Source organism: Drosophila erecta, unplaced genomic scaffold (assembly GCF_003286155.1).
Source record: "Drosophila erecta strain 14021-0224.00,06,07 unplaced genomic scaffold, DereRS2 tig00000126-arrow-pilon, whole genome shotgun sequence".
Lineage (NCBI taxonomy): Eukaryota > Metazoa > Arthropoda > Insecta > Diptera > Drosophilidae > Drosophila > Drosophila erecta.
The window spans coordinates 1-102,779 of record NW_020825209.1 but is presented as its reverse complement, the minus strand read 5'-3'; the positions used below and the strand labels follow the sequence as shown (position 1 = coordinate 102,779).

The window sequence follows — 102,779 nt, the reverse complement described above, 5'->3', positions numbered from 1 at the left end:
GCATGCAACTTAATAAAATAGGCAAATTCTACTCAAATATCACGGATATCGGGCTTGTTTAGTGTTGCAAATTGGAATACCCTCGAAAAGGGTACAAAGCATAAGCCAAGCAGCAGCAGCAGTCGAGACGGCCAAATGATGATGATGATGGTGATTGTGATTGGGATGACGTTGGTTGCGACGTCGAAGAGGAAAGCACAGAGTACCAAAGCGAAAGCAAAAGCCCCAAAACAAAGGAGATAGCTGCGTGGGCTGGTGGGGGCCAGTGGCAGTCGTAGTCGTAGTCGCAGTCGTAGTCTTGGCCATAGTCAGTGCAACTGGAGGCCACCAGAAACAGCAGAAGCGGCTGAAGCGGCAGAAACAGCAGATTCAGGCAGAGCAGCAGCACAAAATAAAAACTTTCCGAAATGGGAAAACTTTTTTCTCCAACGAGGACACACAGGCAGGACACCAAGGACGTAGGGGGCGGCAACGACCAGTAACGAGCCAAGTTGAAATATCTTTATTGTGTATCAAACCATTTGTATTAATTAGAAGCGGTAGCGCCGGCAAAATAATTACAACAATGCAAAGGGAAGCAAAAAGGACAAAACCGATTGCTCCGTCCGGAGAATCGCAGAGAATATTTAGTTGGGCCGTGGACTTCCACTGGCCATGTAAATGCGTGGCCACTCGACGGCAACTCGTCCTCTGTGCCAGTTCCCCATGCCCAGCGGAACCGGGACCCAGCAATTCGAACTGCATCAGCTGGGGAATAAAATGGATTTGGCACTGCAACAAGACTGCAAGTACCAGGGCCCATAGCCGTACCAGGAGCAGTACCAGTACCAATAGCAAGGAGGAAAAGGACCAGTGAAGGGTGGCCCCATATAACATCTAAAGCAGCCAGCGGAAATTCGAGCCAAGCCGGGTGATAATAAACTTATTTACTGCATAGTTTACGTACTGCAGATATCACTCATACGACATGGTGCCGTGCCGAGCCGAACATTCAACATGCACCCTGCTGTAAAGTGCGATACGGCTACAAGTTGCGAAACGAACTGCGCCGGAGAAGCCCGGGACAAGTTAATGCGAGCACTCCCCCAATCGCACAAACATATCTCTATCTCTGCGCCCCAACCCCAACCCCATCCGCATCCTCAGATGCCCGGAATACCCTCGACTGGGCACGGATATGGATATGGATATGGAAGTGAATATGAATATGGGAGGGGTGGCTATGGGATGTGTATCGAATAGACGCACGATACAGCTAGTGAAATATAAGTACGTACAAGCATAATGCGATCGTAAAAAGGCTTTTCATTGCGAGCATAAAGTATTAAGCTACTTTGCAGCATCTTTGCATGCATTACCAAGGATAATACACAGACAAACGTCGCCGGCCTGCTCAAGTGCCACTTCCACTCCCCATACCCATTCCCATTCCCATTTCCAGTCCCACTGCTGCCACATGCTCGGCAAGTACGGAATCACGTCTCCGCCAGCCAGATTAGCAGGAGTATATGCAGCTAGGCCAGTTGCCTCCTCAGAGCGTCTGCAGCTCGTGGAAAGACGCTTCTCGGCCAGAAATCTTACCCCAGCCGATCCAGCGGGAATGCCTCGCGAAATTGAATCCGCCGAGGGAAGTGAATTTGGCATTGGCCACCAGTGGGTGGGACTCAAGACGTAGTTATGAAATCCTAACTGAGTTGGAGTACTCCTGGACTCGATACCCACACGGACGAACGGACTTACAAGCGGTCGCAAGTGGCCGAAGATATTTTATTGCCACGTCCTTGTGGCCACACGGAGACTCTCTAAGTAAGACGGCACTTGCATATGGACACAAGGATTCCCAGTCCGAGTTCGAGTACAAGTCTGTGTAAATACATTTTTGCGACGCGCTTGCTTGTTTATTTGGCTGCGACTTTAGCCCGGTTTCAGTTTCAGATTCATTTTCATTTTCAGTTAACTTCACTCCTTCCGCACTTCACTCAGGCACTCCCACACCCACCCACACCCACACCAGCACACACACACACACACTTCCTGGCAGGACACCCACGCAAACTCGTGCACACACTGCTCAGTTGGACGGCCGGCGACATTTTCGTTTTGGCATTTCGCATGCAATTTGCGGTTCATTGATTCGGAAGTTTTCCCATTTAACTTAAGCCTCTTTAACAATCCTATTGACGCAAATTTCTACTTACCGTTGCCCGGGCACTTGCCGCCGCAGTGGAACCGATACCACCGATGCCACCGATGCAGATGGGGCACGGCCACCCACCCACACGGAAACGGAACAGATGCCTTTGCAAGTGCTCCGGTCGGTCGGTTGGTCGGCTGGTCGGCTGGTCGGCTGGTCGGTCGATCCCCCTATGCCCTCCATTCCTTTGATTGCCGTTCACCTCAGTGTCCACTTAGTCGGACACACATGCCACATCCCATCCGAACTCCGCCCAACTCATCGAAATCCCATTCCCGCGCAGCAGCATGGCGATGGGGGAACCATTCAGCCTGCTCGATAATTATAATAATGTGTGACGGACCTGCCCTCCAGATGGCATCGCTGCTGACACGCATGAAGTCCTTCGGTGCAAACGGGGGCAAAAAGCCCCTTGATCTGGTGGACAAAGCAGTCTCCAAAGTTAATGAATTAGGCAAGACTGATTTTGACAGTACCACAAAACGCTCCACCTTTGCGGAACTGTAGCAGTGCACGCGAACAGCTTAAGCTGGAGGAGTGCCACCTAGACGGGATAAGAGTAGTCCCGTAGAAGTGCTCCACTTCCAGCCGCTGCTGGGGGATCATCAAAGTAACAGTCTCTCCAGGCGGCAGGCACATTAGCAACAGCATCACTATCACTATCATCGATGAGCTGGCCGTCGGGGAGCCCAGAAGCAGCGGGGCCTGGAGCTAGGAACCACAAGGACATGCGCCGACTAGCCGGATTGGATGCCAAAGGAGCAGTAAACCAAAGCGCCGCTCCAAGGGCAGGTGCATTGTGCAATCTTTTGGTATTTTGTTGGCTTTGCACATTTGGCGTAATGCCAAAACACAATAAAAAATGAGCTAGAGCGAGGATGGGGATGGGGGTGAGGGTGAGGCTGAGCATCCAGGAGCAAGTGGAGCCAGTGGAGAGGAGTGAAGCAAAACAACTGCGGCAGACGATGGCGAAAACAAAAAGACAATGCCAACTTGACTCGACTCAACTCAACACCTGAGGAAGGCAAACACTTGAAGACGCGAAGCGGGAACCCCATTTTCCGCCATCAGGACGATGAGCACCGGGATGAGCAGCGAGGACGTGCATTCATTCAAATCGACTCGGTGCCCCTCGCTCCTTCGACTCTTCGCAAGGAATTCATTTTAATGCACAGGCGAGCCAGGCTGGTCGTCCCAGCCAGGAAACGATGGCAGGCAGCGTCTGTGGGACAGACAAGGATGAAGAGTGGGGTCGGATGTTGGATGTCGGATGTAGGATGTCGGATTCAAAGCCAGGAGGGGAGTCGCTTAAGGGTGTGCGTGTGGTGCGCCAAGATGTGGGTGCTCCTGTGCCGCACTCCGCGGCCTTAAGCGGCCAAAGTGCAATCCAGAAACACAACACAAACAGTCAAAGGAGCTGCAGCTGGCGCAGCAAGGACTACGGAGGTCCTGTGCTGTGCTGTGCTGTGCTGTGCTGTGCTGTGCTGCCAGCCAAACGCAAAGCACCGGCTACAGTCGAGCCAAGTCAAGACCGAGTCTATAATTTTTGTTGTGGTTCCTGTCTATTGTCTATTGTCTCTCGCCGCCCTTCTCCCTTTATCTCCCAGCAAACTGGTCTCCTTCGCCAAGGGCAGCCCCTTCTCCGTCTCCGTCTCCATCTCCAGCTCCAACTCCAGCGCCTTTGCTCCTTGGCTCCTGGCTGCTCCGCGAGCTGGGGAAATGAGCCATTCGCGTGAATTACTGAAATCGGATCTTGCCCGCCCCGCTCCCCAGCGGACCGTACTTGACTCATGGCTGTTGCACACTCTTAAAGCTTAAAGTCCGATGTGAATGAGTGCCCAACAATGTCCAATCCGATCCGCCGATTTGTTCATATAGGAAAGCGCTCTGGGAAAGCGCTGAGGGATTAAAAGAGTCAACATAACTTTGATCTTTCGCTACATGAGATACATGAATAATTTGAAATATGGGGGCCCAAGACTGTAGATAAAGTATAGTAGTATGAATAATATTTTTCCAATGTTTTTAGGGCTAACGACTTTAACACAACCTTTTGATTCCAAGGTATTAGTGAGCTTTCTTGTTGTCCGTCTGAACGTTGACTACTTTTATCTGTCAGATTGCTAACTTTTCGTATGTTTCTCGAGAAATGGAGATAAGTGGCTATATAAAAAATAAAAATCCATATAAAAATCCCGTCGCTCTTTCCAGAACTAATGGTCCACTTCCGATCCCAGGACTCCGATTGTTACGCCATTGTTCAACCCCATATTAATTTGAACAGAAACTTGGTGTTTCCCGATTTTTGTGGTTCATTTCCGGTCATCCTAAGCCTGCGAAAGTTAATCGAAGGCATTAAGAGCCTAAGGGCGACTGCTGCATCTACATCCGCATCCGGAGGCAACGATCTGCCAACTGACTCCGGCTGGAGTCGGTGTCTTCCCTATTGTTCCGGTCCTCGTGCGAATGCGGAGTGAAAGCTACCAAAGATGTGAGTGAAAGCTTCTGAAAACAGAGCGCCTGCGCCGATTGAGTGCTTCTCAAAATTGTGGGTGGTGCCAAAAGTAGCTTGAGTGCCTTACTCGAGATATGTATGGTTTACTTAATAGGGATTTTACCGGGTCTACCTGGTGTCCAAGTCGCTGGATTAGCTGGTGATCCAAAACATTTGTATCCTTCTGTCGAGCTCTATTATTTTCTCTAGCTGATTCAAATCGCGCGCCCAAATGACAAATGCATTATCGATAACTACCGACGGATATTGTGTGACCAGTCGACGTGCACGGTTGCACGCCACGCGGACTATCGAGAGGTGCGTTATCGATGTGTGGCCGATTATCGATGCAGTTTTATAAACAGAATTCTAAAGTACAACAAAAGCACAAATTAAGCAGCTGGCGAACGAAAAAGCACCCATCTCGGCCCCGCTTGCACCTCGGCATCTCCTGCGGCGGGAGGCGCAGCGCCTAGTCCCGCGCCTCCGCTCCTTTCAAGGAAATCGCCCTGCGCCCGCCACGCAATTATGCAAGTTGCAGCAGCGGATCTAACTGTACTCGCCGCCAGTGGAACAGCAAGAGGAGGAGGAGCCCCACGGGCCCGAGTCCATGACCCTTGACAACCTGGGGCAGGCACCGCCACCGCTAGAAGACGAGTCCACACAATCGGTGAGTAGGTGGCCACCAGTGGCCGGCCAGGAGGCACAGACTTACCCTTCTACTGCCGCCTGCAGACATGAACCAGAGACATTCCGAACCATTCTACATATCGCCCCGGCTGTTCGACAACCGGCGTCTTAAGCGGCGTCGCGGTCGGTGGATGGAACGCCTGCTCGAGCACCAGCGGATCTGCATGGCACGGATGCGTGTCCAAGCGACTCTCGCCTCCAAGACTGACCGGCAGCTGTCCCATCTGCAGCGACGCCATGCGGCTGCCACTCTGCAGGCGGACGTGACCATCGACCTGCTGTCGGACGACGATGACACCCCATCGGCCGGACAGTCCACTGCAGCTGGCCACAATCGCCTCCTGATTCCTGCCCCTAGGCACAGCTTGCACCGAGCACCCAGAGTGGGCAGAAGGCAGGCGCCGCGCAGAACTGCCCCACACTCACTCGCCGTGACCGAGAGCATCCTGATAACCAGCGACGACGAGCACAACGAGCAGGAACCCTGCAGCACGGCAAGAGTGCGCTCCCAGCTCTCCATGCGCTCGCCGCCACCACTCGCACCGCTTACACCGTCGGAGACCGTCGAAGAGGTAACTGTTTCGTTGGTGCCGCGCACCTCCACCACTGCCAACTGCCACAAGCTAGTGTCAGGCCACGCCAAGCCCTGTCAAGCGTCCATAGCGGCCAGCAATGGGATCGTCACCGCCGATGGAGGAGAGGGCGGCAATGAAACGGGCTGTTTTCTGGAGGTGGACGTTGGCGGCGGCATCACAGCCACGCTGCCGGACGAGACGACCGTACACACGGTCATAGCCAACCGTATTTACGAACTCTCGCTGAGCAAACTACGCGAAGGCCTGGCCTTTAGTGGAGTGCCGGAATACACGCACGACCTGATGCCGGAACAGCTGCAGAAGCTGTCGCCGGCATTGCGAGCCAAAGTGGCGCCCTTGGTGGCTCCCTCGCCGCCCACGCCCATCTCGCTAAAACTGTCCAGCGACCTCAGCATATCACTGATCTCAGACGAAGACGACTGCGAAAGCACCGGTCCACATGCCAACGGAGGAGTCGGCACCGAGCCAGTGCACCCTGTTGTGGTGGCTGCGGCGGAGGCGCACGCTGCCGCCAAGCTGCTTAAGCAACAGCAGCCACAGCTGTCGGTGGTGCAGCATCTGCAGTACGTGGGCGGCGGACTCGCAGCTCCAGTGGCTCTGGCCCTTCCGGTGATGGCAGCGAATCCGACCTCGTCCGCTTCCGTCGTTGCCTTGCCGCTGCAGCTGCCGCGACGCCGAAAGCTGGGATGAGCTGGATGACTGATGACCCGCCGGAACCGAGTCCCCATCGCCATAATAGCATTCCCCGAGCCGGACGCACGGCATAGACTTTAACTAGCAGTGGCTAGAAGTGCAAATATGAACGTAGGTTTAGCGACAACACATCACAGTTTCCCAGTTATCCTTGAATCCGCGACTAGTCATTGTCCGGTTGATTTTTGATTCCTTCCTCCTTCCCAATCACCTTCTCTCCATCTCACTCAGTTGCCCATTAATCTCCCTGTCTCTGTCATTCTCATATTTTAAGCTTTAAATGAAACGAGACGACAACGTACAAATGAAAGTAGAAAAGCATCAACCCATATACCCATATACATTGTTGAGAAAAAACACAAATTTCAAAAGATTATAAGAGGGAATAGAGAATTTGAAGCGAGTGAGAAAGGTGAGCCCATATTTATTAAGTACAAGTAGTTAGCATAAGGCATACTATGTATTTGTACATTTGATTTAGTGTATCATACATGGCTGAATCACGTCGTGTAATCCGTCGCAGTCCGCCGTCTGTATTACATTAGCTGATCACCAAATCGGAATAAATTTTCATTGTATATACATACATGAACACCCGCTGTGAGAGAAGGAAACAACACGTTTGCTACAATCAAGGTTCGTTTCGACAAATGACGGAAATGCGTCGCCTTTTTTCCACCAAACGCTTCTTGAACCACGATTGATCTCTGGCCAGGATTTCGTGGGTGAACTCGTACCGCGCTAGGGCACTCATGATGTAGAGCGAGCGTCGCGGCAGCAGCAGATCCGCAGAGTGGCTCGCAGAATCCGGATCCTTGGTCACCCGCTTTAGTCGCATGACGCAGTCGCTGAGGAGGCTGATTCCTGCGATGGTGTTACCACAAAACTGTCAAGTGCAATCGTAAATGAGAATGGAAATTTGTTGCATCTGCCATGGTCCAACTCACTCGCGTGCTGTCCACGTGCGGCTTGATCACGCCAGAGTCCGCCAAGTCCAGGATGTGAACAAAGGGCATTACCTGACCACCGAAGGCAGCTTGCGAGACACGGTCCAGCATGGCCCGGTTTTCGGGAGACCACTTTCTGCGTTCAAGTTCGCGGTATCCATGAATTGCCTGCAAGTGGTAAGATATTTAGCCAGGAATATACATATATATACTGAATACCCACGTCATCCCAGTGGCTCGACTCGTACGGCAAGCGGCTGATGTGAGGTTCGATTTCGCGCATAAGTAGTTGTTCCTCTTTCGCAGTGACAAAGTCCCTGATGACTCGCATGTCCGATTCAAACTGGCGTTGCTCAGAGTGAGGCCACTGGCCGGCAAACTCCACCAGGCCGAAGCTGCGGGTCCAGACATCCGGGATCCTGGCTGCTGCCGGACAAACAACTCGGCGCAGTACGAGCATGTGTTGTGTCACCTGTTTTTGAAGGTCTTCCGCCCAGTTATCGAGTGGAGCCATTCGATAGGCACATTTGCTCAAACGTCGAGCAAGTTTAACACACACAACGGAGCAGCGTCGGAATGCAGGGATGCCAGGGCGCCGGGATGCCAAGGGACTTCGCTGGTCCGGGAACACTCGATTGGTAACGCATGCGCCGTGCATTCAACCACGCACTCCTCGCTCGGCTAGGGCGGAAACGCTTTCCGGTGTAGATATACCAGAAATATTTCTGCTCTTCTGGCGTTATGCTGCGTCGGTGGACGAGTGCCGTGTCCTGACTCCTGACTCCTGAAAGCTGTGTAGTGACGAGTGCGAAGCGAATTGAATCGAATCGAAATCCTAAGGACACGGCTAAATCGGTGAGCTCCTCGAGCTATGAGCGCCTAGACCCGTTAATTGTGAAACCTTCCTGCATCGGCCAGGCAAGTGCGGTTCCAGAAAATGCCAGAAACATCGCCGGTGAACCGCCCACACACCCCCAAAGGTGCATAGGTATACAAGGTACAGCCAAGGCGAGATCCCCCATGAAAACTGCACGGAATCCAGCCACCTAACCGCTGATGTGTGTGGAAAAGAAAAGTCAACAGCCACCATGTTTGATGTGCACTCGCGCCCTGGAAACTGGACGCATCTGACACATTTAAAGGCGGCTCGGAAAAAACGGGCCTGGGGCACCGCACCTAAAACTAATCAAAAATTCCTTTAGTGGCCCGCAATAGTGCCGATGGGCAGTGAAAGTGGGTGGCTGTGTACATGTACATATTCCCAGGCACTGACACTGGCACTGGCACAGGAACAGGCACACAAAAACCCGTGAAGTGCTGCACTGAAAAGTATACCATGTTTCGTGTGTACACATCTCCGTGTCCGTTTCCTTTTGCTGCCCCTTCCTCGGATTTCTGGCTCGAGAACAACAGGCAAAATGTGTACATGCAGCCAAAACATCTTAACATGCCTGTTTAGAGCGCCTTCCAACTCCAAAAATTCGAAAGTAAGGCGTGCTGTCTTAGGTGATGGCCTCTATATGGCATGCGGCTCCTTCCCAAATTTGAGGACCAGTATTTGGTCAAGATATTGGCTTACAGAACCGCGTCTCTGCGGTCCCGATCCAGATCCACATGCAGTTCCAGATCCAGCTCCAGTCACGCCTACCGCTCTGTCCTGCTTTCTTGCTCCATTCCGTGCCGCAGAGTTTGCGCACTCCGTTGCATACTTTTTGCATTGAGCACTGGCACTGCGAGGCTCCATTCCACCACACCCTGTTAAGGAATGTGCGAGGATACATGGTTTATCTACACCAAAGTTGCATGTTGTGTGTGTGCGGTTTAGCGTGTTGTTGCCGGTACCAAACGTAAACAAAGTCCAAGAGTAGCATGACATTTTCACGTTAACCATATCCGTTGTATCTCATTTTCTGTAGCTGCAACATAGCCACTGAGCTCCGCACATCTCGAAAGGCTGCAGGATGTTGATCCGTTGGAAGAGCAAAGACAAGAGCGCCTCCTCCAACCAGAGTGTCGGCGGCAGCAGCAGCTCCTCGTCGAAGAAGAAGCGCAAGGGTCGAGAGGGCGGTAAGTATTCGGAATCCGTAGAGCGGAAGGGAGCGAGATGCATCCAGAACAGTGCCTAACTCCGGCTCCCTCTCTTTCAGAAGAAGACTGGCAGAATGAGGCAAAATCGGGACGCCTTCCGTCAAATGAACAGGGTATGTTAAGGACCTACTGACTTCCATGGACCTGTAGCCCCATCATAAACGTCTATGTGTTTCCCCAGGTGGCGACGAACGACGACGAGCCATGCGACGCGACGATCCGCGACGACACACGCTCGGCGGCGATATGCTGGTCTACGGCTCGCAGCATCCACACGCCCATCAGATGGCGCCCCAGCAACAGCGCGCTATGGATCTGGAGGTGAGCACACCCCGTCTCAACCGGATTCTGCCTTCAGTTTCTAATTCCGGTCCCTTCCTAGATGAGTACGCGCGCGCAGAAGAACAAAAAGAACCAGCCGATGCGGGGATATGCGCCTGTTAACCAGGGACCGCTGTTCGACGACGATCCGGGCATCATGTCGGAGGTGGAAACGGCCAGCACCGGATTCCGGAGGGGCGGCAAGCAGCGCTCCTCGCTCCCCGTGGTACGCACGCCCTCGAAAACTCTGGAACGACCGCTGGGCCTGGTCTTTCTGCAGTACCGCTCGGAGACGAAGCGCGCCCTGCTGCCCAACGAGATCACATCGATTGATACGGTGCGCGCCCTGTTCGTACGCTCGTTTCCGCGACAGTTGACCATGTCATATCTGGAGGGGCCCAATGTGAAGATTTACATTCATGATGCCAGCAAGGATATGTTCTACGAGCTGGAGGACGTGCGCTCGCATCTGCGCGAGATCAGAGATCGCTCCGTGCTGCGTCTTTTTGAGTCCACTGAGGTGGCAGCCCCGCCCCAGATCCTGCCCGGCGGCCCTGGAATACCACAACCTCTGCCACAGGCGCAGGCCAACTGGGACCAGGATCAGAGCTACTTCAGCGAGCCGGAGTTCGATTCGGACTACAAGCACCAGCATATCCACAAGTCAAAGGTAAGTGCTGCTAGAAGGTATCAGTTAAATAGTCCTTTATTCAATATCACCGCGAAATTGCTAGGGTGAGGATTAAGGGTTTAGAGAAGGAGGATGGATTGGTGTCCATGAGCGAGTCAAGGATTGTTGATTGGCCAACTGGGTGGCCACAGTAAAGCGTTGACTCCCACATGGACAAGTGGGACACAAGATGCCCAAAGCAATCGAATACTTATTCGTATATGGAAAAAAAAATATATATGAAAATAATGGGGTGGGGCTGGGAAAGCTTAAGCTGGGTTCTTGGACACTAGAATGTTATCCGTACTTTGGGCACAACTAGAAGTTACCACATGGACCCACGCTGAGTCCCTTGAGGGCGTTGTTCATGTGCTCGCGCACATCCTTCCACGAAAACACGATGGCACCCTGGAAGGGCTCCGTGTGGCAGCTGCTACAGATGGACATCACGGCCCTTACCTCCTCCTCGGCGGGCTCTCGGTCGTGCGTGCTGATCTCCTCCTCCAAGCTCATCTTGAGCGTCAGATCCTGCTTAAACTGCTGTCCGCCAAAGTCGGCGAGACCGTTGTAAATCAAGCTGGCATCCGTTCCGGACCCAACGCCGTCGTCCACCACAGATCCATCGTCCAGCAGCACCAGACCGCGCTTCTGCAGCTTCTTGGTGGCGTCGACTTCCCGCTTGAACTGGATGTGGGTCTCCGTTTCGTCGATGAACTGCACGTTGGCGGAGTTACTTAGCATTTGAAAGCGCTTGCCACCACCGCCAGGTTGCAATCCGCTCGGCGGCGAGAGACCCAGGAGTTGCTGGGCCACGAGCCGCGATCCCGCGTTTATCTGTCCGTTCACAAAATTCGTATTGATGGTGATGGCCTGCTGGGCGGGATCGGTCGGAACACCAGCCGCCCCAGGAGCCGGAGCTCCACTTGCAGTCGGCGGGGGATTGGCCAAGTTGATGCGCACCCGAGTGGGGATCTGGCCACTGGCGAGCAGGGTGTGCATAGGTTGAGGACGGTTAATCTGGATGGAGAGCAGAAGTGTTATCTCTCTTACTGTCTCCGTGGGCACTAGCTAAGCACTTACCGAGGGTGGGGCACGAGTGGTGCTGGAGACCTCCTGGCCCTCGTGGTCAAAATGATGGACATGGTGGTGCTTGTGGTCGCGATGCGCCTTGCCGGCACTGAGCGCCACCCGATAGACCTGGACGAGCGTCATCTCGAAGTGGAGGCCGTGGCTCACCTCACCGGTGACCGAACTGCCGCCGGAACGCAGCTTGCCGTTCGCTGGGATTTTATGTCCCACCAACTGTAGCAGTAAAGTGGAGATGGAGACGGAGATGGAGATTTGAGATTATGGCATCTGACATTCGCACGCCGAAAGTGAAACAGCGAGCCAGGCATTTCGCAATATGCGTAATTGGAGTCAAATCGCACTCACCGAGTTGTGGAAACCACGCCCAATGCGTTCTGCCTTCAGCCAGGCCTGCCACTCGCCCGTCTTGCCATTCCACGAGCTGCACATGTGATGCCACTGGCGCATTTTCAGCGGGTAGTTCAATCTGAGCAGAAACGATAAAGATTGGATGGATTGACGCTGGATTGATCGATGGATGGATGGTTGCGTCTCGACTCACCTGTACATTTGCTGACCTTTTATGGCCATCGAAAGGAAACTGGAATTCTGCGCATTTGCGACCCAGATTTGCACCTCGCGTGGTTCCTTTTTAGCTGTAAGTGCGAATGTGCATGTGGATGCATAAGTGGATCAGATTGGCTTTGAGACTCGCTTTCATGCCAATAATGGTAACAGCCGATGGCTAGTCGGCCAGCTCAGATTGCGAAACTGAGTGGAGCAGCATTCCCAAATACCAACACCACTATTCGGTGGCCAGAACGTTTCGCTGCCCTAGCCGCTAGTCACTGATCACTGGTCACTAGTCACCTCAAACCACGAGGAATCCCCCACAGATGCGATCAGGAAACCCACTCAAGCGGGGAGCTAGGCGGTTGGTTATACAACCGGCATGCGGCAAATCCTGTTACGCTGCCAACATGTGATATGCATACATTTAAATATGAATCACCAAATCACCACCGGCTGTGAGTGAAGCACTTCCTATCCGGAAGCTTGGCTGCTGATCGCTGATCGCCATCGCCATCGCCATCGCCATGGCCCGCTACTTGAGCTGGCGCTCTGGAATTATGTCAAATGCTAAGGCCCGCCGCTTCAGCTTCAGCTTCAGTTCAGTTTAAGCGATAGCTTCAGCATTGGCTTAAGCTGCTACGGCTGAGAGTGCGACACCAACAATGCCGACGACATCCAACTGGAAACAGGTAAATTATCGCTTATGTAATGCGACCGCAACGACAACAACGCAGACAACAACATCAACATCAACAACGCCAGCAACTCCAAGAGCAGCGGTGGCATCGACGACCTGGAGTAGTTGAAAATATCCAAATATTCAAAGCGTTGGAAAACAAAGCGAATCTTGAAGGCAGCATTGTGCAGCAGCACTTCTCATCCCACCATCAGCACCTTCGTCATAATCTTCGCCAGCATCATGGCTGACCATCAAACTGGGTGCCGACTTGCATCAGGAAGTGGGCTTCCTTTCACTTTCGCAGCCACTCAATCGCAGCCAGGTGCGATTGCCGGAGCGTGGCCCACAAATTCACAATTCACAAATAAAATTTCATTGCCCATAGCGAAGGTCTCTCGCTGGAGCGGTGGCCCATGCCCATCAAAAGATCGACGTCCGTCTTCAATCTCCCGTTGTCCGCTTATGCAACAGCGTTCGCCCAGTGATCATTGTGCAGCCGTTGTCTCGCTTCCCGCTGAAGCAAGTCACGGTGAGAGGCTGATCCCCACCCCAGCCCAGTCACTTACCCTCGTAGGTCAAGAGGACGTGGTCGCCGCTGTGGTTGGTGAATCGCATCCAAAAGCAGATAGTGAACTGGTCCAGTTCCGGCATCGGATTGCCGTACTCCACCTCGCCGTCCTGGTTGAAGGCGAACTTCTTGACGCTGCAGCGATCGGAGCCGTACAGCGGAGTGCGCGGGAACGCCAGCGGCTCCTTGGGGGCCTCGTCCTCGATGCTGTACGACTCGTACTGGTCCTCCAAGTGGTCTGCAAAGCTGATTGGATGGGACACCGCTGCACTGGAATCGACGCCGTTCACAATGGCAGCGCGGCCCAGCAGAAGCTCGTCCTCGACCTCGGTGGTCTCCTTGTCGCCGCCGAACTGCGAGAAGCTAGTGGATATTTCATGGCTGCTGCTCGCCGCCCCCGGATGCGATTGCTTGATGCTGTAGGCGGCTGTGCCGCCACTAATCCCGCTGCCGCCGCTAACGGCGATGGGCTTCCAGGCGAAGGAGGTGGCCGCGTTGAGGAGCATCACACCGAGCAGCGTTAGAGGAACTCGCTGCGCCATTTCGTTTACTGGGCTACTGTCACTCCGATTGATGCTGGCTGCGATCCTAGTCTCGGTGTGGGTCTGGGCTTGGGTCTGGGACCGGGTCCTGAAGATTCGATCTTCCACGCGTCTGTAACGTCCGATTGCCGCGATGTCTCGCACTTCACTAATCATCCACGCATGCGCCAGAGCCAGGTTGAGTTGCGCCAAAAACCCAGCCGCTGCCGTAACAAAAACAGCAGCTCTGCCGCCGAGCTCTGCTCAGCTGGCCGTCAGTCGCAGTCGCAGTCGGAGTCGCAGTCCCGCTCGGTTGTAACAAATTGTAAAATTGTTGTATTGAAATCGAAACTGAATCTGAAACTGGTTGAGGTTTGTGGGCTGAGGTGGCCCGCATTGCGCCGTGGCAGGCGTTGAATGAGCCAACCACTTGCACTTGCTGCACTCCGGGGCTCGATAATCCGATGCACCTTGCTTGCGCCCAGCTCTGCCTGGGCAGCAGATCCACCTCCTTGACCCAATGATCGCCAATAATGCCACTCAGCGCAAGACGAAAATAGGAAAACGCGTCGAGTTCCGCGAACTCAGCGAATTCAGCGAATTCAGCGAATTTATGTAGTTGGTGCGGGTAGAGGAGTGGTGGGTGGATGCAAAGAAACTAGAATAATAAGATGAGATAAGAATAATAGATAATAAGACGCAATACGCTTTTTTTGCACACGATTTTTCGTGCTGGCTCTCCAGGCTCTCTCGAATTTTTGTTCAAGAGCCAGAGAGAGAGAGCGCTCTAGAGCCAGCAGCTCTCTTGTACGCATCAGCGATGCCAATATTTTTCTGATAAAGAAGGACAGATTGAGAAAAAAAACGGAAAAAATAGGCTGCAAATTTCAAAAAAGGATGAAAAAACAGAAAAGATTTTTATTCATACGTTTGATTTATACGTTGCCATTGTGCCAATGCGTTTCAAATACGTTTCGGGCATTTTCTAGGCTTTATTTAAGACAATTTTTACTACTCACTTAAAGAACGCATACACTGCACTCGCTGATTACTTGATTACTTGAACTATTTTGCGACTCTAAATTAGAAGATATGCCTTACAGTCTTCACTAGAACTAGTTGGGCTACAAGAAGATATGTTTCCTAAACAAATATTAAAAGCGGCAATAACTGTGTGTTCCGACAGTAAGTTAAACATTCTTCAGGCTTTAATTAAGACAATTTTTACTACTTTGTGCAAATAACACATGTACTGCATACATACATACATACATACATACCTACATACATACATACATACATACCTACATACATACATGCATACATACATACATACATACATACATACATACATACATATATACATACATACATACATACATACATACATACATACATACATACATACATACATACATACATACATACATACATACATACATACACCGGTACTTACATACATACATACACCGGTACATACACTACACTCACTGCTCGACCGGTAGGACAGCTTCCCTGAACTATTTTCCGACTCGAAATTAGAAGACATGCCTTACAGTCCTGACTAGAACTAGTTGGGAATTATAGGGCTACAAGAAAATATTTTTCCTAAACAAATAGTAAAAGCGGCAATAACATGTGTTCCGACAGTAAGTTAAACATTCTTCAGGCTTTAATTAAGACAATTTTACTTCTTTGTGCAAGTAACACATACATACATACATGCATACATACATACATACATACATACATACATACATACATACATACATACATACTAACATACATACATACATACATAAAGTAGTCACGGCATCAATTTTTAAATAATATTTAGCTCATATTACAACGAAATTGACCAAAACATTAATTAAATTCGTTTCTTAGATCAAAATTGATTTCGGACCGAAAACCGTCTTCTAGCACGTCTCCGCCAACAAAAAAGTGGCTGCATAGTGCAAAACCAATGTATGCCCGTTACGCATCTTATTATTCTAGTGGCTTTGGTGGATGTATGTACATATGTATGCCAATTAACTGGTATTCATCTGGCCACGGCCGTGAGCCCGCGATTGAGTCCCAATCAAAGCCATAGCATAGTGTGAAGCATTGATGTTGGCCACAAAACAAATGTGTCCAAGATCTAATCGTGGCTTTCGAAGTAGAGACTTGAAAGGATGTCTTCGATAGTTTTAATTACTTTTCGAATTTTGATTTGACTCTCAATATACTGTCATATACATCATAGCATATTGATCATGTGCTGCGGCAAACTAGACTCGCATTTCTCTCAGTGTGCCAGCGAGTACGTGTCCGTACGCAATGATTTGGGATGGGCTGCAAACCATTATAGCAAATAGAGAGGAGAAACCATATTGGCCATTTCATTTCACTTCTTGAACGAAGGCCAATTGGCAATGTTAATCAAAATACTCGTGCCCCTGCCACTGGCCTCCGGCGATACACGATACAATGAACTAATCCAACGCCGTTTATCCATCCATCCGTCTTTCAGATTGGGAAACAACCGGCGCCCTACTACGTGGGCTCATCGCAGACACTGCCGCGAGGCATGTACTCTTCAGAACGCAACAAGGTGTCGATGGGTGCGTAGAGTAGTCGAGGCTGCCGACTAATTGATTTTGTATTCCTTTGATTCGCTCCAAGTAGTGCACTCTTGTTTTGAGTTGACCGATCCTCCTCATCCTCCTCCTTAGGTGACCTGACCTGACCTGACCCGACCCACTCCTGCCCACCGCTTCCCATCTTCCCGGGAACATACTTTATTATGCGTATTTTGCGGGTCTCGTTTCGGTTCAGTTCAGTTCTGTTAAGTTCAGTTCAGTTCTCTGTCATGCGCATTCTGCAGTGAAAGCCCAGTCTAAATATGATTCATGTTCCATCCATAACCATTAACACACCCAAACTCGAACACCAATCAAACCGAACCGAACCAAACCAAACCAAACCTATCTGAACCAACGAACCGAAAAAGGAGCGCCTGTGAAACCACTCAGATCACTTAATCCAAGGGGTAGCATGGAACCCCTGTTCCCCTACACCCCGGATCAGTTATACAGCATTCCAGGTACACGAGAATTTGCCTTTCTATCCACTTGTAGCTAGCATTGTACGATCGCTTCCATGTACCCAATGTATGTGTGCAATGTAAGCAGTGACATTTCACATTTCGCATTACACATTTCACATCCCAACAATTGCATTTGATTACCCATTGGCTTGCGCTTGAAATTCAAATTGAAAACCAAACTGAAACTCAATCTTAAAAGCACACTGACTGTGCACTATCCACACATCCAATCGGAAGCATTTATGTAATTATGCGGCCCCAATCATGCATTTCATTCGCTTCATTTCGAATTGTTCGGTTGCGTTCCTTTATTGCGTTTCGTTATACCTAAATTCAATCAGAAATTATAGGCCACCAAGCACGCACATAGCTACGATCCTCCCACCATGAGGAGTCCCAGTTCTAACCGACCAGGCTGTATTTGCAGATGGATACACCAGTTCCCCGGAGCGCAGCAGCCGCGGAAACTACGAGGAGCCGTACTACAGCCAGTACGGAACAAGGGGCGCCGTAGTGGCGCCCATCATCGACGAGGAGCAGAGGTGCGAGGGGGAGTAGGAATATAAGTAGTTGTTGCGGAGTAGCATCTTAACTAATTTGTGCCATTTACAGCGATGGAACCATGACAGAGGATCAGTACGCACTGTACGGCATCAAGGTGGGGCCGGGACCCAACCGACTCACGCACCGCGGCAACCAGATCTACGATCCCACTAGGTAAGCATGCTCCAGCCGCGATCCCGCACAGACTTCATGTAGGAGACGTAGTCCTGCTGCAGCAGAATCGGCAGATCGGTGTCGTGGCGAGCGGAGCTGCGCTTGCTGCGGCGGTATATCTTGATGCGCTTCACATTGCCGTTGGATGAGCTGGTGGTGGCCGTGGCCACCGGGTGGAAGTAGGTGGTGCCCTTGCTTTTGATGGCCTGCACGATAAGGCAGAGCAGATAGCCGCCGAAGGAGAGAAAGGCCAGGGCCGTAATGCTGATCTGGAAGAGGGTCTGCAACTTGGAGGGCTTCTGCTCCGTCCAGGAAATCGGCGCGTGTGGATGGGAGTGCCAAGGACCACTGGAGCCGGTGGTGTCGTGCTCACCCCTGCAATAATCTAGTACATAAAGCTGTGTTCTCAGCCAATCGCCAGCAGGCTTACCGATCTGCGGCCATCAAGGCCATTCGCTCTGGCAGCGGCGATCCATGCGGCTCCATCTGTGGGCATTCGGTAGTCGGAGCGATGATATCGTTATTATCCAGCCCCTCCATACTCAGCACGGACTTCTTCAGCAGCAGCAGCTCGTCCATCTGGAAATTAGCCAGGCAGCGGGCGAACCGCGCTGGTGTGCTGGTCACTGTTCGGATTGGTCATGAGTCCAGGGCCACTGGGTTTCCCAATCATATGGAATTGCATCGTACATACCACTGCATGTAGTCATGTCTTGGCGGGCAGCTCTTGGTCGTTCTTGCGCAGCTCCAACTCGTCGACTACGAAAGCGGATTGCCACCGATATTGCGTGCTAGCACGGACTTACTTTTGCTGCTTCCAACGGCCGCACGAAACGGAGGGTATATTGGACCAGCTGAGAGGGCTGACAGCGCAGCGCAGCGCGGGTTAGGGTATAAAGCAGTCGAGTATCGGCTCATGCAGGCAGCTGCATTCTCGCTGTTTTGGTTCACGCTCCCATGCGCTAAGTGCTGCGACCCACGTTCGACTTCGACTTGGATTCCAAATCCAATTCCGGTGTCTATGCTCTGATGTCGGATGCCTAGGCTTGGCTGCGCAATTGGAGCATTGTGGTGCCAGCGGATGTGTGGCCCAATAATCGCTGCCTGGCGGCACGCAACACCTGGCGACAAGTTTTTATGTTTTGTACTGATTTGGTGGCTTTTTGCTTACGCACTTGCAGGCCAGAAGACTTGCACCGGATTCGCGTGGAGCACATGGAAAGGCAGCTGGCCAACCTGACGGGACTAGTGCAGAAGGCCCTGGTTAACCAGAACCCACAGATTGCCCCGCTGGCCGTGCCCACCTTGGACTCCAATTATTTGGTTGTGCCGTCGCAGATGCAAGGTATGAATATGAGTACCTGCCATCCCTAGATGTTGTCCCCGGCACCCGCTTTGCTTGAAGCACCGCTTTGTAGATCCAAAGACCTGGCCCAAATCCCGGACTCCTTCCACCCGGTCTTTCCTCTAATTACATATTTAATTTGTTCTCTCTTCCGCACGCTGCGCAGCCAATGGCTCCGGGGATGAGCTGTACATTCGGGAGAAAGCTCCCAAGCTGGGCAAAAACTCGTGCCGTAAGTGTCACCGAAGCCAGAACCCCAATCCTCTGCAGCCGTCACATTTCTTGTCCTTGTCTTGCAGAAAAATCCGTGTCCTTTGAGAAGTCAGTGTCATTTAGCGATGACATACAGGGAATACCAAAGTCTCACAATCCCCTACATGCCGGTAATTTATTTAAACAGCCTTGCACTCAGAATAAAAATCGACCAACAACTCAGATAATCCCTCTTATATGAGAGAAATTAGGTTGCACAGATATTTGCTGGTCAAATTAGAGTTCGATTGGCGATTTTTTGAAGTTAGTGCGAATTTTATTCTGAGTGTGGTTGAATGGAGTGGGTGGAACGCTTCCTAGACACAATGCAAGCCATCCGTTTCCCTTTCTCACCACTGCCGCTCACCGCCTCCGACATGGGCGTGGTCTGTACAGCTGAAACGAAGCCAACCAAGCCGGCAATCAAGTCGTCCACCCTTCCACGCACCTCGTCCCAAGGTAAGAACACGGCACGCCTGCATCAGCCACTTTTGTCCATTAACAATTTGCCCATTTCGCCGAAACGTGCTTTGCTGACCATCTACCCTCCCTCCTCAGAGCGTGACCGCCTAAAGCCTCCTCCGCCACCCAAGCCGATCGTGCTAGCTCAGACCGCTCATCCCAACTACCGGGCGGACATTGCCCTGGCTCCCGAGGTATACAACCACTTGCGCGGCCTGCAGAAGAAGGCCAAGGACCTGCGCATGGAGGTCCGCACCCTGAGGCGCCTCTCGCAGGCTCAGGCTGTCGCCGTGCGCGAAGACATCAAGGGAACCTTCATGCGGATTCGCGCCACTCTGCTGGCGAGCAGTGGCAGCTTCTGGGATCACCAGGGCGACCAGGACGCCACTCGCATTTCGCGCGAGGAAGAGCTCTACAAGCAGGAAGTCATACGTCTGGAGAAGGACCTCAGCGACCTGGAGGGGTCAGTTGAGAACCTGCGCGGAGAGGTCATTAACCGGCGCACTCGCGTCAACATGACGGCCGTGGAAGACATGGCTCTGGTGCTGAGCCGGGCAAGGTGGGTGGTGCAATAGACCCAGGATCGGGCAATAAACCAGTTATTTTTTTTAGCAAAACCGTCGCCGAGCTGAAGCTAAAGTTCCCATCCCTTTCGAATGGCTTGCGCTGCATCCTGTCCAACGAGATGGAGAAAGTGGTGCGAGAAGAAAAGTTCCTCAAAGAAGAGCCCGACCGCTTGGAGTCGGCGCTACGGCGCTGCAAGAAGCTGACCGGCACATTGGTGACGCTCAAACGGTTTGTAGCACAGTCCAGTGGTCCCTCATCCATCATCCCATCATCCCGAGTCCGCAACGAGGAGCTCATTGTCTCTTTTCTGCATTGACAGCTTGGCCAGCGTGCAGGAGCAACGGCTGCCGCCGAACGAGCCAACTATAAGTGAGGAGCCACCGCGGTCCGCGGACATCTCGGCGCCCGACAAGGTGAGTGCGAAGCATCCGAGGTGCCTGGAGGGATAGAGAACGTGGTGTTGCGACAGTTACACAGAGCTAGTTCAGCCAAATCGATGAAAGCGTTATGAGGCCTGACCACGCCTCGATTTTCATATACTTATATACATATTATACTACTGCTCCATAACGTGTCATGACTATATATACATATGTATAAAAGTATTGTTTCCACTATTTCTATCGCAGAGATTAGTTGCTTTCGTCCTACCATATATCGAGTTTGCTATGCTTTTATTTCGAATCCACCTCACCAGATAAGATCTGATCTTCTCTCGAAACTCGTAGCTTTCACCCGAGTCTGCGATCCTGCGATCCTGCGATACTCGTACTTCTTAACGAACATTATCATATGCATATGTAGGTGCTTCGAAACCTCGTTTTCCCCAAAAGGTCCGTCCTAGGTCCGTCTGTCCTAGTCGAATGTAGCGGGAAAAGCACATTTATGGATACGCGATACATGTATGTACATATGTAGAAGCAGAGTCGATTGAAGCGTATCCAACATCAGACTCTTCACTTCGAGTTGAGGCGGTGATTTTTCATTTGAATTGGGTACTGTGCAAAATTTGAATAACGAAATAATTTTGATTACCTTACATTTATGCGTTTGTAGTCTTCGGTTTATCTTTTGTGCGTTTATCTTATGAATAAGTTGCAATTGGCTGTTGTTACATAAATAGTGTTTTGGTTCATCGTTCATTTCACACAAATTATTCAAAACCATTTAACAAATTCCTTCGGCGAGTGTAGCAGTATCGAAATTCGATGCAGTCCAGTCAATTCGAATTGAACGGCATCGCGATGACCTTCGACCCGCGTCCCGTGTTCCGCGCCCCCTTGACCTCTTGACCCCAATAGACCTAGACCCCTGCCCCTTGCCCCTGCCCCTTGCCCCTGCCACTTGCCCCTGCTACTGTCCCTTGCCACTTAACCCTAAAGCTAATTGTTCTGAGCTTGCCCTGTTGGGCCTTAGATATTTGAGCACACAACTAACTAGCAACCGAATACAAGAACTACAACTACAGATACATACCATTTTGTTTAACCAACAAGTATCCAGTTGCGACCATCATCCATGCTGAGAACGAATAAATCCAAATAATCAAACAGAACACAACAAGTTAATTTATAAAGCAAAGCTAACGTCTTATAAAATGAGGTTTACCTTCGTTTTCTCTTTTTGCCTTTTCTCAAACATTTTTTGAATAACGTTTACAACAACAACTACAACCCACATAGTTTAACTGGCGATGGAGTTCAAACTTCAAAGAGGCAATTACTGAGTAATGACTGAAAATTCAAATATAAAAGAACATTTACGAAAAAAAAAAACCAAACAAACAAACAAACCTAAAAAAATTCAACCAAAATCCAAATATAATTAAAACCAAAAAGAAAAATACCTTTTTGAAAAAGATGAAATCATAAGAATAATTCAATTTTCTTTTTGCTAAACATAATTTGCTCTGCATTAAACATACTAGTTTATATTTTGTATACTATTTACTACTGCTATAAACTTCTAACTAAACTAATACTCGTACTAAACTCGAAACCCATATCAAATCAATCATCAAAGCTGTCCATAAGCCACCAGAAGAACACTCCTTAAACCAACCAACCAACCAACCAACCAACCAACCAACAAACCAACCAACCAACCAACCAACCAACCAACCAACCAACCAACCAACCGAACAACCAAACCAAACAACCCAACATAGCTACATGCCCATGTTCCTGTGCATCCTGTGTACATATGTATGTATAATGAAAAGTCCATTTGAATGGCTGTTTGTGTGTGATTACCATTGGAAGCCCCAGTCTCCCACCCGCTTTCCATTTTCCGATCCGGTCCAGGAGTTACTCTATTAACAAGTCATTAACTCTCTTTCTTAAGATCCAGATTTCAAATGCGCAAAGTTGAATGAACAAAGCCAAACTTCTTACTTGCTTTCCGATTGTAAAACGAAATTCTTTCCGTGTCTTCAAAAGGGGCTAACTATAAACCACTTTCCTTTGACTCAATGCAACATTGACTCTTCTCCACACGTGTTCCGACCCTAAAAACGCCTTGAAATAAGCACACCCACATCCAGACCCATGCCCAGAATCACCATAATCCGTTCCCATGTCCATATTTCCATATACTCGTATGTACGTACGAGCAGTTTTGTTTTCAGTGTTCGCTGCTTTGCAATTCTTCTGTTGGTGTTCGTTCCTTGTTGTACATGTTGTTTGTCTTTGTCTCCTTCCCCAAATGTGTACACCCCCACCCCCTCGGTAAGCTCGCTTAAAACTTGATTGTCTGGATCTCCAGTTCCGGTTGAAGCTTCCTCCTCAGTCGTGCGATTAGTCATGTTGTCCGAGACCCATCGATGAACACCCGTGCTAACGAGGGTCAGTATGATTCGAGGCAATCACACGCAGCCGGAAGTGGAGTGTTTTAAGTGGCACTTATCTTGTAAGTGCGGAGGTACCGAGTTAGAGCCTAAATAGGGCTCTTTAGTGCCCATTGCTCCCGTGATCTGTGCATCTGTTCAAGTGTTTCCATTCATTTCAATCGTACGAACACTCCCCGCTGACGAAGAGACATTCACCTAACTCAGATAATCGCGACACGCATACTCGTACCCAAATCTGTTTAACTCTTAATTGATATTTTGTAGTTGCGATCATGTGTGTGTATATACCAATATACCAATATGCCAATATGCCAATATTCCAATACTCCAATATACAAATTAGAGAATATGTATGTATAAGTGTGTGTACCCGTTTATGTACGTACAGAACAGCCACTTCCCCGAACTTCCAGTCCCTCATACCGAACATTCCGAGCTCCCCCAGTCATAACCCATCTTAGTACCAAGCAATTAATCTTAACCAGACAATCAAACGGCCAATTGTATTGCAGTCAATCAAGAATGCAAACAGTCATCACTGTCAGTCGTCAGTCACTGTTCTCACTCATCGATTGTTGTCTTTGAAGTTTCAACAATCTACCAATCCATCGACCTATCAGCCCCTCATCAATCACACGCGTAACTCTAAGAGCGTTTTCCCTCCAAAACTCATGATCAGAACTAGAGCTAGAATTATAAGTACCAACTAAGCAATAAGAGCCACCACACTGACCGCACCCAAACCCTGAGATCTACTCTCGATCATGCGATCTGAAGGGGGTCAGTAGAAACACCATGGCATACTCGTATACCACATAGAAGACACTTAGTCCCCGACATAATTTGCATTGTACTCGGTGAATACTTCCGTGGAGCCCACGGATATACTACGTCCCCGTGGGGTGCAATTCATTTCCACTTGGAGCTTAGAGAATACAAGAACATCATCTGTCAATCACATTTGCATCCGCATACGCATACGCATCCACCCCGTTTCATTCGCCGCGTCGCCTTTAAAGTTATTGGTTATTGGTTAACTATACTGCATACCACATGTGTACTTGTGCCTTGGATACACCATCGCTCACCCTCATACCGTACCGTATCACCCACTGTACCATGTACCACCCATGTAGAACGCTTACCTTTGCCTGTTGCCTGCTTGTGAATATGCATTAGCTCGATGTACTGACTCACTCTATCCGGCAACCGATCATGTACTATACGCTTCCATATGTGTTTCTATTTGCCATTTGCCATTTGCCTATTTGTTTGATTGATTGTTCAGTAAAGTCACTGCATGATCCGAACCTATGCAACTGCACCTACAATATCTCAACGCCTTGGCGCCCCTTTTTGGTTTGGCTACACCTGTAGATGCATATACTCGTATTGCTGGGTTATTTGCGTATTGTATCAGATTTGTATGCGTATTCAGATAATTTGCGAGCATATACATGTCCCATTTGAGTACCTAATTGCCGAATGTATAAATGTGAGATGTTATTCGACTTCTTTCTATATATATATAAATTAATATATATATATATCTATATATATTGTGTACTATATCTCGCCTTCGCCTCCCGGGAGCTGCATTAGTGCCAGTGTTTTACCGCCAAATTGTGTGTTCTTGTAGCCAATCCCAACACCCAGGATGGGGTCGTTCGCTCTCAGCGGGGGACTCGCACCCGAAAACGCACTCGATGCTCTGCTAGATGAGCTCAAGACATTCTCCAAGCCCATCGCCCAACAACAGCAGCAGCAACAGCAACAGCAGCAGCAACAGCAGCAGCAGCAACAACAGCAGCAGCAACACCAGCAACTATACGAGGTAAGTGTGCTCACCTAGCGCGTCCCCCATCCCCAGCCGAACTCAAGGGGTCCAAGTCTCCCTCCGCAGATTCGCCCTGAAGATTCGGCATCCGACGAAAGCGCCCAGGCCGCAGTACAAAGCACCGTTACCACGCAAATATCGCAGGCCCGTCTCTACACGGAGGCGAGCGTCAATATGCAGCAAGCGACCACCGGCAGCATGGTCATCGCTGTCGCCTCGGGCAATGTTTCGGCTCAGGCTCAATCCCAGCGAGGAGTGCTCATCCACCAGCAGTCGCAGTCGCAGTCGCAGGCACAGCTGATGGTGCACACCAACATGGGCAGCCTGCGACGACTGCACTCCTATCCCAGTGAGTCGGATGGCGAACTGTCTGGGCCGCCACCGACTGGCCCGCGGGCCAGCGAGACCTCGTCCTCGACCAGCCTGGCCAACGGCGGCAGCAGCAACAAGCCACCCGTGCCCGAGCGAAACGCTGAATTGATCACCAAGGTGGGCCACAAGCGCATACCGCCACCTCCGCCGCCACGCACCAGCTCACGCAGTCCACTGGCCAGTCCAACCAGCCCGAACGTGCCACAAAACCTGGCTGCCGCAGCCACAGCCACAGTCAATTTGATTCCCAATTCCAATTCGAATGCCAGCGCCAATCCCAATGTCAATAGCAATGCCACAGGAAACAAGGGCACAGTGGGTGACACAGCGGCCGTGGTTAGCGGCGACACCTCAAGCGGTGACAACTCGAGCGGCAACGAGTCCGGCAACGACCATGTCCAGCGTCAGGTGGCCCTCGAGATGCGTCACCAGGAGCTGCTCAAGAAGCAAAAGATGCTGCAGGAGCAGTACCAGCGCTTGCAGCAGATGAGCAAGCTGCCCTCGGTGGATGTGGCCTGTTCCTCCTCCTCCTCGCAGGACATTGCCAGTGGCAGCAACACACTCCGCAAGCTGGGCAGCGAGACGAACATCCAGCAGAAGATCGCCGCCCTGAGTCTGGCCTGCGAGACTAGTGGTGCCGCAGCTGCGGCGGCGGCGGCTGCTGCTGCGGCTACCAATGGCGTGGTGGCCAGTGATGCTACGAGCGGTGCGATCGGCGGTGGTGGTGGTGGTGGAGCTGCAGGGGCGGCTGGTGCGAGCGCTGCTGCTGCACACTCCAACTCCAACTCGAATTTGAACTTGAACTCCCAACACCAGACAGCCACAACGACCACTAAACAGCTGTACGAGACCGAGATACTTTAACACAACTGGAAATTGGCGTGGAACGAAGCTAAAATTGACATTTAATCGGAGCAGTTTGTATCTGATTTATATCTGAAATTGCGGACCGGACGAGTCGAGGCCCATCAGCACCATCCCCATTATATGCGTGGACTACGATTCCGAATCCAAATCCGAATCCGATAGAGAAACGTTGGAGGCATTGACAAAAGAGAACGGAACAGAAACGATAGTTATGATTGAATATGAAGGGCAAACGCCTTTTCGTTTGTTGAGCACGGACTCACATCGTACTTGTATTTACTATCATCTAATTGTCGTACACAAATGTGTGTTTGCACACCTCCAGCATCCGATGTACGTTATGTGTTGTCTGTAAAAGCGCAAGGCAAATGATCGGAGCAAACCTAAACGAAAGCATACAGTATCGAATCGAATCACAAATCAAAAGCCGTATAAGTAATTTGTGCACCCCCATAAAAACAAAAACAAAAAAAAAAAGATACAAAAACGGGCAACCGTACACCCCATGCACCAGAGTAAAAATGCCCAGATGAATGTATTTATGTATGTATTCGCTTACATTGATGTACTTGTTGCATGTTGTGTTTTTGTTGTTGTTTCGACGAAGTTATAGGTCATATAGGTCGAGAGCAGGAGATGGGGCAGCGTTTGGCGATGGAGAACAATACGTTCTCCAAGACACCATCACCATAATCCCCAGCACCATGCCACGACACATCCCTACATCCATACAAGTGGACTATGTGTTGAGGTCCCGCCCAGCGCACTCCCTGCCCCTGCCCCAGAATCCAAAATCTAAAATTAAAATCTGAAGTCCAGGATGTGGGATTCAGAGGCCAGGACCTGGCCAAACACAATCACACTTAGAACCATACACACTGCATAGCAAAGCAAAACGCCACACAACACACAGTCGTAGGAGCACAGGCCGATTGAAGATTAACCATTATGCACATGTACAGATCTACGTATGTACTTAAATAATATGTCATAGATTTTTATTATTACCTTGGTATGGGACGTGAGACTGATAGTTCTATATATGTAGCTCATCAAGATACAATATGAAATACGAAAGCTAAAGATATTGTACTTATTTTTGTTAGAAGATGACTAGCTAATTTTATCCCCCACAAGAAGCCACAAAGAGCACTCCCTCCTGCTCCTAAAGGAGGCCACAGCTCGTTATTCCCGGCTGGAATTGCGGAGAGTGCTTGTGCCCATCGGACTACCGACGGTTCTATTGTTTACATGCTGCACCTATCAAATGGGTAAAACATATATCCTTAGCTATATGCATTCAACGCTACACGCCACATCAAACGGTGGTCAGTGGCTGGCCAGCAAGGTCACATCCACGGTTAGTTTACACTTGGGCTTTGCCCAGACGATCAGGCTTTCAAGCATGATCGATTGCATTGTTTTTGGAATATCCAAATCCCAGTATGGATTTCGATGGACACAAGGGAAACGGCACACCCATGCACACACATATAGATTTGTTACATTTACTGCCCGCCCAGTATTAGACTTCAGTATTATAGGCTAATTTACTTTTAATAAACTTGTAACACACGACTTGAACGAAATTTGTTGCACCTCTGCCACGTTTTATATCAATTAAACACAAACATGCATACCTTAAATTGTTCAATTTTCGAAGTCTAAATTAGGTCGGTCGAGTTCGCCACACAGATCCCGATCCTCTCGGGAGTGGACGAGCGCTGTAGCATAAGATCTAACACCATACCACAACACACCATACCACAACAGGTTACAATGAACACTTTAGAGTATATGTATCTGCATCTGCTATTCGCTACTCACATATGTATGTATAAATTCATAGTTCTATTACATGTATATCCAATAGCTCAAATACACCTTCTCCAGGCCACTGCTGATGATGCGGACCGTGTGGCCCACAACAGTGAGCCGTGTCTTTTATAGGTAGGCCCAGTTTAGATGCCCAATGTGCAATGGACTTGACTTCAATTCAAGACTAAACGCCAAACACTTGACCCCTTAGGTGCGCGCTCAAGACATTTACATGCATATACACAAAAAGACAAATATTTATTACCTAAGTTAGAAGATTTGTATTGTTTATTTAGCGCCATTCGACGAATATGTATAACATATATTTACATGCAAACCACGCAACGAATACACACTTAAAAGAACATATATACATGCCTACAATGAATACGACGATAATAAATAACAACCTATGCAAAGGCAGTGTTAAAGAGTCCCCTAATAATACCAAGTCAACATATTTAAGTATAAAGTTAAACCAGGGAACGTGCCCGAATCGAAGGCGAATCGTGACCCTACTTATATCCCCAAAAGGCACATTACACACGATCATACTGACACCACACTCACACGCCTACACAGGTATTTGGCATCGCGAACACGATCTAGTATCGATCTAATGACGATTTAAAACCAAACCAAACCAAAACCCTCGCCCCACTGGGAGAAGGGAGGTGCAGAAATCAATTCTCAATTCGGATTTGAGATTTGAGATTGGAGCTGCATCGGAAGAGTTGGAAGTGCGTATTTTTTTCTTAATAATAATTATTCTATTTAAATCACAACAAACCACAACAATAAATATCATTCGTAAAATGAACTCCGAACACGAGTTTCTCTATTGATTTATTCGTCGTTCTCTGCTGTGTTTACTACAAGTAAGTAGGCTGACTAAGCTTACGGACCCTAAGCAATGGTGCTGATCAACGTTACTCTGTCTATATTTCCAGATGCACCCACTACATAACGACAAGTACATGCACACTGTCCTTAAGGCTACACACCACAAAAATCGTTCACATATGTATATAAAAGGCAAAAGGCACACGGTTCCGCAGATACAGTCGGATACATATAAAGGTAGGACACGTATGAAAATACGTTCTGTCATGTGATTGTGTCACGGTCTGGCCGTCTGTTTGGCCATCTTCTCTCCAGTCTGGCTCTAATCGAAGTTGCGTCGCATCTCTACGATTCGCACAGCCAATCGCAAGGCAACTTGGGCATTTTGCTAGCCGGCCAGGGCAGATAGCCAGCCGTCTTGAAGACCCAATAGTCGTAGGACACCTTGGTAATTAGGGCGAGCAGAAGGATGACCTCGGCGGCTATTAAATAGTATATGTAGTCGGTCCAGTCTGGAGGAGACTGGCACAGCTTAGCCTCTTGCAGTTCGATGACTCTCTGAGGCATGTTTCGGCAGCGTATGTCCATGTAGTCGGGTATATCGGAGCTGCGCTCCTTCAGCCAATTTAGCAGCGTCTTGGCCGAGTAGCAGTCGCACTGGAGCTTGTTGCCTGCCAGGTAGATTCGACGGCCTAGGCCGGAGTCCAGTAGGGCATTGTTAAGAAAGTACTCCGGAATCTAAATCGTGGTGGATAGATACACTTTTTGGTTTCAGGGATTCGCAGAGTAATGTTAGTTAGCACACTCACCTTGCTTAGCGAATTGTTCCGCATGTAGATGCGCTGAAAACTTTCTATGAACTTGGTGCCCTCAAACTCATAGATGGAGGCTATCTGGTTATTATCGGCCAGGAGTCGGATAATGTTGTGATAGGTGGGGTTCGTCTGAAAGTAATCGCCCAGGCTGGTTATCTTGTTGTTTGTGATATTGAGCATGAATGTGTTGTCCGGCAGTCTTTGGGGTAGCTCTACCAGACCAAGATTGGAGCAGTCTACATGGCACTGGGCCTTTGACTGGTTGTCCTGTATGATCATAATGTTCTCCATTGTGCAGTTGCAGCTGCCGTAGTTCGGAATAACCGGGCAATTCGTCACACACCGCTTTCTGTTCTCCAGCTGCTCCATGGACACCTTGTCTGTGGACTGAAACCACTTGTGTGTGGCGTTGTACTGACAGTAGGAGTGCTTCAGGTTCAGAAAATTAATGGATTCGGTGTATATGATTTCGTTTAGCGGGGTGCACAGCATGCGCATGTTGCCACTGGAAAAAATCGTTGGGTTAGGCTTGCTTTCCTTTTCTGAACATGTAGCCATCCTCACCTGATATCCAGTGTAATGTTCTTGTTCTGGTTTCGGTGTGGCACCAGCGAGAGATTGTTGTTCGACATGCCAAAGAACTCCAGATGGGGCACGTCCTTCACCGCCCTCGAGTGGATCTCCGAGATGTTGTTGTTTGATATGTTTAGGCACTTGAGGGCCGAGAGTCGCGGGAAGGCGTTCACCAGTCGGGTGATATTGCCGTCCGTCACGGCAAGCGACTGCAGGGATCTGAAAATTGGGTTGGAGAGGTCCATGTCCTCCATGGTCATGTTGCGCACGTGCAGGTTGGTCCACTTGGATATATTGCTGCAGCTTGAGATCATCGTCAGCTGCGATATGTTGCAGCAGTACCAGGAGTTTGGCCGCGCCGGGTGCTCCCTGCACTGGCACTGGCTGTTCCCCTGTCCTCCTCTGTTTTGGGCTTCCGACTGCGCGACAGTCGAGCCTTGGCCCTCGGAGGTTTCGGGTCGTCCGTCAAAAGTGTGGCCGCACAGCTGCTCCTCTGCATAGAAGCAGTGCTTCAGGTACTCCGGCTGTTCGGAAACAGCCGGCGGAAGGGGTGCGGGCGAAGTGGTTGACGTGGTCGAGGTGGAGTGGGATGTGCTTGTTGATGTTGTGTCTGTCACAGATCCCGGATCGGACACACTTTGCGTCTCGGCCATACTTGTTGCTGTGGTGGTTTCCCCTATGCCTACATGATCGGCAGTAAGGATGGGAGCAGGTATGACTGTTCCCTGCTCACCATCCTCCAGTGACGCATGGGGATGGTGGTGAGGCTGTGGATGTGTATGTGGAGTGGACTCCTCGCCTAGTGCAGCAGGATCCGGTGTGTGTGCTGATTCTGGACGCGCGCATGCGCCTGCCACGAGGAGCAGCAGGAGCAGGAGCCATGTGCCCTGCAATGACAACGACAATCAAAGGGCGCGTTAAACCGAATCGAGTGTCGCACGTTGGACGTACATATGCAAATATTTGCTACGCCAGACGCGTTTGTTTGCAAATCGAATTAGACTGACGAGGGCTTGGCCTGGCTCGTCCTCCAATTGTCGTAATTAGGGTAAGTGAGGCACACCCTGTACGCAACAGTTGGTGGGCCTGGGGGCCGGGGGGTCTGGGAGTCAGGAGGGTCTCCGGTATCCAACTGGTTTCTAATTGTTTGCACACTCGATTTAGCGTTTTGCGGGCCAACTGCCAACAACACTGCCATGCTAATTCGGCAATTAATTAACGAATCGTATGTGATAAAAGGGCAATAAAAAGATTAATTGTGTTAGGGAGCAATTGTGGGCGGGTCGGTTGGTGGCAAATTGACGATTTCGGAGTGGAGTGGATTGGAATGGGGCCATTGCAGGAGCTTTGCCTGGTCAAAACAACATTACAGTTGGTATTACTAAGCCAATAATACGTTTGATATGGGATACATTTTTCGTACTTGATTTAAAGCATTCAAGGAGTACAAGGAATCGAGGATTAGCTAACCAAGGAATGCGGATTTCAGGCGATATCAGAATTACCTATGCTATAGTTGTAAAAAAAAAGTTAACTGGGCATAGTATAAGATATTGAGCCAGGCAATATAAACACTAGCACCCCTCCCCTCAGAGCAATTTACTCTCGAGATTATAAATACGGTATCAGTATCGGTATGCCCATGCCCATGTTCATACGCATACCTATGCACCCACACACTTGCGGAACTGCCTGCGCATTGGACTTACGTGGGTGTACGCGAGCATGTCGCCTTCGAAATGAAGTGCACTAGGTGCTCCGTGGTAGGTTTACTCCTTGACTAGCGGCGAAGGAGCCGAGCGGTTATCCACATCCGAGGAAGAATCGGAATCACACTGAAGTGTTCACAGTTTAAATGCTTTGCGCACATCCCATTCCCAGCGGTGAGGAGCTCCTTTTCGGCGGTTCTGCAGGCTCGTTTGGTCCGCCAGGTGATCTGCCACAGTTCAGTGCATAGGAAGAATCGCTCACTTGTGCTATGTATGGGGAACACAAAAGTATCTCGACTTAAATTGATAAACTACGAACAAAACAAAAGGCCACTGTTAGGTGCGCGCACGTAGCAGAGCAGTCGCTGTTAAGTCTGTTAAGTGCTCTGTTCGCCGTGGACAATCGGCTCATCGATACGCATAACAGTGCCATCGTTGGACACTGCGATGCGATAGTTGTAAGACTTAACCCGTTCGCTAAGGTTTCTGAATTACTAAGGTTTTATTGGCATTTCTTAAGATTTCCAGCATGTGTATAAAGGCACGTTTGCTTATCATTTATTGTAGTTCTTTGCACTTACCAATAATCCGGTTATAACCTGTAGCTCAATGCAAGAAATACACATATATCGATATAGCTGTCGATAGCAACACCGACTTTTGCGCATCTCTGATTCTGGCGCTTTCAAGTTCAATCAAGTTGCAGTTTTTTAAGTCAAATTTCAGTTGTTAATTTGTTTACTCAAGCAAGGCGCATCCCGTGAAATTGTTTATGTTGCCAAGTAATAAGTTCGAGAATCCAAGACCAACACTAAAAGCCAGGATACAAACGGTTCGGATGGCATAATCGGATACGTCATACTACCGCACGGAACAAAGTCTAAACAGGAAATACTAGCATTGCGTTGCGAAATTGTGGTCGACTCCACGTAGCCTAAAGATGCCCATAGATACGCGTGAGTTGATGGAGGCGATAGCCATCGTAGCGGACGAACACAACGTCCGCGTCGCCGTGAAGCAGTCCGGCAAGGGTGCAGCAGTCTGCGCCGCCTGCTCCTTCGTGGGCGGCATGCTCCTGGGCCCCGTGGGTCTGGCGGTGGGCGGGGCTGCCGGCGGCGTCGCCGCCTACAAGATGACAAGCGGTAAGCGGAGGTGAAGTTACCAACTCAGTCTCAGTACATTTCCACCTCCTAAACAGGCACATTCCGTCCGCTGGGCGAAGTCATCCTAAACGATCTAACGGACTCACAGCGGGAGCAGCTGGTGCAGCACGTGTCCAAGGCTGTGGCCGACATACACCCCACCGACGTAGTGATGCTGCTGCCGCTGATTGTCCAGAACGCCTCCATTCAGCAGGCTGTGCTTAATACGGTCATGTCCTTCGTGACCAACGAGCTGCGCATGCAGATTGTGGACTGACCTGCAGTGCGGGCAAGTGGGCGATGGCCAGGTAACTGTAGAATTTGGACGGCTATCTTAGTCGATACATTTGTGATCTGTGTAGGTTTATTAATAAATACTTTAAATGTACATAAATATTTGGGTGTGAACGACGGTGGGAGCGAACTACTCCCACTCGACATTCACCTGCTCCCAGTCCTCAACGAACGGCTGGTCGATAGTGTTGATAAGCAGCCCACAGAATAGGCAATCCGCAGCCAGTATGTCTTCGATCTCGGTTTTCAGTGCCGCCCTCTTACGCTGCAGCTCCATTGCCTGCTGTTTGCTTAGGGCACCCGACTGCGGTTGCGCCTGCGTTTGCACCTCTGCCTCCAGTTGCTGTTTTAGGGTGCCGAGGCGGCGACATTGCTCCTTGGTCAGCAAGGGCACAACTTGCTTCTCCAGACAATCGCTGTGGAATTTGTGGCCGCAGATGAACAGGAAAAAGGGCTTTACCAGCAGCATCATCTCGCAAATTTCACAAGTATCCTGAGAATCAACGGTGAGGCTGTGCTGGCGCAATTGCTGCAACTCGGCGGTGACGCGATCCGTCTGCTCCGTGGTCTCGACCATTTCACGCTGCAGTTCCTGGATTCGCTGATTGTAATCCTGTCGAGCAATGAAACCGATTGGTAATGTGATTACCTACATTAAACATAATTTGCCATACACTCAGAGCATCACAGATCGCCTCCTTGAAGTTGTCAATTTTCTCAAAGTCTGCAAAGAACGGCAGTAGGTCCTCGATGCGTAAGAGATCGCACTCCTTCAGAAGATTCAACGCCTTTTTGACATCGTTGGTTCCCTTTATGTCGTGATAGGCTGAAAGCAGACGAAGACCGATAAATGAACAATACGCGAGCTGAGCTCTAAGCCAACATACCTATGCGAAGCCAGAGCTTCCGCCGCATCTTGCTGTCCGCCGGCCTTGAGGCGGTTTCCTTGGCCAGCTTCATGTCGAACGTGAGGGCCAGATCCACTGCAGAGACCCACTTGCGCAACATGCATTCCAGGAACACGCGAGCTTCCTTCACGTCCAGGTCGGTGCACACTTTGAGTGCGTAATGGATGTCATAGTGGACGAGGCTGTCATCGCGGCCCTGGATCTCGAGGTACTTCATCAGAAGCTTGGGCTCATGCTCCGCGTACAAATGCAGCAGAAAATTGTGGATGGCGTCATTTGTCGTGTTCAGCTTGTAAATGGCGAACTCGAGGTATCGCTGTGTCTGCTCCCGCTGCTCGCGAGTTTCCATAATGATGAGCGTGGGGACCAGTTTCTCCACTTCCAGTCGAGATCCCTGGGCCATAAGGGCGTCAACCGTGGGCTTTGGCAGCCTAGTTATCAGTTCAGGCGCGTACTTGTAGAAGAGTTCTGGATTCCGTTGATTGATCAGCGTTTGCAGTGCCTCGGCAAAACACTCGGCCTTAAGCTGCTGTCCCACCACTTCATCATAGTCGCCGATGGCGATGGCGAATTGGGCCATGTTGCGCGGATCAGCGTGCTCGGCAATCAGCTGCTGCACAGCCTCGCGATTTTGCCGCGTGCAGGATAAGACATGGGTCTCCATCATGAACTCGTCGTACTCCGTCTGCCACGAGCTGCGCCACTCCTCGTCCTTGTCAGGCATGTTGATCTGGATGAGGTAGAGGTCAATAAGCCAGATGACCAACGCCTTGATGGTGTTCTTCCTGTCGTCGTCAACCTCTTCTGTTTCCACTGGCTTTGTGGTCATTCGGCTGAGCCGCTTCTTAACGTAGTTGATAATGGGTCGCTTGTCCGGCAGCACCATGAACTTCAAGCACACCTCCTCAAAGGACTTGTCCGTCTCAGCGTAATAATCGGCTGCCACCTGATAGGATCCGTCCGCGAATGCGGCATCCGCCCGCTGGCCGAGCACAAGCTGCAGGTGCTCGGGATCCTCGGCTGCGTGTGCCGTCGCTAGCTCGTACTGTCCCTTGTCGAGATAGATGCGCCACACGTTCCGCTCCTCGCGCGTCACCCTAAGGTTAAACACGGTTTTTACGGTATAAACGTATATCGAGCCGGTAAGCTCGTCCCGTTCGATGCCAAGCGGTTTGCCCACTCGGGCCTCGTCGAATGCTTCTTGGTAGACCTGCTCCTGGTTCAGCAGGCAGATGGCGCGTACGTGATCCGCGTATAGCAGCACGGCGTGGTACTCGGTCAGTACGAACGCTTTGGGAATGTTGAGACGGCGCTCGCCGTACGACAGATGCATTGTCTTCTCGAAGTCCAGGCTTATCAAAGTGCTTCCTATCAGGGTGGTGGCACTGTTGCCCTCGATGGATAGCTAAATTCCAAGCAGTTAGCGAAAGGCGATATGCAACAAAAGCAACTACTCACCTCCCCCACACGGATGCCCTCACCACACAGCCACGCCCACTGCTTTGGATACTTGCTGTTGGGCGGAGCGAAGAAGCGGAGCTGCGAGAAGGTCAGATCAGTCTTGCGCTCCTCGCAGTGCGGCTCCTGCACTCCGCTCACATAGCCGGCGAATATTGCCTGCAGCGAGCGCTCATCTGCCTTAAGCGTCTCCTGGAATGTGTATATGCACTCGGGACTGGTGACCACGATTATGTACCGACTGCTGTTGGGCACTCGCAGCAGCTTGAGACCCGTGATGGGGTACTTCGGACGGCCCAGACCCAGGTCATAGAGCTGCTTGCGCTGGACATGACCGTCGGCTGCGGGATTCAGCTCGGTCTCGAAGATAAGGCCCCGACTAGTGCCGAGCAGGATGGGCCCCGTGGAGGACTCGTTGCCGTGGTACGGATTGAAAGCGACGGCCGTTATCTCGTGGTCCTTGAACTTCTCGATGCGTCGCACCTTCACCTGCTGCGCCTGTGGCGACTCGAGGCAGTGGATGTACAGGAAGTCCGGAGAGACGCCAGCGGAAGCGGACTTTGGCACCAGAGCGATAATGATGTGATGCCCCGTGGGGTCCAGGAACATGCGGGTTATCTTGTACCCGGAGCCGGAGAGGTACTTCTCCAGGACCGCCTCTGCAAGGACAGAAGAAGATGAAGGAGCGGGACCAAGAGCAAACAATCACGTACCTCCCGGTGGAATCGCGCGAGGCAGGAAGAAGCGCAACAGAGTGGTCCGCTCCGGCGTGCCCAACAGGCAGACGAGCCAATTCCGCGAGACAGCAAGATGCATCAGGTCGCCGGTGCAGTTGCTGGGAACCCGGAGCACCATCTTGTGCCTGCTGAAGATTTCATCCTCCTCGTCCGTTTCGAAGGGATTGCCGGAGGCGGTGGCCACGTAGGAGTTGGCGGCGGCCCCCGCGGAATTACTCTCTATGCGGGGCAGGAACTTCGGCTGGTTGGGCATGGACTGGTCCATTCTGCTCGATTTTTCTCCGCTGTTTACAATTTGTTCAACCAATACGCCCCAATCGGAGAAGTGATGGCACTAGCAGTATCGATAGTTCGATGGCAAGCAGCAGAATGGTTATCGGCCAGCACTGGTAGGAGCGGGCATCGTTATCGACATTTAAATTTGCATTCGTTCAATTTTTGAGTGCATTGCTTGTGTTTGCAATGCTGAAAACCCAATTCCACCTCCCAAAAAGCAAGCAAATACCATTTTTTGTTTCGGTTTTTATTAATAATTAGTGTTTTCCTTGTATACATGTAATTATTTTATTTATATATATTTATGTTGGATGCGTGCCTTCCTGCCGTCGTCAAACATGTGACCACATTTAAACGGTGCCAGTGCACTTGAGCATGCAGAATGCAATCCGTCATGATAAACATCTTTTACACTTCCTCTGACTCGATTTATATATTTTATGTGTTTTTCGATCTTTACTGCATCCCCGTTTTGCCTTGCGTGAATAATGCTGACAGGGGATGTTGTTTGATTTTCAATAGGGTTAGTAATAGAAAATGTACAATTAGTTTGTATACATGTATGTTTGTATGCATGAAATGAGTTTCTTGTTATTTGTGCCTTTTATTTACTAACGTGTAATTCTTTGCTGACTTTATGATAATTATTCATCTGCTTTCTTTCCTAATTTTTGTTTTGTTAATAAATTCGGACTTTAAAAGTGTTCGAAATTACATATATATTATTTCTAGTAAATCCTACAAAAAAAAAAAAATAGTAATAGCATTATATTATTTTTAATGTTCTTTCAGGTTTCCTTCGAGTACAACTAATCTGCATATATTGTGCTTTGATTTGTATCGGTGAAGGACATGTCAGCGTGTATCAAACGTGTCAAGTGTATCTATATCTGCATCTGGATCCGAATCGGAATCCAAATCCGAATCTCTGTCGGTCACCTTGGCATCCGAGAGTGCGCCGATGCTCAGTAAAATATGCATGTGAGTATGTATAGCCGAAAGTTTGGAAAAATGCAAACGCATATACATCGTATTTGGCTATTAGATAAAATCCAAAAAGTTCGTTTTTCTCTTTTTGCTTTGCTTTGGTTAGCTTGTGGTTAAGCTTAAACATCGTTATCGCTTATTTGGCGCTATACAATAATTTTTAAAATTTAAATTTTGTAGTGAATCACAGATTTTTGTTTTAAATACCGAAAAGTTAAATTAATAAACAGCGTAGTTCCGAAATGTATTTGGCTTTGGGCATATAAACATATGCATATGTACATATGCCTGTACACATATAGAATAATATGTACGCACATGTATTGTGTATAATATAATTAATAATTTCGACTAATAATTTTCAATTATCTAATTTTCCGATTTAAAGTTTTGTGTTCTAATTTGTAATAATTTTCCCTTTCTTATCGTACTGAATGTTTTTGTGATATGCGTTGCATTTTGTTCATCCTTTTAGTAATTTTACGCTTTCTTCGATTATTCAATTTTAATTTAATATTCAAATTCAAATTTTGCTCACACATACATGTACAAGGTACTTGCGCATGGGAGAGTGACAGATAACAACAGATAAATAGATATTTAGATAGAATTTCTGGTGTCCTCCGAACCATTATGCATTTGAAGTAATGCGCAGGTGGTTTTCGGGTGGGGGAAAGTGCGTCAAATATGGGGTATATATATACGTTTCTATTTCTAAGAATATCTTTAAACGAACGTTAGAGCTATAAACTACATTAATCTGATTCAAAATCTTCTTATTAATGGTACGAATATATGCGTCTTTTTCATCAGTGTTTTTTGGCCATGCTAAATCCTTTCGAAAGAAATTCTTATGCTTCTGATTCTGATTCTGCTTCTGATGCTGGTTTGGTTCTTTTCTTTTCTTTTCTGGCTGGTTTTTGTTCCGTGTAGCAAGAACAATATAATATATAGGGTCGATAGAAGGGTCTCTTAAGTGTAGTGGTTCCCTGAGCATTGGTAAGCTTCCCTGAGTTTTCCCGATGTAACGATTTGTGGGGGCCGAGGTCGAACAAATAATAATAATAGGTAACAAATAAAGTGTATGTATCTGGTAGTGCGTTTTGGGGATAAGGAAAATATAGTTTGTTGTTTGTTTTGCTTAAAATGATTTGTTTATTGTGTAACACATGCCAAAAAGTAAAATTTTGAATAGGTTTAATTGGGATACATAAACAATACGTGTATAAAAAAGGCGCACAAAAAATAATACAAAAGTCCGCATTCACAGTTTCGTTGAGGTTCTAAACATAAATTTTGCCAAACAGACTAACTGTCTCGTTTGTAATAACATAATTAAAAATATAAACAGCCAAAATGGAATTTCGTACAAGGAGAATTAAAAATTTCACACTTCAAAGATTTGTAAGATCACAGTTTGTTTTGCATTTGCATTATTTTTCGTTTTTGTTTTTGTTTCTGCTTTTCTTTTCGTATTCGTATTCGTTATATTAAAAAAATTTAATAAATGGAGTATGTCTTACAAATTGTAACCAATTAAATACTAGCATAAACTGTAATTCCGTCCAAGTTCAGAATAATAAAGTATAAAACACATTTAAAATTAGGTTCTAAAATTAGAAAAAAAAAAATATCATAAATACGTGTAAAGTAAAAGTAAGTGTACGCGGAAGAGTAATTCTATGCTAAAATGAAAATGGGACTCCTAGGACCCTCAACTGGGGAAAGCAAAAGTGCCACACAGCTCATCCCGCTCATCCCGCTCATCCATTCCGTTCCCTTCGACTCCACCTAACCCCCTTCTAACCTCCCCCACCTTATGTATCTGTATCTGTGAGGTTGAATAAATTAATTAAGACTATGTCAGATCTACGGAGCAAGACTGCCCTTGACCTTATGGTCCGATAGCTGAGAACGTGCCTGCCCATATGCCATACTTGCCATATTTGACATATGTGGCTTATGGTGCATATGTAGTTTAACCTGGATGGATCTTTGCTTGTACGCTGATAAGGAAACCTCATGGTGACCAGTGATCGCCGACCGCTGATCACCAATGCCTATTTCGACTGCACGGGGCTTTCGATCCCGGGCTTCCAATCCCTATTCGTAGGGCTATTGTTTCAGGGTAGCATGGCACAAAGAATACTAATTACTCTCCTACAACTGTTCCTATTCCTACTGCTTTACTGCAATCGGTACGTGTTAATGCCCCTATAACTATTTTATTTTGTTTTTTTTGTTTTCGTTTTGACAAGAATTCGGAAAAGTCGCACTTGATGATGAGATGATGATATGCACCATTGGAGGTGTGTTGGTTGGAAGATTTTGTTGTTAGCTGTCTTTCCAGACGTTCCTGCAGTGTGTGTTCTATAGTATAAGGTGTAAATTGGGTAAATTTTAAGAAATTCCTGAGACATTGAATTGATACACATTCTTCGTACTTATTTGACTTTAACATTTTCTTAACACAGATGCTAGTGGGTGGTTCTTTGCACTTCCAGTCTGAGAAGGGCCGCTTCACATATTTCACATATTGGCTGCCCCCTTCTGGTTGCATCTGTGCCCAATTGCTGGAGACGCAGATGCAACATGATCAGATATCGCTTTCTAGCTCGACCCGAGTGGCATGTACAATGTTGTTTGGGCAGTGCTAACTGTGGCCTTTTCTGATTCTGCGCTGAATAGCTACTCCCGTTTCTAGATACTTTTCGATTTGCTCTGCTTGCAGGCTGCACTTCGTTAAATATGCTTTTCTGATCTGCTCGGCGTCGGCGCTTATTACTTGTTAGTTAATTTAATTTCAGAACATTTGTACTTCGCTGGTAAAAATCACTGAGTTACTTTGCGGTTTTGTTTAATACGTTAATTCTTGATTTGCAAAAACGTGTACAGCTCCTCTATCTTCTATACACCAGACGTACTAGTTGCCGTGGTATGTGTATATCATCGGCATATCGGCTTATAAATTGTATATGGTAAATGGTGTAAAGTATATACATGTATACATAGACTTTAGTATAGTTGTTTCTCATCGCTTACGCGTACGCATATGCACATTTATCGCTTATACGCGTTTTGTTATATGTGTATACGTGTATATAAAAAAATGATTTTAATTTCTGTTACTTTATTCGTCGTATTTGTGAATAAGTAGAAATAATTACTTTCCTACTGCATACTTGATATTTAATCCCTGATAACGTTTTTCTTTTGTTTGTTGGTTTGTTTGTTTTGTTTGTTTTTTGTTTGTTTCTTGTCTCTTGTGTTTCTTGCTTTTTGCACGTTTATCTCCTCCGTGCCCCACCTACTTTTAACATTAGATTTGAATTAGGCTTACTCTAGTCTTAAATATGAGCTACATTTACAGTTAGGGCTCCCTCGAAAAAAAAATACACACATCTTATACAATCTAATCTGCCGCCGATCCGTAGGACCTTTATCTTTTCTTACTGGAATCCGACTCTTTAGAGAACGCACGTTTGGCGCAGCAGTTGGCAAATAAAATAAGTTTAATGCGCCTAAAACTAGTAAAAAAAAGTATTAAAGTGTACATTGTATGATTGTGTGTTTCTGGCCTGTTGCTGTGTGCGTGTGTGCATATATGTGTGTGTGTCTGTGTGTTTAAACGAAAACACAACCACACGAATGACAACCACATATATTTATGCTGGAAGTGCGGGGGCGGCGGCTGAGTACCGGTAGCGCCCGACAGGTGGCTTAGATTCTATTTAAGATTCGGTTGCGATTTCGGATGCAGCTTCATTTTTAGTTTCAGATTAAGTTTCAGCTGCAGATTCAGATTTATTTGCAGTTGCATGATATGTACCGTTATTGCTCCAACCGCTCCCGCCCTCAGGTCACGACCCCCAGCATGTGTGTTTGTGTGCTTTTGGCTGTAGTTGTGGTTCTGATTGTGTGAGTGTATGTGTGTGTGTTCTAGTCCTTCGTTCTCTTCCCATTTGTTGTTGTCATTAATGGTAACATAACTCTAATTTCTAATAAGTATTCTGTAAACGCAACTTCACGCTGTTTGTATTGTGTGTTTTATATGTATGCATGTATGTTTGTATGTGTTGTTGGCCTGCTCGTGCAGCAGCTTCCAGAGGTATTTAAGATTTATCGAAATTATTTACACGATTCTTGAGGTATTGCACATGAAGCAGCGAAGGTGCTTCAACTACTAAGTAGGTGAGAGCAGCACAAATAACTAATAGTACGAATAGAGTTAAGATACACAAAAAAATAATCGTAATAATTACCTAACATAGGGATAAGAATAATAAAACAGTTGACGCCAAAATATGCCTAATATGCTTAATCATTAATTAGCTATGACCTAGTGCACGCTGAAGATCTAGATCCCTGATCATTTGCTTTCTGGGGGATCGTCGGTCCAGTGCGAAAACAATGGGCAAAGTATTTGTAGCTGGTCTTGGCTGCTGCTTCTCATCCAACCGACTGGTCATCCAACCGACTGATGGACTAACTGATGGACTGACCACGTCTCTATCGTTCTCTAAAAGATGGCGTTCCAACTTAGCTCCTATTGGATGCCCGGTGGCGGCTGTCCCAGCTCGCTGGTGAAGTCATACAGACTGGTGCGCGGATGGGACAGGGCGTGGTGGTGCGGATGCGGGTGGTGGACATGTCCGTGCCCATGTCCGTGGCCCACCAGTCCGTGTTTGATGGCGGTCGTCTTGAGTAGCCGCTTCAGCATGCCGCTGGAGCCGCGGTGCTGCAGGCTCTTGTGTGTGGTCAGTGAGTTCTTGGTGCGGTACCGCCGGTGACAGAACTCGCACACATACAGCGTATCCGACTGTTCGTGCTTGTCCTGGAAGTGCCGCTTCAGCGAGTAGTAGCACGAGAAGGTCCTGCGGCAGTAGGGGCACTCCTGCGGCTCGTTTATGCCGCCGCTGGTGGGTGGTGGCATGCGGAGCGGTAGCGGTGGCGTGCCCGCCTGGTTCACGGCTCCTCCTGCTGCCGCCGCCTGGCTGCCAGGACTCGTGCTGCTGTTGTTGTTGTTGTTGGTGGCGTTGCCGTTGTTGCTGCTGCTGTTCGCGTTGTTGCCATTGTTGTTGCCACAGTTGTTGTTGCCAGAGTTCACACCACAACCCATGGAGGTGGAGGTGCACAGGTTGCTGCCCACACTGCTGCCCACGCTGCCAGGACGCGGCGGCGAGGTGGCGTGGCCCAGGACATGGCCGTGGGCGTGGCTTTGTAGGCTGTAGACGGCGGCGGCCAGACTCCCTTTCAGCGAACTGGTCGGCGAGATCAGGGCTGTGGGCGGCGAGGGCGGCGATGAGGTAGAACTGGTGGGCGAGGTAGCTGCGGAGCGGGTGATGCTGTGCGGTCCTGCACAGGAGATAAAAAAGAATGGCGTTAGATCGGTCGGACTGGCGTAGTTGATAGGGCTGTGGGGTCTTATCAATTTGAACTGGTTTAGGCTTATTTATTGGTTTTGGTATTTGGTATTGGTATTGGTATTGATATTTATATTGCTTTTGTGGTTGGTTCAGGAAGTATGAAAATAAAAGTGCACGTTAAGGGGTGAAGTTACATGGAAGATTGTCACTTGGATCGACTCCCTTGCGGGGCGACAAGTTCAGTGGCTGGGAACGGGGAGAGTGGACTTCAGGAGTATAGGACAGGATAGAGGAAGATGTTTAAAATAAAACACGGTAGATAGTAATGCTTGAATGCTCAAATTTAGCACTAGGAACTTCCTGAATTGGATAAATTTAAATTAATTGCTAGCAGAGAGTAGAGGTAAAGCGTTATATAGTTGAATACTCGAATACATATGTGTGTAATTATAAAGGTAAAGATAAATGCATGTGTCGTTTCAAGTTCAGATTTAGGTTTTGCCACTACGTTGGCTACTCCGATCGTGGTTTCCGGTTCGTTGTGCTCTTATTTCTTTATTATATGCTTTCTTCAGAGAACGAATCGGAAACGGGTCGGATTGAAAACGGAAGCGGTTAATTTTGTCGTAGGCTTGATATGTTTGAACCTCGTTTTGACGGTTTTTTTTTTAGCATGTCTAAGCTTATATGTTATGTGCATATGTGTGGAGTTATGGCAGAGAAGGAATTCTACTTAATTTTACTAACTGTTTTCCTGCTAAGATACCTTTTTAGGAGCCGTCGAGTTTCTGGTGGCGGCGAATGCATGCATGAGCCACTTACCAACTAAACTCGCCGGCGGTCTGAGAACGCACGATTTTGAGTATTTCAAACTGATCTGTACACTATACTCTTGTTACTACTTCGTAGGCGTAAACAGGGAAATTAGTCTATATAACAACCGATTTTGTACATATATACATACGAGGTACGAACGAGTTACACTACAAACCAAACATTGTGCACATGCAATCAAAACACGTACGTGTGAATGAGTGTCTATGGGTGTATTTGTGAGCGTGTGTGGGGTATGTATGTTTGTGATGATGATGTAGGGTAGCAAGCAGATGAAGTCGTCGCCAAGGATTGAGGACACTTAAGCGAGCAATCAGCGAGAAGCGAGTAGCTGTGGCAAAGCGAGTAGCAATTGGCGAGTGGCATGCAGAGAGATTAGCGAGAGCAAAGAATCAAAAGTAAAGCAATAAATATTAGTCTAAATTAGAAGCTATTCACATTTCGAATATGGATTTCAGATGTGTCTTGCGAGCATTCGCCCTTCGCTTTGATTCAATTCTGGTGATTTTAATTTGCATTTCGGTTTGTTAGACTGGTTTAGGTTTTCTTTTTGGGTTTCTTTCGCATGTTAATTAGGGAAATCTAACGAAACGAAAGCGGTAAGTAAATGATAAACTATGATTGCAGTAAGTAGTTGGGGCCCCGATTCGATTCGATGCATTAAGCGTGAAAGAAGCGTGGCGAATCTTGATTCGATTTACATATGTGTGTATTTTTTTTTCGTGGCCCTCCGACGTCATAAACTTACCAAAACAAAAAGTTTAATATTTGAAGAGACTGATTCTAAGGATCTATTTGTGGTTGCAGCGTTCGTTATTCATTGTTTAGTTCTGTATTTTTCAATATTTCTATTAATAGTTGAAAATAGTGTTGTTTTACATATGTGGGTAGTACTTTTATTTTTTACAGTTGCATCAGAGGGTTCAGTAGGTAATGAGACAGAGAAAAGTAAAGAGAGAGGAAAGTGACAACAATACGAGTACCGGAAACGCAGATGCCATTTCAACGCTGCGTAAGAGGAGCAGAGGTTCGAAGATCAGAAGTACAAAGGAGCTGAGAAAGGGGTGTTAGTGGGAGGAATGATATACCACCGCATCCGGGTGATTCTTTCGGCGACTTTAGCTGAAAATGTCCAAATCAATCGGGGAGGAGCGAGATAGCTCTGGTCACTACGGTTAGTAAAACTTGAGATAGAGAGTGAATAGGAGGATAGATAGGTGAGCGCCCTGTTGTTACGTCTAAATGTGGCTTAGCTATGGAGTAATTCATGTTGTCAGACGTGTAAGCGAGTTGAGTAAGATAGAGCGAGTAGGAAACGAAGAGATAGGCAGAAAGAGAGAGAGCGAGAGAGAGAGAGAGAGACAGGGATCGACTACAGTAGCGAGTGAGTGGGTCGTACTTACAGGTCGCAGATGTTCTTTGTACATGAGTGGTTAGATTATAGCTACGGCGAGTCTAGTGGAAAGAGAGCCAGATCGAGAACTGGTAGTAGAGTTCCGAGCGCGAATGAGCAGGCAATTTACAATGGTTTACAATATACAAAAGAGTACTTAGGCGGATGATGGCCAGAGCGGCGAGTTTAGACGAGGAGAGTGCATATTTTTAGTGCCAAGCTAACCATACACTGACTGATTTTGCACAGTGGCTGGTCGGGTTAATTGTTTTCATCTAGAAACAATTTGTACAGATTAGAGCGTATCGCGAAGAAGGCGAAGCACGCTTAATGGATCGTTAGTGTGATTGGCAAGGAGATAAAGGATAGGTACAGAGGAAGAAGAAATGCTTGTACAGACAGATGCAGATACAGCCGAGTAGAGACGGCTGGGCTCAGTAGAGAGTAAGACAGTGTGTAGAACGTGGCCATGAGAGGGAGATAGCATGTAATGTACTAACTACGTATCGGCGCATGGTCGGATACTTGGCTACCAATGTAGTTTAAGATGTTGGGCTAACCTTTAGCAAGCGCGCGATCTTCTACTGACTGAATAACGAGTAGCGGGTGCGAGTAGAGAGACGCTGGTAGCGAGTAAATTGCAAATTGCGGCACTGGCATTCTGGTACATCATTACATCATCCCTCCGATTTGGGCAAGATTCAGGAGTCTGCTTCTCTTGCATCTCGATCTTATTCTCCGCTCGACACATTGTGTTTTCTTGTTTTGGGTGTTGTTTGGTAGTTCTCCTTGATCTTGTTGAGAAAAGCCGAGCCGCACAATGCCACGCCGTTATTGTTCTTGCTTCAACATTTATAGCTCTAGGCACAAGTCGATCGGCAAACTGGGGACTTACTCCTAAGTTTTATTCTTGCGCCTTAATTTCATTATCAACTATCGTCGTCGAGTTATATTGTATATGTTATAAATATATATATATATATGTATATATTTTATTGCTTCATAGTAGTATATTTATGTTGCGGAAGAAAGCACGTTATAATCTGTCCAGTTTGTCTAGGTAGAGTGAAAAATTACGCAGATATTCAGAAAGGCAACTTGTGCGAGGTCCGTACGTTTTCGAACCAACAGAAACACGAAAATAGCTATAATTGTAAAATTGACTACGAGTACGTTGTATGAGGTATAAGGTAAAAGAAGGCCACAGAGTGTAAATAGTGTATATCCGTATTCTATATACTGGTCCATAGGCGTGAGTTGTGAAAAAGTCAGCAAGTCGATGTACAGGTTGATCCGACTAATCTAGGTCTAATCTAAAAGTGTTTCAAATGTCCCCATATAACTAGCTTACATCTAATGTCTTTTGTTATAATACGCGATTAATTGTATTGATCGTAGTCGTCCCCTCCTAATGATAATGGGGCCTACTCGTTTTGTTCGTCGTGTATAATAGATTGGTAGGTATGTATATATATCACTACATAATGGCATTGCTTTAAGTTTGAGCTAGGTTCTAGCCGATGTCTAGTTGCTCGTGGTGGCAATCGAAGGGCCGTGGCTGCTGCTGTGACTTTGACCGTGATTGTGGTTGTGGTTGTGGCTGTGACTGTGGTTGAGGTTGTGACTGAGACTGAGACTGTGACTGTTACGCTGGTAGAGGTAATAGTCGTACAGGGTCATAATCTGTCGCTGCTGTATTAGCAGTTGATACTGGTCGTTCAGCGGCATTGGTCGCTTAGATGGGTAGATGGGCAGATCCTGGTGATCTGCCATCGGATTTGAGGTAGGAGTCTGAGCCTGGCTTGGAGTGTGAGTCGGCGTGGTTACGGTGGTCGGGGTGGTCAAGGTCATGGTCGTGGTCGTGCTGGCTTTCATCGCTGTTGATTGTTGCTGTGGCTTTGTTGGTTGACTTTGCTGTGGCACGCTGCTAAGGCGACCCGGCAAGGGCTTTAAGTCTCAGATCGACGAGTTGAACTGGTTATAGAGCTTAATGTCCTTCATCTCCATTTCGCCGGGACGGGACTTGTGGTACGTGTAAATGTGCGTCATGAGCGAGTTGCGGGAGCAGTAGACGCGCTCGCAGATGGCGCAGCGGTACTCCTCTTGGCGCACGGCGTGCTTGTCGGCAATGTGGCGCTTGAGCGAGGCTTTTGAGCAGAGGAGCTTACCGCAGAGCTGGCATGAGAAGAGTTTCTTGGGCGAGTTTCCTGCAAATTGGTGGATTGGTGGATTTGGGTTTGGTATGATTGGTATTTGGTATTGGTATTTGGTATTGGTATTGGTATTTGGTTGTAGCCTTATCCTAACTACGGAAATTGACCGATATCTTATAGTATTTGTTTATAGGACATATGTAGGACTTGGTTGCGTCGGACCATTCTGTCGCTGGGTTGGAGTAACTGAAATATGTTTCTAATGAATGGTGCCCACACACATGAATAGCCACCGAGCAGTGCGGTGAACAACTGCAGGTGTGTGTTCGAGTGTTTGGCATATGTGGCAATGGTAAAATACATAAATAAATAACATTACATATACATACAAGAGGTAAATAAAAGGTATAGGTATATATTTCTCGTCCAGTCCCACAGCGGCACCACCCCCTCCACCATCCTTGCAGCGGCTTGGGGTAAGGGAAGTGTGCTGGATTGGATCTGAGTGGAGTGGTGCTCCACCACCGGCGGTGATGAGTGGCCCGTGTTATCGACTGACAGTTAACAGTTACGGTTACAACTAGCGTTATCAGTAGTAGTGGGTTGTGGGTAGTGGGTGGTGGGTGCTAGGTGGTGGCAGGTAGGGTGACATTGGATTAATATAGCGATCTGGTGTTAGGCCTCGGGCATCGACGGGGGCGAGACTGAGAGAGCGACCATGCCAAGGTTAGGCGGCATTCTGCGCTCGATGGTTGGGTGGGTGGTTGGTTGGTTGGTTGGTTGGTTGGATGAAGTGGAGTGGACTGAATGAGTGGTCCCACCACCAGACACTCGCACAGATGACGTGGACTCAACGGCGTCACAGGTTTGGTTCTTGGGATCAAGTCAGGGCCGTGGAGAAGGGGAGCATGGCAGAAGGGGAGATTGCAAAAGTGGACACTGAATCAAAGAGTCGAGAGCCCCAAGTTCCCCGTTCCCCGTTCCCAGTTCCCAATTTCCAGTTCCGGCAGCAGGAGGGCAACCGGTGGGGCTAAGAAAGAAATCCTCGGCACATACAAAGGTTCACTTATATACATTCTATTTATTTAAATAATAACACGATATCATTTCTGTTTTAATTATGAAAATACTTCGTTTTCCTTCTGTCTGTCTGAGTGTGTGTGTGTGTGTGTGTGTGTGTGAGAGTGTCTGCGTTGTGTTGTTGCTTGTTTCATTTGGGTTTCATTTGACTGATTTCAATGATCTTGCTTTCCGATTTACGTATAACGAAATGATTGGGTTCGGTTCGGATTTGTTTTTGTTTTTGTTTCGGTTTTGGTTTTGGTTTTGGTTTTGCTTCCTTAGAGTTGTCTGGTTGACACTTACACAAATACGTAAAATTATTAATTATTCAATTTGTTGTTACTTGTTTGTTATTTTGTTACTTTGCTTTGCATATATATGTGTGTGTAGGAGTGTATTTAATCGGCTTGCCGCTTGGGTTAGTTCTAGTGCTGGCACCTTGCTTATATATGTACAGGTGAACGTACAGGAGACAAAAATGTACATTTCTTACTAGGCTAGAGTGGAAAACTTAATAGTTTTTATTGTAGTTTGAGTTCGAGCTGAAGTTCGAGCTTATGGGAAAAACAATTCGGAATTGTCGCCAAAGGAAACTTCTGTCTGTTGCTTTTGTATTCATACTAATGCTGTTTGGTTTTTTCATTCTGAATTGACTTGATCTTCGATCGGTCTGGCTGTGGCTGTGGGTGTGGGTGTGGGTGTGGTTACGGATACTGGTATGGGTTATATTTCTACCGCTCTAAGTATGCAAGCGTTTGTGTACGAGTGTTTCCAACTAGATGAGATATTTTACTGAAGTGGCTTGACCTTGATTCTGAGCGCAGAAGGAAGCCGAATGAAGCATCTTGGTCCACCAGAGACCACGTCCACTCCACTGCGCTCCTTTCTGCACTCAACACCGTTTGGTTTCGGTTTAGGTTGCGGTTGCGGTTGCGATTGCGGTTGCGATTGCGGTTTCTATTTCTATGCATATTCAATTGAATGCTGGGGTAAGCCGTCATTTTCTCTTACTTCCTCGGATTTGCTATTTTACTTATGTATGTATAGCCATGTAGTTACTGCACTGTTACTGTTACTGTTACTGTAGTTTAGTTTATTTTTTAAATATCGCGTATTGTAATTGTAATTGTAGTTGTTAATGTAATTGTAATTGTAAGCTTTATGTGGCTTGGAGCTAATGGTTCATTGGATAATACGGTTCAGTATGCATACATTCACTTAACTGGCAAGGGATTTGGGAACTTCGGTTAGGGGAGGCTGTGGGAACATCTATACGAATAGGAAAAAATATTCTTAGTGCACAAGATAAACAGGCGAACCTACTATTGATTATTAGTTGGTATTCGGTTGTTTAATCGGTATTCTGATATCTGATTTCGGTTTTAGGTTTTCTGCATTTCTGTATTTCGGTAATTCAGTAATTCAGTATTTCGGTATTCTTCTGTTAGGACTCCTCGCTTATCGAGGCCTTACTGCTGCTATTTCGAGTATCAATATGCTATTTAGTTAGTTAGTTGGCTAGGTCCTCAGTGTAATAAGTTGAGTAAATCCAGGGCTCTGTACTCACATGACGACCCTCTCTCTCATACACACTGGGTTTGCGATCTGTGAACTGTAAACTGCGAACTGTTATCTGGTATCTGTTATTTGGTATCTGTTATCTGGTATCTGTTATCTGGTATCTGTTATCTGCGATGTCTGTTAGTCTGTAAGTAGTACATGTTTCAAATAATCGACATTTAAACTTCCACTTTCTTGAGCTGCTATGTGTGACTCAGTACTCCGTACTCATACATACATGCGTCTGGATTTACAATTCCACATTTATTGAATATAATAAAAACGAGGTGACATTGGGGGTGAGGTCGGAGCACTCGGATGCTCTGTATATGGCATTGCAGCTGGCGATTTCAGATCGCGTGGGGCGTAACAAACGGAGGGTTCTCCTTATAGATAGATACAGATTCGTACGGTGAACTTAGTCGTAGTCGTATGTGCATAAGCTATGTAAATCGAATTTTGGTATCAAAACGTGGATGATTCAACTTAATCAACTTTTCAGACTTTTCGTTTGCCAAAAGAAGCAAGAAAAAAATACATACATACATTGGGGAAATTGGAAATTTCGCCATGCGTCTAGATTATGCGTGGGTGAGTTACATTAAGAGTTAATTATAATAGGTTGTATAAAATATAAAATTCGACTATACTCGCATACAACGTATCAGCGCTCAAACTTTTTTCCACTCCCTTTCCTCATCTCTCTCTCTCTCTCTCTCTCTCTCTCTCTCTCTTTCTCCCCTTCTATCTTCATATAGATACTATCGGTCATATAGGCCTGACCTTTAACTAAGGCTACTTTCCTTGCTATCGCTATCCCAAAGCTTATGGGGACCCCAACCAAAAACCCAAGATGAAATTGCACGCGCCTAAAAATAGAGTCGTTTCCCGCGGTTTCTTTGCCTGAGACCTCCTGCTACGGCCTGTCTAGTTCTAAACCTCGCCCCTCCAAAGTTCTACTTCGAGTGATCAGTCTTCAAATTAAGGTAAGGTGTGCTGGAAGCAAAGTAAACCATCTATCTATATCTGGTCGCTAATTTTGATTATACATTTTGAGTCGCAAAGTGTGCCAATTGGAAAGCATAGTATGTACCATAAGTGCCGACACTTCAACTGGGGACCGTCAATTTAATTGTTCCTTGTCGAGTTTCAGCTATAAGCTAACGTTTATCGATGAGTGCTCATCGCCCTTCGGTTGAGTTTAAAACTAGTCAGTCCTGGTCCCCGTGTTCCCATCCTCTTCCCAAGCTTCGAAACGCGCACGACTTTCGTTCTCGTCATCTTACTCAATTTGCTCATCTCATCACCTTCACTCAGTGCTATTTCCACCTATACACGATCCAAGATCTCCGAACACCCGACTTTCATCTCAAAATTGATTTATGCTTTGCTGTGTATGCGTTATACTGAGTCATAGTCTTAGTTATATTCATATCGTATTCATATTGTATTCGTCTCATAGTTATGCAAATACATTTACACGTGTATTATGTATACTCGTGTGTGGGTTCTTAGGAGCAACGCTCTTAGTTGTAGATAAGTAAAAAAAATCGTATTACACACTCGTTCACTTAGGGCTAGGTTTACATTGTTGTGGTTTTTACATTGACCTTGCTACTCATTTGATGAATATTTAGTGGCTGCTAAATGTACACATATGTTTATGTATATATTTATATATATATATATCTGTATATATATATATCTCATATCTTACAATGATATCAAAAAACAAAAAAAAAATATATATATATGCATTGGTTGTTTGTTCTTTTTCTGTTCATGAGTGTGCAGTGGTGAGGAAGATAGAATAGTTAGAAGCTGTACAGATATACCGGGAAATGTTGCACATTGGTTCAGTGATTTCGATTCAGTGTGATCCCCGGCTGCATCCCGCCCACATCGATATGGGGATCGGTTCCTTTCGGTCCGGATCGGATTCAGAATCGGATTTAGATTCAGATTCAAAGTGGGGTGACGATGGGTTGGCATTCAGCGCATTTAGTGGGTAATACTCAGGGGCGTGTGTGGGGCATGTGAGCATGAGCATGAGGATGGACATGTGGCATGTGGCATGTGGCATGGTTAACAGTCTTCTATCCTGTGCTCCAGGCTCCAAGCGTTGGAGCGCTGCTTCTCCTAATCTAGTTTTTAGTGACAAACTCTCTATTCGCATCCCAATTTGGGATGGTCAAAAAAAATCCTTATATGTAACGAGTCCGATTCCAGCGCGATCTGAATGAGTGTGCGTGTGTGTGAGTGCGTGTGTGTCGGTGTGTGGTATTATGCTTGTATATAGCTATATAGCTTTATCGTAAAAGACCTTTGTTTTTGCTTGCTTTATAATCAAGTCGTAAATAATCACAGTTTTTCCATTTGCCTAAAAATGTTTTTTGTCTTCCTTTCCTCTCCTTGCTTGCGCTTTCTTCATTTTATCATTGCTTTGTCTCGATGTTCGCCATTGTATTTTAGTTTTCTTTCGTTTTTGTTCTGGCCGAAAAAGTCTTTGAATTTTCCGTTCTGTGAGATCCGAAATTGAAATGTCTACGTGGTAGTAGTAGTCCTAATCTCCATCTGCTCCTTTTTCGTTCGGTCGGTTCTTCTCCTCCTCCTCGCTTCATCCTCCTTCCTTGTGTTCGTGTGTGTGTGTGTGTGTGTGTGCCTTAGTGTGCGCGTGTGCGTGTGTCTGATGCCCGATCATCATTCGTAGCATACTTTCTGGCGCCTCGCTTATTGGTCTAGTAAATTCATGCGTTCATACGGATGCTGGTGCGGATGGGGGTGGGGGTGTGGGTGCGTCAGCTGGTGGGGATGTTGGTGGGACATCGGATGCTGGTGTGCTAGGTGGTGTGGCAGGTGGTGCTGCAGCGCGGCGGCGGCGGCGGCGGCTGAGAATCCACCGCCCCCGGCCGAATGCTCCAGCTGGGTGAGATCGACAGTGGGCGTGCCACTGGGCCCCTGCACTCCTCCGTACTCCTGTCCGCCTCCGTTGATTGACTCCGGCCCAGCTCCTACTCCCACTCCCACTCCTCCTGGGCCTCCTCCCGATCCGCCCGCCGCTGCTGCTGCCGCTGCAGCCGCCGCTGCCGCCGCGGAGTTGTTGAGCGCCACGTGGAACAGCTGCTGCAAGAGTTGCTGCTGATCTTATAAGAAGTCCATGCACGGCTTGACAATGCCCGGCGACGACTGTTGCTGCTGCTGCTGGTGCGCCGCCGCCAGCTGGAGCGTGGAGCTGGCCGTGCCACCGGCCACGGCAGCGGCTCCAACGATCGGAGAGAGGAGCAGTTCGGCCGCCGCGGCTGCTGCGGCTGCAGCAGCAGCCACTGCATTGCCCCCGGCCCCGCCCACCGCTCCACCGCCCACATTGACGCTATTGTTGGCCGCCGCTGCTGCTGCACTCAGCGAACTGAGGGACTGATGCAGCCGGCTGCCCGGACTGCCCGCCTGGCTCACACCGGCGCCGTGGTGGAAATACGAGTGGTGGTTCTTCTGGCGGCGATGATAGATGCTCTTGTGGTTGTTCAGCGAGTTCAGCGTGCGGAAGACCTTGTGGCACAGGTTGCACACGGCGTTGTTCAGCGGCTGCAGGTGCTGCTGCTCCTTGTGGCGCTTCAGCGTGAGCTTGGTGCTCAGCAGCTTGCCGCACACATCGCACCGGTGGCAGGCGTTGAGGGGCAGGGGCAGGAGGAGTCTGTTGGCCTGTGCCACGTCCTGGGCGCGTACAGATGATAGCAGGCTGCCGCCGGGTCCACCTGGTCCGCCGGCTCCGCCGCCGCGTCCACCCGCTCCGCTGGCCGAGGAAACGGCTCCCGAGGGCGAGAGCGAGGCACGTCTGTGGTGCAACAGGTGGTGGTGCTCCATGGGCGATCCGGCGCGGGCCAAGGCATGGGCGTGGGCGGCATGCGCATGGGCGTGAGCATGGTGGGCGGCGGCGGCGCTCAGCTCGTGGTGGGTGGCGTGCAACTGGTGGTGGCTGGGCAACAGCGACAGTGGGTGCTGGCCGAAATGTGAGTGGTGCGACGGCGGCGGCGGTGGTGGGGATCCCGTGCCGCCTGGCCTCTCCAAGTCGCGTTCATGGTCGAGCGATCGTTCCCGCTCACGCTCCCGTTCGCGCTCTCTTTCGCGCTCCCTCTCGCGCTTGTGGTAGGCGGCGGTGGGCGAGGGCGTAGCACTGTGCCCGCCGGCGTCCGGCATTCCTTGGGAGGATCGGGAGAGGCTGCGCTCACTGCCCGCTGCAATGTGCAGGTCGCTGGACTTGCAGCTCCCGCCGCCCGACTTCGGTTGTTCCTGCTTCAGTTGTGGACTGTTGGTATGTGGTGTGGAATGATGTTGTTGTTGGAGGAGTTGGTGTGGTGATGACTGTTGTTCTACTTTTTGTTGTTGATTGTTGCTGTTGTTGTTGTTGTTGCTACTACTATTACTAGGGGTGCCACCACTACCGCCGGGCACAATGACGCCACTGAGTAGGCTGCCGGTGCTGCCACCTAAACGGTCATTTAGAAAGGAAGAGAAGAAAAAAAGAGACAATAGTGACTTTTCTGTATATTTGACTTTGTTGTTATTTGGTTTGTTTGTTTGTTTGGTTTTGTTTGGTTTGGTTTGGGTTGTTTCTTGTTGTTTAGTTGTGTGTAGTTGGAGTAGTAGTAGTAGTAGTAGTACTGGTTGTAGCAGTAGGTGCGTTCATGTCTAGTTTGTTGTGGTGTTAGTGTGGCTTCGTCCATGTCAATGTATCTGTTATCTGCATTTGTATCGGTATCTGTATCTGTTTCTGTATCTGTATCTGTATGTTTGTTGTTTGTTTGGTTTACTTTTATAACACTAACAAATCCAGGCTCAAAACAATGTACATTTGCTAACTTTGCTTTTCCATAAACTGTTTTAATTCAATCTTTTGCTCAGGTCGGTTGCTTCATTTTATTTTTTGTGCGGAATTTATCTGGCTCTCATTGGTTTTGATCAAGGAATTTTGTGTTGAAAAAACGCTTTTCGAGTTCAGATTTAAATTCAGATTCGTTTTCGGAGTGCGATTCGCATTCTCGCATTTTCGAAGTTTCTATTTTCGGTTTTCGGTTTCGGGTTGGTTCTCATTTCCTTTTTTTGGTTTTTGGTATTTTTTTTTTTTGGGGAAAACGCATGGAAATAAAATGGTAATAAAACGGTTGACTGTTTTGTTGCTGTAGCTGTTTCTGTTGTTGTTGCTGTTGCTGTGGCTAGTTTGTGATGGTTGTTGTTGAACTTTGAACTCGAATTGCACAGGTGGGGAACTCGGCTCAAATTCGAATTCGACTCCGAGTCCGAATCGGATTCGATTCGGTTCGGTTCGGTTCGGCTCGAATTCGGAAATTTGCATCCCGATCGTTGGCAGTTGCAGTTGCATGTGCAGTTGCAGTTGCCACGACCCTGGGGACGACCTTGTAAACTGGTGGATAATTTTGTGGTGTCTATCTTGCCAATTTTGGGTGTGCTCTGATCGTTGATAATTTGTCACGAATTTCGTGGATGCTTTAAACCAATTTGTCTTGTCTTTTTTTCGATTCGATTCGCATTTCTCGATTTTCGATTCAATTTCGACTTCAATTCCAATTTGTATGCGTTCATTTTTTCGCTCGATTTCGATTTCGATTTTGATTGTGATTTTTCAATTGTTTGTTAAGTTTAGCAAAATTTTGAAACATGTTTGGCCTGATTGATTTGTTGTATATATAAAATGTTTAGTATTATTTTGATTTTCCCTTTTAGTTATTCTGTTTTTTTTTCGGTTTTTATTTTGTTTACTTGCAAGTTGTCAATTTTTTCTTGCGGTTGTCACTAGTGTCTCTTTTTTTCAAACTCAATCGCAGCACCGTTGCCTGTGTTGGGTTCGATTGGGTTTGCATAGGTGGGGGTTTTGGGTGGGGCTCTGGGTTTTGGGGTTTTGGGTTCGGGTTCGGGCTCGAGGTCGGGGTCAGGGTGTCGGGACTGGTTAAAAAGAACCAAATGTGCGGTAGATTAAACGTGCTTTTGGGAACGGGTGGGTCACACACAGGGGGCTTATTCCAATGTTCGGTTGTGTGCGAGGGTTGGTGATTAGGGGGTCAGTGGATCGGAGGCACCTCTAAGATTCAGATTCAGATACTTAGCGCTTTATTGGGGGCTCACCGCCCCTCACAGTGGAGCGGAGCAGAGGGTTCGAGTTGGTGGCTTGGTTGATTGTGAGGTGTTAGTATAGTACTAGTAGTAGTTCTGATTCTGGGGGGTTCCTAAAATGGGCGAAGTTCGCGCTCGACCCGAGGTGAACGAATTAGTGGCGGATTAGTGTGATGGGGTCAGAGTTCGATGCGATTCGGTTTGGTTCGGCTAGGCTCGGCTCGGCTCGGCTCGACTAGGCACACAGGACATGTTACACTGACCTGCCCAAAGGGCCAGGTTCTGGCACTACGATCTAGGTTACGATGTATGGTTATGAGTGAGGACAATATGTGCATGATACGAGTTTGTGGCTGGACGTACAGAGATAGAGATAGAGAGTGATTGCTATAGACCTCTATCGGTCCCTTCTTTTGGTTATTTCGTTAGGTTTCCCACGATCGCTGATGACAAAGCCTCGATTGACATGCATACAACACCGAGGCTGGGGGACGTGGGTGCTTTGGGGGGAGTGGCCTGGGGAGCGGGGTAAATGAAATATCGCTTTAATGTGTAGACGTTTATTGTAAATATAATGAATTGAATTAGAGTAGAAAGTGGAGTTCTTCGCGCAGAGCCGCAAGCGCTGGTACATGGATCTCAGCTGCATTGGCTTGGCGATGTGTGAGTGTGTGGTGTTTATATGTATATATATATATATTTGCTTGTATTCATAGGTCTTACGCACAAACAAGTGTCTGTATCTTTACTTAGCAGCACTAAAAATTAACGAACACAGGCTTAATCATCAAAGTATCCGGTCAACATTTCGGTATCATTACTCGATATTCGCATAACTAACATTAAATATACAAAAAATTCAAAAAAAAAAAAGAATACACTATGGTTAAACATATCTTTATTCTAGACATACATATGCGTCGTGATTCGTGTGAGAATAGGTGTGTGTGTGTGCGTGTGTTACTGTGCGCTTAACCCTAACTATTCAGAATCTGATAACTAGTTTAAAGTACTAAAGAAAAGATCTTTGCAATTGGTCGGTCGTTCGGTCGGTCGCTCCCCCTGCTCGTCGCTCCTTTTTCCTTGTAAACTCCTAAGCTTCCAAACATGTGTGTTTCTTCAGCTACAGCTATATATAAATCGTAACTCTTTAACATTATGCATATACTTCGTAATGGTAAAAAAAAGTGCAGTTTGGTCTCTATTTTAGTCTAACTTTAGGAGAGAGATAATTCATACGTCTAACGCTTCACATTTCCCTCTTTTATAATCGATGTGCAATTGGCGCCTATCTTGAGGTGTATACAGAATATGCTGTCCATCGGATAAATTGTATTTAGTTAAAGCCATTTCGAAGAATTCACTACGGGCACCTCTGTTAGCTCCTACTTAACCGTATTAAGACGACAAACAGTGAACCTGGACAGGGATTGGGATTGTGATTGGGATTGGGATTGGGTTCGGGACTGGGACTGGGCAGCGGGATGGCAATGGGGTTCTCATACCAAACTCCTGGGAACTTTACAGGGGAGGGGCTGGTCGGGGGTTTACTAACAGCTATCGATTTAATCTGTATAAACTGTGTATCCTGTGCTTAGCAACTACTGAAGGCAACTAATTGTAACTAGCCTAGACTGTGTGTATGTGCACATTCGCTTCCTTCGTCCTGGTCTTTAATAGTTAATGTGTACAAAAAGCACCGTCTTGAGTGTGAGTGTGTGGGTGTGTGGGTATGTGAGTGTATGAGTGTATGAGTGTGTGTATGTGTTCCTACGCCTTACACCTACATATGCTTGACATTCGAATCATTCAAACTTAACAAAAACCTGCTCCCCCTCAACTGGAGAACCCCCCGTGTTGCGGATGCGGGCGCGGATGCGAGTGCGGATGCGGGTGCGGGTGTGGGTGTGGGTGGTGCTGGACCTGGGCCTGATGCTGCTGGCGGTAGTCAAAGTACATGAAGCCCTATGAGGAGGAGTGGTGGTTGAGCTGCTGCTGCTGGTGCTGCTGGTGATAGAAGCTATTGGCCGTCGCCTGGGTGGCGCCCACGCCTGGCTCCTGCTTCGGCTGCTTGAGGTTGCGGTGGTAGATGCTCTTGTGGTTGCGCAGGCTGTTCAAGGAGCTGTAGACGCGCTTGCAGATGTTGCACACGGGCTCCTTGGTGGGACGCATGTGAACGTTCTGGATATGCCGCTTGAGGCGCGTCAGGGAGCTCAGGTTCTTGTTGCACGGATTGCATCGGAAGTCGTCGCCGCCGCTGGCCGAGTTGTTCAGTCCCCCCGAGGTGTTCAAAGTCGAGTTCGAGTTGTTCAGCGAGCTGTTGGCGCTGCCGCTCGTCGAGGCGGACGCGGATGCGGCAGCAGCCATCACCGCCGCGTACATTTGCTGCTGTGTGGTGGTGGGCGTATTGGCCTTGGGCGTACTGCAGGCCAGGATCCCGTTGGGCTGCTGTTGTTGGCCGCTGGAGCTGTTGCCCTGCTGTTGCTGCTGCTGCTGCTGTTGCTGCTGCTGCTGTTGCGACATCTGCTGCTGGTGCTGCTGCTGCTGCTGCTGGGGCAGCAGGGCGGACATTGAGAGGCCGCCGTTGCTCCCACCGCTGCTGCTCCCATTGGCTGCAAATGTGGAGAGGTTAAGGCCACAGATGCCGGAGGCACTTGTGATGGCTGTAGGTCGAGTTGGAGTTGTTGTTGGAGTTGTTGTTAGAGTTGTTGTTGTTGGTGATGGAGTTTTTTGAGAGTTGGAGTTTTTTGTTGGTAGAGAGTAATCGTAGTTGTTGTTGTTGTTGTTGGTAATCAAGTTGTTTATTGTTGTAGTAGTTGTAGCATTTGTCGTCAGTTTACCTGACGACAAAGTGGGGAAAAAAGTCAGAAAACGTCGCATTAGCCCAAGGACAACGAGTTGTTATTGAATTGAATTGGTTTTTATTTTTTCGTCTCAATTTTGCGTGACTTCTCATTGGTTTCGATTTGGATTTTGAAATTTTTGGAATTTTTGATTTAATTTCAGTTGATTTCATGTGTGGTATTGCCGGATGGTTATCAGAAAACGAATTTCGTTAGCATTTTTTGCATCAAATATATAAGTTTGCTTCATTTCTGCTTTAGCTTTTGTTAAGAAAAGCTGCTGGCTAATTTAACTTTGGATTTATTTTTCGATTGTTCAATCTGTTTTTCTAGCGGATTTCGTGACATCAGAAAGAGAGATATACAGAAAGGCGGAGAGAGAGATAGAGCGAGAGAGAGAGAAAGAAGTAGATGGTGTGGTAGGAAGGGATATATCGAAGGATATATGGGGATATCTGGGGATATCGGGTAAGTGGCATGTGGAAAAGAAAACGGTTGGCTTCGCATGGCAAATGTGAGAAATTAATTTCTTTTTGATTGTTTGACGACGATTCAGTTTCAGTTCTTCACCATTCAACTCGAAACCGAATTGCGTGACTGCGACTGTGACTGCAACTGTGACTGCAACTGCGACTGCAACTGCGACTGCAACTGCGACTGCAACTGCGACTGCAACTGCGACTGCAACTGTGATTCAGTTCAGTTCCAGCACAGCTTAGGTCAGAATCGATTCATTCTTTCTTGGCAGCTGCGTATACATATGGACATCGATGTCGATCTGATCGCACGATGGACTCTACCGATACTCAACGTGTGCAAAATTGTTGGGGTTCTTCGTTTGGTATTGGCTTGGTTTTGGTTTTGGTTTAGGTTTAGTTTGAGGTACTTGTTGGTTGGCTGGTATTGGTATTGGTATTGGTTTGGTTTGGGTTGGCTGGTTTGTTTATTGTAGTTTGGTTTGTTCTTGTTTTACTCATTACCATAGTGTGCGGTGTTGTGTGGCAATTTAAATTAGAGGGAGGAATAGTAGGAGGAGCATTTGAGTTCAGAGACGTAGGTGGAGTGTTTGTTGTTGTGTCTGTTTGTGTGTGTGTGTCTGGGTGCTTGTGTATGTTTCCGTGTTTGTGTGTGTGTGTGGGTGCATTTCTGTAAAACACCGTCACCATAAGAAGTTCATATCATCTCTGTATCGCGTTTATTGTACGTGTGTTGTGTTGTTCTGGTTCTTTGGCTTCCCTTACCTCGTGTCTTTGTGTGTGTGTTTGTGTTTGTGAGTGTGAGTTGTGTGTGTAGGGAGTTCGGGGTTGTGTGTGGTTGTGTCACTTAAAAAGCACTAGAATTAAACCCCTTGCCAAATCACCTTTGTCTCCACCATCATCATCTCTCTCCGGGATCTTAGTGGCATTTTCTGGTTTCGGTTTAAATTTTGACTTATTTTTGCTTGGAATTTCGTTAAATGTACATTGTGCTTAAATTATAATTTTTGTTTTGGTTTCGTTTTGGTATTCTTTGGGCTGTGGGCGGATTGGCGCTGTTATTTTGATATTTTATATGTCAATCGATTTACAAATTTACATCGTTTCCAAATCCCAACCAATCCATCCACAGCTTTTAATTCGGTTGTGTGCTTAGGTGCTAACTTAAATAGATTAGTAATGGATACATTTTTCGATTATCGATTTTCAATTTTTATATTGCCTTGGTCACCAATTGTGGATCTTAAAATTAGTGAATTTTGAATACTTCGCACGGAAGTTAAAATAATTTATTCTAGGTTTGCTAAGCGTAAGATATAACTCTGAATTCTCCTTTTCTCACAGTGTTTGTGTGTGTGTTTGTGTTCTTTGGTTTTAAAAATAGGAGCAACAAATATATATATGTATATATAGAGCATAATTTAAAGCGGTTTCTCAATCAAATTTATATACTTGAAGCCTTGAGTGGTTGCTTGAGTTGGTAATCTCAGTTTGTGTTCTTTTGTGCTGGTGGTGGTGTGGGTGGTTGGGTGGTTGGGTTGATTTTTGATTTGGGAGAAGGGAGGTGGGAGAAAGGAGGGGCGTTGGGTGTTATTGTTTCATGTATCGAGTTGTCTGCTTTGGTCGCCTCTGTGGGCAGTGGTGGTATTTTTGATTTTGGTTCCATTGGGGGTTTAGTAAAGCGGATTTATATACGTATACAGGGGGGTTAGATCGATCAATTCTTAACAATATGTATGTATATATTTTGACTCAGATATATACGTGTGTGGGTAGGTAGATATAAATATATATAGATCTCACGATTATTGGGGAATTTTAAATTTTGGTCGGTTAGTACAATTGGAAAGTAAATAAAGATTAGCGTTAGTCGATCAACTTCGGTGTTAGTGCCCTCTGGTGATCTTTTTGTTAGCTGTGTTTTTGAGCGCATAATATAGTTCATGTATGTGTGTGGGTATATGTGTGCTTGTGTGTGGGCGGGCATGTATGTGTGTGTGTGAGTGGGTGGTGGGTGAGTGTGTAGTGTGTGCTTTTCGACTACTCAAAAAGGCGAAGGGCTTGCCCCTTCTATCAAGATTACCTCACGGGGCCCCCTTGTGAGTGTGAGAGTCCTGTGTGTGCGTGTGTGTGTGTGTGTGTGTGCGTGCTGTGAGTAAGCGTGGCCAAGTAATCAAGTGAACCTGCAGTGTGGCCGTATTGTGTTTCGAGTGTGGAACGAGAGGCGCGACACGGATCGGACCGGAATAAAACGAGACGAGACGCGCCTGGTGTGACTGTACCTTGCTGTGAACTGTGTACGCATGAGTGAACAATTGCCAATATGTGCTGAGTTAGGGCTGATCCGTCCACCCCTCGGGACTCAGATCAGGGATCAAGGGGCAGAGGTTCTAGGCTTTCAAAGGACTTCTGTGAACCTGGTTATGTACCGCCTTCTGTATTCGTAGCGGCGAGTTTGGGTTTGAGTGTGTGATTGTGGGTTACTTGTTGGGTTTGGTTTTTGTTTTTGGTTTTGAGGGGGTTTGGTCGGGCTTCGTGAACAGATGTGTGCTCAAAGCAAAGTGTGGCCGAATTCGAGGGGAGACAGACTAGAGAGACAGACCCAGGGGCAATGGGGCAATGGGGGTGTCTATTTCAGGGGTTAACTGGGTGGTAAACTAAACGAAAACCGCTTTTCGCTCCATCACAGGCTGCGGGGGCATCGACAGTTGTTAACAAAAGACACATTGAAAATTAATGTGAAAATTCGTTCGAATGCAATTGTTGTAAATAAAGCTTTTCTTTTGACTTTGCTAATGGGATCGGGTCGATGGGTGGTTAATTTGGTTCGGGTGGGGTTTACATAGTTTTAGACACAAGCACGACGACGTACAAATAAAGGAAAGAGTTCAATATTCAATATATATATATATTATGTAGGTATGTATATATTCGATCTTCAAATGCGTTGCGTTTTACATGGAAACTAAAAGTTCACACCAATAAAATTTCGATTGCAAAATGTACTCGGTGTTTGCTTCTCTGTGGGGCTTTTCCCGTGTCATGTCTAGTGTTTTATTTATTTTTAGCCATATTCTTGAAACTGGGAATAACGGAAATAAAACGGAACGAAAGGAACGAATGGAAAATAGACACATTACTGAATCGAGAAGGCTACCAAAATCATAGCTAAGTTAATTTCTAATTCCTGACCCATTCTGTTTTGGGTTACAAAGAACAAAAAAGTGGCGGCGGTTTGGCCGGGGAATGTAAACCGGATCCAAACGAAACTTACTAGTATTTCTAACTTTGGGACGCTTTTTGAAACATCTATGCGTGTGTTTATAATATGGCGTGTATTGGCATGTGTGTGTGTGTGTTGCATTGTGTGGGTGGGTGCGTGTTGCTGTTGTGTAGTACATTTTGCTGGTGTTTGATCAGTTTACTTGGGTTTTTCATAAGGAACACGAACAAATGAAACGTAACGAAACGAAACGAAAAGGAACAAAACGAAACTGATTAAATGCAGAGCACAAACGGAACACAAATGGAATGGTAAGCGGATTGCGCAGTCGAAACAACAGCGGTTAATAAACATAAAAGTCACAGTGTGTCGTGTAGCATTCGGTTTGTAATCGTAGTTAGTTTGATTGGGGGGGATTGGGGTCTGCTCAGCCGTTCTGCCGCTTTGCCACTTTGCCGCTCTGCCGCCATGTGGGGCACTTGCCACGGGCTCGAATTGTTGCGGCCTGACCGCAGCACACACACCGCAACTGGTGTGGCGCGAAACTTGTGATAGAATTTTGCTAAACACTCTGCGGCTGGCAGATGAGCTGGAAAGCAGCGAGTTAATTAATTTTGCGGAGTTCATCAAGCAAACTGGCGTAGCGGCGATTGGGCTTGAATCGGGCATGTTGATGTTTGAGTGTTTGCCAAAGTTTCGCGACTGGCGTTTATTTAGCAATTACCCTGCTTTGCTATTACACATACTTCATTATTCATTCTTCATTATTCATTATGCGGTATTCATTGTGCAGTGTTCATTATGCGTCAAGCCATCTTGAGGCCAGCATCGTTTAGTACGCAACATGGATGACATGGAAAACCGTCTAAGTGCATGTGCAGGTACTTTTCATTTGGTAGGGGGGTCGGGTGAATCTCCTGGGTGGGCGGTACTTGCTGGGTACTTTATGGTGTCTGGCCCGGGGGGAGGGGGGGTTGGGGGATTCTTCAGTTCTGGCATGTGCGTGTGTGAGGGTGTGAGTGTGACCGAAACAAATGAAAACATTTACCATCGAAACAATCAAACAAGAAAGAAATTTATACACTTGATACGCTACGACGGGAACTCGACTTGGAATCGCAACGAACCGGAGGATTGGTTTTTGTTGGTGGGGGGAGGTGGATCGGTTTGATTGGGTCTGCCGTTGGTTCCAAGGATCAAGTTCGGGTTCGTTCATTTACTTTGCGGGTGCGGATTCGAGTTGAGTCCAACGGGAAATAAATCGAAAGTTAAATCAAAAGTCCTGCTCCTGATCGACACGCATACATATGCGACATGTATGCATGCACTATGTGTGTGTCCTCAAGTCAGTCGAAACGCAAAAATCGAAAGAAACAAAAGAACAAAAGAACAAAAAGATAAAACGGAAACGACCATACTGACAATTACAACGAAACGAAAAAGATTCAAAATTCAACAAAATTACGGGCAATCAAATGATCTCAGCATTTTTTTTTTTTTTGCTTTGTTTTTTGTATTAGTAATTTCGACTTAGATTCTGGCTCTGGTTTGGATTTAGTTTTGGTATGGTTTTTGGTTTCTTTTCGATTTGTATTCGTATTCTCTTTACTTTTAGTTTTACGTTTGCTTTTAGCCTTTCATTTCTTTTGGTATCTGGTATTCTGGTATCTGACTTGGATAGACTCTTTGGTATATTATTTTGGTACTTGCATTTGCATTTGCATTTGATGTAAAAAATGTAATAATGAGCTTTTGAGCGCAAATAGAGCGGAACAATAGAGTACGGATAGAGAAATGTTCTGACTCACCTTGAGGGGACACGGAGAGGTCAGCGGACTGCTGCAACTGTGTGTTGAGACCTGGTGTTGGCCCAAACCCGCCAGGTCACAAGAGGGTGAGAGGCAATAGGCAATAGGCAATACGCAATAGGCAATAGGCAAAGAGGAAGAGAGTAGAAGAGCAAAAGAGTAAGCGTTAGTTAGTCGGCTAGCTGGACCAGCGAGCACGTTGCTCATACGCACCTAGCAACGCTGAGGGATCGATATTGGAGAAGTTGAAGGCGGCTGCATGGAACATCTTGTTCTCCGCCGGCGACATTATGAACTGTGGGGCGGCGTGATGGGAGGCGAGTCCGTCGCCGATCTCCTCGTCGTTGCCGGAGCTGCAATGGGACAGGGATAGGTTTAGGTTTGGCAGATAGCAGAGGGTTAGCAAGGGTTGGCTCCTACCTCAGGGATCCCTTGCCGCCGTCGCCACTGCTGGAGCGGTTGGCATCGTGCTCGCCGGTGGAGTCGTTGCTGTGCTCATCGTTCACATTGGCATTGTTGTTCGAGCAGACCAGCTCCATGGGCTCCGACTTGACGTCATCGGCGCCCGCTCGAGCCAGCGGCGATGGTGTGAGGCTGCCCAACTTGTCGCTGATGGAGATTCCGTTGCCATTGCTGGCGCCGTTGCCATTGCCGTTGCCGTTGCCGTTGCCAGAGTTGCCGTTGCCGTTGCCTGTGGGTCCGTTGCCTGCGGGGAAATGAATGCGATTAGTGCCCGTGGCCACCAATGGCGATCGGTAGTCCAGCTCCCGCTGGGACACACTCACGCTTCTCCTCCTTTAGTGGCGGCGTATTGTTGTTGTTGTGGTGCTTGATCGTGCTGAAGTCGGCCGGAGTCTGCTGGGGCGAGGCGCTGCGCGCGTGGAGCGGCGGCAAGTCGGGGCTGTTGTTGTTGCTGCCACTGCCAACGGCGCCCGATAGCGGCAGACCGTTGTCCGAGCCGCGCAGCCGCTTATGGGCATGGGAGGACTCCTCGGCGGCGGCGGCGGCGCTGCTGCGGTGCATCATGGCCATGCGCTTCAGCAGCTGGTTGTTGATGTGCGAGGGCAGCGACGGCACCGCCGTCGGCGGCGGCGAGCCCGCTCCCTGGCGACTGAACAGGGTGGAGGAGCCGCCGTCGTCGTGCAGCAAGCCGTGGTGCGGATGTGGTTGCGAGTGGGTGTGCGTGTTGAGCGGCGTGCGGCCGCCGGAATTGGCCAGGTTCTGTATCTGGGCCAGATGCTGTGGATGGGTGGCGGTTTGCAATGAGTTTGCCATTGAGAGGGGCTCGTCCTGCGGCGCCTGGTGGCCTATACTCACGCTGTGTGTGTCCTCTGCCTGCTGCTGCGTGAGTCCCGAGACGCGCAGCACTTCGGCGGTCTTGAGGAAGGACTGCAGGGACTTCTGGTGCACGTTGACCTCGCCGTGGTAGATGAACTCCACCAGGGCGTGCAGGTCCATGAAATTGACATCCTGCAGCAGTATGACCGGGTGTTTGCAGGGTGTGCTCTGTAATTTGAGTGGTTTTAGTCAGATTTGTATGCTGCACGTATGTATGTAAGTTGGCTGGCCGGTCAGGCGGTTGGGTGAGTCAGCCCAGTGCCCCTGCTCCGGCCCCACTGTTCCTGTCCCTGTCCCTGTCCCTGGCCCTGGCCCCCACCCCGGATCCCTCGATAAGCCTGTTTGCCCCGGCAATTATCAGGGTTCTCTGGCCCAGACAACCTTCAATTGTCGCTGAAATGTCAACAGGCCAGCGCGCGATTTGAAGTTTGCAGCTGCAGTTTATTTCTTCTGGCATGTGTGGTTTCCTATCCCGTTCCCATTCGATCCCAGCCCATCCGATTCCCCTCAATCCTACTGTGTGCACATTCAGGGCCAGTGCATTCCAGTTTGCGCTGCGTGTGTGTACACTGTACTGCGAATTTCACTTATCAAGTGGAACTCCAACAAAGGGAGCTCTGCTGCTCCTCTGCCGTTTCGGTTTCAGTTTCAGTTTCTGTTTTTTGCTGCTGCTGCTGCTGCTGCTGCTGCCTGGCTAGAAATTGGGTCAAGTCTCGCCTCGTCTTTTGTTGCTCTGCCCTGAAAGACCCTGCGCTCCGTGTGTGTTTGTCTTATTTACTGGCTTTTGCAATTTATGTGCCCTCGCACACACGCACTGGATATTTGCGATTGAGTTAGCGCTAAAAGATTGCCAGTGAGAGTGCGATTGTGCCTATATGCACTTACTTACATATGTGCATTGCACACATTCGTATGTACATGTGTGTGAGCGATTGCGAAATTGAGGTCAATTTGACGAAAGAAAGACAAATGCGTCAGGAGACGCAGATCGAATGATCTCTCTACAGTAGCTCGTCATCTGGTGAGCTGGGAACTGGTGAACTGGTGGGCACAGCACATCATGGAAATGCTAATGGGGGGCGGGGGCGTGGCCCGGTACCAGGTCATTACACAAAAGCCAGAAATGCTTTTAGCAATTGCCCCCAGCTCAGGAGCAGCCATTAAGTCACCTCTAGCCCCTGGCATCTCCGAGTCTGAAAGCGAATCCGTATCTGAATCTGTATCCGTATCTGTATCTGAGTCCCCCGAGCCCCCAATTTGTCGCTGGCTTTCGTTGTTTGGCAGTTTTTACACCTAATTAAAATAATGCGCTGCAGTTAATTAAATATTTATGCATAGGCGCAAAGTCGCGCACAATTGCGACGCCAAGTGCTGGACGGGATTGTTGGGCTTGGGTTGGGTTGGGTTGGATTGGGGTTGGGTTGGGTTGGGTATTTCTGGGCGGGAGCCAAGTGTCCAGTTGTTCGGCTGGCCGGTCGAGTCCAGTCCAGTTCTCCTCGCCAGTTGCGACTACTGTCCACCGTTGTCTCTGTCCTTTGTTCACCACCTACTGCCCACTTGTATGTATTTCAAATTGAATTTACAAAGTTTTGTGCCAGGGCCCTTTGTTGTTGCAGTTGTTGATGCAGTTGCCTTTGCCGTTTTTTGCGCTGCCTGCCAGCCAGCAAAGTTTTGTATACTAATTTCTTGGGTACATAATTCCACAGCAACAAATGGGAATGCACAAAAAGAGCTCGAGAAAAATTCAGTCGGCTCGTTCGCTTTTGTTGGCGTTGCTGTTTTTTGTCCCGCTGCATTTAGTTGGCCTTTTTAACAAATTAAATGCCGACTTTTTCTGCTCGCGCAATTTCTTGTTTGGGGCGTACGGAGTTGGGGGAAGAAACTTTCCAGTTTGCCAGGGACTTCTTGACATGTTCTTGTTTCGCGTTCGGTTCGCGTCCCCAGTTGCCATAGCCATTGCGTAATCAGCGCTGGATTGGAGCCCCTGCCCGCCGCCCTCCATCCTTCCACACAAAAAACTCTCTCCTAATTGCAGTTCTTCCCAAAAACCAAACAGAACAGACAAACTGCACTCTTTTTGTTTGTCGGCCTCGCGCATAATTTGGAACAAAAACGGAAAATAATAACGGAAAGCCCAGCAAGTTTTCTATCATGTTAACAAATCATGTCGAAAGAGACAAGAGTTGCAGAAACGGAAACAGAAACGGTGGACGGGGGTCGGTGGTAGGTGGACCTGGGGGTGGGCACTTTGTAATTTATATAATTTCTGCTGCAGGACTGCTCCTCCTGCCCTCCAGCGCTCCTCAGCTCCTCAGCTCCTCCGCTCCTGCGCTCCAATGACAGCTCGAACAATGCAAATGGCAAACGTCGAGGCTGTCCCGTCCCGCTCCGCGTCTCGTCACCGTCCCTCTCTAACTAGTCTAACTAGCCAGCCCGTCCCTGTCGCTCAAAACCGCAATTGCGTGCAAATATTTTCAATGCAGAATGCAGGCAGCGCCAAAGTTTTGGCGGGCAAACGTAAATGTTGGGGCAACAACAGCGAATCACATAATTTTAATGTCATAATAAAAATAATGAACCAAACTGCGGCCTTTTGGGGCGGGCTGCATTAGTTGCCAGTTTACTTTGACTTCGGGCCGGGCCAACTTCAAGGATTAGCCGGCTTGGGAAATGAAATGGGCTGTGCGGTCTCATTTGAGCCTGCTCTAGTTCCGACTTGTGAGTTCCAAGTTCCAAGTTCCAAGTTGCAAGTTGCAAGAAGCAAGTGCCTAGTTGCAGGTTGCGAGTTTCCGCAGATCCGCGTGCGTTGCATGATCAGGCCACACAAATCAATCATACGTAGCGTTGTCCCAGCGCAAAGTACCCGCCTCGACTCATTTTCACTGCAACTCTCTGCCGTCTTGCGCCGGCATTTATAACGTGTTTTGACTGTACGGCGTACACACAACTTCCTTCCTGCCGTCTGCTTCCCCTTCCCCCCCGACAATTGCCGTGTTTTTGTGTCTATCGCGACTGCCGCCGCCTTTCTTGTCATTTTTCTTACTGCGGCCAACTAAATAAATTAAAACGCTAGCAAAACACCAGCCAGCTGCAGCTAAACGTGCTCCCGGCCACGCCACTTTTGGCCAAAACACACAACCAAGCTAACTGGTACTGCCGCTACATTGGCAGCCCAAACTGATCGGATTCGGGTCCCACCAACTATCTCGCATGTGTGCAATGCTGCAGAGATCCGACTTGGGCAGGCACGCAGTCAGATGAAAGCAGGATGCTGCAGCGACTGTGGCGGCTGTTGCACATGTGTGGGGCACGGATCGCGATGGAGAAGAAAAAGGGAGAAATTCGCCAGGGCTGCTAAGTAGGTCACGCACACAGTCTCGCGCGCAGATTGCCGCATCCGCTGCAACTGTGAATGTGTCAGTGTGTGAGTGCAATTGCAAATGCACGCGAGGAGGAAAAAAGGGCAAGCATTTCACCACAGAGCCCCCATTAAATATTGTGTTTTCTTTTCCCATTTATCTGCGTGATGTGAGCTTGTTGTTCCCTTGGCTTGGCTTTTGCCTTAGCTCAGCTTTCGCGTGGAGAGCTAATCTAGCGAGATTGGCACCCACAGGGCGCAGAATGCAGGGTATGGTTTCGAGGGGCGCTACGAAAGTTGGTTGGTCACAGATTGGCAGGCATAGGGCGCACTCACCTTGAGCAGCTCGCGGAAGTAGGGACTGCAGGCGGAGAGGACGACGCGGTGGGCCTTGATGCTGCGTCCCTCGCAGGCGAGGGTCACATCCACGAAGGCCTCGTCGTCCCGCAGATTCTCGAACGCCGAGGTTATGCTGCTCTGGTAGTTGTTCCAGCGGAGGCAGAAGTGCTGTGTGTCGTCCATCTCGATGGGTGTCTGGTTGCGGTTCGGGCTGTGGATCTGGATCTGGTTGCTCCTGGGCTGTGGGCACTCCTGCTGCTCTGGGTCACCGGTTGTGGGCGTTGCTATTGGTGTTGGTGTGGATATTCTTATGTTTGCTGTTGTGCTGGTGCTTGTGGTTGTTGTGTTTGTGGGTGGCTGCCGAGCGTTGTGGTCGTTGTTGTGGTTGTTGTTGTTGTTGTGATCGTCGTCAACCGACACAACGCTGGCCTTCTTCGAGGTCACCTTCTTTCGTATTTTGACGGCTTTCTGGCGGCCTGGCCCACCGAAACTAAGGATGCGATGCGATGCGATTCGATACGCTGCTCCTTCTGGCTGCAGATGGGCGGTGTTGCGCCTGCTGATTACTTGACCGATTGCCGGATTGTGGGGCTGCAGATGGAGTCTTCACTAATGATTATTTAACTGCAAGCGCATGAAAGAAAGCAGAAGAGCAAACAATTAGAATTTGAGTTGAAATTACAAGTGGATCAGACCTACACCCCCCTCCCCCACTAAGGTTCACTGAAATTGCTGCTGCTTTTCACTGACGGATTTGTGCCGCGCTAGCTGAAAGTTGTGCATTTGTTTCTGCTTTGCAATGGTTTTTTGCTCGCTTTTGCGTTTTTTGCCTGTTCTGCTACTGTTTCGCTTGCAACTATGCGAAATGTTTAAAAATTGTTAACAAATGCAGTTTAAAATGTCAACCACGGCGACGACGCAGCAGCAAAAACCCATTTCTATGTCACACGGCGAATCAAAATTAAATAAACTATCAAGACGACAATTAGCACTCGCGGTGGCAGAAGCACAAGCAGAAGCAGAAGAAGCAGCACCGCACCACAAGCAAAAACTTATAACGAGTGCACAACCACCGAAAAAGAACAAAAAATGGGCGAAAAAAAACACGGGCCATAAAAAACGGAGTGAAAAAGCCAACGCATCGCAAATGGGAGGAGTGCAAAAAGCGAACTATAACAAATGCGAATATACCAAGAACACTTGTACGGTGCGGTTGGCAGGGGGGCGGGGAGAGGGGAGAGGGGCGAGGGGTCGCTCTGCTCCCATCTGGACATCTTGCAGAAAAGAAATCCCAAAAGAATAAATAATTTGAATACAGAAAACTTTCGGGGCAGTTCGCCTCTCCCTCTCCCTACCCTCTCTCACTCTCGCTGCCTCTTTCTCTCTACCTCCCTCCCTCCCTCTCTGTCGCTCTCCTGCTTCCGTCCCGCTCTCGCCGGGTGGTTTGCAAAATGCGAAATGCGAATTGAGAATTGCGAATTGCGAATCGCGCGATAAGCAAGGCAGCGACCGCAGCGGCAGGGGCAGCAGAGCTTTCGCTCGACATTGAAAGTGAAAACTATTAGATAAGTCCGCCGGGTGTGCAGTGCACTTTTTATACGCCAGCCCAGCGCTGATACGTATGAGTGATGTGTCCGCACTAAAATAGCACTCCTCGCCACGATCGTCATCCTATTACTGTCCATTAGGCGATAGCCCTCCCATTCGGACTCCCATTCGGATTCCCATTCCCACTGATACTCCAATTGCACGGGGCTCACCTTTCTCCAGCTGGCCATCTGATTGGAACCCGATGCCCGGCTCTGATTAGCCCCGCTTCTTATTGGAGCTGGTGGGGCATTTGCAGCGCTTTTTGTTTCGCTCTCGCTCTCCTTTCGAATCGCAATCTTTATATTACTGGATCTGCGAATTTCGGGTGAACTATTGTGCTGGCGTATACGCAATTTTTCGTATACGCAATATTTGTTTTTTCACTCAACAAAATAGGAAAAAATAGCGAAACTCGCACACACGGCACACACACACACACACACGGACACGCGGCGAGGATGAACCGTTAGCCGAAAGCTGTACCACTTGCAAGCTAAAGAGCTGGAAAGCTGGAGTGCTGGATAGCTGGAGTGCTGGACTAGTGGAGAGCTAGATGTTCTGGAGGAGAACCGAACCTCAGAACTCAGAACCGAACTAATTCGAAATGTGAGCGATTTGGGGGAGCGACCGACCGAACGAACCGAACCGATGACTAAACTAAACTATTTTGAATGGGCGATATCATGGCCTGAGCCAAGCTCGGTGATCCCGAGCGGGAGGGAGGGGGCTGCGAGCCAGGATCATCCGCGGCCGGATGTGCGGATATCTGCGGATGTCTCGGCTATCCTAAAGATCGATAGGATATGGCGGATAAGGCGGATGTGTCCGTTCTCCGTTCTCCGATTTCCGATTTTCGTTCTCCGTGTGTTTTGTGTTTGTTGCGTTTGATGATTGCAAGCGTAGAAACTCAACTGAATTCGCGCTAAAGAAGAAGAGAGTGCCGTGCCAGTCTCAGTCGCTGCTTCAGCCTCAGTCGCCGCCGCTGCCGACGTCGACCGAAACAAAAAGCGCATTAGGCAGCCGAAAAAAGTCAGCACACACCAACACACACATGCGAAACTATTCCCCAAAATTTTGGCAATCCACAGTTGTGTGCGTGCCACCCGTCTGCATGCGGGTGAGAGAGGGACGGCGCTAGAGAGAGAGCGATCGCGCGCACGCTCCGTTGTCCACAGGATTGGACAAGGACAGCAATAGGGCCAGGCTTGTCTGCAGGACGGTGCGAAAGAGAGCGAGGCTGAGCGACAGAGAAGGAGATCCCAACTCGAGGCGTATTAGAATGTAGAATTCCCAGACGCAGCGCGCACACAGACACACACACACGGGCGCGCATAGCGAAAAAGCATTTTTTGCACAAAAAGTCCAGCGTCGAATTTTTTATATTCTCGATCTCTGTTCTGCTGCGCTCTCTCCGTCTCTTTCGCTCGCTCGCGCTTATACTAGAGTGGGATTTTTGTGCATAGAACAAAACAAACGCGTCGCAGTCGCTGCGCTGCTGCCGGCTGACTAATAACTAACTAGAAATGGTGAAGAAAGAGTGGAAGAGAGTCCCCCTCGCCCCCTCGCCCCCTCGTCCCCTATCCACCCCCACCATCCACACTCACACACAAACTGAAGCAGCTCCTTAAGGGCACAGAAAAGGGGGGAAACCCCAGCAATAGATCATAATTTCAGTGGATCTTTCAGCTACCAAAAAGAAGAAATAAGAAATAGCCCATGCATACAATATTTTCTCCCGTTTTCGTTTTTTATTTATGGCAGAGATCGTTCGCTGTGTGAGTGAGGCCGTAGTGCTTACGAACTTTCAAGGCTAAATACTACATTTTCAAATTTTGTTTGCCGCATTTCGCTAGCCAGCTCTCTTGCTCTCGCTCGCACTCGCACACACACGCAGCCTTCAAAATAGTTCTAGAAAAAGTCGAATTCGTTGCAGTCGTTTTTTCGGCTCGCCCCAAAAGTGAGAGTGTGTGTGTTTGAATAAAAGCAATTATTTGGCTGACTGCGCTGTAGCTTATAAAAAGCCAAAAGAGCAGCGGCGAACGCGATTAGATAGAGCAGCCAGTATAGTAGTTTGTTCAGTTGGAAACTAAATTGTATAATGCGCGTGGCGAAAATAGAAGTCTCTAGGTGTATGAGTGTGTGCGTGTGTAGTGTGTAGGTGTAGGTGGCCCGATCGGATCAGATTGGAGTGCCATATCTGCTGCACCACCCTCGCAAACTTGTTTGCCGCCCCTCGTGCCCCCCACCCCACCACCTCGTTCTTTTGCCTTGCCTTGCCTTGCTTTCTCTTTCTATTGTGTTTGTCCGAAACGTTGCCTTGTTTCTCCTCTTTGTTCTCCATTCGCTGTCTCCAAGTCTGCCATTGTGTTCGGTTCTATTTTCAAGGTTGGCAGCGTTAGTTATGCACATGCCCATGCATACATGCATACATTTGGCACACACGCACACAGCATTTCCATAACCCCCTTTCCCACTCCCCACTCTCCCCCTCCAGTGCGAGCGGAAGGACGCGTGTCAAGTTGGTCTACGACAGCTTACAGAGCACTCAACAAGGTCAGTCCACATCCACTCTCCACCTCGGCCACGTTCTCCCTTCCACTTGTTGCCGGCTAGACGCCGTGGCGCCCACATCACATTTCCACATGGCGCGAATCGCACACTCTGAAAATGCCCCCTCGCAACTTTCCCCCCCTTCCAAGCACCGAGTGCCGGCCAAATGTAAAATCTAACGGCCAACACTCACACACACACACACACTCACCGAGAGTGGTGAAAGCGAAAGTTCTGTGCAAAAACTAGCACTAGCGGAGAGAGAAAGAGAGTGGGCGGTGGCGAGGGAAGCATTACAACCAGTGCAAAATGCAGAGTGCAGAGTGCAACTGTGTGCGCGTGTGGGTGTGTATGTGTGTGTCTGTGTGCGGCTAGACAAATGCTAGACGCCAAAGGCTAGAGGGACCCACCACCACCCACCTAACCCACCAACCCACCTACCACCCACGTAGCGGGGCATTTCCATTTGCATTTCTATTTGCACTGCCGCACACAGACATGGGTGCCTATTCCAGTGGCCCTGTGGGGCATCTGATTAACGGGTGTTAATTCGGCTATTACGCTAATTGTAAGCAATTGTAAGGGGGGAAGAGGAGGGGCACATGGAACGAGCAGCACCCACTGGAGGTGCTAGAGCGAAATAGCACGCGCAGAGGGAAGGAGAGATAGCTATTCAAAACAAAACCAAAGCCCAATTCTTCAACTCGTAAACTGAGTCCAAGTTCAAGGTCTCGCGTCCAATTCAATCGCCACTGCCGGCGTCGCTGCCTAGCTAGTTGCGCCTAATGTGGAGAGTGAGCGGCAGACAGAGAGCGAGCGAGAGAGCGTTAGAAAGCTCGCCGTTTCTGCGATGGTGTTGGAGCGTGAGCGTGAGCACGAGCGTGTGGACAAACACTCTCAAACAGTTCTCTCTCCCCCCTTCCCGGCCGCCCGCTTATCCTTCCAAAAGGAGGAGGATCGCACCAGACAGCGAAGAAGCAGAGCCAGTACCCCGCACCCTTCTTTCCTGTCTGGAACTATTTCGTTGTTTAAAAAAAAGAAGAGCCTCACCACTTTTGTCTCGCTTCGGACTCTTCTTCTTACCCCCGCCTTCGGCTTTGCTGCCTGCTTTTCCTTTGTTTTGTTTTGTTTTGGCACTGCTAGCCACCATCCCCATACCCATCCCCCTGTGCTGCGCGGCGAACATTCCCGCTGACAAAGTTGATTTCTATTGTTAGTGCGCTGCGACTGCGCCGTCAGCTTCATCGCTCTTCGTCGTTCTTCGCTCTCTTTTGCTTAGTTGTTTTGCATTTTTGCTAATTTGACCTTCACCTTAACCTAGTCATCGTGTGTCGGACATTCGGTCGTTTACCCCGCGCGAATTCGCAATTTGCCAGCCAAAGTCGAAAAGCTTCAAATAAATTCGAAATAGCAAGAGAGTGGGAGAGTAGCAGAGCGGGAGAGCACCAAGCACATGAGTGTGGGCTGAGTGTGCTGGCTAAGTGTGGGGAAAGGGGGAGGGGAGAGGGCTCTGCAATAGTGCTAGACAGTGAGCAATACAGCCTCCGCACACCTCCTCCCCTCTTCGCTTTCCTATCACGCATACAAGCGGACTTCCAGTTTCGGCCTACGAATGGAAGTGAGCCTCAGAGCACTCGTCTCTCTCACTCAACTATTTCTATTCTCCGCTAGTTTCTATTTGAGCGCTTTGACGGTGCTCTCTCTCTAGTAGACAAACGGGAAAAAAGACTATGGTCGATAGATACTCGACTCAACGATACCCGGTGGTCAACAAAAACTAGGTGCCCTCTTGGTGGCATTTTCTAAACTTGTAGTAAATGTATTTAACATAATTGTGGGTGCAAGCTGACATGACTACGACCCCACCCATCGATGCGTAAACGTAATGGAGTTACAAGCTGCTGGTAACAACCAATGGGTTCAGCATGCCCCTCTACCGTTTAGGGTATGAACAAGCCATGTAAGTTTCGAAGCACTGCTCTTGAGTCAAATCAAATGGAAAGACCGCGAGTGGAATTGCGAATAGTTTTGCGCTAGATCGCGCGTTCATTTTCCAACGTCGCTTAGTTTCGTATAGTTCGCAGATCGGGTTGGTTCCCATCCCTCCACGGATTTGGAGTTGTTCCTATTTTTTGTTGGGTGCTATGTTGTTTTTTTCAATGTTTCTTCCCAGCAAAAGAGGAAGTAAGTGAACTGAAGTGATCGTGGTGTTGTGCGCGCTGATTTTCGCCCCTGTCATTGGGGTCTTTAAACTTGTCGCCGCCCTCCTCCCCCGCTCCACATCCGCGCAATGCGTTCCGTTTCGTTTTGGGCTCCGTGCAACTCCAAAGTGTGACGCCGATTGCGGCCATTATCGCGAGCTTTTCACTTCGCCCGGTAACCGATAAGTGTTGTGCGTTGTGCCCTCGCCGTCGGCTGCAGTAAACGCTCCCCACCCCTCCCTCCTTTCACTCCCCGCGCCGTCTTAGGGGGCCAGGGCAATCAGTTATTGGCCCGCCGCCGCTCTAATGAACGTTGAACTGCAAATTGCAAAGGCGTACGAAAATAACAAACAAACGCGAAATGCGAAATGCGAATCCGCTCTCTAGCGGAACATCCGCGTCGCTCGCAGCGAGTGCGTTCACCCTGGATGTGGAGCCGCCTATCGGGAGATCACTGTAAGTATTCCGAAGGAGAAAAGGAAGAGGAGAGGGAGGCTAAGTGAACTGCGCCATTTCTGCTGCGTTCCCAAATATGTATGCATATGTCATGTGCATATACAATTTGCATTCTGACCGCCTATCAATCTATCCCGCTCTCACTTGCCAAAAAAGAAACATGGGAACGGCGAATGTTGAGTTGGCAGAATAACTGCAACGTAACTGCTTTTGTTATACCGTTTTATCGAATAGGAATAGGTTCTAAGTTGCCAGCGCAGCAAATAAAATTCGCGAAAACTGAAATGTGAAGTTCAATGTAAAAGGAAGCAGACGAGTGGGAAAAAGTGTATAAGTGGAAGCACAGAAGCCTATCGAAGGCAAAGAAGAAGAAGTAGAAAAAGAAAACGAAGAGCGAATGCGAATGCGAATGCAAAGCGAAAGTCAGCTGCACTCCCCTTTCTTCTGCCGTCCCTCTTCCCATCACAATTTAATTCGCATTACATGGGGATTTAGCATGTTGCTTCTTGCTTTTTGCTTTTTCCTTTTAGCTCGACTACGTTCATTTCCAGTCCCATTCCAATTTCAATTCCCGTTCCCATTCGCATCGCACATATTGATATGGAGATGCGTTTACATAGGCGTTCGTCTGTACGTACAAATGTGCACATGTGTATGTGCGTGGCCAGCTCATTAATTTTATAGACCATTTTGCGCAATGTGGCACACATACGCTCGCGATCAATTGACACACATACATACATACACAAACGCACGCTGCAATGTATTAGCATTTCTCATCAAAAAGCTGCTCTCTGCCGACGTTGCTGTCGCTGTCGACATCGCCGTCGAGGTTAAGAAACTTTTGGGGTTTAATAACATTGCACAAGGTTATTAGATAAAAAATGTGCTCGCCACAGCCGCGAGAGAGAGAGAGCTAGGGCTCCCCCCCTCCCGTTCCCCTGATCGACGGTTCTCCCGCTCTCTTCCCCTTCCTGTTGCCATATCGCCATTCGCACTCCCCTTCCAGTACCCTACTCTCTGCGCTCGGCTGGAATCGTATCCGATCGGATCGCGTCGTGTGTGCGAATTTCCAACGGGAAGAAGAAGCGTGGGGGATGGAAAGGGGTGCCACAGGGGGCATTATTTTTAGGCCCTGTGTACATGCATCACACACGCACACACACACATATGTGTGTGTTTCCCAAGTTTTGTGTATTTTTCGGGACTGGCGAATTTCTTGGCCGTTGATCTTTGCCGTTCTTTCTGCTTCTTCCTTCTGTAGATACTGAATGTCAATGCATTGTTGCTTGCGAGTGTGCGATGTGTGTGCATGTATGTGCGTGTGTTTGTGTTTGTGGGGGTACAATGCGCATCTGGCTTACCAAGTGTACACATTTATTTTTTGTGCCCATTATTCGCAGTGCTGTTTTACTCAACTCTTCTTATTTTTTTCACTATGCGAACAGTCTGCAGTCTGCTGTCTGCAAAGGGGCGATCAAAGACCAGGGGGGAGGAATGGCCATGGGGTTAGGTCGCTCACCATCACAGTCACGGCCATTGTCACTGTTTATCACATTTACCGTTAAGCAGCCGGTCTCAGGTTACCCGTTGCATGCATAGCCCGAAAAAAGAAAAGTCCCATCTACAACGGTTTAGGGTTTATATAAGACGACCCTCAATGTCTCGCCTGTGTCTCCCAAGTCCCCCGTCCAACTTCAAATGAAAGCTGAGAACCTCTTCACTCGAAAAAGTACACAGTAGAACAGAATAACAAGAAGCACAAGTGAAAAACAGAAAACTGTCAACGAAAGTGCAGGAAATAAACGAAAAAATTAACCAGCGATCCGATCGTTGGCAGTGCATTGAAGAAGAAGCCCGAATGGCAGAGCCAACCCATTCCCATACCCATACCCATGACCATTCCCCGGGACGTCCTAGTACCCCAGAACTATGAACATGACACTCATGACCAACTGACTGACTGAGCCAGCCGAGCAGGAAGAAGCAGCAGGGAGAGCGACAGCAGAAGAAAGGGGAGTTGCATTGCAGTGCAGGCTGCCGACTGCAGAAGAAAACAAAGTGAAGAATTGCTCACTCCGAACGAGAGTTGCTCTGGGTTTACAAAATGTATTGTTCAAAACTAATTAAATGCGGTACTTTCAGAACCAAAAATCCCACTCATAGAACAACTAAAAAATATGTTATTCAGTGCTTCAAAAAGTATAGTCCAAATTTGGGAGTATTTTCAAGTATTTTCAAAATCTTTGGCGTACTTGTCTTCTCCATCTCCAGTTTGCTGTCTCCTCTGTCTGGGCAGAAATAGAAACATCGCGAATGGAGCAGAGGCAGGTCGCAGAAGAAAGGAGAATTGAGTGCGGAGATCCGAGAACGGCGAACGGAGAACGGAGAAGGCGAGGGTGACAGAGGCAGAGGCAAAAAGGGAAGACTGGAGAAGAGTTATCTCCTAGCCTTTGTGCCTGTGCCATTTGTTTGTCTATCCGGCTTTTGGCCTTGGAGTAACCGTTTCCGAGAACTTGGGAACTCGCCTATATGTATGTATGTACATATGTATGTCCATGTGTCTATATGTCTATAGCGATAACTATGCACTTTGTATGTCCCTGTCCTCTTCTGTTGCCTCTTCGCATTCGCGTTTGTGTCTGTTGTTTTCTGTGTTTATTTTGCAACACGTCGACTCACCGCTCGCAATTTGCGGCGGCCTTGAATGACACGATCATTACGCTGATCGTGCTCATCATGATCATCATCATCGTGATCCCCATTTGTTGTTACTGCGACGGATGCATTTGTGGCTGCTGTTGCACCCAAACAAGTGCTCCGTGCTAGAACATGAGTCATGTGAGTGTGAGTGGAGAGCTGGGAACTGAAACTCTGGGGAGCTGCTGCTCGTCTGCGTGCTTTGTCCACTTGTGGCGATGCGACTCTCAATTGGCCGCAGTTTCCAGTTGATTCCAGTTGATTGGGCTCCAAGGCTAACGGAAGTGCTACTGGTTGCTAGTCTGCTGTGAAGTTTCTCTAACTGCCCGCTTCTGTCTCTGGGCTGGGCCTCTGATTACCACTAGCTCCAAGTGGGCCGACCAGGCCCTTACCCCATTTCGGATGTCCTTTTACTGTTGCTCCACTCATGAGCTTCCTGGAACTCAAGCTGGCACTGGAGTGGGCACTTGTGCCCTTGCCGCACTGCATTTGCAGCATTTACAATCTGTGGCAGCAACAATTGCAGTGCGGCAACAACAAGTTATGCGCCGACAACCTTGAATGTCGGCCAGTCGCACACACAGATGGCTAGCACGCACACGCAGACACCCTAATACACACAGACATAGACATACACAGGCACAGGCACAGACACAGTACGCAGACAGCGTCTAGTCGGGGCCACCACTTTGGCGAGTCTCCTCCATCGCCATCTCCTCCGTCTCCGCCGCCTCTGTTTTCCTAGCATCCAGCTATCCAGCTATCCGACAGCCACCAGCCACCAGCCACCACATTCGCATCCCGAGCTCCACAGCACGTCCCACGTGTGTGCCCCACACCCCCAACCCCTTTCTGGCTTTCGTAGTCTGGCTGCGTCTCTAGTTTCTGTCGTTTTATGTTTTTTTTCGCTCTTCCTTTTTGCTAGGCACGCTTCGTTGGCTGCCTGCAATTTTCATTCAGTTTTTCTCTCGTCGCGCGACTTTCCCACCCCGCCCCCACCGCTTCTTTTTCTCCTCTTCCTCGCGTTGCAGGAATGCAGAAAAATGTGTTAGTGGAGTAGTTGCCATTACGTCACCTTGCTGTGACTGTGCCCGTGTCTGTGTGACTGCGCGCGTGTGCGAGTGTATGGGTGCCGGTCTTTGTGGCTTGCAGATGGGGAAGGGCTGATGATGGTTGTGGATGGGGATAGAGATGGGGTCGGCGGAGTGTTGTTGTCGTTTGAGTGACTCGTCTGGGTCTCGGTCTGGGTCTGGGTCTGGGTCGCCCTAACAACTAGGAGAACAAAAAGAGGAAGCTGGCGTTACCACCTTCCCTACAGATCGGTTGGTGGAGCAGGAGCAGGAGCAGAAGCAGGAGCAGGAGGAGGAGCAGTAGCAGTGGGGACCCTGTCACCGAATCGCTTGACTGCGTGCCTGTCTGGCCATTTGAGTCTCTTTGTTGGCCCAGTTCCACAAGCAACCCACTGAAAGCAAAAGTTTCAGCGACACCTCTCCTCCTCACGTGACTTACCTGTCATAGAGCTAATCCTGAGATTGATTCCTGAGACCGATTGCGATCGAAATAGAATTTGCCGAAGCCTGAGTGGGTTGCTAAAAGGATACTATGTATATAACGAGTAACATTAACAGAAAAAAAAAACGTAAAAACGCAACGAGAACAAGATTGGTGTGGAAGCAATCTGCTTGCGGATATGCGGATGCCGATATTATGTGAACTTGCGAATTCAGCACGACTTGCACTTTGCGCGAGCGATTTACGGTTTCTCAGTTTGCAGTTTGCAGTTTGCAGTTAGCAGTTCGCAATTGGCGAGGAGCTGCCACACGACGTTTGCTCAGTGCGACGCTGAACAGCAAACTGCAGTGCCGCCGTTTCGGGCTGGCTTTCGATCGTTCCCGAACCCTGCCCAAGCGGCCTTCGTGTTCGCCCGAGTGCAGATCCTCAGCTGCAGTCGCCTTGGCCGTGAGCTTCGCGAAGCCTCAGTCTGACTGACTGCAGCCGAAAAAGCGAGGAATGGCGGGGCGGCGGGGCAGCGGAGAGGTGGAGTGGTGGAGTGGTAGAGAAGTGGAACAATGCAGCGCAGAGTCCAGGGGTGGAGAAGCTGAAACGGGGCAGAAAGAGGCGGCTGAGGCTACTGTGCTGCCCTGCTTCCTGCAGTGCATCTGTATCCGTAACTGTATATGTGTCGCTGTCTGTGTCTGTATCTGTATCTGCATTCGTATCTGTATCTGTGCACTCTGCGCGTCTTTGTATGCCTTTGTATGCCGATGCACCGAAATTTTTTGGACGGTTTAAAGGGAGGGGTCTAGGCCCGGTCCGTCCGCTTTTGTGACTCTTCATCAAAGTGCTAATGAGGGGAGCCCAAAGGCGGAGAGGGAGAGAGCAGGCAGCTGCATCGGATGACTCAAATGTCCTTCTTACGGATCGGGCCACGAATCCGAATCAAATTTCAGTGTGTATCTGTACCTGCACTCGTGTGGGGACATGGTTGTGTGCGTATGTCGATATAGATCTGGATGGTAGGATCAAGGAGCTTCCAGCACGTTCGGTTTGCCCTACAAAGCGGATGGGGTCCGGGTCGGGGTTGGGGTTGGGGTCGGGAGGTGGATAGGATGGGAAACCCTTACCTGGATGGTGTGGTTGTAACTGCGCTCAGTAGGTGCATCCTTGCTCATGGCGGCGCTTTATTGGGATGACTACTTGGGGGGATGCACACTGGTTATTCACTTGAACTTTGGGGCTTTGGGATTTTGGGGCTGGCTTTCTCTGATCCTGATTCTGGATTCTGGATGCTTGGTTTCTTGGATTCTTGAATTCTTTTGATGCAAACGCGCGCGAATCGCGCACTAGATTCCCTTTCCGGGTTGGCTTGCGTCCTTGGGTCTTTGCTTGGTGCACTTGACAAAAAACACAAAAAAATAGAACAGAAGGAACTGTCCAGTCCTTGTGTGTGTTGATTTGTTTAGGTTTGTAGGGGGTAGGTGTGAGGTGTGGGGTGGGCACTAATGCTATTCAATTCGAGCTCAAACTTAGAAATGGAAATTGAAATTGTGCGTTTAGGCTGAACTAACTTTAGTAACTGAACCGATCGAATTAAAAAGCTCAACTGAGTTCCGAAAAAATGCAGTTAAATGTGTTGGGCTTGTGCCGCTGCCCTCTGCCAGTGTGCGTGTGTATTGGTGTGTGCGCGTGTGTGTGCGCCTGCCCAATTGAATCAGAGAATTCGCTGTGCACGAGTGTTTGTGACAGCGTGTGTGTGTGTGTGTGTGTATACTTATGCCGCCTGTATGTTTCATTCGCTTTTTTCGCTTCTTGCTTTTTACTTTTTGCCATTTTTTCCTCGCTTTTTTGTTATATACTTCTCTTGTGCGATTGTGTGTTTCCTACGCTTTTTTGGAGTGCAGCGACGTCGACAGCGGCGGCAGCAGTGCGATCTGCGTTCTGCGATCCATTCGATCCGATCGCTGCAGTTTACAGCGCAGTCGCCAAAAAACGAACAAATTTTCAGCGCATGCGACGGCAGCGAAAACGAGCGAGCGAAAATTGCGTTTTTTTGGGGGTTCCATGTGTGTGGTTGTGGTTTTTTTTCTTTTTTTTTTGCTGCTGTCCATATATTCTGTTGTGTTTTCTGGTATTGCCCATTTAGAAGTTTCGTTTATTCATTGTCAGGCCGACAAAATTGGGGGAAATGAAATGCAAAGTCGTCGGCGAGCGAACGAATCAACGAGCGCCGCCCACACACCGATGCGATTGCAAACGCGAATGTTTGGGCAGATCCGCAGATCGGCAGCGGCAATTTGTAAATAGAGGGTTCGGGAGCGGGAACGGGAGTGAGAGCGGGAGCGGGAGCGGGCAGGGGAACATGCAACTTTCGCCCTATGTAACTCCAAAGATACACAAAGCGGTACACACGCACACAAAGTCAACGGCGATCGGAGCGTTTATCAGCAGAATGTCGTCGTGCGTCTTCGGCTCGGAAATGCCCGATTTCACGCCCCGTCAGTGCCCCCGAGGGGGGTTCCAATTGAAAGTGTAGCCCACATTTCGAGCCCCATCCCAAACGCAAACCCAAATCCAAAGTCGGCCTGTTTTTAGGGCCTTCCCTTCCATTCCCTCCCTTGCGTCACCCTTTGAAATTGTATTTTCTGCTGATGTTGGCGAAGAGTTGTTTAATATTTTGGTTACCATTACCATCACCATTACCATTACCACATTTTATTACATGGCTCCCCTGTTTGCCATAACCCAGATTCCCATTTCCCTGTTCCCCCGCCCCTTCTCCTGGCACGCACAAAGATTGAAGACTGAAGACTGCAGAGTGCAGAGCGAAGATTTGCTGGCCCTGAGGAGAAACTGAGCGACTGAGTCTGAGAAACTTGTTGCCACTTGCATCTTGTTTGCCCATTTTTTTTCTTCCGAATTTCATTGTTTTTGCAGCGTTTTTATTTTACTGCTGCATCCTCTTGTTGTTGTCGCCGATATTTTTATGAGCTGTTTTTTTGGTATTTATTTTTTAGATTCATGCGTGGCGATTTTGGGTTTTTTAATTCTGCTGGTCTCGCACTCACGTTAGCATTTTTCAAGAATTGTCTTCAGCGTTGTTTTGTTAAGGTTTCCCTGTCTGCAGTGACCTCTTGCCGATTCATAAACGAATAAATGTACCTACACGTACAATAAACACAACACTACGTACGTATCTATAATGTCTTTATTGCTGCGTCTCGTTCGGTTTATGGTTGTTTCAAGATCACCGCAAATGTCACCGAGTCACAGATTAGCCAGAAAGGCGAGTCGCGCGGGCAGGGACCACTGTAGTCGCTCTAAGCTCCGCTCCTTTGTTGGGTCTCGGGTTGGGTGCTTTGCAATTACAACCGGCATTAACCTCTAGGCGGCGCAAACGGAGACGGAGGCAGCCAACAACCTCGACAACAACCTCACGGCGTAGACGCCGACGTTGAAGGCAGAAGGCAGAAAGCAGCGGCTGCGAAGGCGAAATGATCGCATTGAACTTGTCGCCGTTTGTTCTAATTGGAACTGCAGTGGGTTAGTCACCCGCAGTCACCCGCAGTCACTCGCTCCCGCTCACCCAGTGGCCATCTCCCCCCGGCGCCGTCGATGTCTCCTCGCCCGCCCATCGGGCGTATACGTAATACGCGAGGAGGTCAACGACGGAGCCGCCAATGATACATGTAGACGGGGCGAGAGAGAGAGAATTAGAGACCGCCCCCGCCAGCCGTGAAACAGCGGTGTTTACACGAGAAGCGCTTTGATCGAGTTCAACGCCCGCGATCCAGTCGATCCAGTGCCATTTCGGAATACAAAACACAAAATACGGAATGCGTATGCGAGTACGAATACGAATACGAATACGAATGCAAAACGACTGGGGAATGTGCGATCAAAGCGCGGGGGAAGTGCAGCAATCTAGATAATGGGTTTGCAAAAGATCCCGTCTCTGGCACACGAAGATAGTCAAGTGCACGAGGTCGTAAACAAAGTTAGCATACTGCGAATATTTTCAAAACTTCGCCTTTGTGGAAACGGTGTGCCACAAGTTATCCTGGCAGTACCAATTAGGAGGTAATTGGTAACAGAATGCCAACGACATGTATAGCTAACAGGGTTGGTGGTGCTTCCCTCTACTTTTTCGATATTACTATCTACGAACTCTCTCAGATAGCTAGCTATTTTATATTATACAGTACTTAATGGAGGCACGCGCTTAGAAGATTAGTTAGAGAGGAAATCAGTTGGGCGAAGCACATCGATTGATCAATATCATTGTTGTATACAACTATTGGACAAACCTAATAAAAAGTACTGCAACCCAACCCAACCTGCAGCCGTAAATTCAGATAAAGCAGCCAGTATATACTGGCAAAATAAACCTCGAAACCCCAAAAAGAGCACACTTACATGTCTGATTCTCCGGCTGCGTCTGGTGCGTGGGATCGCCTAGAGCTGCTCCGGATTCCGGTTGGCGATCCGACTCTGGCTGGAATTCGGGAACTCCGCGCGCCACACACTCTCACTTTTACTGGGACAGTTTGTCAGGGTTTTTGTTGCGGTTGCTCGCTACTCTATCGGTTGGTTCAGATTGCATTTGATAGTAATTTGGTTTGTCCCCGGATCGGCTGGTTTATCACTTCGTTTTGGGTGTTCCTATTTCCTTTACTCTGGCCTTCACTTCGATTAGATTCTAGATTTGATTTATTGCACAACTTGTCATCTCTGCGGTTCACCAAACAAAAAGAAAACAATCAACAATCGGCGCGGTGGAAGCGGTGGAAACGGTGGAAATGCCTAAAATCCCGAGATGCTGTCCTTGCCGCATTAACAATCACTTGCAAAAAAACAAACTACACGGCAGAACAATTCACTCAGTCAGTTATCTTTGAGCTGTGCTGGGTTTGTGTGTCTTGGCCTATGATTAGAGTCGAGCTGGGACGTCAGTTGGGTTTCTGTTTCAGTTTCAGTTTCAGTTTCAGTTTCAATTTCCGTTTCCGCTGGTGGCTGATTTGGGTTTTGGTTCGCGTCGCAACACGCGCACGTAACGAGCAACAAACAGCAACTAACGTTATTTTTAAAACCCAACTCGATTCAAGTCCAAGTCGCAATCGCAACGGCCCAGGGCCGCTGGCAGCGACGCCGGCTGCGGCAGAGCGGCAGCAGGACCGGCAGCGGCAGCGGCAGTGGCGGCAGGACCTGGCAAGGAGCAGCCGAAGCGCCGCCGAAGCCAGCCGAAGGACTTCCGAAGTCGCCGCAGGACGAAGGCAGCGACGCCCGCCGACGGAGCTTTGTTTTGGTGCCCAAGCTGATGATGCTGAAGCTGCGCGACCGTGGAATAGAAAGTTTAGCACACAATTGAAGTCATTACAAGCGCGCACACACACACACACGCTCACACACACACACAAGCGATTGGCAGAGCAAGGATTACGGATTACGGATTACTGATTACTGATGACGAATGCCAAATAGGTAGCCCCGAATGCTGTGCTACGTTTCGCTGACCATCCGCCGCCTGCACTTGCTCGCTCCGCACTGCCAACTGGCTGCTGCACTGGACGCGGTCCACTGGCCAATTGCCCCCTGCCCCTGCCCTGCACTGTCCGCCATCTGGCGCCCCCCCTCGCCGCTCGCCCAGGTGCTCTGCCGCAGCGCTGCCATAAAAATCACCCGCCAAACAACGTACTAAACACTCATTACTCATTTCGCTGACTTGCCGCCCTCCCCGTCGTCCCGCCACAACAACAACTATTCGCTCGCACACACACACACTCACACACACGCACACGGGCAGGACGAAGTTTGCTCTTTTTTTCTGCGTGTGGCGTTAAAAAAAAGGATGCGACTGCGACGCCGACGGAGGCTGTGGCAGCGGCAGCGACGCCAGGCAAAAAGGAAAATCAGAAACAAAACAAAAATGCGAAAAACGAACGAAAATGCTAAAACCAAAGCGGCAGCGCAGCAGAGCAGCTGAAACAAAAAAAAAAAAACAAAAAAAGAAATGGAAAAAGGCAGCAGCGAAAAAGGAAAACGGGAAGAGGAGGATAAGAAGCAGCAGCAGCAGCAGCAGCAGGAAAAAAGAGTCAGCGTGTGTGTGTGTGTGCGGCGGTGGAAAAAATCCATCCGCAACCAACCCCACTGCATGCTGCGTCCACCCCCCGCATGCCCGCCAAGCCGCCCAACCGCCCAACCGCCCACCTCCCCCCGCACACAAACACAATACAGCACGGCACAGCACGGCACGGCACCGCACACACACAAACAACCCCCGTGCGATGCCGGCAGCAGTGGGAAATTTAAAAAACGCGTTTACACGACGACACGAGAGCGGAGCGCGCGCAAAAAAACGCCAACGAAACAGGACGAGGCGAAAAGCGAAAAATAAAAAATACAAAAATTTGTAAAGCACGAAAATAAAAAGGACTCTCACACACATACACACACACACACACTCGTTCATAATGGAGAACTACGAGCTACTACGCCCACCGCCCACCGACGTCGAAAGGGGAAATCGACGCACGAAAATAACCAAGCGAATAAAAAAGGATGGCCTGCGTATGTGTGAGTGCGTATGTGTGTGTGTGTGAGCTGAAGAGCGTGACTGTGCGTGTGTGAGGAGAGCCGGTTTTTAAATTTTAATTCGTTGTCTTTTTGCTCTGTCCCGCTTGGGCTTTTGCGGCGCTCCCCATCTCGCTCGCACTAGCCCCAAAAAAGTATGCAACGCTTGCCCCCGAAACATGGTATATGATGTATGATGAGCGCGATAGATGGTGGGTGGGTGGTTGGGTGGGTGGTCGATGCCGAGAGATAGAGAGTATCCGTTGGGATCCCCGATCTCGCGGATCCTTTTACCTGGCTGCTTTCGAGCCGCCGGAATGTCGTTACACGGAACATAAAGAACCAACTAAACTAAAGAGACGGAGAGAGCGAACGAAGGCAAAGGACGAAGGACTCGCGACTAGGCAGCCACGACGTCTTAACGGTTACTAACTGCCCAAGACGCTGGCGATTTCGGCTGAAACCGAATGGCTGGCTCGCAGCATCCTCCTTCTTCATTCAGTCTGGGCTTTGGCGTGATTCGGAGAAAAATAGAGAACACAGCCGGTGAAAGTCGACGCGACGGCGACGCCAGCGCCTTTGCTGCCGCAGGAGGTCAAAGTTGAGCAGCAGCACTTGAAGACTGGCCAGCCGCCATCCTGTTGCTCGCAATGACCGCCCCCTCCCCGCCACCCACGCCGGGGGTCGTGGAGGAGGTGAGCTGAACACTGCCCACTACGCACATACAAATGAGCCTAATAAAATCAAATGCTGATAGTGTGTAGTTGGACGCATTACCCCAAATCCTCCAAATCCGCCCCTCTGTACGCTGTGTACGTGAGCTAATACTACTGCTACTACAACTACTACTACCACTACTACTGCAACTACTACTAACTCGCCCACACAACGGCATCACACAGACTCGAACACAAATACAAACACAAGGACAAACAGCACACAGGCACACACAGCGGGCAGTCGAAGAAGAGGCAGCAGCAAAGCAAATCTACTACACGCAATCTTCATTTTCAACGCCATCAAAGCCATTCCAATCATCATTATCGTCGCCATAATCATCAAGTAAAGTACCCACCAGTAGCGCCTCGACGCAGGACACCCGCCCCCGCCAGGACACCCCCGCCCCCGGCGCGGCGCCCCAAGAAGTATGCTATGCTGGACGGGATTCTCTTCTCGCCAGTGCTCTTAGACGACGGCAATGGGATGCCAACAAGTGCGCCCGAAGTATTATTTTCCTCGCTCTCCATATTTTGGCTCCTTTTTCGGCCGAAGAGAGAGCCGCTGTGCGTGCGTGTGTGTGTGTGTGTGCTGTAAGAAAGGGAGAAGGGGAGAGGAGAGCGCGAGGAAGCTGGATAATGATGTGAATGTTGACGTCTTCGTTGTAGTTTCGCGTAGTTGCCTCTGAATGGGAGAAAGTTGGGTTGGGTCTCGAACCGGGTTAGAGAAAGGCAAAGGCAAAGGCAACGGCAACGGCAACGGCAAACGCAAAGGGAAAGCATCGCATCCAGGCAGCCGGCAACTGCGACAAATTACTTAAGCTGCATGTGGCGCGCGCCAGGCTGCTTCTGCACTCGAAATAAAACGCACAGGCTGGTTGCAAGCCAACATAACTAGGGAATAAATCGGAAATTTAGGCGACGCAAGGAAGCAGTGCAACTGTGATTTTAACTTTCGGCACTCCTTTCGGGACTTTTGTCCTAATCCTCGCCTTCGAGCAGGCTAGAAAAGTACGTGGCATGTCTAAGAACATTGCCTGAAGTGTAGCAATAGCTGCACACTTACTTGCAGCCTGTGTGCTGTGCTGTCGCTGTTTTTGCAGCTGCATTAAAATCTTAGAAGACGGATTCCTCGTTTATCGACATGCAGCCAAACACGCATATGGGGATAGACTTACGGCAGGCGCTTCTGCCGGCGGTCGTTGTTTGCTGCATATAATTTAGATTTTCGTGCCACTCACACAAGCGCACAGCCAACGTGGGGTGGTGGGTGGTGGGTGGTATTTGGTAGGTGGTAGGCGTTGGGTGGTAGGTGCTTCGGGTGTTTTGGGCTCGTCTTCGTTTTGGCCCAAAGTTTCAGCATATTTGCTAGACTTGCTTTAAATAACGCGCACACATATGCAGATTATTTTTGAGTGTGGTGGGGGAGCGAGAGTTCGGTTCGCAGTAATTAGCCAATAGGAATAGCTGGAGCTCGTGCGCTGGTGTGAGTGTCCCGGCAGGGGTGCGTGTGTGTGTGTTCATTTGTTCATGCGTTCATGTGAGCCATCCCTCACATGCATGTTTGTCATTTTGGCTTTGCCTATCGGATTCGAGCTTACTACAAGACAACTGCGTGTTCTGCCCGCCCTTTGGTTATTTGCTTATGGCATTTGATCTCTGGCCCCTAGAATCCGATTGTAAATCTATGGCACGGTACTCACCTGCGATCGGAGTCGGCTTAAGCTGCAAAATACAAGAGATACACTCGATTAGTGGGGTTGCTCAAGGTCAAGCTGGTGCTTAACTCTAACTCACTACTAAGTAGTCTTTTAACGATTTGAAAACTAACCAATGTTTTCTGTATTTCTACTCTGTTTCAGCATTTCAGTGCGCAGAGAAACCTCGAAGCTCATGAAGTTCTCGAACTGGTAAGTTGCGCCCAATTATTAATTATGTGCAACGCACAAAGAGGATACCACATCCACACATGTGCCTATGTATAATTGTCGAAGAGCCAAAGAGTAAGCTTCAAGTGTCAGAAGCGAGCTGAAATTTGTTGCTCCACCTACTTTTGAGCCTTTGTTTTTATGTTTTTTTTGCGCTCTGCTCTCGTCTCTTTTTGTTTTGTTTAATATATTACGCGTAGTGGCATGGGGGGGAGGGGGGCACCAAGGGTGGTGGCAAACACTAGACACCCCCAACACAAACATCCACACACCCGCACACCCGCACACACTCACAACAGGCAGGCAAGAAAAATATTAACCAAACAGAGCGAGTGGAGCGCAGCAGTTAAAAATATTTAAAAATTTTCAAGTGGCTGATGGGGGAGGGGCGCGTGGGGGCGGAAGAGGGTATCCAAAAAGCATGCGTGTGACAGCACTGCGATGGAGGGGGGTGGGCGAGGGGGAAGCGGGCACCACCACTTTTGGTTAATTGCCAAAAACAACTACAAAGCGAAAGCGCAAAAACGAGAGTGGCGAAGGGCAGGGCAATGGAGGCGGCAGCGGAAAACCGAATGGGTAATACCCTCGAAGGGATCGGATCGTATCGGGGGTACGCACACACTCGCACACACACACACACACTCGCACACACACACACACACATGGCAGGAAGAGTATGCAAAGAAAGTTGAGCTAACCCCACCCCCTTCCACCACCCGCGAGCTGAAAAAAGTTACGTTCGCTTTTGGTGGGGCTTATGTAAACTCGCCTCTTCTCGCTCCCACTTGTTCACATATTAATATGTAACCATATAGAACATTTTCCAACTGCCTACGCGCGAATGTGTGTGGGCTGGGTGTGCGTGTGTGTGTGTGGTGCTCCCTTTTTATTATTTCGCGCGTCGCAGCCAGAAAAAGGTACATAAATTGCAAATGTATTTGTGGAAAAGTGCGTTGTGGTGCGTGCAGATGAAGAACACTCTTACCCCAGACCCCAAACACACACACAACCACCCACCGCCCACTTTTGGCGGCGTCGCTGCCAAGCTTATTTTTTAATTTGTGCGTTTCCCCTGCCCATTCCCCTTCCCCTCTCCCCAGCTCATTCGTTGCCAAATAATTTTACTTTTGACTCGCTGCTCCACGCTACATCGATATGCCCACAAATCGTACCGATAATAATACCTCAATGCGGGAATATTCGAGCCCTACTTCTGCGGATCACTGGATCATTTAGCAAGGGAACCTTCGAGGAATATCAGTTCGATCAGTTTCCCTGCTGTAATTTAGTTATTCCTCTCCAACTGTGCGATTTCATCTTCATGCAAGTATCAGTGTTTTAAATGAGTTGAAATGAGTTTGATAGAGCATTTGCAGTGCTGTCTTCGACCGGACCGCTTCCCTAGCTATATCCATGCCAACTTGGAGTCCGCTGTTTGTTTTAGCCTGTGCCGTTCCGCCCCTCACTCCTACCCGATCCCCATTCCCATCCCCATCCCTATCCCTATCCCTAACCCACATACAACTACATCCCCTTCGAGCACTTTCTTTTTCGAGAAAACTTTTTGCTTTTCCGCCGGCATGTGCGTGCCCCTTTCCCTGCCATTCCCCCATCGTGTTGGCTCCTTGGCATTCGCGCTAGTCTGTTAGTGACAGTCGACGGTCGCTGCATTTCTGAGCAGCGACGACGACGTCGAAGCGGGCAGCAGCCAATTTAATTTTTCATATGTACACAAAGCGGGCCGAAAACAAAAAACGGCAAAAGTTTTTCTAATTCGCATTTGTATTTAATTTAATGGAGCTCCCTGTCTCGCGCCCCTGCCCGCTTGCCACCCACTTTCACGGCCTTCCAGCACACGCACCACCCTATTCCCCCATCCCCCAAAAAGGGCCCCTTCCCCCGCCGCTCCATTTGGTTCGCTGTTCGCCCTTTTTTTAATGGGGTGCTTTATGACAAACTTTAAGCGCGCGCGACTCTAAACATTAAAATTGTACATGGGCCATGCGAGTGTGTGTGTGTGTGTGGTTGGGGCTTAGGTGAGTGTGTGTGTGTGCGGTGGTGGGGAGCGTGGAGGGGGGTGGCCGTGAAGGGGATGCGCGTACTTCTAACACCGCCCACTAATGCCAACTGTGCCTAACTGGTGGAGCGACCTGCTCTCTCCGCCTAGTCTGTGTGTGTGTGTGTGTGTGTTTGGGCGCGCATATGTAAAGTAAGGCCCCCACCGCAAGACCCCCCACCTCCAGCTCCTGCTCCTGCTCCACTCCATTCTCCATGCCATGCGTGCGCGTGTCTGCGGAGTAATTTTTTAACTAATTTTCTATACAAATTTTTAGCATGTCGTTCGGGCCCGCGCACACACTTTACATTCTTTTTGCACACATGAATATGTATGTGCCGTGCGGTGCGGTGCGTGTGTGCGTGCACGTCCTTCTAGGCGTGCGTTCGTGTGTGTGCCGCCCGCTCATTCGTTCGTTCCGAGCAGTCTGTGCGCAGTCTTAGTGCCCGCGGTGGAGCCATGGTGCTCCCAAACCCACGCTGGCAACCACATCGAAAGAGTCGCATCTGAATCAGATGCCACTGCCTCAATAGATCCGTAGATAGAATGGAAGTCTATCTATCTGTAGAATAGATCTGCAGATGGCAGATACTGGTTCTGGAGGGCTATGATCGCGGGGGAATGTGGCTTCCTGCTTGGCGATCTACCATTTTGGGGATTGCAAGTCACGTCCTTTCTACTCGATGCTGTTGTTATGATGATTTGGCAGGAGGCAAATGGACCCAGTGGAAACTGGGAGCCGAGAAGAAGGGCGGTTTTTTGGGGACATTGTAAGTCAGGGCAGCGCTGGCAGTGATTCGCATTGTTTGTTAGCAATGTCAGCTGCCAGCAGATAAAGCCGCCATATGTGTCTGTGTTCGTGGAGGTCCTTTGGCGGGTTGAGGGGCAGGGGGAAGGGGAGTCGGGGCACTGGCGACGCGTCGCTGTTAAATATTACATCAAAATAAAATTAACATTTCATTTGGCGGCCTTTTTTTAACGCTCTATCGATAAATTTCGCCATGGTGGCCGGTGGGCAGGTGGAGCGGGTCGGAGCTGCGATTTTCGTCATTCGTTTTGTTGGTTCTTTTCTATTTTTAATAAAAAATCATTACATAGGCAAATATAAATATTGCCGGCCCAAACCGAACCCCCGCCGCATTGTATACTCGTATGTGCAGAAATGTTGCGGTAAAAAAAGTCGGCCATTATGTAGAAAAAGCCAGTGACGCCAAATATTTTTTGCCATTATTCATGGGGCTTTCATTTTTCACAAAAATGCATTTTAATTGTCACATAAAATAATTTCAGGCGTGGTGGTGGGTAGGGGGGAGGGGGGGGGGAGTGGTTGTCTCCAACCAGCCAGGCAGGTGGGGTCTGTGGGGTCATCGGCAATTGCCATGTATCCAAGCACTGGCACTGCCATGTGCCGATTGCCGTCGATAGCGCCGTTTTATTAGGTATCTGTAATCTGAATTAGGGTTCACTTTTCGGCCAGAGCTGTTCGCTCCAGCCCTTCAGCCCTTCAGCCCTCCAGCCCCACGGTCGGCAAATAATGAACTCCGACCAGTCCAACTGATAACCGAGTGGAAATCAAGCGAGCAAAGTGTCCACAGCAAAAAGTTCATAATAAGTGGATGCAACATTTTTATAAATACATTTTATTTAGTGCAGCGCGCCAGACGAACGACACGAGGGCTGATGTGGCATGGCCAAGCCCCTTGCCCCGCCCCGCCCCGCCGCCCGGTAACTTCGCTTGTTTATGGAGCGAGGCATAGTACTATATTTTAACCGTTGTAGTGGAATGGGGCTCCACGCATAGAAACGAACAAGTGCTGTTTTGCACAACATATCGTGCTCGTAAAAAATAAGACAACTACATCCGCAGACGCGCGCGTTCCATGCCTACTACAAAGCCCAGCGCGCAGTGCGGCTCCACTTCCCAGATCCGATGCGTCCCAGCTCCGCCCGCATCCAAACCCCAATCCCCATAACCCCGCCGACGGGCAAAAAAAGCTTCGAGAAGCTGCGCGAACGCAATCGTTGAACACATACGCGCGATTCTAAAAAATTAATGTCGCTTTCGTAATTTGAACACATTTAAACACAGGAGCTGGCGCAGTCGGAGTCGCAGCAAAGTGTCGCAACTGTCTTGTTAGGAAGCAAGGGAACTCCACATCCGCAGGTCGAAGCAGGGAATACCCTAGGTCTAAGAGGCTCTAAACAATGCACCGCTCACCGCTTGCCACTCGGCGCAGCAAAGTATGCAACACAAAGCACCCAGTGAATTTCGAAAAAGAAAGTGGCACACTCGCATGAGCATTTATCAGCAGTGGAGTCAAAACCGAAGGTATTGGGTGAAATGCCAGATTTCATGTATTTAGATAGCTGAAGTAGAGAGTGCCCTGATTTTAATGAAGTACATACATCTCCAAATTAAGGGTACAAGTTGCGCGGGGCTTGGCTGCGAATGCGACAGAAGCAGACTCACTTAAAAATTCGAATGTTATAGAAAACTGAGCGAGGCACGACGGCGAAAAGAAATTGCGTGGCAAGCGGACGGGCGGGGGTGGGTTGGGGGTGTGGGGTGTGGGGCATACACAAAGCGGAGCAGGAAAAAACGAACTCAAATTACATAAAATGAAAAGTTCTCGTTACGCGGCGCATTTATTGTGCACCCCCCTTCCCGCTCCATTTGTCCTGTCGCGAATCCTGCTTCTAATGCTCATCTCTTTCTAACTCGGCAGCGTCGTCGGAGCTTTTGGCGTCGCCCCACAGCCCCCGTCGCCCCCCGTTGCTCCAGCCCGCCCCCTCCAACTGATTACTACTTTTATTGCTAGCAAATATCTGAACTTTCTTCTGCTCGCCAAGGTGAGGCTGTGTGTGTGTGTGTGTGTGTGCTGGTCTCTCTTCCTGTGTGTGTGTCTCTGAATTTGTATGGGTGTGTGTGTGTGTGTGTGTGTGTGAGCTTAGCTTTTTAGGCGAATGTAAAGGGGAAAGTCGGCGGGGAGTGCTCTTGTAACTTGCGCGGAAACAAGGTTTTTATTTCACCATTTCTTTCTTTACTTTTCACTTCGTTTGCCCCCCTTTCTACGCAGAACGCGGCAATTTCGCTTTAGATTTTACTGCGCGAAATTCTTTTTCAAGGCAAACCACCCCCCGCATGTGTGTGTGTGTGTGTGTGTGTGAGTGTGCACAGAGACGGCTGCCGTCGTAGTTGTGTATTATATTTTATTTTTTCAATTTTTTGACGACGAAGCAGCCGCTGCAGTTGCTAGTTAGCAGCCCCTCCCCGCCGCCTGCGACGCCTTCATCTTCGTTTGCGGGTCTCGATTTTTCGTTTTTTAACTACGTGTTCGTAGTTAAACAATCCCGTCATGTTCACCCTGCTGGTATGTGAGTGTCTGCACGAGTGTGTGTGCGACGCGGGCAGCGACGCCGGCAGAGGAGGCAGTGGCAACTGGGAGATGCTAGATGGTAGATGGTAAAGGTAATGGCATGGCAAGGGCTCACAAGTGCAGGCGGGATAAGCGGAATTAGTTATGGGGAGAATGTGATTTTTTAGACGCCCGCTGCACAGAGAACATTTACTTCCCAACAACAGTATTACACAATGTTTTTTGTTGCTTGTTTCAGGGGTTTCCGCAGCAAGCGCTTAATACTTAGTTTTCCCAGTTACTGATTGCTCGCAGTTAAGTGGCTCAAGCGTTGTGTGCTGTAAAATTCTCTCGGTGCACTTGCCATATGATATGTGGCAGGGTCACATGCCCCCCGCCCCCTCATCGACGTGCCGTGTGCGGTGCTTAGAGTCTTTTGCCAGAAGCTGAATAGATGCGGCACCCCTCCGATTTAATTCTACATCTCAGAGCCACAACTAAGTACTGAGCAGCCTAAAAAAAACAGCACGGTGAAATGAAAACGAAAGGAGAGCGACTGAGACGGGGCGAGAAAGAGAGCCAGCGAGATTTTCAGTAACTTTGAAAATAAAAAGCACACGAGGGTTGCTTGATATATTTCCTTTGCATTGGCTGTGCCGCTGCTCCTGTATTAGTTGCTGTTGTTGTAAGTGGATATTAGGGGGATATGCTGCTCGGCGAGCAAGTGTGTGCTTGTGTGTGTGCTCGTGTGTGTGCGTGTGTGTGTGCGTGCGTGTGTGTGAGTGGGTTAGGTGAGGGGCATCCTTTTATATTTAAAAACATGCTCATTTCAATATCTAAGTGCGGGTGGTCCAGCCCACACTCCTTGAGGCACTTATTATTACTTTTAATATGCTTCTCTTGCAGCTCTCTCATTTGTGTGTGTGTGTGTGTGTCTGAGTGTGTCTGAGTTACCCGATGCGTGTGTGCGTGCCTTTTTCCTGCTTATGCTGTCTGCTCTTTTTTTTTTTTTTTTTTAGTGGTCGCATTTAAGTTGGGTTGTGTGGGCTGTCTCCCCAAACCCCTGAAAACCCCCTTCCCCAGCCCGTTTCCCGTGCGGGAATGAATGGCAATACGCAGACTAAAAACGAAAGTAATCTTGACAAGCCGTGTAGATAAAAATCGAAAAAATCTACGGGCGCGGATGACTGGAGGTCCTTCGTCCTGTACCGCTAGTTCGTTGGGGGAGGGGGAATTATCAACTACTGGCGACTGTTTTAGATTTATAAAGCTTCAATTATTTATTTATGTTGCTGCCTGTTCCGTGTGCGGGTCATAAATTAAATAAAGTAAAACGCAACCAAGGAAAGCTACTGAAAACAGTCGGCGAACACCGAACCGCCAATGCCCCACCTGAAAGTATATCAAAAATGGGCCGAGCGTATTGAGGCAACTTTCTGAAATGGCACATTAAACTATACTACACTTCGACGCAAGAAATACCATTTCTTTGTAGGAACACCTGTCCCAAGACATGTGCCTAAAACAGAGGGTATCACAATGGTGGGAAGGGGGCGAGGTGGCGAGGTAGCTGGCACTGGAAGGCCGTTGGTAACAAGGAATGCCATAAAACATACAAATGGCCAAATAAAACATTTTAAATGTGCCAACAACAACGAAACGAAAATAAGAAAATAGTATTGTGCTTAGAAAAAAAAATGAAGCGAAGACAAGAGAGGAGCGTAGGCGGGGGCCACATTAGATAGATTAGATTAGATTTTTTATGCCCCCGGCGAGGGGCAGGGATTCGGTGGGTATGCCAACTATCTGCAAGGCACGTTGTACTCGCTGCTTCCCTATGATCTCAGATGTATCAGCTGGGTGAGCGCGATACAGCTTCCTTCCCCCTCTGTGGGCAGTGGATGGGGCACGGAAAATGTTTTGCAACTTTAACCCTCTGCGAAAAGCGAAATGGTGGAAGCGCCGCACGGATTATTCACAAAACTAACATTTTCTAAAAGTTGTGCTTTTCCTTCGCCGCCCACCACCCACCACCCACCACCCTCCACTCCCACCGCCGCCTTTGTCCCTTTGCAGGCCAGGCGTTGGAATTATCTGGCCAGGACCTCGTCTAGCATTAGGGCTTCTTCGGCTCCTTTAGTTACCTGCTGCTTTTTCCGCTTTTATTCTTTTCCTTTCAGAGCTTCCTTCTTTTTATAGAGGATAGAGCTCCGTGAGGTGGAGCATGGCGGGTGCGATGGCCATCGTTGAGCGCACAAAAACTTAGAAATAATCACCGACATAAATCTTAAAATGGGCTGCCCTTCGCCTAACCGCCCGCTCCCCTCATCAGCAGTTACTTTCGCCTAACTACTACGCTCTTACTCACTTAGGTGGGGATGAACGTTGGGGGGCCGCAGGCTGCGGATGGCTGAAGGGTGGTGAGGGGTGGGGAGGGGAGGAGGGTCATCTGGCGCTGAGCGTGGCAAATGAAAAATAACTTAAAGGCACGTTTTGCGGCATTTTCGTGCGCTCGCCACTTCCTTTTCTATGCGAGTTGTGTTTCCTTCTCCGCTGATTGCCCCACAGTTTGCTGGCTTTGCCACTTGAGTGGAATGGGGGATTCCTTTATATTATTGCACATAGTTGAGAGACAAAATGCGGCAAATTCTAAAATCCTTTCGAGCAGAAAAGCAGCAACAAAGTGCGTGGGGTGTAAGTATGTGTGTGTGTGTGCGGAAAACTTTGCTTTCCCTCGCTTCGATTTCGTTAGATTTTCCCGCCTAACCTCGACGAGCCTCACCCGCTCCCCGCTCCCCGCTCCCCGCTCATCCGCTGCCTCCGCCATCCCGAGGCACGTGGCCTTCGCCCAATGCCAGCGCACAGTGGTCTAAGGTCATCAGCTCCAGCAGTCAGCTAATTCGAGGAGGATCATTGTCATTGGAGTTGCGCTTGCAAAGTGGCCCCACCAGCTGCTCCAACAGTGCCGATTGTCCGGACTCGCGTTCTGTTTGCCAAAGTTTCGCTTTTTTGTTTTATTTTTTAGGCGGATTAGGTGATAGTGGGCTAAGGGGACGGAAAACTGGGAGCGGGACAGCCAGAGCGGAACGCAACGGAACGGCAGCGGTAGAAGGCACACACAAGTGTGGCATGAGCAAATATTGAATGTGCGCGAGTCCCAATGCCAATTGTTCGCGTTTCTGTGTTCTGGCAGCTTAGTTTGCACAGCCCACCAGACACTCTTCTATCAATAACTGCATCTTGCGAGCGATGAACCCAACCCGCAGCCTTGGGTTTTCCTATAACAAGTTGGCCCCTGCGACCACTGTGCCGAAAATGGGTGCCAGCTGCCGAGGACCAAGGACGCGGACGCGGACGCGGACGAGGACGAAGCGAAGGCTCACGGAACTAGCAACTAACATCTAAGCACCGCAACAAGCGGCCAATCCCCCAACCGCTTTCAATTCCTCCCGGGGATTTCCCCCCCTCTCTGTGTGTGTGTGTGTGCGTACTATAATTCAGCGTTTGCTTTTAATGGCTCTGGCGGGTGTGGGTGGTGGATTGGTGGGTGGGCAGGCGCTGGGCAGGCGGTGGGTGGTGCTTGTGGAAAAATGAAAAGAATATTTTATAGTTGAAAATCCGATGGCGTCTTAGAAATCTAAACATTTAACTTGCCGAAACTTTGGCCCATCGCCACCACCACCATCTCCACCGCCACCGCCACCTCCACCTCCACCACCACCACCACCATCACTACCACCCAGGAAAGCCATTCCTCGAGCCACGGAGCCACCCCGCTGCCGTGTGCCAGTCGCGACCAAAGCCGCGTCAAAGGAAAGTCCTTCCAGCAAGGGACGCGGGACGCGGGGCGCTGAAGGGTGCGGGGGCTGAGCCACAAGTTGAGGTAGGCAGGAGTGAGCGGGGCGGCGAGGGGAGGGGCTGCTGTGGGCGGATGGATGGGTTTCGGCAGTTTGCTTTTTTAGCTGCGTGAAACTTACAGCAACAGCATCTGCGACTATTTTGCTGCCGACGCTGGCTGCGCTGCCTGCCCCTCCCCCCTCACCACCCCCTGCCGCATTTTACATAAATCTTCTTTTCAAAAAAAAGTACGCAAGAAAGAATGAGGGAGAGAGCAGAAAAAATAAATAAACACTAATGCTGAGGCAAAGCAAAAGGAAATAAAAGGAACTAGAAAATTTAGTATCCACACACACACACACACACACACAGGCACACATACAGACACACACCGATGAGCGGCGAAAAAGAGAACATTTTTTTATTACAGCGAGAAAACTTAATGGCTGCTGGAAGGTGAAGGGAAGGTGTAGCGCCGCGGGGTGGGCGTCCGCGCGGGTGGGGGGTGAAAGACGCTCACGAACGACGGAGACGAAGCGTCGAAGACGGAGCGATGGAGCTGTGGAGCTGTGGAGCTGTGGAGCTATGGAGCTATGGGCTATGGGGCGATGGAGCAGCGGAAGGAGTCCTAACCAGGAGATGAGTCTGCGTGGGCGCTTCAAGGGGTGGGGGCCATTTTCGGCAGTACCCTCAGCTGACAGCACCGCATTCAAATGAAATGGAACATATTTCTTAAAACTCGCTAACGGGGAGATGGGCTGGCCCGTCGATGTTGTCTGACCCAGATATATCCATGGAAACTGCAGGGTGGGGGGTGGGGAGGGGTTTAGGGGCTGGGCAAAAGTTTCATTGTGCGACACTAAAATTAAAAGTGCCCCTGCTCCCAACTAGTGCCACCAGCCACCCGCCCACTGGCTCCCTACTCCTCCCACCCGCTGTCTCTGTCTCGGAGTGCCGCTCATTGATTTGGCCTTCGCGTTTCCATAGCTTTCCCGAAAGTGTTGGCTCGGCTGCGGGGAGCGGGGAATGGGGCGCGGGGCGCGGGGCGCGGGGGAGCCCTCTAAACCACTGTAGTTCCACCAACGCCGCCCAACCCCAAAGCCATTCGCGAACTCATTCAAGGATAGCAGCTGCGCCGCAGCGCAGTTTTCTTCAAAAATTTTCTATATCTATATCGATACTTTTTATTTATTTCGCTGTTTGTTTCTGCGCTCCTTGCCACCGATGCCCCGGCCTCCTTCTGCTGCTCCTGCCGCTTGTGTTTGTAGTTGTGCGTCCCGACGTCGCTGCCGCAGTCGCCGCCGCAGCTGCCGGCGCTGCCGCGGCTCTGCCGCCAACTTCGACTTCGTCTTCCGACCTTGTTATTGTTGTTGCTGCTTTTTTCAATTTTATTTCTCTATATTTTTTACGACGCTCGAAACTACCCTTAATGATGCTGGCTGGTGGATGCTGCCCCCCCCGAACCCGCCACCCTCCACTCCGCTCATCGCTACCCGCTCACCTTTCCACTGCAAGTTTTCCGGTAGCTTGCGAGGCGGGAATTGGGGGCGGAAGGGCAGGGATGGTTCCTAATCGATCACCATTCGATCGAACTGCGATAGTCTGCGAATGTCTTCGATGCATTGCAAATGGATCTGAACTCAATCTGAGTTTAGAGCCCGATGCCATCGACGGACTGTCGATGGATGGAAAAGTGGCCGAGGAAGCCGAAGGCTTCGCTTCTAATTTTACATTTTATTGTTGTGCGCCTGTAGTTGCCGCCGTTCGGCCGCTCGGCATTTTTCCCTTTTCCGTTTTAGGGGTTCATAAAGGGTTGATTAGGAGGAAGAAGTGGCGGTACATACACACGCAGCGAGAGTCGGATTCAATTGTATTGGCAGCGACTATCCCCCTGCCGCAAACCTCCCCCTGGAAACGTGCCCGTGCCCGTGCCCGGTCCAGCGTTAACTTTAATGACCTGAGCATGCCTTGATTTTTGTTGTTTCGCTTTGTGGTCCACAATCTTGGGCCCAGCATCCGTTCATTGCGCCAAGCTTTTTATTGCGGCCAATGCGAAATTATTAATGCGCGCATAAAGAACGGGAATGCCACCGATAGTAAAAGATTCGGCAGTTCTATGCGGTTTATGGGCCCCGGGCTCATCTCCCGATGAAACCCCGCGATGTTGGCCATCGGTGCCCCAAATATCCCAGCAGTTACATCACACACAAGAGCGGCTTTTTGCCAGTGTGGCTATCGGGGCATCCCAAGCTACTGATCCCATGGAGTTGCATGCAGGAGGAACCACACCGATCAATGATCCCAGACTATGTAATCCCTTGCTAGGGTCGCACACACACTCCGACACACACAGGGACAATTGCTAGAGTCTGCTGATGTTGACACAACCATTTAATTTATTTCGTTTTTTATTATTTTTGTTTTCTTCTTTTTGTGCGCCCATCATCCCCGCGTCTAACTTACACAAAAATCCTTTTACCTTTGTCGCGGCATTTTGGAGCTGTCGCAATCCGCGACTTTTCCTCTCCCTCTGTTCCTCTTCCTCTTTCGGACTAACTAAGTACACGCGGCCCACGCAAAATGCGTTAAAAAATTAACAAAAAGGAAAAAAATCGTGAAGAAGAGAGAGAGTGGGTTTGGCCAACAACAAAACAAAAACCCAAAAAAGAGAAAAACCTGGAAAACAAGAGAAACTCGATGAGAAAAAACAGAAAAACAAAGTGCAAAAATGTGGCTGAAATAGTAAAAAAAAATATAACAAAAAAAGCACCAAAATGGCTGAAAAAGTTATTTCGACTTAGTTGGTGGCGGCACAGCGGAGCGGGGGTGCAGGTTGCGGGGGGGTACAGTGGTACAGAGCCAACTGGGACTACTGTGGGCTGCCTCTAAAGTTTGTAGCAAAGTTAAAATAAACGGCAACTTGGCATTAGAGACACTTACACACACACAAATGAATGTTAGGCAGCCGCCATATTAATGGCAATTGGGTGGCAATTCTCTGTCTCTTTCCATGAGTATGTGTGTGTGTGTGTGTGTGTGTGGATGGGTGGGTGAGCGGCGGGGGTACATGAATATAAAACTTTATTTTTATTTATTCCCTTTTCTGCTGTTCCTCAACAGGCTCCTTTGCCTCCTTTGCCAGCCTCGCCGCACCGCGCACATAAAGCAAAATTTATTAGAAAACATTTCATTCTCATTCGGATGGTCTCGCTCTCCCGCGAAGGTCCTGCGTCCTTCGTCCTCCGCCTGTGCCTCCCACCAGCTCCTCCGCAGCTACTTCATCTTCTACTTTGCTTTTTGCATGTTTATTCGCAATTGTTGTTGTAATTGTTTTCATTGTTACAATGCCAGCTCCTCTTGCTCCGATGAGTACGAAAAAAAGAGGGCCAGGGACTCGCGGGGGGAAAAGGCCAAAACAAAACA

At 48.8% G+C, this 102,779-nt stretch overlaps 9 protein-coding genes across 35 annotated transcripts; 3 read left to right on the top strand and 6 right to left on the bottom strand.

Moving 5' to 3' along the window:
- The first annotated feature begins 4,975 nt into the window (after positions 1-4,975).
- On the top strand, positions 4,976-7,253 carry LOC6555678 (protein a6). Of its 3 annotated transcripts, XR_003408011.1 has the most exons (3): positions 4,976-5,362; positions 5,424-7,079; positions 7,149-7,253. XR_003408011.1 is itself a non-coding variant. In XM_001982502.3 (2 exons), the coding sequence occupies exon 2, from the start codon at positions 5,426-5,428 to the stop codon at positions 6,662-6,664; it is 1,239 nt and encodes a 412-aa protein (XP_001982538.1). In that variant the 5' UTR covers positions 4,976-5,358; positions 5,424-5,425; the 3' UTR covers positions 6,665-7,253. The 3 variants fall into 3 exon arrangements, 2 of the variants coding, with proteins under 2 accessions (XP_001982538.1, XP_026837525.1); XM_001982502.3 differs by having other exon boundaries at positions 4,976-5,358; positions 5,424-7,253; XM_026981724.1 differs by having other exon boundaries at positions 5,424-7,253.
- LOC6555677 (alpha-ketoglutarate-dependent dioxygenase alkB homolog 7, mitochondrial) lies at positions 7,112-8,171 on the bottom strand. Of its 2 annotated transcripts, XM_026981726.1 has the most exons (4): positions 7,838-8,171; positions 7,615-7,782; positions 7,255-7,553; positions 7,112-7,198 (listed from the first exon to the last, which is right to left on the bottom strand). In XM_026981726.1, exons 1-3 carry the CDS (start codon positions 8,126-8,128, stop codon positions 7,299-7,301), a joined length of 714 nt encoding a protein of 237 aa, XP_026837527.1. In that variant the 5' UTR covers positions 8,129-8,171; the 3' UTR covers positions 7,112-7,198; positions 7,255-7,298. The 2 variants fall into 2 exon arrangements, with proteins under 2 accessions (XP_026837527.1, XP_026837526.1); XM_026981725.1 differs by having other exon boundaries at positions 7,112-7,553.
- On the top strand, positions 8,141-29,098 carry LOC6555776 (coiled-coil domain-containing protein CG32809). 15 transcript variants are annotated; one of them, XM_026981713.1, is made up of 19 exons: positions 8,141-8,469; positions 8,533-8,611; positions 9,531-9,681; positions 9,762-9,815; positions 9,884-10,023; positions 10,085-10,693; positions 16,618-16,708; positions 17,098-17,190; positions 17,621-17,735; positions 17,806-17,910; positions 19,092-19,255; positions 19,422-19,487; positions 19,555-19,638; positions 19,904-19,966; positions 20,066-20,528; positions 20,582-20,764; positions 20,856-20,949; positions 25,024-25,218; positions 25,288-29,098. In XM_026981713.1, the coding sequence occupies exons 3-19, from the start codon at positions 9,576-9,578 to the stop codon at positions 26,455-26,457; spliced, it is 3,795 nt and encodes a 1,264-aa protein (XP_026837514.1). In that variant the 5' UTR covers positions 8,141-8,469; positions 8,533-8,611; positions 9,531-9,575; the 3' UTR covers positions 26,458-29,098. The 15 variants fall into 15 exon arrangements, with proteins under 15 accessions (XP_026837514.1, XP_026837517.1, XP_026837524.1 ...); XM_026981716.1 differs by lacking the exon at positions 8,533-8,611 and having other exon boundaries at positions 9,765-9,815; XM_026981723.1 differs by lacking the exon at positions 8,533-8,611 and having other exon boundaries at positions 9,765-9,815; positions 25,275-29,098.
- LOC6555778 lies at positions 10,705-14,846 on the bottom strand. The gene is made up of 5 exons (XM_001982500.3): positions 13,580-14,846; positions 12,324-12,417; positions 12,128-12,248; positions 11,774-11,995; positions 10,705-11,710 (listed from the first exon to the last, which is right to left on the bottom strand). The coding sequence occupies exons 1-5, from the start codon at positions 14,277-14,279 to the stop codon at positions 11,012-11,014; spliced, it is 1,836 nt and encodes a 611-aa protein (XP_001982536.2). The 5' UTR covers positions 14,280-14,846; the 3' UTR covers positions 10,705-11,011.
- LOC6555777 lies at positions 17,477-19,031 on the bottom strand. 2 transcript variants are annotated; one of them, XM_026981727.1, is made up of 3 exons: positions 18,605-19,031; positions 18,341-18,536; positions 17,477-18,285 (listed from the first exon to the last, which is right to left on the bottom strand). In XM_026981727.1, exons 1-3 carry the CDS (start codon positions 18,618-18,620, stop codon positions 17,907-17,909), a joined length of 591 nt encoding a protein of 196 aa, XP_026837528.1. In that variant the 5' UTR covers positions 18,621-19,031; the 3' UTR covers positions 17,477-17,906. The 2 variants fall into 2 exon arrangements, with proteins under 2 accessions (XP_026837528.1, XP_026837529.1); XM_026981728.1 differs by having other exon boundaries at positions 17,879-18,285; positions 18,341-18,489; positions 18,605-18,680.
- LOC6555775 (protein halfway) lies at positions 29,081-32,637 on the bottom strand. The gene is made up of 4 exons (XM_001982497.3): positions 32,219-32,637; positions 30,501-31,396; positions 29,931-30,441; positions 29,081-29,859 (listed from the first exon to the last, which is right to left on the bottom strand). Exons 1-4 carry the CDS (start codon positions 32,234-32,236, stop codon positions 29,467-29,469), a joined length of 1,818 nt encoding a protein of 605 aa, XP_001982533.1. The 5' UTR covers positions 32,237-32,637; the 3' UTR covers positions 29,081-29,466.
- Positions 32,638-32,841: 204 nt separating this feature from the next.
- On the top strand, positions 32,842-33,748 carry LOC6555774 (protein C19orf12 homolog). Its single transcript, XM_001982496.3, has 2 exons — positions 32,842-33,360; positions 33,417-33,748. Exons 1-2 carry the CDS (start codon positions 33,159-33,161, stop codon positions 33,635-33,637), a joined length of 423 nt encoding a protein of 140 aa, XP_001982532.1. The 5' UTR covers positions 32,842-33,158; the 3' UTR covers positions 33,638-33,748.
- Positions 33,710-37,096, bottom strand: LOC6555773 (vacuolar protein sorting-associated protein 18 homolog). The gene is made up of 5 exons (XM_001982495.3): positions 36,734-37,096; positions 36,021-36,679; positions 34,542-35,967; positions 34,329-34,480; positions 33,710-34,267 (listed from the first exon to the last, which is right to left on the bottom strand). The coding sequence occupies exons 1-5, from the start codon at positions 37,020-37,022 to the stop codon at positions 33,785-33,787; spliced, it is 3,009 nt and encodes a 1,002-aa protein (XP_001982531.1). The 5' UTR covers positions 37,023-37,096; the 3' UTR covers positions 33,710-33,784.
- Positions 37,097-40,253: 3,157 nt separating this feature from the next.
- Positions 40,254-89,906, bottom strand: LOC6555769 (broad-complex core protein). 9 transcript variants are annotated; one of them, XM_026982144.1, is made up of 8 exons: positions 89,883-89,906; positions 69,897-70,523; positions 66,182-66,370; positions 65,650-66,103; positions 65,285-65,570; positions 65,078-65,217; positions 64,865-64,915; positions 40,254-43,375 (listed from the first exon to the last, which is right to left on the bottom strand). In XM_026982144.1, the coding sequence occupies exons 2-8, from the start codon at positions 70,080-70,082 to the stop codon at positions 42,567-42,569; spliced, it is 2,115 nt and encodes a 704-aa protein (XP_026837945.1). In that variant the 5' UTR covers positions 70,083-70,523; positions 89,883-89,906; the 3' UTR covers positions 40,254-42,566. The 9 variants fall into 9 exon arrangements, with proteins under 9 accessions (XP_026837945.1, XP_026837948.1, XP_026837949.1 ...); XM_026982147.1 differs by lacking the exon at positions 40,254-43,375 and adding an exon at positions 46,273-47,820; XM_026982148.1 differs by lacking the exons at positions 40,254-43,375; positions 89,883-89,906 and adding exons at positions 46,273-47,820; positions 82,021-82,509.
- Between the last annotated feature and the right edge of the window lie 12,873 nt (positions 89,907-102,779).

Excerpts from the sequence above, each read along its gene's own strand:
- LOC6555678 (XM_026981724.1), top strand. The coding sequence starts at position 5,299 with ATGACCCTTGACAACCTGGGGCAGGCACCGCCACCGCTAGAAGACGAG. Across the intron at positions 5,363-5,423 it reads CGAGTCCACACAATCGGTGA|ACATGAACCAGAGACATTCC; the intron begins GTAGGTGGCCAC and ends TGCCGCCTGCAG.
- LOC6555677 (XM_026981725.1), bottom strand. The coding sequence starts at position 8,128 with ATGGCTCCACTCGATAACTGGGCGGAAGACCTTCAAAAACAGGTGACA. Across the intron at positions 7,783-7,837 it reads AGTCGAGCCACTGGGATGAC|GCAATTCATGGATACCGCGA; the intron begins GTGGGTATTCAG and ends TACCACTTGCAG. Across the intron at positions 7,554-7,614 it reads CGCACGTGGACAGCACGCGA|TTTTGTGGTAACACCATCGC; the intron begins GTGAGTTGGACC and ends TGCACTTGACAG.
- LOC6555776 (XM_026981714.1), top strand. The coding sequence starts at position 9,576 with ATGTTGATCCGTTGGAAGAGCAAAGACAAGAGCGCCTCCTCCAACCAG. Across the intron at positions 20,529-20,581 it reads CTGGTGCTGAGCCGGGCAAG|CAAAACCGTCGCCGAGCTGA; the intron begins GTGGGTGGTGCA and ends TATTTTTTTTAG. Across the intron at positions 20,765-20,855 it reads ACATTGGTGACGCTCAAACG|CTTGGCCAGCGTGCAGGAGC; the intron begins GTTTGTAGCACA and ends CTGCATTGACAG.
- LOC6555778 (XM_001982500.3), bottom strand. The coding sequence starts at position 14,279 with ATGATTAGTGAAGTGCGAGACATCGCGGCAATCGGACGTTACAGACGC. Across the intron at positions 12,418-13,579 it reads CGTCCTCTTGACCTACGAGG|CTAAAAAGGAACCACGCGAG; the intron begins GTAAGTGACTGG and ends TCGCACTTACAG. Across the intron at positions 11,996-12,127 it reads GGCGTGGTTTCCACAACTCG|TTGGTGGGACATAAAATCCC; the intron begins GTGAGTGCGATT and ends TTACTGCTACAG.
- LOC6555777 (XM_026981727.1), bottom strand. Across the intron at positions 18,286-18,340 it reads GCCTTGATGGCCGCAGATCG|GGGTGAGCACGACACCACCG; the intron begins GTAAGCCTGCTG and ends AGATTATTGCAG.
- LOC6555775 (XM_001982497.3), bottom strand. Across the intron at positions 30,442-30,500 it reads AACATTACACTGGATATCAG|TGGCAACATGCGCATGCTGT; the intron begins GTGAGGATGGCT and ends GATTTTTTCCAG. Across the intron at positions 29,860-29,930 it reads GGAACAATTCGCTAAGCAAG|ATTCCGGAGTACTTTCTTAA; the intron begins GTGAGTGTGCTA and ends ACCACGATTTAG.
- LOC6555774 (XM_001982496.3), top strand. The coding sequence starts at position 33,159 with ATGCCCATAGATACGCGTGAGTTGATGGAGGCGATAGCCATCGTAGCG. Across the intron at positions 33,361-33,416 it reads CGCCTACAAGATGACAAGCG|GCACATTCCGTCCGCTGGGC; the intron begins GTAAGCGGAGGT and ends CCTCCTAAACAG.
- LOC6555773 (XM_001982495.3), bottom strand. The coding sequence starts at position 37,022 with ATGGACCAGTCCATGCCCAACCAGCCGAAGTTCCTGCCCCGCATAGAG. Across the intron at positions 35,968-36,020 it reads AGGGCATCCGTGTGGGGGAG|CTATCCATCGAGGGCAACAG; the intron begins GTGAGTAGTTGC and ends CTTGGAATTTAG. Across the intron at positions 34,481-34,541 it reads GAAGCTCTGGCTTCGCATAG|CCTATCACGACATAAAGGGA; the intron begins GTATGTTGGCTT and ends GTCTGCTTTCAG.
- LOC6555769 (XM_026982140.1), bottom strand. The coding sequence starts at position 70,082 with ATGGACGACACACAGCACTTCTGCCTCCGCTGGAACAACTACCAGAGC. Across the intron at positions 66,104-66,181 it reads AGGCAGAGGACACACACAGC|CATCTGGCCCAGATACAGAA; the intron begins GTGAGTATAGGC and ends ACCCATCCACAG. Across the intron at positions 65,571-65,649 it reads GCCACTAAAGGAGGAGAAGC|GCAACGGACCCACAGGCAAC; the intron begins GTGAGTGTGTCC and ends ATTTCCCCGCAG.